This window comes from Lacerta agilis, chromosome 1 (genome assembly GCF_009819535.1).
Source record: "Lacerta agilis isolate rLacAgi1 chromosome 1, rLacAgi1.pri, whole genome shotgun sequence".
NCBI classification, from domain to species: Eukaryota; Metazoa; Chordata; class Lepidosauria; order Squamata; family Lacertidae; genus Lacerta; species Lacerta agilis.
In genome coordinates, this window is record NC_046312.1 from 14,095,481 (window position 1) to 14,221,602 (window position 126,122).

A 126,122-nucleotide genomic window follows, 5' to 3' on the forward strand; every position below is an offset into this window, starting at 1 on the left:
ACTGGGCATTTATTTATTTATTTATTTATTTATTTATTTATTTATTTATTTCCCACCCATCTGGCTGGGTTTCCCCAGCCACCCTGGGTGGCTTCCAACAAAATATTGAAATATAATAATAATAATAATAATAATAATAATAATAATAATAATAATAATTTATTATTTATACCCCGCCCATCTGGCCGGGTCCCCCCAGCCACTCTGGGCGGCCTCCAACAAATACCAAAATACAATACAGAGTCACAAATTAAAAACTTCCCTAAACAGGGCTGCCTTTAGGTATTTTCTGAATGTCAGGTAGTTGTTTATTCCCTTGACTTCTGACGGGAGGGAGTTCCACAGGGCGGGCGCCACTACCGAGAAGGCCCTCTGCCTGGTTCCCTGTAGTTTTGCTTCTCGCAGTGAGGGAACCGCCAGAAGGCCCTCGGCGCTGGATCTCAGTGTCTGGGCTGAATGATGTCCGGGCTGAGTGATACAATAGTCTATTAAACATTAAAAGCTTCCCTAAACAGGGCTGCCTTCAGATGTCTTCTAAAAGTCTGGTAGTTGTTTTTCTCTTTGACATCTGGTGGGAGGGTGTTCCACAGGCCGGGTGGGACATAACTTGCAAGGACCAAAAAACAAACAAACCCCACAACTGGCTCCCTGTCTGTTTCTGGGCCCCATCTCAGGTGCTGGTTTTGACCACGATACTTCAAGGATTGCCTCTGTTCACACAGTTGCCCAGGTATTAAGATTCTTCCAGCAGCTCCTTGCATACCCTCCAACATTTCTGCAGTGAAAATAGGGACGTCCTACGGAACGGTGGGACATTCCAGGATCAAATCAGAAACTGGGATGGCTTCTGTAAATCCAGGACTGTCAATGGAAAATAGGAACACAGGAAGGGTATGTCTTTTGTTTTCTAAGGCAAGGTGTGTGTGTGTGTGTGTGTGTGTGTGTGTGTGTGTGATTTGGCACAATATCTTTTATGTTGTGGCACCCAACAGACGTCTGTGGAATCTGTTGACTTTTATGGGCAAGGGAGATGGTGGATTTTATTTGTACACTGCTCCACCAATCATGGTGACTCTTGGTCTCCTGGGCTGCATGCCACTGCACACATATACAACAAACCAGGGGGAGACAGGACAGCATGTTAGACTTCGAAGTCCTATTTGAGAGACACAGACTCATCTGGTATTACATCTATATGATTTACATGTTACATTTTGAAACAGGTATGAACAAACAATTTCCCTCTTAGTATGAAGCAGGGATGTAGGTGGCACTGTGGTCTAAACCAGAGCCTAGGGCTTGCCGACCAGAAGGTTGCCGGTTCGAATCCCTGCGACAGGGTGAGCTCCTGTTGTTCGGTCCCAGCTTCTGTCCACCTAGCGGTTCAAAAGCACGCCAAAAGTGCAAGTAGATAAATAGGTACCACTCTGGCAGGAAGGTAAACGGCTTTTCCGTGCATTGCTCTGGTTCGCCAGAAGTGGCTTTGTCATGCTGGCCACATGACCCGGAAGCTCTCTGAGGACAAATGCCGGCTCCCTCGGCCTTTAGAGCGAGATGAGCACCGCAACCCCAGAGTCGTCCATGACTGGTCCTAACAGGGTACCTTTACCTTTACCTTTATGAAGCAGTACTTACTTCAGGGCCAAAATGAGGAAGAAATCTATGAGTTGTTCAATCTTATCAACTCACATGCTTCTTAATCAGTATTTTCTGGCTTCGTGCTGTTACGTGGCCTTCTCTTCAGTCTGGCAAATTACTGACACAGGAGTCATTTTTAGATAGGGGTGCTCTCAAACCGTTCATTCATGTAACACCATCAGTGGGCACGACAGTCGACAGAGTAGAAATGTGCAGTCCTCTGCCTCAAAGAGCTTACAATCTAACATTTCACCCAGCAGAAGAACGTTTGATAAGTTAATTTATGCCCACTTAGGTTTCGTTACAGTGCGGCATGAGAACTGGGGTTGCCAAAAGCTTCATTGAGAAGATGGGTTTTGAGGTGGGATTTGAGTGAAATGCACCTCGAAGCAAAACTTGGGATGGTACAGTCTCTCTGTGAGGAACTGACCCCATCTCCTTATTCTGAGCTGTACCCCCATTGTCAGTGAAACTTTGTCACCCCTAAGTTCAAAGCCATTCCATCAGGCTGCTGAGCGGAGGAAGAGAAGGTAAGCTCTGTTGAGAAACTAGCTTCTTTTAGCCCTCTCAGTTGTTCCCTACCTCCTAATGCTGAACTGTTTCCACCCCAACTCAATATTGTCAGAACCCTGTAACTTGGGAAATCTGGGTGCTCGAGCTTCTTTTAGATTGTCAGGCTAAGGGCAGGGACTCTCTTGCCTTTTATTGATCTGTAAGGTGCTCAGGAGAGCTCTTCTCGTCAAAATGCTTTCAATGAATGAATGAATGATTTAAAGCCCTTCACTTAACCTACTGTGTAGAATGAGTAAGTACAAGGGGCTGCATCGACATATTCCAAGGGTTAGGGAGTACAGTAGATCTGTTTGCCTGCTCAGGCTGCTGCCCATTTGCCCGCTGTTGGGGGGGGGGCGCAATTCAAAATCCTTCCTGCTCTCCATGTCATCTCCTTGGAAAGGACAGCTCTCCAAATGGAATACGACTTCAAACAGAGGGCTTTCTTTTGCAGAGTAGGGAGCCACAGCCACACTAAGAATGCCACTTTTAAGGCAATGCCAGTCAACCAGAGTTTTCGAAAGTCTTCTATTGACAGCTTGGGACTAGATTACCTGAAGCATCACTGCCTTCCACATGGACCTACCTGGACCCTGAAATCTTCTTTAGGAGCCCTTCTCTGGGTGTCCCCACTGAGATGCCTTTTGAGCTGGGGCACCTAAGTTATGCAGAGACTCATTTGGCACCTTCCTCATTCTCTTTCTGGCATCAGGCCACACTTCTGATATCTGTGCACTTTTACTCTCCCAGATTTTAGTGATGCTGTACATCTTAATTTGCTACAACTGACCCTTTTATGATTCTTTTCATTGGTTTTTTTTATTCATATCACATATAAAAAGAGCACACACCATGTTTTTTGTATTGTTTTATTGATTTTCAAATAGATTGCTGGTGTTTTAGTGTTCTACTGTTGTAGTCCATTTGGAGAACACTGTTATTGGGGGGTCACAAGTGAATGAATAAATAAACGCAAACATCAATTCTTAAAGAAGTCTGCTGCTGCCTTGAATCACCTTTCTGCTGGCTGAAACGTTTTTAATTGACTCATCAAACCACTTGAAGTGGCCCTGCGTTTCCCACTGGCAGGTCTTATTCAGGAGGAGCTCCAGAGAATGACAAGTTTGGGCATTTGCCAAGCCCCCCTTAATAATGCTCCTGTTCCTATTCTGCACAGAGAACCCACGCTCAGACCTAAGAGAGAATTATTGGTTTGCATGCGCTCTCTCTTTCAGATTAAGAGGGCTCCCTGAGAGTGCCCAACATTATTCCTGAGTTCCAGGAATGATTGTCTTGAATTCACCACAGCCTCTCCACGGCATGAGCTATCCCAACATTTCGAGAACCGGTACTCTTCTATCTCCTTATTGGCTACATTACATTTGTTGGTCCAAAACCCCTGATCACTGGGTGGATTTTCCTGAAGCAGTGACACAGCCATTTCCTGTTGCCATCAAAATCTAACACAGGATATTCCTCTTGTGCTATCTACTCCGTTTTCTTGGAGCGATGCCAAGAAACCTGGGCAAGCATCTTGGCTTAGAGAATATCCGCTCCAGTTTTACTTCACATAAATGTTGCATATTAAGGACCATTTCAGGAAAAACACTGTAGAGTCTCTTCATTTTCACTGGTTCAGCAAAAGCAACAACTGAACATAATTTCATAGGAATGGAGTGAGGAAGAGAGGTCTGTATTTTTCCACCGAGACATCAGGCAGGAAAAAGGAACTGTTAGGGCATGTTTTCTTTCCCTCTAGTCAAGTCAATTTTATTTTTAGCATGTCCCTCAAGACAGACAACACCTACCCCAGGCCAGTACAACTTGTGACCCACCAGGTTGAATCCAGGCTGCCGAGAATCTCTTTATTTTCATCAGTCCCAGGCTAGCTGCAAAAGCAAAATAATATTATTGGGCTGCCCTATATGGTTGGTGACTGTATTTGGCTTGGTGGGTAACACTGTAGAGGCATGCCCTACCTAAAAATCTGGGTATCATTTTAAATTGTGCAGATTGTATGGGATGGAAACCCCAATAAAAAACACTTAAGGGCCAGAATATGTGTCTGTGCTGCACCAGTAATAAACTTGTGGTCCTCCAGATGTGGTCCTGGGAACTTGTGGTCCATGGTCCTCCAGATGTTGGTATACTTCCAACTCTCATCAGCCCTAGTCAGCATATCCAAGGGTCATGATGGGAGTTGATAGTCCACTAACCTCTGCATTACATTTTAGCATGCAGCCTATATGTAGCTCCAAGACAGTGATTTATTGATCTTACAGTAAGTGAAATAAATATTTTATGTGCAACACAGATACTATATTACTTTCAAGTAGCAAAGGACAAATGTGCCATTTACCAGTATTATTTTGTTGGAACCACAGAAGTGGGTTACACTGGTGATGTGCGAAAGAAGAACTGTTGCTCTAGCTTTGCAAATCTAGAGTTGATAGTCACATTTTAAAACTGTATTTAAATATTTATTAGTTGTTATCGCCTTTTGCCTTAATTAAACTGTGTTCACAGCAGCAGCAGAGAAGTTTTGGCTTTCCAGATGTTACTGAACTTCAGCTCTCATCAACCATGACAAGCTTGGCTAATGGCTAGGAATGATGGCAGTTCTGGCAGCATCTGGAGGGCTCAAGGTTCCCCACAGCTGCTCTAGAGCTCAGAGAACCTGCTACAGGGACAATCCGTATTCCACTTTGGCAATTATAGCAACAATAGGGAATGCAGAATATAGATATACTCCTGCTTTTCCTATGTAACCTTAATCTGGGTCCCAGAAAGCACTGGGATCCTGTGGAGAATTCCAGATTACGATAATTCTGGAACCAATCTTTTACCCACACACATCTATTCAAAATCAAACTACAGTGGTACCTTGGAAGTCGAACGGAATCTGTTACGGAAGTCTGTTCAACTTCCAAAACGTTCAGAAACCAAGGCAGGGCTTCCGATTGGCCGCAGGAAGCTCCTGAAGCCAACTGGAAGCTGCGAAAGCCCTGTTGGAGGTTCAGGTTCCAAAGAACGTTCGCAAATCGGAACACTCATTCCGGGTTTGCGGCGTTCGGGAGCCAAAATGTTCAAGTCGCAAGGCATTCGGGATCCAAGGTACGACTGTATACCTTATTCCCTGGGAATTTGGGAGGGGGGGATGCTCAAACAGTTGTACTCTTTTCACTAAGGAAAGTCACACTGAATGATCAATGTAGTGCTTGTGGGCTTCCCACAAGCCACTGTGAGAATAGGACTAGTTGGGCTACTGGCCTGATGCAGAAGAGCTATTATGTCCTTATGGGTGGTATTTCATAAAATCATAGGACTGTAGACTTGGAAGGGACCCTGAGGGTCAACTAGTCTAACCCCCTGCAATGCAGGAATTTCACTCTCAAGACTTTTTAGGACCCCACTCCCCACACAAGAGCTACAAACACCCCCCTCCCCCAGAATCCTTTTTGGGAAACAAAGGATGGTACAGTGTTATTTAAAGGTAAAGATAAAGGGACCCCTGACCATTAGGTCCAGCCGTGTCCGACTCTGGGGTTGCGGTGCTCATCTCGCGTTACTGGCTGAGGGAGCTGGCGTACAGCTTCTGGGTCATGTGGCCAGCATGACAAAGCAGCGCACGGAAACGCCGTTTACCTTCCCACCGGAGTGGTACCTATTTATCTACTTGCACTTTGACGTGCTTTCAAACTGCTAGGTGGGCAGGAGCAGGGACCGAGCAACAGGAGCTCACCCTATCGCGGGGATTCAAACTGCCGACCTTCTGATCAGCAAGCCCTAGGCTCTGTGGTTTAACCCACAGCACCACCTCTAAATGTGCAGTGTGGATATGGATGACTTTTAAACCAGGTAGAAAAATTCTACACATGCTTGCTCTGGTGTTAATGTCACCATGTGGATATGGGTTTGCAGCCTGAGTCTCTGAGCTTACTTGCAAGATCCCATCCTACCCTGCAATGGTAGAGTTCACCCCAAGGTGAGGAAAGGAAACGAAAACAGCTCTCACCTCAGGCAACTGTGTGACAGACAGATATTCAGCAGGGGGAAAGTGATCTGTCTGTGCTGGGGAGGCTGCTGCTCCCACCCCTTCAAAATTTCCACCACTGATGCAGATGTTCCAAGTCACAGGGAATGGAAGAGTTAAAAAACAAACAAACCTTACACCACTGTATTGTTTCCATAAAATAGCAGCCTCCTTCCCGATACAAATCGGCGTAACCCTGCCTATCAATACCAAGCAGGTGCCTTCTCTACACTGTTTTCAAGCGCTTGCTAAAAACTTCCTCGTTCAGACAAGCCAACCTTAGATGCTTAGGAAACCAAGGCGATTTTAATCTGTCTTGGTATTTCTAAGCAGGGCTGTAAACTTCTCTTGATTTTTAATCTTTTATCTTTCCTTAAACTGCTTTGCGATGGTTTTGTGTTTTTTTTTAAAACAAATCAAGCAGCGTATAAATTTCACAAAACAAATAAATAACGCCCTTGAAGCGCTTAAAACCCTTGAAAGCGCCGTACAAATGTTAAGGGTCCTTCAAACTAATTTTCATACTGCATTTTATGTACCAAATGTCAGAGGCGTAGCTGTTTTTAACCTTAATACTGTATTTTTATACGGTTGCAGCCCGCTCTGGGACTTTGCAGTGAAGGGCAGGTAAGAAACCCTAATATTTTTAATAATCAGAGAGATATGACTCGGCGGCTCCCTTCTCTCCGGGAAACGGCTTCCAACAACGGTTGCGCAAGCGGCCAACCTGAGCGAAGCTTCCTCGGGACGACAAGCCCCGCCCCTCGCCCTCCTTTCCCGTTGCCCGGATGGCCACAGCCAACGCATCGCGATCCCGGGCGCGCGTGCGCACGGGCGCTCCAGGGAGGGGTGTGTGTGTGAGAGAGAGAGAGAGAGAGAGACGCTGCCGGCGTTAGTGGCAGCTCCCTCAGACCGTTGGGAAGGGAACACCGGTTCGGCGGCGGCCTCTGTGGCGGCGACCGCAATCCCCCCCCCCCGCCTTCCCGCCCGGCTTCTTCTCCACACATCCACACACACACGTACCTCCTCCTCCTCCTCCTCGGTTGCCAGGCGAAGCGAGAGGGCGGGTCCGAAGGGGGAGGGACCGGCCCATGGACCAGCCGGGCCTGGAGCCGAGCCCGGAGGAGCTGCCGCCGCCGCCGCCGCTGAGGAAGGCCTGTGGAAATGCGGGCGTAGCGCGGAGGGGCAGCGGCCGTCGCCAGCGCCGCAGCCGGGCCCGGGGCGCCGGGTCCCTCGCCGGAGAGCGCTGAGGGAGGAACCAGCCGGATGCTGCCGCCGCCGCCGCCGCTGCCCAGAGCCTGAGGCGGCGCCTCTTTCCTTTCCTCCCTCTTACTCGGTCGCCCTCCTCTCTCTCTCTCGTATTTCCCCCCCTGCCTCGCTTCTCTCTCGCTCCCTCAGCCTCGCGGCCTCTCCCTCCTTCCCGCCTGGTGGGCTCGGCCAGCCGCTCCGCTCAGAAGCAGCAGCAGCAGCGGCCGCCGCCACCGCCACCATGTCGGCCAAGGTGCGGCTGAAGAAGCTGGAGCAGCTGCTGCTGGACGGGCCGCGGCGCAACGAGAGCGTCCTGAGCGTCGAGGCGCTGCTGGACCTCCTGGTCGGCCTCTACACCGAGTGCAGCCGGGACTCGCCGCTGCGCAGGGACAGGCTCGTCTCCGACTTCCTCGAGTGGGGTGAGAGCCGGGGACGCGAGGGGAATCAAGGGGTGGGGGTGGGGATGCTATCTTGGGGAGGGATCGCCAGGGCTTGCTCTCGAGGAGCCACGGGAAGGCACGGGCCCTGAATCTGCTGTTGGGAGCGAAGAAATACGAGCGAGGAAATCTCTGGTGGGGGAGCGCAGGGTTTTTTTAGGGGTGTGGGTGTGGCCCGCCGCACATTTGCTTACGGGAGTTTTCGAGGCAGGGGCAGGTAGCCACAGACCCGAGCAGATGAGTTACAGGTAGGTAGCCGTGTTGGTCTGCCATAGTCAAAACAAAATAAAAAAATAAAAAATTCATTCAAGTAGCACCTTAGAGACCAACTAAGTTTGTTCTTGGTATGAGCTTTCGTGTGCATGCACACTGAGAGCAAACTTTTAAGTAAAGGCGAGTTTTGATAATACCGGGTTGGGAGTTGGAGAATGCTTCCGGGTGCTCTGGGATCGTTTTTTCTTGGGGAGCGGATTGGGAGAGGGATCTGACAGCGATGTGAAGGGAAAATGGGCATGGTGCAACAACAAGGCCTGCATCGTGGTTGCATGGAGGAAGTGTCGGCCGGGATTGAGCAGGGAGAGCTGCTGCTCTTGCAGGGCCTAGCCTAGCCACAGACACAGGTATTGGTGTGGAGGGTGGCATCATAGCCTGTTGATGATTGTTCCATTAGGAGACTCTGGGAGTGATGACAACAATGAGGGAGAGGGAATGAATGTTTAGTGGCACGTGGCAAGCAGAGGACACATCAAGCTACATAAAGCACGACCATAAAGGAAGTGAAAGCTGAGGTGGTATCCAGATTTGGAGTATGTGTGGGGATACTTCCAGATTATTAAGTATAAAATCTTACACATGGAGAAATGGGGCTAGGAGCAGCTAAGGTATAAATGGCACCTCTTGGGCTTGCAGTGGGAAATAGGAGACAATATTATTAAGGAGATGATGAGTAGCACAAACATAGGTTAGAGCGAGCCTTGAAATAAGAGGGATCAGTCAGTGAGCTGTCCGGCAATAGGTTTTGTCAGCCTATGAATTTGCTTGTGATGGGGTGAGGAAGTTGGGTGGGGTAGGAAGAGCATTGACTCATGAATAGAAGTAGCAAGGATATGGAAGAAAGATAATGATGCATATGCAAGTTCAGGAACAGGAACTTTGCTGGGATGTGGAGGGCTGGAATTGTATAGCTGAATTTGTCGAGATATGGAACAATGATGCATGATCCAGGTAGGAGCAAGGACTGGCCAAGATCATGGTCAAGGAGGGTCTTTTGAGGAGAATATGTTAAGTGGTTTGTGAAAATGCTGCATGCTGGTGGCAGTTTGGATAAATATTGTATTGGAAATATTTGATGCCATTACCGGTATATAGCATAGGCAGCTCCCAGCAAGGAAGTACTACTGTAGGAGTACAGAAATACAGGCAGAAATATATATATGGCTGTAAGAAGAAGATTTTCACCTACTGGCCGATAAAGTGGTAAAGTGAGGGAACCTGATTATATCATAGCAGAGTTGGATGGCATATTGGGAGAGTAAATTCAGGATTAGCCTTCATATTGGTAATCTAGACGAATGATCAGCTCCCCTCCCCCAATTTGGGGAGAAAAAGCCCTCGACGTTTGGTTACAGTAAGAGATACTTTTCCAAATCGGGGAGCAGGAGGATAGCATTTGCCAGCATTCTGGATTGGGAGTTAAGCTGTTGTAGCTAATGGACCTCTTGATATACAGCAGTAGTTTTCAACTTTTACAGATGTAGGACCCACCTTTCAGTCAAACTGCATTTTCTTACTATACTTGTCATATTTGCATGGTGGAAGTGCTCCTGTTGCAGTCCACCTTAAATCAGATAACAATCCAGTAGCTGATCCCTACCCATCAGTTGAAGGCAAGTTGAGATCGAACTTTAGGAGCACAACTTGATGGACTGGATTTCATAGTTGTTGCATTACTAAGTAATTGGTTTACTTATAAGTTTTGAAACAACATGGGCCTAACTGTGTGTAGTCTGGTTGTCTGCAGTTTTGGGCTGCAAGTTGATCTGGAGGCTACACATGATAAATTCTCCAAGTAGGAAGAGATTCCATGAATTATGGTGGTCATGTGGCAAGTGACCAAGTGATTTCTTATGTCAGCTGACTTGCCTGGAAGCAATAATGAGCCTGCCTATCCGCAAGGATTAGATGGGGGGGGAGATGAAATTAATAAACCCCCTTCTTGGGAAATTCCAGGATACTGAGGGGGATGCTCAAAAGGGTGGTTGGTGTTAGTTGCAAGCCAGTTCAGAAGTACAGCACCTACAGCTGAGGTGCTGCTGAGAAAACTTGTAGATATTGTGGAGGGGAAAAAAAGCTTTTGTTTATACATGCTTTCAGATGAGCTCTTCTGTGTTTTGACACTGTTGTTGCGATGATACTGTATGTTATTTAACACTGGTTAGAGTGTTTTGCACCAAAGGAATTAAAAAATGAAGATAAATAAAAATGTATGTAGAAAACACAGCAGTGAAATATCCTCGGCTTGGTGCCAGGCTAAGCTTAGCCTGAAATGCCAAGTTAATCCCATGACCTTTCTTAGCCTGTTCTACCTGGAATGGGTGGAGGGAGAGGAAAGGAGAAGCAGGCACTCAAGTTCCACTGTTTCAACAGTATTTTGTATCCTATTCTGTCAGGTTTGTTAGGAGTATGTTTGTGAGTAAATGTTCAATGCACAAATCAGTTTTGCACAATCCTCATGATATTTTTTGCTAACTTTATTTTAATTTTTTTAATTTTATACAAAATACACAATAATTGTGTTTTGTGATTATAGTTTTAAGCATGCTGACAGTGAAAAGTGTACAGCAATTAAACAGCCTGAAGCAGGAAAAAAGGACCAAGAATTTATTTTTTAAAGTTTCTTTGTAATAATAATAATAATAATAATAATAGAAATATAAATCAGCATACTGTTTTTAAATGCTGGACGTTACATTTTCTTGATTCTGAAAGTACTTTGTCTGCTTCTAGATAGGTCCAAAGGAAACTGGAAATGGTTTCAGAATTTGTTTTTGACCAGGATGTATTGCTAAGGACAACTAACTTCCATTCAGCAAAAAGTTGTCAGGTGGGCAACCAACATTTAAAAGTATTAATGCTCCATTTTGCTTCTTTCAAAAACTATTCCTTTTCTCCCAAATGGTTGTTGTTGTTTTGCTTGGTTTTTGTTGGAAGACTTCTTTTAAAAAGTAGCAGAACTTCCCTAGAAACTGCTTCATGTAGTTTTGGAGAAGTATTTCTTGCTCAGACTTAGTGCTTTAAAATGTGAACAGCTGGCTCTCAATTTCTGTAGGGACCATTGCTCTTTGTTATACATTAACCAACTAAGAGGATTCACTTCCTGGAGTCATCTGTATTGGCATCAATAATTGCCAACTGAATAATTAAACACTGTCCAACATCTGCTTTGGAAGCTCACCACATTGATTGCTTGTTTTGTGGCAGAAATATGGTGCACCTCCATCATGAGTTCTCTGTATTTGTGTAAACCAGTTGATGTGGATAAATTGCTGTAATATAGTTTCATGAAGGTAAAAGTGTTCTTGCATGTGCAGGTCATTTTTGTGTACTGGTTGACAGAAGAAATTGGCAGGCATATTTCTGGAAGTGAACACCTTTATATTCCGATACCAGTGCAGTAGCTTCCATGTCGTCATTGTATGACTGATGAATGTTTTAAAAAAGTAGAAAAGATTTACAGCTGCTATTTTAAAAGTAGTTACTATAGTTCAAAACGAAGTAACTTAGTGGAAGAAAAATTAGCTAACTGATTTTATTTTATATGTGACTTACATCCTAAAGGCTCTGGGATAGTGACATTGGTTAATCAAGAAAACGAATTACACTGATTAAACTCCCATCTTGCCCTACACAGATCCTATTCTTGGCCACCATATATACCAAGAGTATATATGAGTGTGAAAATTAATAATACTTGCATTCTGCTGTGTTTAGGTTTGGCACTCCCTTCAGTCAACTGGTGAAATATTGTCAACTGATTACACACTTTACTGAAATCCAGTGCTGTTTTGTAAATAAGCCCACAAAAATTCCTAGCCTGATAAGAGGTCAGCAGCCTTTTCCTGCTGGCTGGAAAGTAGGGGAAACCCTATTTCCATGATCAGCATGGAAATGCAGGATACTGCCCTCTTATCAGACAGCTCTTTTTTAAAGTGTTCTACAAAACAGGTTGGCCAAGGAAGGACTGGGCTCAGGGAAGGGCTTTTCCCACAACTAGCATGGAAACTGAGCCTGACTGGTGGTGGAGAAATGCAAAGAATCTTCTCTCCTTTGCCAGTTCACTCACTTGTCTGTATGGAATTTCTAGTTACCGGTACTTGTGACTACCACACCACTGTTTAAATACAAGGCTGGTTAAATAGCCTATTAAACCAAGAATACTATTCTGTCAGTACATCTTAATTTTTTGTTTGTTTGATCGTGTCAGCAAAGAGAGGAGATTTTTTTTGTCTCCTAACCTGCAGCAGTCTGGGGCAGATCTAGCAACATAACAAAGCTTCTACTTGCCTCCTGCTATTTCTGCAGTAATCTCTGAACAGAAACATAAGGGTTGCCTAGGACCACCCATGACTCCATCTTGCTTGCTGAAGGAACCATGGAGTTCCCTTTTTTATAGACTGGCTATCTGCACTGTAAAGTTCCTTGTGAAGCATTTAGAAAGTCTGTAGTTATTGAAAGAATTGGAGATATTCATTCATTTTATTTGTATGCCGCTTTTCCACAGACAAAAATCATGTCTTAGTGTGTAGTTAATTAACACTGTCCTGAACTCTTGCATTGGTGCAACATCCTGATTCAATTCTGATGTGGGCAGTGACCCTTACGACCCTTGTGACCCTTAGCACCCATTTCTACCCATATTTGCTTTGTTTAGCAGACTATAGCATCAGAGTGAAAGTAGTTTTTTAAAAGTAATTGAAATGCATGTGTGAACCACCATCTGGTGCTATACAGGATAACTGGATGTGTTTAAAGCCCGTTACAAAGAAGTAGATTTCAAACCATTATCCCAATATCTAAACAGATATTTCTATTAAAGGCCCAAGTTATTTCAGTGACTTGCCATCTCCCAGTTACAGGTAGGTAGCCATGTTGGTCTGCCATAGTCAAAACAAAATGAAAAATGAAAAAATTCCTTCCAGTAGCACCTTAGAGACCAACTAAGTTTGTTCTTGGTATGAGCTTTCGTATCTGAAGAAGTGTGCATGCACACAAAAGCTCATGCCAAGAACAAACTTTGTTTGCCATCTCCCATTAGGCTACTAGTGCTTATAAGGAAACAACAAGGAAATTCCTAGTTGTTGAACATCCTGAAATTTGTCAACACTCTGCTATGCAACTAGTGACAGGCCACAAACCCTTAGCAAAGCTCTTCTGTCTTTTTAGAAGAAATACCTTATTGATAACCTATTACTTCACCTATTGAATAGTACATATAGTTTTAGTTTCACTCTGGCAGAGTTAGCAAATACAGTAGTTGAACATTAATTCAGACGGTTGATGCCAATGACCAAGTTACTTCAAATAGTGAAGGGCTATAGCTTAGTGGAAGAGTACATACCGGGTACTTTGCATTTAGAAGATTTCAGGTCCAGTCCTTGGTAGGCTATGCTACAACTGAAGGGTTATCAGGATTGGGAACTATTCCTGCCTCAGACCTTGGAGAGCTGTTGCCAGTCGGACTAGTCAATATTGGACTAAATGAATGGTCTGATTCAATACTGGACAACTTTGTATGTTCAAGTGTATGACTAGCAACAGCTATTTTTATTAGTTCAGAGAAGCAGAATGTAGATATCAATTGTTGCTCTGAATTTGTTAGTTGAGGTTAGAATTGCTTTTGTAAGAGTTACAAGGTTTCAACATGGTAGTAGAATAAACCTGGAGAAAGAAATGTTAGGGTGCTAAGCCACAGAGCTGAGCAAAATGAATCATTAAAGTTCACATTTGATCTTGGCCTTTTCAAGCTATTACTGATAGTCCCAAGTGTGCTCCAGTTATTAAAAACAACAACACGGGCTTGATTGCCACGTTCCAATGAGTGGAACTATTTTGCTAGGTAGAGGATGACTTTTGTGGATTCTCTTTGTAGTTTCATGAAAATCTGCTCTGGGAGATTGGGACAGGGGCCCTCTGGAATAGCATGGGAGGTGGCTGCAAGGGAAGCAAGGAAGCTGGCAAAAAAAATCTTTCCTCCCTTTCCGCCAGCTGGAGCCTTTTCTGTGTTGGAGTCCCTTATGTGAATGGAAGGCACCTTTCCTTTTGCAGAAAGGTAGCTTGGGTTCCAAGCCAGTGCATATTGGAACAGGTGGTAGCATTCAAAAAAAGATGAGCAAACTGATGCTTGGTTTTATAAACTATTACACGATTTGAGTGTTTATTATTTTCATGTTGAAGATTTGAGTAGCCTCTGCATGCACACAGAACTTGGAGCTCTTCTGTGTAGGTTAAAATATGGAGCACGAAGTGCTTTGGGGAAGGACAGTGCCTAAGCACAGTTCGATTCTACGTTGTTCTTACTCTGCAAGGGTTGACTTTGAAGGCATGAAAATGTTTCATTTTCCCATCTGAGTGTATTGGAGCATGGAAGTTGAGGCGGGGTAGAATGGCATACACATGAATGGGGATGGCAGAAGGACAGAAAATAGTTTGATGAGATGGATTATCTGCACTTCCATTATTTGGAGGATACAGCTGAGTGTAGCATCATTATTTAACATCGCAGAACAGAAAGTTCAGCTGCTGTTTAAGCCATTTAAGAGAATTTGGAAATCTGCAGCAACCTATCTGTTTAGTATTTAAAGATTACTTGTTTGAAACTCTGACCCAAAGAAAGCAAGAAAAGACAAAGTATGTTGAAGTTTTATAGGTGTCATATACATTGGCCTGTTTAGATGCTGCATTCTGATTGTCCAAACCATGATTTGGAAGATTGGGAGTACCCCATGTGCCTTCCTGCTCCATCATTTCCCTCCTTCCCTCTCACAATACAGTTAATTTGCACACAATGCTAAACAAGACCATGGCATAGTATGAGGGTTCAGTGTGAGGAGAGCATGGCTGCTGTGCTTCTCTCCCAGTTTTCCTTTTGCTGCAAGCAATGGTTTGTGGCTTAGCATTTTGTCTACTCCTGAGCTTATAGTTGGACTTTCTCTGGACAAACCATGAACTGTAAACCTAAGAACAAAGCTTGGTTGCAGCTGATGGCTTGTCTGGAGTTAGATAGACCATAAGCCTGTGTTTGGATGAACTGCTAAACCAAATCATAGCTGAACACACAGCTGTGCAACAGGAGATAGCAGCAGCAGCAGGACTAGAAGAGGAGCAAAGTGATCATGTTCTCCTTCTTTGAGCTTGCATGTTCACAGTAAGCCATAGTTCCGTTCACTTTTTGTGAGGCTCAGATTTTCCCCCTTCATTTCCTCTAACTGAGGCTTGTTGTGATGTCGAAATGAGATTATGGTTAGTGCTAACCTTCAAACCATAGCTTGCAAGCTCATTTCATGCCATAGTTTCAAATTATGGTCTGGAGGCTTATGTTAATAGTAGTTTTTTTTTAAAGGTAGTAATTTGAGGCCATTTTGGCTTGCTTTCCTACATAAAATGTACTCAGAAATGGCAAACCAAAATAATCTCTATTGTTTCTAGGAATATTATTATAAAACACAACCAATTTAAAAATGGTATGAACAGAAACAAAGCTAACTGTTAAAGCACTTGGAACAGGTAAAAATAGAAAACTTGCACATCAAATGTCTGTCTAAATAAAGAAGCTTTCACAGCCCACCTAAAACTGGGAAGAGAGGAGCCCTATCAGAGTTCTCCAGGAAGAGTTGTGGTGCCATCACTGACAAGTTCCTGTCCTTAGTTTTGTCCAGTTCATGGGCATCTTTAAAATTTAGGTAGGTTGGTTCAGATAGGTGAATGCAGTTATTGGGGGCAAACTTGTTCTGGATCATGAAGGGGGTTAAAAAATGAGTACCACCACTTTTAATTGAGCTCTGAAATGTTTAAGTAACAGTGGACACAGAGTCATCACACTATAATCTGATCGTTGAGCATGACCCAGGATTTTGGCAGGTGTGTTTTATGCAAATTGTTGTTTCTGATCTAGGCAGCCGTAGGTAGAAAACACTGCGGTGGTCCAGTCTGTTTATAATTAAGAGCATGAGTTACAGAGCCCAGGTCCATTTTCTCCAAGTAATTGTCAGTAATTTGCTTAAAACAGAAGGTAAGTACACAGCCATAAAAGATTCAACCATCAACATACAACATAAACATATCAACAAAGCTTACATAATAGTTGGTGTAAAATGAGACTGGGGTGATCGTAATGCAAAGCAATATATGGAAACTTTTATTAATTTTATTAATTAAATATACCACCTTTATCTTCCAAGGATTTCAAGGTGCTGTACATGATTCTCCTCCTCCCTATTGCATCCTCACAACAACCCTGTGTGATAGGTTAGGCTTAGAAATGGTGACTGACCCAAGGTCACCCAGTGAACTTCATGGCTGCAGCACAAGGGGAGGGTGACCTTAGTCCCCAGCCTCTCCACAGCTATTGACAACATAAACAATGGACTGGGAATTGGAGGCACGGTGCTACAGTGGTTCCAGTAGTATCTACATGGCCAAGTTCAGACAGTGCCATTGGGAAAGTGCTTTTGGGCCCTCTCTCAGTTTTGCTATGGGCTACGGAAGAGCACTATTTTATCTCCAGTGCAATGTAATATCTTTTTGAAACTCCTAGAGGCAGTCATTAGGAGATTTGGGCCAAAGTGCCATCAGTATTTCTGAGAAATTACCTTTTTACTTAATATATTGGACGATACTTATTTACATGCATCAATGTAGTTATTATCTTCACAGAATTATTCAAGCTTTATATCATATGTTGCTGAGACAATTATGATGGTGGTGTATAAATGTGAACAAAATGCTAAAACCACCACCATCATTTTATTTTCAAGCTATATTAGAAATGGTTGCTTCCATGTCTTGTGGAAATCTATCATTCTTGTAATAGGAACCAATGAAAGCACATTTAGCTGGTGTTGTCCATAATGAAGGAAAACCCTAGACTAAAGTGGTGAGAATAAGATAGTGTTTGGAGCATCTTAAACTAATGCCTGATAAAGCTCAGAATATCAGTCACATAACTTTGATATCATTATACATTTAATTTCAAAACATATGTTAAAGTTCAAATTAAAAATATTTGTGCTGGATTTTTACGTAAAACATAATCACATTTATTTATTTATTTATTTCCATGCTGCCCTTCATCCAAAGATCACAGGGCAGTTTACAATATAAAATATATATATATATATATACAAACAAAAACTATGCCCACCTGCATTATTATTTATTAAATTTCAATTCTGAAGTTTGCAAAACACTTTTCCAAGGAAATGTTTTATGGTGATTCATATATTGGATCATGCTGGAAGGTTCAGCACAAACAATCGGAAGTCACACAGAGTGTAGTTAAACTATAGAATTTACTACTACAAAATGTAATGATGGTCACCGGCTTGGATGCCTTTAAAAGCCAATTGAAACACGATGCTGCAAAATTCTTTCTTGTGGGAACTTACTGTTCGTCTATATTTCAAATTTATTTTTTATTTTATTGCTCTGCTATTTGCAAAATGGGTGTGTGGGTGATTTCAGATTGGTGAGCTGTTTATAAAGGAACATTTCTCCTCTGATTGCAAGAGACTTTCAACAGTGAAGTGTTAAAATGTATAAACAGTTAAATAAGAAGTAGGTCACACAATGAGAATAAACAGATGATTGAGCACTATTCTTTTTTCTTCTGATACGATTAAATTATCACAAGCAAGAGCACATGATCAAATGTCTTATATCTGATTCATGTCAATTTTTTTTGTACAGTGAGGTTATTCCTATAATGAAGCACTGCTTCAAAATATACTGGAGTATATTAATAAAACTACACATACACACTGGAATGGACAGAATATCCTTTCAGCAAATGAAAATTACTGAGAAGGGTGAAGGGAGTATGCTTGTAAATTTGTTTCTCTTCCCACTCCATCTCCCATATGGTTCTGGTGAGCCCCCTAACTCTCTGGAGCAGCTTTACAGGGGCATGAGGTTGTGGGGAGGAATTGATGGAAATGCTTTCCCTTATGCTTTCAGGAGGATTGTCCCACTCATGGAACTCTGGATCTAACCCACCGTTAACAAAGTAGAACTTAGATTTTTCTCTCTGTATTGGCAAAGGTTGAGTTACATGCTTGTCAAAAGACTAGAAGTGTAAATAAAAGTATTTGCTTTATTTTTCCTTGTATTTTGCTAATTCCTCTTGGAAAATAGCAGTGATTACCTATTCTGTGAAGAAAGCAATGATACAGTTTGATATAATGATCACGTTCAGATAGCTACACCTATTTCTTGCTAGCAAAAGCTATAATTTAAAAAGGCATTTTCATACTGCTTAGTTAGATGTAATTCTTAGTTAGATGTAAAGATCAGGATTACATTTAACTAAGAATTAACTTTGTGGTCGTGTGCCACGTGGCCAGCTTAACATTTAAATTGCACATCCAGTTACTGTATAGTGTGCTACACTGCAAATGCAGGTGAGGCAATCCAGTTTAAATGAGATGATAGGTACGTTGAATGTTGCACAAGTACATTTTTCCTTATGTAATGATTTTCATATATACATATGTGTTTTTTGTGAGCATGCCCTATCATGTTTCCGCAAGGCTTGAAAAACTGTTTCTTGATTCCCCCCCCCCAAGAGTGTAAGGTGGTTATGCTAGAAGAAATAGGTCTTAGATCATTGAAGACTGACTCTTGATGGGTTACAAGAGCTTTTAAAAAAGAGTCTAGTTCAGATAGCAATATCTTGTACTGCAATGCAGAAATAATGGAATAATGTACTCTCCTAGATAACATGTTATAATTTAGAAACTGATCAACTTATTTAAAATACAGACATGTGTTTTAAGTGCCATTGTACTTGTTCTATTTTTACTGTGGAACTGGACATTTTTGAGGCAGCACAATAGTCTTAATGCTATGTTTGCCTTAATAAGTTTATTTATTTATTTTACAGTTCATAGATGAGATGGGTGCAGTGTAACCTGTCATGCTGGAACTTGCAGGAGTGTTTGTTGCTGTGCCCTTCTTGTTCTTACTTCTTTGTGTGCTTGGAGGAAGGGTATAAAACAGCAGCCAGCACCCTTCATTTTCATTCTGCTGTTCAGTTGGATCTGATTATTCAGCTTTATAATATCTTGATGTTGCTAAAAGTGCTTGGCTGCTCCTACTTAAAAGATTCTATCCATTTCGATGCCACTTTCAACATTTTGTATTTTTAAATACAGTAGCTGTAACCCACCCTTGGACCTTATAGTGAAGGGCAGGTGAGAAAATGAATTACAGTGGTACCTCGGTTAAGAACTCCACTTAAGAACAGAAATCGTGCTGTGGTGGTGCAGCGGCAGCAGGAGGTCCCATTAGCTAAAGTGGTGCTTCAGGTTAAGTATGCTTCAGGTTAAGAATGGACCTCCGGAACGAATTAAGTACTTAACCCGAGGTACCACTGTATTATTTTTAATAATAATAACCAATCATTTGGTAGATTGCATACATTAAGTTTTTTTCTGGTTACAGTTATTTTAGGACAGTGAACCTGTTTTTTTAGAATCTCTCCTGCTCCTTACATTCCAAAAAGTCAGTTCCATTTTTTAATACTGCAAATCTCTAAAATTGCATGCACTTTCACTCCACAGGTGCCAGTGTTAAGTGCATAGGTGTGTTTAAGATCTGCAAAACATATGTTAAAATGAAAGCCCTAAGAAGAAATGCATTAGGTGTCTGGGGCTGCTGCAAAAATGCTTATCTGGTGAAGACTGAAGTGGGTGACAGCTGGTAGAAGATAATGGATTATTTCTTGGTTGGGGGAAGAGTGGATGCATCCTCCCTCTCAGCCTCTTGAAAATCCTTGTGGATGGATACTCTTTCTGGTTCTTAAGCAAGAAAGATGAAAAATTGTACAATGTTCACTTTAAAGCTTCTTTGCATATAATATACTGGTAGATCAGGCATGTCCAACTCTATAGAGACTGCGATCTACTCCCAGTATAATAAAACTGGCAGTGATGTACCATAGTTGTTGAGCTTTTTTAGGGGGAGATGCCAGAGTTGTTGAGCTTTTTTATGAAGGATTGGCAAGAGTTGTTGAGCTTTTTGGGGGGAGGGTTGCATAAAATTGCTCACCAAACAGTCCGCAGCACTCCCTCCTTCCCCCACTCAGCAACGCACGCAGGGAATAAAAGCGACGGGATGTCAAGATCACTAACGAGCAACCAGGCAAACACTTTTTTTACTCCCATGATCAACCTGCAGAACCCTATGGATCTACCTTTCAATCACGGTCAACTGGTTGGACATCGCTGCACTAGATATAACAATTTGTAGAATAAATTGAATTAATTCTACTCTAATAATATATACTGTCTAGGAATAGTTTTTTGGTCTACATTGAGCTAGCATTGCTACATTTCAAAAAATGAAAATCCGGACACAAAAGATGTTGAGCAAAATGTGTTTAATGTGTTTTTAAGGAAATTCGGCAAAAAGCAACAAGACTTCCAATATGGGCTGCCATATTCCTCTGGACATTTTAACCGATTTTTGGAAATTTTGCCTGGATGCAATTTTTGCCAGACGAAACCCGTCTTCGTCTGGGGAATTCCAGATGTATGGCAGCCCTACATTGAGCCCTCTATCACATACTATAATGCTGCAGATAGTGTTAATATACTGCGTTTGGAAATTTAGCTTCTTTGTGTCCTCTTATGAAAAGCTGAATCTGGTCAGTTTTTAAATGATAAATGTATAGCCAGCTTCCACTTCCAAGAAAAGCATAATTGAAATAAGATGAGATCATTCATTAATCCAAAGCCCTTAGACTGGAAACTAGACAATATCATTACTGGAACTGAGAGCAGTAAATTTGTTGTGACACCTTTAGAACATGTTTTTCATTGGGGGCAGGAATGAAAATGCATTTTAAGAAGTCATGACAGCAAAGAGCATTTGGTTCTGGAAAGTCCATGTGGACATTCTTTTGAATTGCCACCTGGGAGGCAGAAACTAGGAAAACTCATAATATATAAGTATTGCACAACATGTGTGTTGCCATCAACTTAACACCTGGTTTCCCCCTTCCAAATGCAAAATAATCCTTTTTTTATGTACTTGTGAGTCCCTGCCTACAAAAATGCTAGGAAGAGCTTGGCCAAACTAAAGTACTCTTTGAATGGACAAGGGAGAAGCACTTCGTACATGGACAGGAACATAGGAAGTTGTAAGCTGACTACTGGTCCTTGCCATTATTCTTTATGTTTTAGTCTGGAGTTTTTCCCTAGCCCTACTTGGAAATGCTAATTCTTTCTAGTAGCACCTTAGAGACCAACTGAGTTTGTTCCTGGTATGAGCTTTCGTGTGCATGCACACTTCTTCAGATACACTGAAACAGAAGTCACCAGATCCTTAAATATAGTGGGGGAGTGGGGAGGGGTATTACTCAGAAGGGTGGTGGGAATGGGTGATAGGCTGATAAGTGTGGAAAACCTGTTGACGACTCTAAACGGCTGCAATTAGTCTTGCAGGGAAAGGCAAGGGGTGAGATGGCTAAAGATAGCTTTGTTATGTATAATGAGATAAGAATCCAATGTCTTTGTTCAAACCAGGTTTCTCCATGGTTTTAAGTTTGGTGATTCGTTGCAATTCAGCCACTTCTCTTTCCAGTCTATGGAAAGTGGCTGAATTGCAACTAATCACCAAACTTAAAACCATGGAGAAACCTGGTTTGAACAAAGACATTGGATTCTTATCTCATTATACATAACAAAGCTATCTTTAGCCATCTCACCCCTTGCCTTTCCCTGCAAGACTAATTGCAGCCGTTTAGAGTCGTCAACAGGTTTTCCACACTTATCAGCCTATCACCCATTCCCACCACCCTTCTGAGTAATACCCCTCCCCACTCCCCCACTATATTTAAGGATCTGGTGACTTCTGTTTCAGTGTATCTGAAGAAGTGTGCATGCACACGAAAGCTCATACCAGGAACAAACTCAGTTGGTCTCTAAGGTGCTACTAGAAAGAATTTTCGATTTTGTTTTGACTATGGCAGACCAACACGGCTACCCACCTGTAATTGGAAATGCTAGAGATCGAACCTGGGACCTTCTCCATGCAGAGCAATGATCTGTCACTGAGCTGTGCCCAAATGAGTATCTGTATCGCTGTAGGAAGGCAGGAAAGACTAGTTACTAATCCACACATTTTTAGAGTAACTGAGCAGTAATCTTAAGCATTAGTTTCATGGCTCTTTTGCTGCATTTTCCTAAACCCAATTTAATGTGAAAAGTTTTCTGGAACATACAGCTAGGAACTTAGGAATGGCTCAGCTATATTCAAGTTTTGTAGAGCTTTTCTAGGAATGATGTGTATACTAAGAACAAGTGTTAGGGCAAATCTGTGATGCTCTAGAGAGACTAGTGCACAAACACATGTTGAATCCTACATGCTCTTGCTGCCTTTTGATCATGTGTGGAGAAGGAATTGTGGAAAACAAAAGAGGGCGAGGGGAAATGTTGCTTCTCTCTTTCTCTGTGTATGTAAATTTGAAATAGATTAATCATGTAATTATATCCCATTACGATTCAATTAAAATCAGCTGCATCCAGAACTTGTGAACTCATATAATTTTGCTGCCTTAATCCCAGCTGCTAAAAACCTGCTGAAATAGAGAAGTCTCATAATGCTTCCTGAAAATATTTGAATTTAGGCAGTGTTCCCAAAAGAGGTGTGTTACAGAATAATCCCTGAATCCCCCTTCTCTGTCCATTCGAAGGACTAGCGAAAACAGAATATTCTCCATTTGTTACCCATTGTTAAGAGATCAGGAGTATTCCTTACCTCTTTTGGCTTAACCATGGCTTGTTGCTAACCATGAATTCCCTCTTAACCAAGGTTTGCTACAGTACAGCTTCAAACACTGAACAGTGTTCTTTGTTTTTCTTTTCTTCTGATTGCACAAGCAACAACAACAACAGTATTTCTAAACTGGCTTCATCTCCTGATAATTTAGTAAGTCTTTCAGCTACTTTCTGTGGCTCTTGCACATTGTAGTGAAATGTGTTGGAGTGGCCATCACTTTTTCTTTTTAAACACGGTGTGTGATTATGCCCTCATCAGGAGAAGGGCAACTTGTAGAGTACAGTGGTACCTTAGGTTACAGAGTCCGCTAACCCAGAAATAGTATCTCGGGTTAAGAACTAAAGAGAGCTAAAGTGGTACCTCAGATTAAGAACAGTTTCAGGTTAAGAATGGACCTCCAGAACGAATTAAGTTCTTAACCCGAGGTACCACTGTAAATGCATGCATCACAGGGCCCTGTAAGGAGTTATGCTGAGCTCCGCATTATTACTATTTTTAATTGATTTTTTAAAATTGCATTTTCACAAGAACCAAGACCCCTTAAGCAATTCTGAATAATTTGTTCAGGATACTTTTCTCTTCAAAATGAATGTCATTGTCTTACATTGTGAGTTCCCATTACAGTTCACTTTACAATAGAGAGTCTCTCTAGTTTGTGCCAGTTGTAGTTTTGTTTTCTCATTGTTTCTGCTAGCCAGGAATAAAAACCAAACGTAAAAAGTTGTTTTGTTTAGCTAATCCCCATGTAGATTTACTGCAATGTGTATTATTATTATTTTAAATGGTGGGTGGTCAGTACTTGATATTCTGAAACATCATTTGTATTCCATGAAATCTTTTTATTTCCGGTGCCTGACTCTCTCTGTTAATCCCACTGCTAAAAGGAGTTGCACTAGTCCCTTATGTTATACTTTAGCTGCTGCATCATCAAAGAATGCCAACATTGGAATAGGGAGAATTATTTCCTGAACAATCTCAGACAATCCTGCAAAGACTTGAACCTGAAAAATCAGTACATGTTCACAGATGTAGCAATATTCCCGTAATGTTACATCTCTTCCAGCACATACCGCCTGGAGGACGTAATGTGTTAGCTTCTGCAGGGTACTAATGCAGGTTCAAAAAATTGTAAGGTGATGTATGAATGTCGGACCAGAGTAGAAGCCTTTAACAGTTGTTAAGAATTGGGAAAGGGCGGTAACTCAGTTGTGCAGCATTTGACTTGTATGCAGAGGTTTCCAGGTTGAATATCTTCTGTCTAAAACCCTGGAGAGCCACTGCCAGTCAGTGTCGACAATACTAAGCTAGTTGGGCCAATGGTCCACACTCAGTATAAGGCAGTTTCCTATGTTCCTGATGCTTGAGCCCGGCAGATGGTGGAATGGAAAAGGATGCTCACAAACACAGCTGGTTAATATCAGAAAACTACGGTGATTCCAAAGGATTAAGAGAAGGGTGTGAGATTGATTTGAAGATAGATATTGTCAAATTGAGGTGGGACAAATGAACTATTAAAAGAACATCCCACATGGTTCCAGTTACAGGTAGGTAGCCGTGTTGGTCTGCCATAGTCAAAACAAAATCAAAAAATAAATAAACCTTAGAGACCAACTAAGTTTGTTCTTGGTATGAGCTTTTGTGTGCATGCACACTTCTTCAGATACACTGAAACAGAAGTCACCAGACCCTTATATATAGTGAGAGAGTAGGGAGGGGTATTACTCAGAAGGGTGGTGGGAATGGGTGATTGGCTGATAGGTGTGGAAAACCTGTTGACGACTGTTAACGACTGCAATTGGTCTTACAGGAAAAGCAAGGGGTGAGATGGTTGTACAGTTAGTGATTTCATGATTTCCTGTCCTGCTTTTTCACTCAGTGGAGCACTTAAGAAGGCTAATGTTATCAAAAGAACATAAAATTACAGTAATAAGGTTCAAATGCACAACAAAAGCACCAGCTATCAAACAATAAGCACCAGGGGGAGAAAAGACCACACAGATATGAGCTGAAAGGCATACACACAAAGATTGTACTTCTGAGTGAGGTGAGACACACAGCAGGCCTTCTCTCGTCTGTGGTACAGGATCTGACAGTCCTTTAGGGCAGTGGTTTTCAGGCTCCCTTGACCATCTACATTCTTTGGCACCCTGTGGGGCTCAGGAGCCCACTTATGTCACCCCATGCCTGCAAAGCTGACAGCCTTTCAATCTTTTTCAAACACCCTCCCTTGTGGAGTGTTCCCTCAGAGTCCCCTGGGCCTCCTTCCCAAAGAAAGGTGCCTCCTCACACTGCCCCACAGGGGCCTGGGAGGCACCCCCTGGCCAGCCCCAGAGGGACCATTCGCCTGCGGAGCTTGTAGCCAGGGCTGCTGCAACAAACAGCTGTGTAAGCCTTTGGGAGGCAGAGATACAAGAGGGCATCAGGAGGGAGGGAAGGAAAGAGGGACAGAGGCCATTGTTGCCTGTGACATCCCTGACCATTCAAGGCACCCCAGGGTGCCACGGCACACTGGTTGAAAACTGCTGTTTTAGGTGTTCCCAAGCCCATTTTGTACCTGTTGCTTCTAGCAGAGTCTTTTGTATTTTGGCTCTTGCCTTGTACGGCCGGCCAGCAATTTATACACATTTAACACACGCACATTCAGTTTTATGTGCGTGGCAAAAAATACGTAAAAAAATGGAAAGGGGCCGGGGTTTCAGGAAAAATGACTTTGACAACCCCACTGGAATTGAACTCGATGGTGTTTTGACTATATGCCATTTTGGCTTTAGGCGCAATCCCCAGAATATAACCCCCACATAATTTGTCATCAATTTATTAATTGCCTTTTGCACAATTGTCTTAAGGCAATGTACAATAAAAACAGCAACAAAGCTAACATTTCTTAAGGGTAGGCTGGCATGAAAAGCCAGAGAATGGTGGACAAACAAGCATGCTCAGAAAGGGACACCACCCTTGTCGAACTTGCAGTTTGCTAAACAAACAAAAAGTCTTGTAAAACTTTTTTTTTTTTTGCCAACTTTCGTCACAAATGTAAAAGTCCTCAATTGAAGTCTTTGGATAGCTTTCATCACTGGAAGAATTACAGCTAATAGCAGCAATGAGTGCCTCTCATGTGTCTTCTTGGATTTTTGCCCAAGGCAGAGGTTTAACTTTCACAAACCTTTCAGTTAGAATTCTGTCTCTAAGGAAATGAAACAGGGTGTGAGACAGAATTGAAGATGGCTGGTTGTATACTGTATTGCCATTTATTAAGAGAAAGTACAGTGAACAGAAAGGTGTGCCACGCCTATGTGTTCTCTGATCATTGCTCTTTGGTAGTTATCTTTAGTAGGAAATAAGTTCTATATAAATCTTTAGACTTCTAGTTTCAGATTTATTGTGCTGTGTTACTGAATTGTAAGCATAAAGTACCCACCTGTTCAGAAAGTCAGTTATATTTATAGCACAGGACAGTGGTATTGTAATTCCCAACTATTATAGAAAATCTATTCAGCAATTACTTAGTTCTTTCCCCTCTTTTACAAAAAGCAATCTTAATTTCTTTTCTAATTGAAAGTTATATTTCACAAAAATACAAACATAAGAATTCCTCATCGGTTCTGTCCAGAAGGAATGCCAAATGCATTATTATTATTATTATTATTATTATTATTATTATTATTATTATTTTATTAAAAGACTATCAGTGAAGTGGTTCTCAGATTTCATTAATTAAAGAAAAGAACTGTTCAATATTAGCCAAATGTCAGATGCTAGGCTTATTGTTAAGTCTCTGCCAACACACATGGAGACAAGTCTCCTACCCTGTCTTCCTGGGTTATTCAGGGCACTTGTGGGATGAGTGTCACATCCTGCACTGGGAGCCTGGTCTGGGGAGCTGTCTAAGTGGTGGCTAGAACTAATGCAGCAAGTTTTACTGCATGATGTGACCAAAGGGATGTGAAACTCACCACAAGGATGCCACTCCTCATAGCAAACAGTGACATAGCAAACAGTCGTGACTGGAGACAACTGCGGGTTCATTTTGCTGTTTTCTCTCGTAATGTCAAGTGCAGAAGCAGTATTCCACGTACGTACAGCATACCTTAAGGTGCAAAACCAAAAGCTTTAAAACAGCTGCGTGTTCTATTTATTTAGGAGTATTTATACCCCACCTTTTAACTGAAGTTGTAGCAGCTTACAATATCTCTAAAACACAATAAAATTAACAGTGATACAACAGTCACTACCAGCAGGGCAAAGGTAAGTTCCCCATTCCTTTGTTTCAGCACATGCCATTCTGCAGCTGAATCTTCTGGCTGTTGAAGCAGCTGTAAGTTTGCCCCACATAGGCCATGACTTGCTCACTAGGTGGATGCTCTTTATGTCCCTCACAGCCCCGGGCCTCGTGGAGGTACTATAGGTGTACACTATACAGGAGGTGCTGGGTGGAGCAAAGATGTTACATGCCTTCCTACTGAACCCTAGTGCATAAATCAACATAAGGTTCGGTGCTTGAGCCTCCCTTGGCAGCTGTCTGTGCCTCTGTAGGGAGAGTTGGCTGCCCTACAGCTTTGAAAGCTACTAGTAATGAGTATAGATGTACTGTTTATCAGATAGGTTATTAAACTAAAGCAGGTTATGGCAAGTTACAACGCAGTAGGTATATTGTCAGTGGCACACTATGCCTCTGATACCGACAAAACACAATCAATTTAAGGGTTAGGCAACCTGGATATAAAAATTGAGTACTTTCCTCCTCCTATATGTGAATTTAGAAAAGTCACTCTTTAGAGAGAGTCCAAAGTTCAGTTGTGGAGCTGCTTCTTTGAAACTGGGGCCTTCTGTGTTCATTTGCTGGCACCTCCAGTTAAAAGAATCAGGTAGAGGGTGATAAGAGAAGCAAAAGTTACTGCTGCAGATCTGTATGCATTGTAGTGCTCTAGGGTGGACAGCGAGTTTGATTTGGTATAAGACAAATTTCCTATCAGTAAAAAAAAGAAAAGAACTGAAAATACGGTCCCTCACACACACTCTTGGGACAGCTGTGATAACATTAGTGAGGGTTTCCTTAGTCTTGTTTGCAAATTTCTTTTAGTTCCTTTCGAAACAGTATTTTAAATTTATAAGGACTAGTTAATTCCTTAATTAGCATGAATGTGTTTATAGTTCACTCTGAAGATATTCAGAGGTCATTCAGTACAGTGATGCCTGTAGTTACGATCTTAATTCTTTCCGGAGGTCCGTTCTTAACCTGAAACTGATCTTAACTAGAGGCGTGCTTTTGCTAATAGGGCCTCCCGCTGCCGCTGTGCCACCGGCACATGATTTCCATTCTCATCCTGGGGCAAAGTTCTCAACTTGAGGTAACTCTTCCAGGTTAGCAGAGTTTGTAACCTGAGGTGTTTGTAACTCAAGGTGTCACTGTATTATCTATTATGTCTCATCAACAGCTCACATTGTCCTCTGTTGCTTCTATTTCACTTTATTTTCAAGTACTGTTGCAGTATTTTTTTAAGCATGCAGTTTGTTGAAGGCAGGCATGTTGGTTGTTTGGATGTAAACTCTGATGCAGTGACAGATCCAGGAAATCCTGATTCAGTTTTCAAGTTGGTTACAAAGAGAGAGGTTTTTTCTTCTTGGAAAGGAGACTCAGATTAAAGGTGTATATCTTTTGTTCTGATTTAGTTTCCATGATACTTCCTCATAGCACACATTCTCTAATATGCTCTCATTTCACCCTCTTTGAAACCACAATAAAAGTTAAAAACTCTGCAGAATATCAATGAGCCCTCTATAAATTCTTTTAGGTTACAGCATCAACAGGGACACGGGTGGCGCTGTGGGTTAAACCACAGAACCTAGGGCTTGGCAATCAGAATGTCGGCGGTTTGAATCCCCATGATGGGGTGAGCTCCCGTTGCTCAGTCCCAGCTCCTGCCCACCTAGCAGTTCGAAAGCACGTCAAGTGCAAGTAGATATAGGTACTGCCCTGGCAGGATGGTAGACAGCGTTTCCATGTGCTGCTCTGGTTCGCCAGAATTGGCTTTGTCATGCTAGCCACATGACCCGGAAGCTGTACGCCGGCTCCCTTGGCCAGTAAAGCGAGATGAGCACCGCAACTCCAGAGTTGTCCGTGACTGGACCTAACAGTTAGGGGTCCCTTTACCTTTATAGCATCAACACTCAACTATTAATACCAGCTGAATGGTGAACTTACATAATTTTGAGTACAAATGGTTCAATAAAGCATGGTACATCACCACAATGTCATAGTTTTCTGAGTCATATCATTTCTGTAAACTATGACATTGTGGTGATGTACCATGCTGACAGACAAAGTTGGGAACAATTTGAGAAACTTGGTTCTCCTTTTATTAATTAATTTAAAATTATTTAAAGCCTTTTCTGTGTTGTCAGTACAGATCAGTAACATACACACAGACACCCTACTCACACTGAGTGTGGGTATGGAGAGGGAAAGTTAACATCTCTTCAGTGTGATAGGCTTGATTGAATTTGTACCTTATGCAGCTGTATCCAGGCCACTTAGTAACATTACAAATTTAACTTTCTGTATCACTCTGTGTAAACAGCATGGCATTTCCTAATTAGAATATAGGTGTGCATTTCTGATGGTCTCATTTCATTTGCAGAAATGATCAGAAGGATAGTTTACTTTTCCTTATTAGGAAAGTTTTTTTTTTAAAAAAAAAACTTAGAACAAAATTGAGGGAGAACATAATGGATACTTATAAAATGGTGTGGTGTAGAAAGTAAAGAGGGATAAATCACCCAGTCTTACCATGCAGTAACGTGATAAATTGAACCCAGATTTGAGATTCTAAGGTTCTTAAAATGAGCATACAACTGAACATGCTTTCATTGTAACTTGAGTTGATGATGGTTGTACACACCAAAAGAGAGGGATGATGTACATAATCCCATATCTTAGTCCCTTAAATCCTAATTTAGCTGTACTGTATTGCGAAACAGCCCATGGGTGTCTCCTGCTGAAGCTGACGGGAAAATGTGAAAAAAAATGTCAATATGCCACTGATTAACTACATACAGTTAAGAGCAGGGGTTGGCTATCACTGTTGCATATTAAGTCTAGGAGAAATGCCTTGGAAAATTATTTCTATCCTAAATCATGATTTGCCTATACAGTAGTTTGATCTTACACATGCAGCAGTTTGAAATGGCAGAATCTTCAGGTTGTAGAATGAACTGTGCTACTTAAGGTAACGTTTTAAATTTACTTCTGCATCTCTTCATTTTTCTCTCTCCCTTCCCACCCCCCAGCAACTAAATAAGCTCATGAGGGGAAAATGTTTTAGTTCTGTTTCTGAGGAGTGAACTAGTTTTCTGTTTGCAGGAAGTCTTTCATGCCATGAAGCATTCAAAAATGTCTCCTGCTTGTACTCTGGAGTGGTGAAATTCATACCACCATTTCAAGAGCCCACCGCCTCACTCTTCTAGGCTGAAATAATTAGGATCTAGACTACGTTAATTAGGAGGCAAGTTAGTGTCTGGAAAATACCACATGCGCAAGAAGGTAGGGTTGGACTTTCAGGTTTGTGAGTCTGTGTGCAGATGGGGAAAGTATTAACTGCAATATCATGGAACAGGCTGTTGAAGCATGCCTTGCTGGGGAAGCAGCCAGACCCATTAAGACCTACCCAGCTATCTAATCTTGCATACTGTGGATGCTGCTGTTCCACATTCTTAAAAAAGAAAGCACACTAAAATATGATGTAAACAAGAGGCTTGGCCAGTGATCTGAGGTATTCTGAAGGGGTAACAGTAGAAATCAAAGCATAAAGCAGCATTCTGTTCTTTGATTGTTAAAGCAGAAAATATTTTCCCCTGAAATCTCTTGTTGCTTTAGGTATTATCCCCAGTATTAATTAATTCCACAGCCTCAGAATCTGTTCAGCGTTCTTATCAGCCTCCAGAGTCTTCTCTTACAGCAGTTTTCACAGTAAAAATCTTAATGTGTTCCTGCACTGGTTCCTAAACTCTTGCATATGTAGCTCTGGCTTGACTGCAAAACTCATTTTAAAAGTTATTTGCAAAGACTGCTCTCTGTCTCAAGATAGGTTGCATGTTGCACTAGGTTATGCTATTCCTAGGTACATTTAATTCAATAGGAATGACTGTGCACTGCATATGAACAGCCCCTGAATCTGTGACCAACCTCTGAGGCCCTTCTCTGTGTGCTCCCTCCACAAGAGCTGAGGAGGGTAGCAAGGAGAGAAGAGACATTTTCAATGGTGGCTTCCCGTTTGTGAAATGCTCTCCCCAGGGAGGCTTGCCTGACACCTTCATCACATATATTTAGGTCCAGGAGAAAACATTTCTATTCTCCCAAGCCTTTGACAAATTAAACAACCTATGGCTTTTTCAACTGCATTTGTGGAAGGGGCGGCTGTTTTGTTTGTTGTTATGCATTTTTGTGTTTTTATACTGTAACCCTTCTGTGATCCTCAGATGAAGGGTGGTATGTAAGTTTATATAGTAGTCAACATTATCATCTGTGCAAGTACCCTTCTGGCTCACAAGAGAGCCTGACCTCTTAAAATAGTGGTGCAATAATGTTTGGAGGCTGCACTAAGTTTTACCTCCTTTCTAAAACCTGAAGAACATATTATCATACTTATCATTTTGGGCTCAAAGGGGGGGGGGATGATTTGCCCTATGACCCTAGATGTTTAAAAACCCACTCAAAGTTATGTTACCAGTCATTGTAAGAAGAGTAATATTTTTCTGACTGTGAACCAGACCACAGTGATCTGGTTCAGCTGTACTGCTAAGCCATGGCTTAGCATTAATGAGAATGAGTCACAGCAGCCTTGGGTTCCTGCACTTTCCTCTGCTCTTGTTTGTATGGGTTGCAGCAGCGGAATTGGTCTGTGGGGCCCTTTTTATTCACCTAAATAAATGTGGCTATGTCTCAAAATATGAGGGGAGCTCAGAGTGAGTTAGTTAACGTGTGTTATCTTATCATGAGACTCCAGATCTTCTGGTGGGATGTTTTGTTTTGTTTGCAAAAAGGTGTAATACAAAGCTTTTGTCAATTGGCTTACTGAGAAGGAAAACCTGCACATAATATTCTACCTAGTCAAAGCATTTAATAGAGTCTAATGAGTTTAAATTGAACAGTGAGATAGATAAATTAAAATTGTGAGCCTCGGAAATAAATGGCATGCACAGAGTACATCTGCCTCTCCAATAAGGTATTTGTTTGTATTTAATGAGATGAGTCCACAGCAGTAACTTCATTTTGAAGTAGAAATACATTGGATTTTATCCCTTGCCAGTCCACCTTAGAGGAGACCCATGACTAATTTAGGTTCATCAATTTCAGTGTGTCTGTTCTGAGTTGGACTAGCACTGGCTACAACCACATGATATATGGAATCACTGCTGACATCAGGTGATTGGCAGGTCAGCAACCCCACCCACCTGTCAAATTTGACCTGATGGGTAGGGTGATACCGATCTAGCAAGCTAGAAAAGGTTTGCCACCCCTGCTGTAGGCTATTAGGCCTGGGAGAGAAATATGCTCAGGCGGCAACAGTTGCTGGATCCTAGCACCTTCCTGTAATTTCTTAGTTGTCTGTATTGCAAATTTCTTGCCAAGTGCCATTGTGGTAAAAACAATGGGCTGTATTTAATGCATATGTTCAGTTGTCATAATAGTGGTGCTATTATTGCTTTTGAATTGAGAACTTTGACAGGACACTCAGAATGCTAGACCTGTTGGCTAAGCTGCTGACTTCTGTGCCTTATTTTTGACACTTCCCTTAGCACCTTATTTTTGTGTGTTTGTCTGAGGGAGTGAATGTATGCCTATTGGAACATACACTATCTGTAATAGGGGAAAGGGCATAAACCTATTCCTAAGCACAACTTGAAATGTTCTAAGTATATGCTTCATTCTGTATTTTATGTGACTGATGTAATGCTTTAAGGCAATTTTCTGGACACTGATTTGACTAGTCTTTGTACAACACTGATCTGCAGCTAGTTTTTGTGAGAGATTAAAAGATAGTAGGTCAGGCTTGTTTCCCCCACTCCTCATGAACTCAACAAATTTCATTCCTAGAGCTCTCTGTTAGCAATCACTTCCTTAATACATCCTGCAGACAACTGGGGTGGGGGTGGGGGCAAAGTGTTACTCTTCAGAAGTCTGGATTTGGCCCTGCAGACTCTGTTGCTATTTCTAATGCAAGGTAACATTAGAAACAAAAATGCTGATTGAAAATGGCTAGTGTTAGCTTGTGGCTGTATGGATGCGTGGGAGCCGGTTGAAGTTAAATCCTTCGAAGACAGAGGTCCTCTGGCTGGGTCAAGACAACATGGGGTTGGGGGGCCAACTCCCATCTCTTGCGGGGGTGCAATTAGTGCCAGTGCCTTCTGTCAGGAGTTTGGGTGTAACCTTTGATGCCTCACTTTCCATGGAGGCGCAGGTTACAGCCACAGCAAAGGTGGCATTTTTCCATCTCCGCCATATTAGGCAGTTGGCCCCCCACCTATCTCGCCCTGATCTGGCTACAGTGATCCATGTGATGGTCACCTCCAGACTTGATTATTGTAACTTGCTCTACGCGGGGCTGCCCCTGAAGCTGACCCAGAAACTCCAGCGGGTGCAGAATGCCGCGGCGAGGCTCCTCACGGGGTCTTTGCCGCGGGACCACATTCATCCAGTGCTCTACCAGCTGCACTGGCTCCCGGTGGAGTACAGGGTCAGGTTTAAGGTGCTGGTTTTGACCTTTAAAGCCCTATGCGGCTTAGGACCCTCATACCTAAGGGACCGCCGCTCCTGGTATGTCCCGGGTAGGACCTTAAGGTCCTCAAATAATAACTTTTTGGAGGTCCCAAGCCACCAAGGATGATTCCTGGACCAAGAATGATTCCTGGACCGTCCATGGACTACCTTGGAGGTCCCGAGCCACAAGGATGCTAGGTTGGCTTCAACTAGGGTCAGGGCCTTCTCAGTACTGCCCCCAACTTGGTGGAACGGTCTCACAAGAGACCAGGGGATTTGGCATCTTTCCGCAGGGCCTACAAGACGGAGCTGTTCCACCTAGCCTTTGGGTTGGTTTTAGTTTAACCCTGATGTTTCATTCTTTTGGTGTGATTGGTGGGCTACTTAAAAATGAGGCTGCAGTCTAGATTAAATTTTAAATTGTATTTTAATCTGTATTTTAATGAATTGTTTTATGTTTTTGTTGTGATTTTATTGGTGTTGGCCTCCTTGAGCCCGGTTTGGCAGGGAAGGGTGGGGTATAAATAAGAATTTATTATTATTATTATTATTATTATTATTATTAAGAGCTGCATGACTGGTTACTTGTATCAGGTAAAGAAGATGTTCAGGTGGGGAACTTTTGTAAATTAGTGATAACATGTCATAGGTTGCTAATATAGTGGTACCTCGAATTACAAACACCTCAGGTTACAAATGCCTCAGGTTACAAACTCTGCTAACCTGGAAGAGTTACCTCGAGTTGAGAACTTTGCCCCAGGATGAGAACGGAAATCACGTTCTAGCGGTGCGGCGGCGGCAAGAGGTCCCATTAGGGAAAGCACGCCTCTAGTTAAGAACAGTTTCAGGTTAAGAACGGACCTCTGGAACGAATTAAGTTCATAACTAGAGGTACCACTGTATAGATAAGATGGCATTCCATTAACCTTTGTGGGCTTACTTGCAAGGTTGGGATATTATATAGACTTTAATTTGTGATTTTCTCTTTATTTTCAACAGCAAAGCCATTTACTCAGCTGGTGAAAGAAATGCAGCTTCATCGAGATGACTTTGAAATCATAAAAGTAATTGGGAGAGGTGCATTTGGTGAGGTAAGATGCCATTGGAGCTCAGTTTTAGATACACTGTCTATTGTAAGTTTTTGGTAAATATACGGCATGCTGTATTTTCAAACTGTTTCTCTTTTTTGTATTTTTTATTTATTAAATATTTTCTTGGTTTACAAAGTGTGTGTAATGTCTCTCGTATTTTTCCATAAAACATTTTTACAGATCAATTTTAGTTGTTGAGACATTAGGGAGGGGGGGAGGAAGTGGGTGGGATGTGTGGGAGGGTGGGGGGGGAGATGATGTTTCTATTTTTCCTTAATATATGTAGGATTTGGTATCAGTGTCGCTTGTGTTGGTTCTCTGTTGTTTGCTTGTGTTTCTTTGGCGGTGAGAGGTCGCGATTGGCGTAGGGTTTGATTGTTCATTTGTGGTTGGCTGTGGTGGTCTTTGGTTTCCTGTGTGAGTGGGGTGGGTGGGTGTTTTGGATCAGGTTAGCCATATTGATTTGTATGCTGTCGGTAGATTTTTGTCATTGTCTTGTTGGGCTGTGTGTGCGATGAAGGGGGACCCTACGGGGGTGAAGGTGTCTTCTTTTGTTTGTCCCCGTGCTAGTTTTAGGTTGCTGGTTAATTTTTCTAGTAGGGCTAAACTGTTTCTCTTTTAACTGTTTTTAGTTCATTGGACTAAGTGAACTCCATACCACAAAAGCTTATGGCACAATAAAATAGCTTGGTTTTAAAGGTACTTCAGGAATCTTTATTGTATTTGCTAAATTAAACCAATTCCCCCACCCTTTTAGAATCTTTATAGCTCCCATAGCCTAGGGGCGAACAGTTCATACATACAGGACTGAATCCAGTTGTGTCCTTCATTTTGTGGAAGGGCTTTTGATCCAGTGGAGGCCTCCACTAATGGAAGAGGAGAGAATACAGTTTTCACTGATTCTCCTTGCAACCCTAAAAATCTGCTCCAGAGAGTTGAAAGACAGCATGTGCAAGAAGAAGGAGAAATTGGCAAAAAAATTCCCTCCCCTCCACTTCTAGATCAAAGATGCTTCCATGATTCTATTGGGTACAACCCATAATGTGTAGGAATTCCGGCTAGCCTAGCATGAGGCAAAAAGTTTGTAGTAGCAGGGTGGATTTGATTTACAGTAAATCAAATCGATTTAAATGATTTAAATCACTAGTCAGTAAGGCTTGATTTAAATCATCGTTTTCTACATAAAGAATAATTCTTGCTGGTATAACTGCAAGTAGATGAAGATTTTTAGAATAACAACTTTTCATATTAGTTTTTTTATCCCCAGTTTAATGGGTTAATCATTCATATTTGGACAACTTTTCTGTTGTACTTAGGAAGGAGAAAAATAATCATTACCTTAATAGTAACAATTTAAATAGATTTATTAGATCCATTCCACTCCAAACAATCAGAAAAATATTGTTTCTATTCTATTCACTGAACTTCTTGAAACTTAGCTTCTTGAAACTTCTTGAAACTTATTCATAGGTTTGTAGAACAATAGGATTAAGGTCTTTTTGTCAACTCTGTTCATGTTATAACATTTTTGCTGTGAAGAAGAGGCATGTGATCTCTGCTGAGTCAAATTCAGTTTTGAGAACTGCAAAAGTAAACCAAGCACCTGTGATAATATCTTGTAGGCAGAGAAACTGCCCAAAAATCTTACAAAAACCTCTGGAAGAGCATAAATGACATTGTGAATGGATTAATGGAATTTATTTACCAAAAAAATTAAACATATACAGCCTTATTCTACATAATTAAAAAAACTAATCTTTATTTCATGTTTGAATAACCTTTGGATGGTAATATATTTAACTCAAAAAGCATTTTATTTAAAAAAATCCGATTGAAATAAAAAAAAATCCGATTTTTTTATTTTTATTTTTAAAAATCATTGATTTTTATCCACCCTGTGTAGTAGCTAGTGATCTGAATTGTAAAAGCGCACAGGAAAAAATGCTAGCTTTTATTGATGGGGATATTGTGTGAAAAATGTGGAGAATTATTTGTTAATTATTTTCTATTGAGGCATGATTTTGGAAATCACATCTAAAGATAGTAGCTAAATTAGCAAAGTGATGGTAAAGAGACATAACACATAATGTTTAGTCTTGAAGATAGCGGTCTATTAAATCCAAGGAAATGTATGCTTCCATGATAAATGGGAGTGGAATAAATGTTTTAAGAGCCTTCTCAGTCATATACAATACTGTGAGATTTATTTTGGTAAAAGGTCTATCTTGGTGTCTGGGCAAGTACTTCTGCCTTCTCAGACAGCACTTAACTAATTGTACTGGATCCCAGGAGAATGTTGCATGCTGAAAAGAGTTCAGGGTGTTCTTTGGATTCATCAGCAGAATCTGGCTGTAGCTGCATAATCCCTCTAAGTTCTTCCTAGGCTTGTGTATTGGGAGTTCTCATTTCCTACCCCCTTCCCAATAGCAACTCATTACAATGCACCAGAAGCTGGTTTTGAAGGTTGCTGGAGCTACCACTTGCTTGGGAAGCATGAGGAACTGCTTCTGAACTAACAAGGGCATTGCTGTGCAACTGAATCTCTTGCATTGGTATTATATTTCCATGGGAGATTGGATCATTGATCTGCCTCAGAATCCTTGATTTCTGGAAACACAAGCTGAATGGAAAGAGAATTGAAAATTGTGTATCAGTGATATTTCCAGTCCTATACCCTGAACTGGAAGTCCAGCCTTTGGTTAACAGCCTTTGTTTATTGCATGGTATTGGTTCCCTGACAAATCGGGTCTTTAATTTATAAAGGGACATTTCCAGTCCTCAGGAACACTTAGGAGGCTGCCATATACTGAATCAAACTCACTAGTCCATCCAGCTCAGTCCTGTCTTTACTGATTGGTTCTTCAGGGTTTCAGACAGGGACCCTCTCCTAGCCCAACCTGTAGAGGCTGGGGATTGAACCTGAACTCCCCTGCATGCAAGGCAGATGCTTTATCACTGAGCTACACTTCTACGCATCTAGTGGTATGTAGGAGAGACTGTTAAGACTCTTCAAAGTATAACTCTTCAGAGTGTACTCTGTCAGTAGTCTAGGAAATTTACTTTTATTCCCTCTATAGCATTTTGCAAACTTTTAAAAAAGTATTTTTATTAAAGATTTCTTGATTTATAAAAGTATGTGCAATGTCTCTCTTATTTTGTCCAATTATCATTTTTTACAAATCAATTTCATTTGGGTGACGATGCTTCTATTCTACTTAATATATGTAGAGTTTAATGTCAGCTTGTCTTGTGTAGGTTCTCTTTTGTTCGCTTGTGTTCCTTTGGTGGTGAGAGAGGTTGCCTAGGATGTGGTTGTTCATTTGTGATTGGCTGTGGTGGTCTTTGTTTTCGTGTGTAAGTGGGGTAGGTGGGTGTTTTGGATCAGGTTAGCCATATTGATTTGTATGCTGTTGGTAGATTTTTGTCCTTGTCTTGTTGGGCTGTGTGTGTGATGAAGGGGAGCCATACTGGGGTGAAGGTGTCTTCTGTTTGTCCCCATGTCATTTTCAGCTTATTGGTTAATTTTTCTAGTAAGGCTGTTTCCCATACTGTTTGGTACCATTGGTCCATGCTTACTCCTGACAGGTCTCTCCAGTGTCTGGTGATGATGTTTCTGGTTGCTGAAAGTAGGTGGGTTATGAGCATTTTGCAAACTTAGAACAGATTATCTAACCTGCAGTGGCACTGTTTTAAATAAGCTATTACTATATCTTTTAATTCAGACCATTACATTGTATTTTGTTAGATAAAAAGTTTACATAATCCTCAGAATGGGAAACTCAGCCTTTGGTTAGAAACCATTGATTACAGCACTATTGAATTAATAAAAATGGCATTTTGGGTTGTGGAATGATGTTTCTTAATATGGTGTGGCTAAGCAGCATGCATGTTGTCTCATCCCAGCAGTCATATTTGCTATGATGATGATACTGATGTTGCTTTGGTGTTCTCCACATCAACGTGCAAAGGACAGGTGCATGTCTTGTAAATATGTAGGGCTGTTAAAGGCCCAGGTGCATGCTCATTGCATGTTTAGGAAAAGGTATAGGCAATGATGTGCTGCTTTGACTTTTGATTGGTCAGTAAGGGAATGGTCTCTTTCTGCTATATGGACGAAGAGTGGCTGTGTTTACCTAACTTTGGGTGCTATAGTGTTTTAGAATGGGCCCCACTGGGTCATCTGTAGAAGGTGACGTGTGGTGCTGTGTTTTGGAAAGGAGACTAGATAAAGGAGAAAATACTAAGAAGAGACCACAGTTACCTATACTATCAAGATATTTTATTTCTGCTTACAATTGCATGGTCTATTTTTATAATGCAGTATGTAGAATGTGCCCTGGAAAGAGAGGATTTGCTTCAAATTCATTTAAACAGGAGCCCAGCAATGAAGCAATTGGTCATTTTTTTGCTCCTGATGTTGCTGATTGTTCTAATTTGGTGGAGTTCCTGTATCCCAGGCATAGGCAACCTTTGACCCTCCAGATGTTTTGGACTACAATTCCCATCATCCCTGACCACTGGTCCTGTTAGCTAGGGATCATGGGAGCTGTAGGCCAAAACATCTGGAGGGCCGAATATGATGTATGTGTTTGTCTATCATATAGCATTTGCAACAGAATACTGTATGTTCTTTTTCTCTTGGTGTTTTCACTCAGTGGCTTCCGATTTGGGGAAAGGAACAGAGGAAAACATCCTGTTGTTCTATATTTATGTTGTTTCCATTAATTAATTGAGTGAGTGAATACCTATTTCATTGTTATTGATGATAATATTTTTAAAATAGCAGAACATGTAGTTTTGATTTACCTTCCCTAACCGGGGAGGGGGGGGGTTGCAGTCCTCCAACTGTTCCCTCTCCTTGATTGGAAGAGGTTTTGCATTTTAACTCTGCACTTAAGTTCTGTCCACAAACCCAGGAAGACGGGTTTTCTTGCTGTACTTTAATCTTTAATCTGGAAAGCTGTCTTAACATCTATAATCCATGGAATCTTAAATAGTTTTAGTTTATTAGAAATTTATTCAGCCTGAGAAGTATTTTAAGGATTCATCCAAATATAGTACACACAAGTTGGATATATTCTGAAATGCAGTAGAGCAGTAAAGCATGTTTGTGAAAATGCTTAGAGCAGTTTTAGACCATGCAAGTGCTAGTTTACTTTATATAGCTTTCTTAATTAAATAACCTTGTTGAAAAAGGCTGAAAATTAATATGCATTAATATGATAAGCATTTTATGAAAAGGTTAGTGTACCCATGTTGGCCTTTTCAGTTGCTAATGTCACAAACCCCCAAGAAGTATTTCAAAACAATGTTTTATATAAATAGGCCACTGAGGCTAATTTTAGGTTTATTGGTGTTCATTATTTCATGGTAAATGCAAACAAATCCATTATATTAAAACAAAGAATCATGCAGCAACTTGAATACGTAAGTTGGAATTCAGTGTAACAAAGGTCATTTCATCAGTACAAACATTTCTGCTTGCCTGACAGAACAAATTCCTCCTTCATCTCTTTACACACTATTCTGGGGCAGGGTTTGAAATTAGCAGGGCACCAGGTGCAATTTGCACCTAAAGATTTTCCATTTGTGAGCACCTCAAAAAGTCTGGGTGCCATTTTTTGCGTTTCGCTGACATTCAAGGAATAATGAAATATATGTCCTTTGAAGCCTTGATGTATATGTTAAGAATAGACAATATGTTAAGGAGTTTAACAATAAAGAGTAGAGTGTTTTGTAAACTGAATATTTTGATGTAAACACCAAATTAAACATGTATTAACAATTTAGGCTACAAATATGATATTAACAATGTGTGTGTGATTTTTGTGCATTGTATATTAATCCACGCTTACTAAAATAATAAATAAAAAGTGTGTCTCCCCCCCCCTGCTGGATTGTGAAATGGAGTGTTCCACAATCTATAGCGTATACCAGGGTCCGGCACGCTATCACTGCGTTGCTTTGCTTTTAATGCCTGGCAACCCCTGGCTATTAGCAGAGTTCAAAGCCACAGCGAAAGCTTGTGTGTAACTGCCAAGGCAGCCCAGTAATAACTCACTGAAGCGTTGTCTTCTTAACGAGCTAACTTTATTTACAAAAACAATAAATCTTCTCCCGGAGTGCTCAGTTCCATGACTGCTCCGGTCGGTGAAAACGAAACCAAAAAGTACAGCACACACAGACAAAGACAAAAGCCCGTATGTGAACTGCCCACACAGTGATCAGTGCGTCACAGCAGAGCATTTAACTCTTCAGGCTCTGATACTCTCCACCCCCCCCAGTGGCTACTAGACATTCTGTTTTGGTGCCCACAAACCAGGTCCCAGAAGCCATTTGGCTCCTAGCTTTTCTATTCCAGTTTCCAATACTGTTCTGGGGATTCTCCTGACCCTCCAGAGTAGTTTTTTTTGGGGGGGGGAGTTGTGGGGGAAGCACCATTGCAATAGCAGAATTCCTTGAGCTGGCCTCTACTGATAGTTGAACCATGTCCCTGTTTTATGCCATAAGAAAATGTTAAGTGTTTCAAAGCTCAGAAGTTTGTTGCAGCAAAAACAACATACAGAACTACCCCCTCTTGTCAACTGTGTTAAACAGTACAGTCTGATCTTCACATTAAAGCACAATGTTCAATTTACACCTAGTATTTGGGCTTGCTCCCATAAGTTCTAAACATTATTTTCTGGTATAGAGAGGATTTGGGTTTTTGGTTGTGTGATGCAGCCATGGCTCCACTTCCTTAAAAGCCACAGCTGCTTTGTATTGACAAGTCCATTGTGTCACACAAAATGGACAGGGACATAGAGGAAAAAATGACTTCAAATCTGACCCCCCCCCTAGAATAAAGAGCAGAATGGCTCTTCCCTCCCCAAAAGAAGTCTTAGATATTTTGTGAGCAAATAAGGACACTTAGTAGCTGTTGTTTGCATATTTTAGTCTAGACAGTGAATTTTATTCAAAGTACTGTACAGGCAACAGCTTGGTTGTCAGTTTAAACGATTAATGACACACATATGTGAAAAATAGTATATTTTTCAAAATACTAAGCAGCAGATTGGATTGAACAGGGAATCATATAAAGGGATAGCTGCCTGTATAGGTTATTTATCACTTCTCAAAAATACATTCCACGCCTAATATGAAAAAATCCAAGAGTTCAGTATAGCTAATCATTATTCCATTTTCTCAGTATGAAGACAGATTTAAAAATGTTTTCTGGATTGCTTTTCAGTGGCCAGAAAACTGATAATGAACCATGCAGATCATGTCTTAAGTGCCCAATCACATTGCAAAGGTGTAGTTCTTTCATGAATGAGATACTGATGAAAATTCCTCATGTAATCTAAGCAGTAATGACTGCCTGATCTAGTGCCCAGATTTAGACAGTGGCTATGGAAGATGTACTGCTACATTTGCTGTTGCTGCTGAAACAGGAATAGAGCATCCATCAATTTCTGTTTTGTTTTAACCTCTTGGGTCCTAAAACCTTATTGTGCATAACCGCTTATCCTAACCCCTTACAGTAACTTCTTCTGTTGTCCTCCTATGTTAGAATGTTGTGTGTTCGAGGAGGGATATAATCCTGCGCTCCTCAATTGGTTTATAGGCAATAATCTTAATACAAAGGAGCTACTTCACATTCAGCTAGATTAATGCCACCTAACAAAGTATATGAGCTGTCTGGGGATAACTCTCAAATTTTGGGGTTGGAGTTTGTATAACAGCTAGGCCATAGGACTGAATTAAGAATACACTACTGATCCACTGCATGCACTAGTGCAAGCTAATCAATACAGCACGCTCAGTTACAGGCAGCCCCCTGTTTACACAGGGGTTACCCATGTGTCAGTGAAATCATATATAATGAAACCCTAGATAAAAACCTGCAAGCACCCCATCCCACCCCTTCAGTGATGTTTCATTGACACCTTTATGATGTTTCTGGGTTCAACACGATATATGTATACACGTTCGCACACAAATAAACGTGAGTAAATGGGCTGCCTGTATAACATGACAATATAACAGGAACAAAAGTTTTAAAAATTCATGTCTGGAATCAAGTTTGGAAAAGAGACAGCTTTGATGACCTACAGTACTCCAGGAACCAGACTAGGGAGTGTGCCTTTCTTGGTTTTGTTGGCTGTTAGTGCCTGTTATTGATTATGGAATCCTTCTGCATTGCCTGACTGGGTTGGGACTTAACAACACTGTTTTATGGTGCTTCCATTCTTTTTCCGGAGAGGCTGTTCCAGAAAGTGGTGCTGGCAAACTTCTACTCATTCCCTTGGCCTGAGGGAATCTCTATGGGATTCTGTTATGTCTTCCATGTTGTTTAATATCTATAGTGAACTGCTGGAAGAGTTTGAATGAAGATTTGCAGTTGGGTTCCACCATGCAGGCCAGGTGGAGGTGCTCCTCGGTATTTTGGTGCTCCAGAGGAGTCCATGGGGTCCAACAAGGCAGCCTGGTTGCTTCAGCACCACAGAGAGCTCCGATGGAACAAATAGCTCCAATGAGGACTAGAGGTCATCTATGATTGTTTGGGCCTCTGCCTCCAGTTTTCCTCTCCTGTTTTTTTTTTTTAATCGGGGTACTCAAGGGCACAGTACCGGCTCCTCTCTCCCCCTCTCCTTAAAAAGTGTGACACTTAACTTTTACAACTTCATGGTGAGTAACAGCACCCATTTTTCTAGAACAAAAGCAACTGCACCCCAGTAGTTGAAAAAACTTCAGATGCAAAGGTCCCTGCTCTGGTTCTATGGACTCTGGTGATAAAGAATCCACACCAGCAGCCTTGAACTTACCATCCTCTGGTTCAGAGGGTCTCCGATCACAACTGTTGGTCTCAAAGACAGAGTTGAGTTCCTAAGTCCAGTGATCCTGATTTGGTGTCCTGGACTCTAGAATCATGGCATTCTAGTCAGTAGAGTTACAGTGATATATGGGGCAGAAAGCCAGGGTATAAACATTTGAATGAATAAATTTGCAATGCTAGAGAGGGATAAAGTTGTAAACTGCTAAGTAGCTTTTTAATTATGAATTGTAGTATTTGGATTTTGATGCATTTTGTTGTTTTCTATTGACACACACAGCTTCTGTGTTTTAGAACTTTGCTCTGCAACCATGAAACCTAGATTTTTAAAAAGAAAACAGTTGTATACCAGATAAGCAGTTGGTATTAGAAATTTCATAGAATAAGCAGCCCTGCTTATAATTGTAGGTCAGCACTAGTGGAAAGCTAAACTAATCCTACTTTCTACTGCTCTTTAGAACCTGCTAGTGCTTGCTTCACTGATTTCTAGAAAACGTGCAATTGTCAAGGTGCCAAGACTCATTACAGTGTTGATTCACTCCCACTTAGCTACCCAGATTTTAAGATAGTGTGTGTGTTCTCTCCCAAAATTAACTTCGTTTAGTAGAAGTGATACTAGCCTAGGAAATAACATCATTGGGGGAGGGCTGTAGCTAGTGGCAGAGCTACCCTGAGTAGTAGAACACCTGCCTTGCATTCAGAAGATTCCACATTCAATCCCCAGCATCTCCTGGTAGGCCTGGGAAGAGACTCCCTGTCTGAAATCCCAGAGGGCCACTGCCAGTCAGTGTAGACAGTACTGAGCTAGATGGACCAGTAGGTCTGACTCAGTATAAGGCAACTTCCTATGAATGATACATTAAGCTGTAGTCAAAGGGTTCCGCCCACCCCACCTACCTAAGTGTCTCTAAAATGCATTTCATTGAAGAGCAGTCTCTTCTCTTTTTCTGACAGGACACCCACAGTTGTTTTTATTGAGCTATGGAATATAGGGAACTTCCACATTTCAAGTCAAATTTATTTGGCCTTCTAACCCAACATCGTCTCTTACATCACTTGCTTCCTGGTGCCTTTTTAAGTAAAGCTGTTGGAGATGAGTGAAACATCCTTTAAGTCCTGGGTTAGTAACTAAGTTTTAATTGGCATCATATTTTGAATAAAGCAAGAGATGGAGAGCCAGCAATGCTGACTTTGCTGTGCAATCCAAGACAAAGGCAAAGAATTACTGAATCCTTTATCAGCATTAGCTGTGACCAAAAAGGCAGACCAAAAGGCTGACCATTCCTTCTGAGACAAAGGCAAAGGAATCCTAGAAAGAAACTAAGGTGCTTAACATAAAACATGTTTCCTTGCATCCAAAGTCTATGCTTAGAGCCAGATTTGAATCCGTGGATCACAACTTGCTTTTCTCTTAACCTTTTGTCTGCTTCGCTCATTTTAGATGTGTGTGTGTGTGATCACTTGAATTAATCTAGAATAACTTCTCTGTACTTGTGCTCAAGTCAATAGTGTTAAAGAAAATTCTCAAGTACAATTTGCAAACATGGAGCTGGAGCTGGAAAAATCTTGGGCATTTAAAAATTGTATGCTGCCCTAGGATCTAGAAGCTTCCAGTGCTTTGCCAATCTGACATGTGCTGAGGAATGGGGACAGGTTCATAATCTCTACAGCTCTTTCAGCCACCTAACTGTGTATGATAGAGTGATAAAGGTTGCAGAGCCGTATTAGGAGTGTGCACCCTAAGCTTGGACAGATGTTTTCTATTGGTCTTGTAGTAAAATCATGTTGCTACTAAATACTCACATATAGGTCATTATAGGTCATTATGTGCATATCTTTCAAATACTTGGTTAATTTGGCCCCCTTCAAACTGGTGTCTAATTTGTTTCTTACTAGCTCTTGTTTTATGTGTGGTTACTCTGCATAAAGTTCTTACTGACTAGAGGAGCAGTGTGAGGCTTCCAACTGGTGGACTAATTATGTCCAGCAGGCCTTCCCATTTGGCCCCAAGGGAATTTCAGCTAAGCCATGCCCACCTGCCTTACACCTGAAGTCATATATAACATCTGGAGTGGTGCAGGTGAGCCAGAAGGAGATGTGCAAGCACCTGCAAAACCTTATGCAAGTTGCTGTGTACCAGGCTTCACAAGCTACAATAACCAGGTGGTTTCTTAAGATCTAATGAGCAGCTAATTGTCAGTGCTTCGTGAATTATGCCTTTGCCAGTGTGGTTTGATTTCAAACCATGCATGCAGAAACAGGCCACTTGCCAATATTGTGACATGAGGTCCTTTACAGGTGGTCCACAAAGGGTGGTGGAAATAATTACCTGACCTGCTGGCCAGATCCAGACCCCCCCCCCCCGAGGCATAGGGCTGGATCCAGTTGTGCTTTTCTGTTTGCAGAAGGGCCTTTTATGCAACAGATGCTTCTGTTAATGCAGGGGAAGATGATTTTCATCAATTGCTTCTCACTATAGCAGCCCCCTGTACCCAGAAAATCTATTACATAGGTTGGGAATCCTTCCAGAACCTGCTGGAAGTGGTTCAGGGGACAGCAGGGGGAAGTGGGAATTGACACACACACAAAAACCCCTCCCCCATTTATTTATTTACAAGAATTCTTCACACCCTTCACTATAAGATCCCAGGGTGGGCTTCGCCAATATAATGTTCAGTTATTAAAACAAAGAGAACAATTACAGTTATAAAAAATAAGTAATACCATTCCAACCAGAATTGTGTCTTCTGTTAGGGGACACTTCTACTAAATCAAAGACTTTTTCATGAATGGAAGGACATATTAATATGCATCCCATAGTAAACAAATACTGTTGTTTTTGGTAAATAATGTGTAGACGGCGGCCATTTTGTGCTGGGGTTCTGTTCCTGACCACCACGTTTGTATAAGCATACTCTGCCCTATTAAGCCCCCTTTTGTGTCCAGAAGCACCCACATCGGTGATCACGCCTGAAATGGTTGTCGCCTGTACAGTCCCCCCACATCTTCATATAAAAGGCTTCCCATTTATTTGTTCATAAGTATTTGGTGACACATGACCCACTGTTTACCCATAGGATGTGCAGGCTTGCATGTGTATATTCCTCAGTAGCCCTTATTTAAATATGAAACTGATTATCAGTAGCATATTGATCTCCCCCTAATTTACAGTAGGGTAAGATGACATTCATATTGTGATATTCTTTCTTCATCAGAAAATGTGTTTCGTTTCAGAATTTATCAATCCATTCAAAATTTCTAAAATGTCATTGACTTCAATTTTTTTTTAAATCTAGGTTGCAGTTGTTAAATTGAAGTGCACGGAGCGCATTTATGCAATGAAGATTCTAAATAAATGGGAAATGCTTAAAAGGGCAGAGGTAAGTGCAGTATTTCCAATTCATAGATTTCTTTTAAAAAAAATGGCATTAAAGAAAATCACAGTGAACTTCAGCCAGATTAGAAAGAATTACTGCATGAGCATATAGGAGCTTGATTCCTCCCTGCAATCCCCCCCCCCCCAAAGTGAGCTGCTTTAATGCAATCAAGTCTGACAGTCCCTTCGAGGCATCTGTTGTTCTCAGCAATACTGTGTATTCGTTTACCAGACAGTCTGCCCTAGTTTTTTTTACCATGAATTATATTGGCCAGATTTTTGTTTACTATAAAACCAAGTTAAAGACTACATGGAGGCTTCAGATTTCAGTTGCTATGACATACAGAGCCACATGCTAAATGCATTATTCAAGACAAAGAATGTAAGTTTGTGCAATTTGAAAGTCAAGTCTTCAAGGAGGATAGTTAATTGAGGGAGGATTTTTTTTTAGTTCGTTAAAAAAGATCAGAATGTATTTGTGAAAGGAAAACACTGAAGCAGTGTTGATCCCTTAATAAATGTAATACTTGGTTCAGAAATGTTATAAATGCTTTAATAGACTTTACATACCTTTAAAAAGACTGGGACACAATATGCTGAAGAAAGCATCTTAGCATAGTACGCATCACAGTAGAATCAGTGAAAAATGCATTAGCAAAAAACTAAACAATGATAATTTATAACAAGACATATATGACATTTAGCAAGAACTCTCAGAAGTATAAAGGAAATTTGGTTGCAAAGTTCACATACAAGTCTAGTGCCTAGTTTTCATTGGACAGACGTATATTTGACTGGATACTGCATTGCATTGTAGGGATACCATATCCATTCTCTGGTAAAATACAACCTTTATAAATCTAAGAGTTCCATAGCTCTCCAGTTCTTTAGTTACCACTTTATTTTTCATGTAAGAAGTCCCGGAAAATAGTTTCTTTTCTGCACACATAGATATATTCCTAGCTGCTGCTAGAAACCTGTCATTTCCCTAGTCCATGGCTTGTTCAGATGCTTGAAAGGAAAATGACAATGTTTCCTTCCCTACCTTGAATGCCTTGGTTTTACTATCTGTTGAATGGTGCTATCTTCTTCTTCTTCTTCTTCTTCTTCTTCTTCTTCTTCTTCTTCTTCTTCTTCTTCTTCTATTGTTATATTTATGCCCAGCCACTCTGGGTGGCTTATAAATGGTTTTGCTGTGTTCATGTGCCCTCTGAGAGAAATAAATATAGAAATAAAAATTCTGAACGAGTTAAGAAGCTATATCAGACCCATTGTATAAATTGGTCAGTTGGGAATGGTTAATGGTTTTGTGATCAAAGGAATGTTTGACTTTGTAAAACAAAAATGTAACTTTTACACTGCACTTTTTAAATGATTTGGTGGTTTATAAATATTCATATAATAAGATACTGAGCCTTTTGGACTTGTCTTGAAATGTTAGTTTGATATATTGTTTGTAGTAAATGGTTCCTTGCTATGAATATTGGTGTGTTGCAGAATTGGTGTAAACATGTGTTTGCACCTGTGTTTTCTGCAAAGATGTCAAATATTTAAAAGAACTCCCCTTTCCCTTTTTAGACTGCTTGTTTCCGAGAAGAAAGAGATGTTTTGGTGAATGGAGACTGCCAGTGGATTACTACATTGCACTATGCCTTTCAGGATGAAAACTATTTGGTATGTGAAAGCTGCAATTCTTTAAAGGAATAGGGCATTGACTCCTAGTTTCTCAGTTGGGTACCTTTTTTTAATCTAGAGCATTATCTGCCTGCCTGCTTGTGTCTTTATTGTGGAAGAAAAACAGATTCCCAACATCATTCATATACACTTTATTTTGCTCTTTTGATATGTTGATTTGCCATTAAACGTAATGAGCTAGAGTGAGTTGAATTGGATGGATAATTGTTCATTAAATGCTTTTATTCTCTAGTTACTTACCTTGGCTCAGTTGCATTATGTGTTATTTTATACACAAGATCCCAAGGCTTCTGCTAAAATCCAGGGTGGTATGACTGATTTGAGGGCCAACTGTGGCTTTTAGAATGTTGAGGTACAGCTCTGAAATATTTCTGAGAAAAAACACAGAAAAACTCCAACTTTAGAGTGCAATCCTATGCATGCTTCTCCAGGAGCCAGTCTCACTTACTTAAAAGGGATTTATTCTTAGTAAGTATGCCTAGGTTTGCAGTGCCATTGCATATGTTTGGAGGGCCCTGGAGGGCTTGGGCTCAATAGGAGGCAGCTGTACTGTCCAAGGGCTGTTGCAGAGAAATTGCAGCAAAAAAATACTCCCTTGCTTGTGTCTTTGAAGAGAGTTATCGAGGAACAGACATGCACAGACAAGGGAACTTTACCCATACGAATTGGATGCAATTCTTGGGAACCTTGGTCAAAGTTACTGTACCCAAATGATTGAGTAGCCAAATTTACAGGGTTTTTTACAGTTATGTTTTCCAAACCAAATTAACCCTTCTCACCTTTGGTGCAGTTTCTGCACTTAATTTTATTCTGTGTATCTTTTAATTTGAAGTATTGTTTTTTGAAAATCTTTCTTTGCTGATCATCCTGTGGTTTGGAGACTGGAAAGCACAGAGAAGATAATGCATTAAAAAAAAAGTTTAAATAAAATCATTTAAATTCCACAAAGCATTTTTGTCAGTACTGACCAAGAGACCCAGAATTCTTACATGACAAGCAGTTGGTATCTTTGACTGTTGGCTGACCCATATTCTCAAGCTGTTCTCTCTTGAGTTAACTGCCTGTCAAGAACTGATGATACCAAACTTCTGACTCAACAGATTGTCTTCAAGGCATCATTTTGCAAGTCTAAGGAGAACTCTAGAACCATAGCTCTTGGAATCTATTTTCATAGCAAAATATTGCCACTCAATTTTCTGTGTAAATGCTCTAAAATATTCCTGGAAGCTATTCAGTTATCTACAATGCGTTAATAAATAGAACTTTCACTGGATGCAATTAAGTCAGGCACCTTCATTATAACTCAACTATTTGATCAATTTATTCAGCTACATTTGCATCCCACCTTTCATCTGCCGCACTCAAGGTAGCGCAGGTTTCTAGAACTGACCAGATTTAGACCTGCTTAGCTTAATGTCATCTTCCTTCAGTTCTTGACCCGGGACCATGCCACTCACACACACATTCCCATATTTCACTGAAGCTTGCAGAGGAGAAATGTTTGGTGGCTTGTACCCACTTTAGCAACTGGCTGTATGAAAGCTTGAAATAGCTTAACTTTCCATCTTTCCTGTAACTGCATTACTTAATAATTTAAAAGCACAATTTAAATACATTTTGATATTTCTGTGTTTTATTTCCATGGCTCTGATTTGCTTTAACTTTTAATGCTGAATTTTAAATGGTTGCAACCCAGTAATAAAATGGATGGTAATAATTGAAAGACTCTTTGACTCCTCTTTTTGCAGACAAATCTTTTGTGCTGTGGTTGTGCAGTTGCTGAATGTGATCAGTTGGATCGCGTTCTGCATTGATTCTCACCCATGTTGTTTATTTTGTTTTTGCATTTTTTCAGTACTTAGTAATGGACTACTATGTGGGTGGTGATTTATTGACCTTACTTAGCAAGTTTGAAGACAAGCTTCCTGAAGATATGGCCAGGTTCTACATTGGGGAAATGGTGCTTGCTATACATTCCATTCATCAGCTACATTATGTGCACAGGTAAGGATTCTGTCTTGTTTGGTTGTGAATAAATAAATAACATTGTGTAGGAAACCCTTACAACTTAGGGGTAAGCAATTTTCTTAAAACAGAAAACCTCAAGCCAAACGTTTTATACATCTCCATACATTGTGGCTATACCAAGTCTGCTGATAAAGTTCTTGTATTTTGAGTGGTGCAGTTTTGGCTTCATAAGCATTGCCATGTTCACCTGAAGATTAGAAATAAATGTAAGATTGATGTAAAAACAGGAATAGCTATGATATCCCTCCTGTGGGGTGATCTTTATTTCCTTCCAGTCTTCACAATGATAGACATACTTAGCAACTCTTCCAGACATATGTAGCAATGGTTCCACCACCAGTTCTGTTGTCGGTCATGTCCTTTTTCTCCCATGTTTTCAGCTTTCCAAAACATAGCTTTTATATTTAAACAGTCAAAATGTAATTCACCAAATTACCGGTACTTTAAAAAATACACACCATCAAATTGTAAAATGTTGAAAGCCTTTCTCCAGGGGAGAGGATTTTATGATAGTTATAGATGTTGGCCAATCTGTACTTTGTGCAGCTGCTACGACTCAGCAAAACGGATGATCTGATCCTGAGAATTAGATTAGGTATGCCTGACTAAAAAAGGTAAAGGGACCCCTGACTGTTAGGTCCAGTCGCGGATGACTCTGGGGTTGCGGCGCTCATCTCGCTTTATTGGCTGAGGGAGCCAATATGTGGCCAGCATGACTAAGCCGCTTCTGGCGAACCAGAGCAGCGCACGGAAATGCCATTTACCTTCCCGCTGGAGCGGTACCTATTTATCTTCTTGAACTTTGACGTGCTTTTGAACTCCTAGATTGGCAGGAGCAGGGACTGAGCAACGGGAGCTCACCCCGTTGCAGGGATTCGAACCGCCAACCTTCTGATCGGCAAGCCCTAGGCTCTGTGGTTTAGACCACAGTGCCACCCGCGTCCCTCTATGCCTGTCTAGAACACGTTATATGCACTTCCAGATTGCAACTCTTTATATGCATTTCATGTACTTCTAAATAATATTTCTTTTCCCAATTAATAATAAGCAGAAAAATAAGCATATAACTAAGGCGAGTCTCACACTGAAGGATGACATTATGTGGAAGTGTTTACAGTGTGCGCTTGGCACAAATAATTACAACTGTAAAAATACACATATAAGAAAATGACCCCATTTAGTTAGGGGTGAAAACCCAGAATGTTAAATTGTACGTAATACAAAGGAAGCTTGAATATGTGAAACAGAGGGGGATAGCTAGAGTGCTCTTGAGCTTTGATGGCTTTATTCTTGCAATAGCAAATAATAACATTTGGAACACAATCAATGCAGAAAAAGAAAGAAAGAAAAATTAACAGCATGGCATCAGAAATGTCAAGTTGTCTCATCCAGGAACCTCTTAATGTGTATCAGTACATGATTAGTGAGCAAGGAAGCTCAAACTACAGATCAGCTAATATTTTGTATTAATAGAAACACCCACAGATTCTGAGGCCATGTGGCAATTTAAAAAATAATAATTTGGGGTTACTACAAGATCAACTGAAGAATTGGAAGTTACCAAACTAATTTGGGGCATATATATAAAGAATATGCACTCCCCTGTATTTTGATGTCACAGCTTAAGCCTAACAATATTTATTGATAAGTAAACTCCATTTACTACTCCCATATTTATATACTTAATTACAGTTTAAGAACAACTAATAGTTATTAATTACAGTCTGGGGCAATTACACAATTGTGTATTCTTCTGTCGTACTTGTTGGGCTATGGGATTTCTTTTGGGAAGTGGCTCAATGTACATCGGTATAACACGGCAGCCATCAAAAATCAAGCCTGCCGTTTGGTAGTCATCCCCATTCTGAATTCTTTTATAAGACAGATTTCAACATGGTGGTCTGTTTGACGTGATTGCAAAAACAAAAAAACACAACATAACCACCACCACTGGTGGGGATATGAGAGACATCGGAAGTACAGAACATGGGTCACACAAAAGGCATTAAAGCATCCTGTTTTCCACAGTGGTCATCCAGATGCTTATGAGCATCCTGAATCCCAAGGCTCATGTTGGGGTGATTTAAAACACAGTTTAGTATACCACGAGGGCAACTTCCCACAGCAGGACATGAGGGCAATTATCTCTCTCCCATGGCTGTTTCCCAGCAACTGATACTCAGAGGCATGCTGTCTCTGATCCTGGTAACATAACAGTCATCATGACTGATAGCCATTGATAGACTTATCCTTCATGAATTTGTCTAACCCTTTTTTTAAAGTCAATTCTGGTCGTTGTGTTAGCATCTCTTTGTGATGAGCGTGCCATGATTTTGTCATTAAAGTATTTTTTATCTTGCAAAACATAACATGGCTTTAAATGACCTTTCTAAATTACTGCTACCTCAGGAAATCACTTGAGGACTTTGTCTGGGATTGAGCAAGCTAGAAAATTGGCATTTAAGTCAAGTTTTCTGAGTAAACAAATGTAAAATGCCATGGGGGATGGGAATCTGTAATGCAATGTATAACATAGCTGTCTAAGAATATTTTTACCTGCTTGATTGTATTTAATTTTACTAAGAAGAAACTTGTTTTTGCATGATGGTTGTGAGGAAAGGCGGTGCCTGCATGTTCAAGAAAAGCTTAAAAAAACAGAAGTATTCAATTTTGACACTCTCCAATAGTTAATCACCTTCCTTCCTGTGGGAAGGAAATGGAAGGCAAAGGACACATTGTACATTTTTATTGTTGAACTGCTGTTAGCAATGCATGTTCCAGAAGAATCTTTGGTAAACAGAAGGCGAAACACTTGATCAGTGTTGCCTCAGTAAGATGTGAAAATGGAAAGTGACACTGCCCCCCCCCCAAATTAATTTAATTATCTCTTTAATTTGGAAGAAAAGTAAAGTAGTTTCATATTGGAAACTTATATAGTCATTTCTGCTCTGACCTTCCACCTCAGAAAACTATGAAAAGCAATTATCTTACGCATGGAATTATGAAGTATGGGAAGCATACACCTGGTTTCTTAATCCAAGGACAGAAAAGGCAATTTCTTTAATGTTGAGGATGTCTCAGAAGTAATCAGTAGTCTACATATTTGCATATTTAGTTAAATGTCATTAACATATTTCCATGAAATTGGCAAGTTGGGTATATTTCCAACCAATGTAGGTTGGTGCATACCAATTTTTAAATGCCCAGTACCATCATAAAACTGTAGTGAGGTATATATAATTTTCATTTATAGCCAAGTAAACAGAATGTATTACTGGAGAAAATACATGGTTTATTTCAAAATTAGATTACTAACTGCTCAGTAAAGTTCTTGCTTTGACCTAATGTGCGTACTGTATGAAAATAATAATTTCTTTTCAAATCAGAGATATAAAACCTGACAATGTTTTATTGGATGTGAACGGCCATATACGCCTGGCAGACTTTGGATCGTGTTTGAAGATGAGTGAAGATGGCACTGTACGTATCAATAAAATGTTACCATTACTTATTTCAAATGGAACTTTGTGCATTTTTGTGGCATAATTCTCCATGTTAATCTCTATATTTTGGGGGGAAGATACAGTATATAATAACTGAAAACAAAACTCAAGATTTCAGGGCAAGGACATTTTTTAACATGCCTTCAGGATATTTTTTGTAAGGTGTACACTCAAAATGAAGATTTTAAGAACTTAGCAACATTGGCTTGGATCCTGAAAACTGCAAGCCTCCCTTCTGAAGCCCTCTGCACACTCCCACAAAGTGCCTTTGCCTGAACCCCATCCCACACTGTCTAGGAGAGTTCCTGATCCTCTAGAGAGGCTTCCCAGGGGTACATGGGGCTGCTGGGTGGAGTAGCAGATGGAATGGGAAAACCCCTTACTGTTTATGGTTCTCAGAATCCAATTCATTACGTTTTATTATACGAGGATGCATAACCCTCTCTCATGCTAGGATATAGCTAATGTAGTGTGTGTAGATGAATTAATCTTAATACTTAGGTATTTATTTTACTTTGAAGGTGCAATCTTCAGTTGCAGTGGGCACACCTGATTATATTTCCCCTGAGATACTGCAAGCAATGGAGGATGGCATGGGGAAATACGGGCCTGAGTGCGACTGGTGGTCCTTGGGAGTCTGCATGTACGAAATGTTGTATGGTGAAACACCTTTCTATGCAGAGTCGCTGGTGGAAACCTACGGGAAGATTATGAATCATGAAGTAAGAGCTATTTAACTATGCATTCACTAAAATGCTCATTCCTCTTATGTACTAATTATATCTTGAACATACACTGTATAACATGTTTTTGGAAGCTTTGGAATTTTTGCAGTAGATAGATAGATAGTTCTAGTAAATACACAGGAGTAGATTATGCAAGCATGAATTCTGTCTGCCCCTAATGTATGGAGTACAAGTGGAGTCAGTGTTTAATTTCTGAAGAACTTCTGTTGTCTCTTCTATAAGACCTTGTCCTTAATTCTGTGTGGGTATAGATGGGCAGTTCCTTCCCATGGAAAGGAAACTGTGTTTGCTGAAACACAATTATATTTTGGTGTGTAAATAACCTTACCAAATTTAGGCACTGTTACAGGTAGGTAGCCGTGTTGGTTTGCCATAGTCAAAACAAAATAAAAAATAAAAAATTCCTTCCAGTAGCACCTTAGAGACCAACTAAGTTTGTTCTTGGTATGAGCTTTCGTGTACATGTACACGAAAGCTCATACCAAGAACAAACTTAGTTGGTCTCTAAGGTGCTACGGGAAGGATTTTTTTATTTTGTTTTGAAATTTAGGCACAGTTTGTGAACCCTAATTATTATTATTGTTCAAATTTCCACAACATTTTCGGTTGCATTCTGACTTACCATAAGCCCGTTCAAAAACAGTCCCTTAGCTAGCCTTTTCTCATTGTAGAAGTCTGAAACAATGTCTCCCCTCCCTGTTCTGTTTTCTTTAGGAGAGATTCCAGTTTCCATCCCATGTTAGTGATGTGTCTGAAGAGGCAAAAGACCTAATCCAGAGGCTTATTTGCAGTAGGGAACGTCGTCTGGGGCAGAACGGAATAGAAGACTTCAAGGCACATGCATTTTTTGAAGGGCTAAATTGGGACAATATCCGAAATTTAGAAGCACCTTACATTCCGGAAGTTAGCAGTCCTTCGGACACATCAAACTTTGATGTAGATGACGATGTATTAAGAAACCCTGTGAGTGAATATTTATTTTCTTCCTAAAGGCAATAGTTTTCAAACTTGCTTCTTTGAACCAAACCTTTTCATCACTGACAGGACTCCTGTAGGTCCTAGGGGATTCTGGGGACAGTTCTAATGTGCACACCAGGTTAATGTTAATTCTCTAATCTTTCCTCTGCATGAACTGAATGCAGTTGAGAACATATTCAATGCTCACCTGTGACTGTGTGTTCTCATGTGACTACAGTAGATCATCAGCGAGATTGAAAACTGATAGGCTTTCAGAAAAACTGCTCTGCCATTGTTGAACATTTCACTGATATTTCCATTGTGCATAGTGAAAACACTGACAGATAAAGTCCAGAGTGAAGTATTCCTACTTTAAATGAATAAATCTGAATACTAAATCTTCCTAAATAACATTTATATGATTATGGCTCTTTTTACATGGGATGGACAGTGTACACGTGGATGAAGGAGTGTGGTGGCTGTTCCCTGTCCCTGAGGTGAGGGACAAAAAAGCCAACATGTCCTTCCAGATTCAACTTGGTTTTCATCCTGCATTCCTTTTTGTGCAGGAAATGATACCACCTGGTTCTCACACTGGCTTTTCTGGACTGCATCTACCGTTTGTTGGCTTTACCTACACAACTGAGAGGTAGGTGAAAAAAGTTCATGGATATGGGCATATGGGAAAGCGCCACACTCAGATCTCGTCATTTCCTTTCTCTTAATGTATTCAACTGCAGCTTAAAATGCTTGCCCTGAGTGTCTTGGGCTCCTGTGCTTTTTTGTTGCTTATGATTTATTTATATGAGCACCATCACTGGATATGGTGCTTTAAAGAGTAATCCGAGCAGCAGAAGACAGGTCTTTGCCCCAGGGAGCTTGAAATCTACAATTCAGCAGCTGGGAAAGTGAGGAAGGGGCAAGGTAAGGTAAAAGGGTAAATTAAAGCAAATACACTTCCGCATATTTAAGCACAGTTTAAATTGGGAACGAGGACAAAGGGAGTTGAGCAATAAAATAGAGAGCGAGAGCGCTTTGTCAAGGTAATCACTTAACTGGTGCCCCAACAGGTAGTTCTAAACACAAAGGGAATCCATCATCTGCAGTCTCCAGCCTCAAGGTGAATTGAACATCATCACCATACTTCTTCCCTATAAGTGAGCTTCAAGGCTGATTAGGGAATTAAACTAGGATTTCCCTGTCTGGGTTCTCCCCACTATACTGGCTTTCCATGTGGTTAGAGTTGCAGAATATTTTTTAAAGCCGATTTTTGTAGTGAAAATAATGTTGAGGTGGTACTCTTGTGGATCAAAGGGCATATGGAGTGGTGATATTATAGACGCACACAAACTTATATGAGGTTCAGTCAGATCATCATTCTACCTAGCCCAGGGGTCTGCAACCTTTAAGACAAAAAGAGCCACTTGGACCCGTTTCCGAAGAGAAAAAAAAACTGGGAGCCGCAAAACCATTGCGGCCCACAAAAATATAAACACCCAGAAGCTCATAGCACAATTTAGACAGGTAATGAAGAGCAGGTAATGAAGGCAAAATGGCAAAATATCACGAAACGCTCCCCCCCCCCAGCCAAACAACAAGCACTGTATTAAAGGAACCGTCCGAACGCCTGACGCTGCAGGGGCAAATCTAGAAGGGGAAATCCAACCCCCCAGAATACTTCCGCCCCATGAACAGCACAAATGCAACCCTAAAAGTTTAGCAAACTTATGCAAAAGCACACAGCATGCACACTGCCCCAATCACTATTGGCCAGCAGAGGGGCTGGGCAAGGCAGCTGAGAGGGGCTGAAGCAGGGGGCTGATCACGTCCCCCCTGCAGGCGCGGGAAAACATTCCTTCAGAATGGATAAAACCCTTCTTTCAGTCCATGGGACTCCCGCTTCTAGGGGGGCAGGGGGCTTCTAGGGGGGGCACTGCCCCCCCGTCGGTACGCCCATGCTCGGGCCCCTTTCGCCACGCTGCTTAAGGGAAGTCTCCTGCGCGCCCCCGAAACAGAGCCCGGGACCGGTCGTCCCCTGAGCTTTTTCCTGCGCCCATCTCATCCCCTTGGGCCGCCCTTAGCTGAACAGCCGGGCTTCCTTTTCCTTCCCAGACTGCCACGTGTCCTGGAGCCGGGCCCTTCCACTTTTTTAAAAGAGGGCTTCCCCCTCGCCCGCCGCCCCTGGCCCAGCCCGCAGCTGCCTCCTTACCTCGTCGAGTCGTCGCGCCTCATCGAATCACAGCAGCCAGCAGCTCCACCAGCAGCAGCCAAAAACAAGCGCCGGGACAGGCGCCAAGGAGGGAAGCTGCTGCGATCTGCTGCTGCGCCTGCGCTGGCATGAAACAAGGCATGCATGAGCAGCACAGCCGCCGGCAAGGTAGAGAAGTGGGTGGGCGCAGGCGGGCCAGCAGCGCGGCACAGCGCCCCCTACATTTTGGCGCTAAACGCACCGGCCCTGCCCGGAGCCGCAGCAAAGGTGCAAAAGAGCCGCATGCGGCTCCGGAGCCGCGGGTTGCAGACCCCCGACCTAGCCCATTGCACTTCAATATGACTGCCAGTAGCTCTCCAGGTTTTGGAGCAGAGATCCTTTCAGTTGGAGATTCTAGGAGTTCAGCCTGATACTTTTTATTGAAAAGTGTTTGTTCTGAGCTGTGGTTCCTTCAGCTTTCAAAGGCAATCTACCTGTCCTTCCTGGGAAATGTAGTTTGTCCATACTCTTAAACTTAAGGGAGAATTGTCACAGCAGCAGCTTTGTTCCATTTCCAGTCTCTCCTGAATTAAAAGTTGCTGCTGCTGCTTCCTCCCCGATAAGCTAGCCTGTGCTGGCTGGAGTGAGAGAAAACAGATCACACAGCACATTGCTGCCATTTTATTTGCAGGCTAGCTCAGATAGTACTGAAGCAAGGATCTCTGTTATATAATCTTCACAGTTGTTCCAAGGTTTCTGCTTCTGTTGAGTTTCCAACAGGAAACTGCTACTTAGGGTTGAGCATAAATTGATTAAAACGTGTTCTCCAATGTTTCTGGTTTCCAGTTGTTTTTCTGATAGAGGCTCGCTAAAGAGTGTCATGCAGTCCAGTGGTATAACCAAAGATGAGGATGTGCAGCGTGACTTGGACAACAGCTTGCAAATAGAGGCATACGAAAGGAGAATACGAAGATTGGAACAGGAGAAGCTGGAGCTGAGCAGGAAGTTGCAAGGTACACCCTCTCGCTTTCCTTTTGTGTTGCTTTGTGATGGAGCAACAGAATGTTTTTCAAGTTGGACTAAACAAATTGTTTTGCTTTGTTCTTTCGGTTCAATTTAAAGAATCTACCCAGGCTGTTCAGTCCCTTCATGGTTCTGCTCGCATAACAGCAAACACAAACCGGGATAAAGAAATTAAAAAGCTAAATGAGGAAATCGAGCGCTTGAAAAACAAAATAGCAGGTATGTGTCTGGCATATTTTAATAGGTTTCTCTAGTTCTCAAAAGAAGTACAAAATAAGTCCAGTGGTAAAGCGCTAATTCTCATAGCAGCCTATTAGGCGTGAGCCTCATTCTTTTTTACTTCTGGATCTTTAGCTCAAGTACCAAGATGGCTCAGCGTGTAAATACATGAAATATTACATTATGATACAGCTTTGGAAAGTGTGGCAGGTGCAACCTTAAGCAGCATTTAGATTTTTGAACAAAAGCTTATCTTTCTTCTAAAGCTTCCTTTACTTGATAGCAGATTATTCCCACTGGGGAACCAAGAATAAAAGGCAATTTGTACGGCTTCACTTAGATAATTCTTTTGACTTCTATCCTTTCTATAAAAATCCCAAGATATCCTCTTCTAATATTTTTCCCAGAGAGGGGCAAGCTTTGAACGTTGTACAAGTGCCATTCATATGGAAAATTTTAAGCTGCAGTGCACAATATTTTGCTTATGATGTCTACATCTGCTGTGAGGAAATGTGAGAAACTGGCTGTTTGTGGTCCTGCATCCATTCACCATTCTGAGAACCCTCATATTTTTTCGGTTATGCCTTTGTAACTGGTGACTCTCTTTTTGTTTGTTAATTAGGTATCCACAGTATGCACCTGAAGTTTCTTTTTGTGAGACAGTAGGGTAACTAGAGCGGGGCAGTAGGAGAACCTGCTCCAGGTGCAACCTTAACAGGCACACAAAACAATCAAAGGTTATTGAATATATTCAACACCATAAATTAATCTTAATTTATAAATAAAGTTAAATTAAAATTTACATATCATTTTGCTCAGAGGCTCAAGTCAGATCCACAGGCCAGGCTGATTGGCACCATTGTACAGGCAACTCCCCATTTATGCATGACCTCTTTGCGTGCAACCGTGTACACACTCAGTGTCGGGAACCTGGAAGTGAAAGCTGGAAATGGGGAGCACTTCCTGTCTTGCGAGGAGACCCTCTCCAGAGCCTGTAGAGGACATTTGGGCTCCAGAGAGGGTCTCCTCGCAACCCGCAGGCTTGTTGAGCCAATCAGCTGATGGGCAAGGAAGCAGCTGCTGCTGTGCTGCCCCGCATATCAGCTGTTAGATAGGGAGATTGAGCAGCTCAACAAAGCCCTTCTTGCCCCTCTGGCTCACGAGGAGACACCCCCCAGAGGCGGAAGAAACGGCTGCATACAATACTGAATCTCCTATGAAGTGGCTGCTTTTGAGTGGATAGGCTACATTGCAGTATTAGAAACAAAGGGGTGGCTGTTGCTGACAAGTAAACACTTGTCAGACTTGTAGTCTTGTTTCGCTCTTCCCCCCGTAGAGGCATTTCCTCACCCTGCTCCCACGAGGTACCTCTCAACTCTGGAAAAATAAAACTTTTTTTTTGTTAGTTTATAGTTAGCTGTGTTGAAGTAGCCGTGGTTGTAAATTTGGGTGAAAATCTGATGGATGGAATTTGAGGGATCAACCGTTTTCTGAACTGGGGGCAGGGGGAGGGCTGACATTTTGCCACAGCTACCCACAGACACCAAACCTGCAAGTTTTGTCTGCAGAACCAGCACAGCTGTAATCTTCTATTTTACTTTGAGTATTCAAATTCCAATTTTTCTTTAAAAAAGAAAAGAAAGGACCACAGTAATATCATGTAACCTGCTTATATCTGTTCACAGGCGGCAGCTAAAATCGGGGAAGGAAAGATAACTGTTTCCAAAGGGGCAATTCAGTGGGGCAGAAGCCAAAAACTGTCCAGCCTTTTATACTCGAGAAAATGAATTGTACTTTGAGTTACTGACACATTATTTTATATACCCACTCCTGCTTTTTTCCTTTAAGGTTTCTAGTCCTATTGTGCTAACATGGAAACTTGAAAATATGTCAGCCATGATTGGAGACATTTCTTTGGTGGTAGGGAGGTTAAGGCTAAGTTGGACTAGAGTGGGCAGGGAGCTGTGATTACATTGCCTGAACTAGTTTCTTGTTCCTTTAAGTGACCTGTACTGCTTATCTGACCCTAACCTTAATGTTTGCCCTTCCTCTTCTTTGCCTTTCCTCTTCTCTAGCTCTGCATGCACAAATGGGTTTTGAACGTGTGTGTCTCTTAAAAACTACTTAAAAGTCACGTGACAAGCTGCTTTCAAAAGCGATGGGACTTTTTGAGATATGATGGGGACTGTTGTTCAAGCAAAGCCACAGTGGTCTTATCTAAAATAGCTTTTTGGACCTCATTCCTTGAAAACATGAGTATTGAAAGCAGGTTCAGTATTATTGAAAGAAGCAGATGGCAAAAATGCTTATGTTGCATAATTTATTCTGCCTTCAGAACTTGGAATTCTTTGGTACTGGGACTGAGGTAGAATTTGGATTTTATTTGGATTTATCAACACTGTGTACGTTGAGCTGTGATAATGGGACTTGGGGTTTTGCCAGTGTGTGTTATGTTAGAGAGAATGACTGAGTTCGCTCTGAACTACCCAGTGTAAATTGTTCTTGGCAGAGAAGAATGCAGAACTGCTGCATATGCCAACTGAGCAAAAACGCTATGGAATAATCTTCCCTTTTAAAATTCATAGACTCAAATAGGCTAGAGCGGCAACTGGAAGATGCGGTGACGCTGCGGCAGGAACATGAAGACTCCACCCACAAGTTAAGAGGACTTGAAAAGCAATGCAGGATATTTAGGCAAGAGAAAGAGGATCTCCATAAGGTATGAAGTATAGAAAATTATTCAGTCCCAACGAAGTGGGTGTTGACTAGGGCATGCAAGTATAAAGGTGGTATTGCCAGCAATGTGGAACATTACGTGGAACTCTCACTATAGAGAGTTGTTGTTTGTCATACTTGTATCCCGTCCTTCCTTCATGCAGCTCAGGAGAGCATACATGCAATTATCCCATTTTACCACTACATCAACTTTGTAGTATAAGCAAAGCTCAGTAATAGTGACATGTCCATGCTACCAAGCTTCATGGGAACAACCAGAAGCCAAATCCAGTTCTCCTCATTCATTAGACCACACGTGCTGTAGTAGGAACATAGGGGAAAGCAGCCTTTACACCAAATTTGACCATTGGTCTCTCTAAATCAGACTTGTCTTCAGTGACTGACAGCTCCTCTCCCAGGTGAACCACCAAGCCCTACCTGGAGATGCTGCAGATTGGATCTGGAAACATTTGCCACTGAGCTATAGCCCTCCCCCCAAACTTTTGGGCAGGGACACGTTAAACTTGTTCAGGGGAAAACCAGTTACCAACTGCCACTTGGGAAAGGGGCCCACCATTGCAAATAGGGTACTCGGTGCAGTTGCTGTAGGTGCATAGTTGTAGGGACTGCTGGCTGCACATCAACAATGCAGCGAATGCATGCATCCAGCTTATACCATTGCTTTCTTCCCACGTGAATCTCAGTATTACGTTTGGATTCAGTGAGCATACAGTTGAATGTGTTCCTCACACTAAGACATCACATGATACTTTGTGCTTCCTTACTCTTGGTATCACATCAGCAAAACCTGCATTGGATAATTCACCGTCATGCGAAAAACTGAACCACCTCTGGGTCCTTAAAAGATGGCAAGGATGTGATGTGTCAAAAAAGCACTGGAAGAAAATTAAGAAACAAAAAAGAACTGGGGTTACGGAATTCCTCTCCATCCAGGATTCCTTTTATTGAATTGTGTGGGAAGATTTGGTGGTATGAAAACATAAAGCATTAGTTTCTTAGATGTTAACTGCAGCAAGAATATTGTTTGCTAAATCATGGAGATCAGCTAACACACATCCATTCTTTAATGGATGGAGAAACTTCGGGAATTTGCTGCTGTGTCCAAATTAACCCACCATCTCAGATTTAGGCAACAAAAACAAAGGCATGATAGGTTTCAGATGAGATGGAATACTTTTGCTGAATACAGCAAAAATAAATGGTTGTGGTCAAGTGTAATGCCCAAGTATCCAAATAGTGTTAGATGAAATTAGTTACCTTTTTCTTCGTAATACTAGCGTGATGGTTTTGTTTAGGTTTGAAATACTGTCAACTTGCAGCTTGCACACATTTAACTTGTGTGATTGTAGTGTTATGTGCTTGGCAGCTGTCCAACTACAATCACAGAAATTAAACACACATAAATTGAAGCTCCCCACCTTCCGTGGGGAGGAGGGGGCAAGGCCCATTTGACGCACAAGCTTATGGGAAGGTAGGGATGCTCGCGTGGGGGCTTCTTCCGGGGCTGTTCCGGCTATATGTGATTTGGGCTTTAAGACACACAATCCCCAGAACATAAGCCCTGTGCAGGTTGCAAGTCGACTGTACTATAATGGAATATAAATGTTGATATGTTGTATATGTAAAAGAATAACTTAAAGAAAAGGATTATAGAGGGGAAAAGATGAGAAAAAGGCTTCATAGGGCAGAATTTCTAAGCACTTTCGAGGGATTGACCAGTAGCACCTTTTCCACGGAGAATGTCCCTGAGAACTGTGATATGTTATTGTATCAGTATCAGTCCCATTCTGTCCATATTGACTGTGCCAGACTGTGTATGCACAGTATTTAATAATAATAATAATAATAATAATAATAATAATAATAATAATAATAAGCACAAATGGTGTTTTTTTTAAAAAAAGGCAAAATAAAATAAAATTGAACCCTATAAAAGAGAGCAGCATTCCTCCCACCCCAGACATACACTGCAAAGGCAACACAAGAAAACTAAAGGGCTGGTGGAAGTAGGCTGTGTATGAGGGCTCCCCAAGCTATTCACAGCCCCTTTTCCCTTTGAGGGAGGGTGGAGTTGCTAAAGCGCTGCTCAGGTTTCTGGTGTCCTCTCTAGAGAAAAAGGGTAATCACTAGCAGTAATCAGCTCTTGTTCCCTGTGGTGTTTAACCCTTTTGTGTCCTTTGGCTCATGGGAGTGACCATCCTTCTGCCAGGGATTTCAACAGAAGCTTAAGCATCAGCTTATAACCTCCTTTTGCCCCTGGGACTGGCTCTGATCCCCACCACATGCAAGTGAACACCGCAAAGCAGAAGCACACACAGGGATAAAAGAATTTATCCTGATATTCTTTCTTTCTTTCTTTCTCTCTTTCTTTCTTTTTAGAAGGTTGAGTAAAGGGAGGAGTAGGGAAGAAGGGAGATGGAGAAAAGGTGAACAGAAAGAAGCAGAGATGACAAAAGAGGAAGAGAAGTAATGGGATGATACTGGGAAGAGTGGCTGAAGAGATAGGAGGAGAGACAGAAGAGGAAAGGGGGATGTATGAAAGAAGGGGAGGGAGAATAGAGGAAGGTGGGAGAAGGATGGAAGCATACAATACGTTGGGATATCAAGTTGGTGATATATAAATACTACTGCTTACATACTGCCAAAATGCCTGTCATTATTTTGAGAGCAGGGATGGGGAGAGGTGGAGATGAGGACGTATATTGTCAAAATGTGATTTTGCAATAAGATTTAACTTCATGCTCAAGGAGTGTCTATCTTTAAACACTTGTTTGGACCTTTCTTTTCACCAGCAACTCATTGAAGCGTCTGAAAGATTAAAGGCACAGTCCAAAGAACTAAAGGACGCCCATCAACAAAGAAAGCTAGCAATGCAGGAATTCTCAGAGCTGAACGAGAGGATGGCAGACTTGCGCTCCCACAAGCAGAAACTATCTCGACAGCTCCGTGACAAAGAGGAAGAAGTGGAAGTGATCATGCAGAAAATTGACTCCATGAGACAGGAAATCCGTAAATCTGAGAAAGCGAGAAAAGAGGTAGCTCGGCAGGGTACTTGAGGATAATGGATTTCAGCTGCTATTTTAGCTTGAAATGGTTACTGTGGCTGGGTTCCACACATACAAGCAGCTGGTTTGTTTCTTCATGCAGTCCTTTCACACACCCTCTGCCCTGTAGGGTTGTGTGGAGAAACAAAATGTGTGAGGCAGCTATTCCATGGATTCACTTTGCTAAAACTCCTGCTATATCACAGTAGCACGTTCTGGACCATAATTTGGGCTTCCTGTTTTTCATCTTATTCTCCCTCCTTCCCTTCATCTGTCTGTAAAGGAGAGAAGGGCAAGCAATGAAAGAACCAGAAGTACTAACTTTTTTCTGTCAATTATTATATTTATAGTTAAATGCCACAGTCATTCTTTCCTTATACTGAAGTTTCATAGCTACCCAGATCTGTCCTGTTGATCTTGGATTCCATGTTTCCCTTTTAAAAGTAACTGGCTCCTAGTTGGCTACAAAATATTATAGTGCAGGCCTCCATAAGATGGTTAAGTCGCCATAGGCATGAGGATGGGTCATAAAGTCGTGTGTGTGTGTGTGTGTGTGTGTTCCGTTGAAGTTTCTGAAAGTTGGTAGGATTGGGAATAAAAGGTAATATATCATGTTCCAAAACTGTTTTTATCTTCTACTCCTCTTCTTCTGTGACCCTTGTCATCTAGATTGCAAACCTCAAGCTAGGCATATGTCTCCCTTTCTGTTTTTTGTAGCTGCTCTATTCATAAAAATAATAAGGGTTAAGCTATAGCGGTTTCAATAACCAGGCCTGTTTTCCTTTTTATAGCTAGAAGCCCAACTTGATGACGCAGCAGCAGAGGCATCAAAAGAGCGTAAGCTTCGAGAGCACAGTGAGAGTTTCTCTAAGCAGCTTGAAAATGAACTGGAGACCCTAAAGGTGACATTATTTGAAAAGCATCTAAGCCATATAAGAAGAGCTTCACTTGACAAGGGATAGAAATCCAGATCTCCAGGGTGTCCCATGACAGTTGCAACTTACCCACTTCCGAAAAACAGCTTGCCAGAATGCACAAGGCCCAAGATTTAGTTCTTCAGCGTATATTGGGCATTCCAACAATATATTTTTGGATCTAGGCTGGATAGGTAGTAACCCTCGCTGTCTCACAATTTTAATATGAGAAGCAACCATTGACATCGACACATTTCTCATCCCCACCACAGTTTGAGTGCTTTATTTTGTTCTTTTATTGGTAGACCTTTAGATTGCCATACAGGTTATGGTTTTTTCTTGGAAAGTTTGGAGTAGTGAAGAAAAAAATCTCACATAGCACATGTTAAGCTGCATGGGGACTACCTCTGCAGGTGGTTCTCATGTGTACCAGCTCAGAATTAGCCTCTTACAGAGCCCAGACAAGATTTTATTAGCTGTATCCTCTTACACGGTCGCCCCACCCCCCAAAAAAAACCTAAATCTGTACCACAGTGAATAGATTTGCTTACGTGTTTCAGGGCCTCTGTTGTTTGACTTCTTTAGACTGTACCATTCTTAACAGTTCAGTCCCAGGAGAGCAGGGCAAGAGACAATATGTTAATTAAAATAGTAATTAAAGGGGGGAAACACCATTTGAAAGTTGGCTTTCAGAATATGTTCAGATTGGGACTCCTGCAAATGGCTGGTGCTGGGAAAAATAGTTTCAGTAAATGGGGAACACCTAACAAGAATGATGTCCAAATAGTGGTCTGTACTTCTTCAGGGTGCAAATAATGTGTGTTTGTGTGTGCTCCATGGTTCTAAAGAAAGTGGAATGTCAGCATGATTATGAGACTAGAGTAAAACCTTTCCCCTTTGACATGCTAGTTTTCTACATGAAGGCAAAATGAATGAAGCATGCAGTTCCCTGCCCTGCAGTCTGATGTGGATTGTTTTCTGCATGTTTTAGTCTGCTCTCAGTTCATGGCTTTCAGAGAGATTATGATGAAGCAAATGAGATCTCTAAGCTATGCAGAGACAAATAAATATGCATGTGTTTATACTTCATGGTCAACTCCTCTGGTATTAAGGAGATGAAATGTGTTTTATGTCACTTTGAACAAAACTAAAGTCTCTTAATATTGAGTGTACTGTATTGTGATGCTGTCTGTGTGGCTTTTTTCTGCTGTTGTGCAGATAAAGCAGGGAGGTCGTGCTGCTGGTGTGGCCATGCATGAGCATCAGCAGGAACTGGCCAAAATGAAGTCAGAGCTTGAGAAGAAAATCTTGTTTTATGAAGAGGAGCTGGTCAGGCGAGAAGCATCCCATGTCTTGGAAGTAAAAAATGTGAAAAAGGAAGTGCATGACTTAGAAAGCCATCAGCTAGCACTGCAGAAAGAGATCATGATGTTAAAAGATAAATTGGATAAGGCCAAACGGGAGAAGTAAGTTCTGTGTACAACTGCTTTCTTGGAAACACCCCCCCCCCCAAATGTCACTATACATAATGTGGCATCCAAAAACTAAATAAGATTTATGTACTCAACTCCATAAAAGGCAGCAATAGTTTCTTTGTTCTGTGAAATGGCATTTACATGATATTATTTCGCGCTTGTAGGCACAGCGAGATGGAGGAAACAGTGGGAACTCTGAAAGAGAAATATGAGCGAGAGAGAACCATGCTCTTTGAAGATAACAAGAAAATAACAACTGAAAATGAGAAGGTAAATTGTCATAACCTGTGAAGAAGCACAGTTTTTCATCAGATACAACAGTAATTGCCTACGTGGCTTCCTCCAGATGCTATGGACTTCAGTTCCCATTAGCCCCAGCATGCATGGCAAATGGTAAGGGATGATGGGATTTGTAGTTCAGCAACACCTGGAGGGTACGTTGGCTACCCCAAGAAATCTTATGTTTTATTTCTATAATTCAGATATCATTTTAGAGTTCCATGCCCTGCTCCTAATTCAAGAGAGGCTACAAATGATTAAAAATAAAATAAAATACAGTGGTTTTAATTGTGTGTGAAAGTCTGAGTTATTCCATGTCGAATGTGAAAATCTGGGTATTTAGTCTCTGTTATCAAAACCGAAGAAACCTTCAGTGCTGCTTGTACATGTACTTTGCCACTTAACTGGGCTGCCTTAATTTGATTGTTTGGAAAACAAAATGTTGCAGGAGGTTTTACACATTTGCTGCAGGAGGTTCAAAGTTACATTAAATTACAGTTATGAAAACTTCTAATTTTCTCATTGCAGCTTTGTTCCTTTGTGGATAAACTAACATCACAAAACAGGCAGCTAGAAGATGAGCTTCAGGATTTGGCGGCAAAGAAGGAATCTGTTGCCCATTGGGAAGCTCAGATTGCAGAAATTATTCAGTGGTATGTGCATTTTGAGGATCCTTTGAAAAATAAATTAGTGCTCTATTAGCAGAAGGAAGGCTCCCATAGAATGGAAATGTGTCATCTTGTAGATGATACACTTCAGAAATCACACGCAGCCACAAATATTGATTGATACATACTGGCTCCCTCGTTTTTATTACCATTACAGGAACTTTATTAACCTTCTATGTCAACTGATTTCACCAAAGTGAGAATGTCTAGGTCATACATTAAAAATTAATTCGTATTAAATGAAAAGGTTGCAGCCTGGCTGTTCATCAATTCTTTATTTCAGTTCTTCCTTCCTTCTTTTTTTTAAAAAAGACAACCTAAAGATTCCTGTGCCAGACTTATAAATGAGGCAGTGTAGATCCTTCAAAGTTTTTTTTAAAAAAAATTCACATCATAACACAGACATGCAGGGGAAAGATTGAAACCTTTTCCAAAAGAAGTTTGTAATGCTCCTAACAACCACATATGCACAATCTCAACACACACTGTGAAGGAAAAATTACATTCTCCTTAAGGGTAGGGCAGTCTTAACTGATGGAAAGAGCTCCTTCTGTTGAATCACAAAGAATCACAGAATTGTAGAGTTGGAAGGGACCATGAGGGTCATCTAATCCATCCCCCATTATGCAGTAATCTTTTCCCCAGTGTGGGGCTCGAACCCATGTCCTTGATATTGTCTCATGCTCTACTGAGTCTCATGCTCTACCGGCTGAGCTATCAAGTGGGCTAAGGATATCAAAGAAAACGGTTTCTCCCTTTGCTCCTAGACTAGCACTGCCTGTTAAGTAGCAATATTTCAGTTAGGCTCTTTTGTGGTTTTTGCAAATTGTTATTTTATTATTGCTTTGGGCTGTTTACAAGTTCTTAATACATTCCGTGAACTAAAGGGGAAGCTCATCCCCTTTGCAGTGGTCTTCACATGACCTTGCCTGTCCATCAAGAGTAGCTCTCATCAAACAAGGTTGGCCCACTCTTAGTACCTCAGAGATGGGAAATTCACAGGTCATCACAAACTCCAAATTTTCCCTGGCAATAAACTTTACTGCTTAAGTATTCGCAGAATGCAGTTATCTCCACAGCAGGAGTGTTACAATAGCTCTACCCTAGGATGGTTGTAGGGAAAACTACCCTTGCTGTGTCTGCTGAGTTTAATCCTGAACATTTATGCAAGAAAAACAACATTTTATGGTTTGAACACTGGGGCTGGAGATAACATGCTATTGAATGTGTGTGTGCCTGTGTCCTTTATCGATATAAAAGAGTGACTCTTTATGATTGTGCACTAGGGTGAGTGATGAGAAAGATGCCCGTGGCTATCTTCAAGCTTTAGCTTCTAAGATGACAGAAGAACTTGAATCTTTAAGAAGCTCCAGTCTGGGATCGAGAACATTGGTAAGCATGAATATCTGAATTGGTTAACTGGAAAGCCTTACAATTTGAGGTGCCTCCAATTTTGTGTATCTTCAATGAATCTAGAAGTTCTTTTAAAAATGGCTAAGGGCTTGTGTCCTTGTTCGCTCCAATTCCCAACCCCCTGCACCACACATCAGCCAACAAGAGCGTCCCCTTCCCACCCCAGATGATTACTATGCTCGCTTTTCACCTTCTCAGCCCCATTTCTGAACCTACTTCTATTCTGCAGACCTTCTTTGCATCCATTTTAATTTTCAACGCCTTGTCCACACCTCCTTCCTCTCCTTCTGTGTAATCTCCGCCCTGCACACACCCTACCCCATGGTTACCTCTTACATATTCCTCCTCCCCACACATTGCAACTACTAAGTGGCCTTTTCAGCTTCTACCCAATTATAAAGCCATGCTTTCATCTTCACCCCCATTCACATGTTCCCTATTTCCTCCTTTTTTGCAACTCTCTTTGCACCCCCATTTTCACATCCACTCCCCTCCCCCTTACTTTTCCCAGCTCTCCCTTGTACACAGATCACTTCCATTTCTATGCCTCATCCTCTCTCCTACTCTGCAGCTCCTTTTGTACACATACAACATACGTTACTGTATCTTTGAGATGAATAGAATCTTAAGAGCAAGCCTGTCAGTTAGCTCGTTGAGTTAGAGAAGTTTAAACTAAGTTGGTGGATGTGAGTATTTGTTTGTTAACAAAATATCTGTTCTAAATTAACTACACTGAATCTGGAACTTCATGTTGAAAGCAATGCATGGTAGCACTAGTGAAATGCATTTTGTGAAGGCACTATAGAATATTTGAGGGCTCCTAATCTTTTATCTCTGACACATGAGACAAGAGGAAAATGGTGATTTTAGACAACAGCAGAGGTTGGAGTAAAGCAGAGATGGAGGACACAGAAGGGTTACCTTTTAAAAAAACAAACAGGGCAGTTTTAACAAGAAGAAATAAAAATGATGGATACAACACCAGAAAACTAACACAACAGAGCTATTCCAAATTCCCTTCCTGTTGTACTCAAACTTTGTTTAAACTTCCACTGCCCCCCGCATCACTTCCTGCTTGCTCTACTCAAAACTTCTGCCGTTGTTTAAATTTGCCACTTTTTTCCTCCCAGTGTGCCTTCATCACTGCTTCATTTAAACATCTGTTGTTGCTCAAAACTACTATTTTCCTCTCAGTTCTCTCAATCCCTGCTTTGCTCAAACATTTGCCTTTACTTTAAACCACCACTTTCCCCTTCTCATCGTACCTCCCTTTTTGCTCCCATGTCATGACAAATGTTGTTGTGCAACATGCCTTTGATGTTGCTCCCCTACCCTATCCTGACTTCATGCAAATCCAGAATTGTGATGCTGCACTACAGATCCTCCCATGGGGCTGCATGATGACATTCTTATATTTTTGTTATATATAGAGAAAAGGCAGACCATTCCTCCCCCAAAGCCTCCCTCCCACATTCTCCATAAGAACATAAAAATTGCTTTGCTGGATCAGGCCAGTAGTCCTCAGCAGCCTACTAGCAGCTATAGCCCTTTCCTTTCGATATTCCACCAACAGCTGCTATTCAGTGTCATGTTACGTGGCGCCATCATGACTAGTAGTCATTGACAGACTCGCCTAAAAGTCAGCTGAGCTAGTGGTAGTCACCACATCTTGTGTCTCCAAGTTCCACAAATGACTCCTATACCGTGTGAAGAACTGCTTCCTTTTTTCTGCATGGAATTTCCTGCCAATAAATTTAATTGGCACTGTACTGCTTTTAGGGAGAGCATTTCTCTTACTGATTTCCCAATGCCATATATAATTCTATAAATATCTATAATGTTCTCCTTCCCCAGGTAACTTCTTTTTAAACTAACCTTCCCACAAACGCTATAGCCTTTCTTCATAGCAAAGGTGCCCCAGCCTCCTGATCATTCCAGTTGTTATTTTCTGCACTTTTTCCTGTGCTACAATATTCTTTTTGAGACTGGTGGCCATCTCAAAGAGAATCCATTTTGCGTTTCATAATTCTGATGCATATTATTTGTGAACAAATTCTGGAACCAGTTACCATATATTTGGCTTGTTTCAGTTCTCATTATAATTGAGATTCCGCGCCCCCCCCCTTGGGTATTTTTTGGGGAACTACTGAGCTGTTCTGCTATCTATCTTTCATTGTATTTGCTTATTTAATGCAACCCAATTTGGGCTACCTTTTTGAAGGAAGAGGAGTGTACAAAGTTTGAATCGATGAAAATGAAGAATCACATCATTCAGTGAATTCTAGAAGGCAGGAATGGGATGGTATCTAGCATGGCAGCCCTGCTTAGAAAAGTTCCAAATGAGGATGGAGCGTTGCCCTTGGCAATCAATAGCAGAAGGAAGCAGCCCTTCTCAGGAAATAGATTGGCTTAAACAGCTGGTGCCTTTGCCCATTCCCATCTCCCTTCTCAACATGCTGCTTGTTACCGCTGAATTGGCCCTAGGGAGAGGAATTGTTTCTCCTATTGGAAGCCAAGGGAAGGGTGAGTCCCAGAGCTAGTTTCCTTTCTTACACAGTCTTTGGACAGTGTCATTGTTTACTGCCTCAGTTGCTCTTTAGAGACTCTAGTGTAACAGTCTAATCTGTATAAAAACCTTAGAATTTGAAAAAAAAAGTCAAATGTAAGGCTAGAATGGGAAAATGGTGATTTCATTTGTTTACGAAGGATAGCAGATAGTTCCAAAGTGAAATGGATTTTGGCAAATCATCAATCCAATAATTGCCTCTTTGAACCACCTCTGAAGCAAGTTTTTAAACTTTTCCTTGGCTTTATTTGTTTCTGTATTTACATCCATCCTGCCAGGCCACCAGGGGCCCTCAAGGGCAATATTTTGGTCAATTCATTCTCTGGGGATTTTTTGGTCAGCTTTTGCTCTCAATGTAAAACTGCTTGGTTTGTGTTTCAGCTACATTTTCCAGCTGCATTCCACCCCCACCTCCCCAATTTTCAAGTTGGAATGCATTACAAATGTTGTTCTTCCCTGAATGCCGTCTTCCTTTTAAGATCTCATCTCCCCTCCACCCGTACCTCACTAACAATGATGAATACAACTGAAGCTTTTTAATTGCTTTTAATATTTAAACACATGATAAATTCTTTAGCAGTATTAACCATTGCTTTTTGCAATAGGACCCACTCTGGAAAGTGAGACGTAGTCAGAAGTTGGATATGTCAGCAAGGCTGGAGCTGCAATCTGCTCTTGATGCCGAAATACGTGCCAAACAGCTGGTCCAGGAAGAGTTAAGGAAGGTTAAAGATGCCAACCTGTCCTTTGAAAGGTAATGTTTCAGATCATTCTTTAATTTTGCTTTTCTAATATAAAATATGGCATTCATGTAATTCTTTATGTAATTGGCTTTTTGATGCATATTTCTGAAAGTACGTGTATGTGCCAGGACGTCTAACAGCCTCAAGCCTCTGCCTTGCATTACAGTTTAAGTGTAGCGGTCTAGATTAGCCCTCAACCAGCCTGGTGCCCTCCAGATGTTTTGGACTACCAGCCTCTATCAGCCCCAGCCAGCACAGTTTTGGCTAGGGGTGAGTTGTAGTCCAAAATGTCTAGAAGGCACGAGGTTGGGGAAGGTTGACCTAGATCCAAAGAACAATGCAACTAGTTCCTTCCTGCCCAAGGGGAAAATGAGGAACTCTTTCAAACTGGGGGAAGCATTGAAAAGCAGTTTGGGATTTGCCATTGGGATTGTCGCTCTCAGAAGCAACAGTAAAAAATAATCCCACTGACCGTGCAAAGCCCTTTGGTGAATTTGCGTAACTTTTTAGATCCTGGCTAATGCCCTTAAGTCTGTTTGGAAAGCAAACTGCCAAGTTGTGGGTTCTTCCTCCTTCTCTCCCTACTTTTCTTGCAACACCTTCTTAAGCTTTAACTGTAGGGATGTCAACCATTTTGAAACTGGGGTTGAAATGGGCAAGCATTAGTCATGGTTAACATTTGTATGGTCATAACGCTTAGCCATAGTTTTTGGCTATTAGCATAAGGGCAGGAAGGAAGAATTGCACACAACACAAGCTGGGGGAAAGAAGCATGCAATTCTGTTGCCTGCTTTTCATTTCTCAGTTGTAAGTCATGATGGGTGGATGGAGCACAGAACCCATCCAGTCATATTTTCTACCCCCTCCCCAATACACCTTTCATCTCCCCACGCCTCCACACCATTTCCCATATCACTTCCATCAGCACCTGCACCACAATGGTTGCTTCTCTTTCAAGGGAAGAAGTAGCCCTGTTCCTAATTTCCTGTGTAGTAGGAAGAATCGGGATTGTGAGAGATGAAGGAAAAAGGTGGCCAAGCAAGCAGTCATTTCCTTCCTCATGATACCCTAGGTCAAATTCCAGCCAGGAAGCCAAGGCATTCTAGCCCTGCAGCCTGAGCCTAGAGCTCTTGCATTGGCTTTTGTCATAGTGCAGGGAGGGGCATGGGTTGGCTAGCCTGTCATTGTTTTCAGCAAGCCCTGGGGCATCTCTGTTGCTGTTAGAGACTTGCAGCTGGCTTCCTCCATCCAGCCAGCATGTGCAGGATTATGGGTCATGAAAGTGTGATGTTGTCACGATTTTGGCAACCTTTTTTGAAGTTGGTTTTGTACATCTGACGCGTGGCTTCTCTTTCTGAAACTGGGCAGTGTAGCAACCTAGAGCTTGAGCAAATCCACATCCATTTGAGCCCCCCAAGGACAAAGAAAAGTGTTTTGCTTTATTATGTTCCAAATGTTTCAAGGTTTCCATTTCACCGTTTAGCAAACTAAAAGAATCTGAAACAAAAAATCGGGAACTCTTGGAAGAAGTTGAAGCTTTAAAGAAGAAGCTGGAGGAGAAATACAGGACGGATGCAGGTAATGTAGACACTAAATCCTGTTGAAGCCCTTGTCTCACTGTAGAATAGACGGTAGATACTAGATTCAGGTAGGTAGCCGTGATGGTCTGACACAGTCGAAATAGATAAAAAAATAAAATAAATGCCAGTAGCACCTTAGAGACCAACTAAGTTTGTTCTGGGTATAAGCTTTCGTGTGCATGCACATTTCTTCAGCTACTCTGTCACTGTACAGCTCCCTGGTGCTCTGGGGACTCTGAAGCAATGAAAAAGGCCAGATGACAACTAGAACACAGGTGGCAGAAAAACTTTGAGGTCGACCGAGAACTGTTTATAATCATTCTTACCCAGTGTGCCTGTGAGGACAGCAAACATACCTTGTGCCTCCATGGCATCCTCAAGTAATCTTCCAGTGGAACTGTACAGGGTTGTCGTAACAGTTGTCCATGGAGGGATCACCACTGGATCCCTCAAAGGTCTATTGTGCCATGTTTGCATGACACTTTGAGGACAGAAGTCACTCACCTTGCTGTTATGACTATGACAGTTCCTCGTGAGGCTTCCAATACAACATCTTGCCCTGTTTTGTGTGGTCAGTTTCAGATTATGAGGCCTCAAGGTGCTTGCAGTTATGCGTCCAACTAAGTGCCCTCTCAATCACTGTCCTTCATGACTAATCAAATCAAGACAGCAGGGTATGACTGGTTGGGTCTGGAGGTGATTTACATGACTTTACACAAGGGGGTGTACTCTACTGCCCTTAAAGAGGCTTTGGTATGGCCATTCCTTTAAAAAAAAAAAAGGTCACCCCAATACCAGCAGTTTGTGACAGCTATCCACTAGTTAAAAATGCCCTGTTCGGGGAAAGGCGATGAAGATTCAGACATTCTTGGAAGATATCTAGACCCATTCCAGACAATGTTCAGGCCTAGCTTTGGAATGTTGTTGTTGTTGTTCAGTCGTTCAGTCGTGTCCGACTCTTCGTGACCCCATGGACCAGAGCCTGCCAGGCACGCCTATCCTTCACTGCCTCCCGCAGTTTGGCCAAACTCATGTTAGTAGCTTCGAGAACACTGTCCAACCATCTCATCCTCTGTCGTCCCCTTCTCCTTGTGCCCTCCATCTTTCCCAACATCAGGGTCTTTTCTAGGGAGTCTTCTCTTCTCATGAGGTGGCCAAAGTACTGGAGCCTCAACTTCAGGATCTGTCCTTCTAGTGAGCACTCAGGGCTGATTTCTTTGAGAATGGATAGGTTTGATCTTCTTGCAGTCCATGGGACTCTCAAGAGTCTCCTCCAGCACCATAATTCAAAAGCATCAATTCTTTGGCGATCAGCCTTCTTGATGGTCCAGCTCTCACTTCCGTACATTACTACTGGGAAAACCATAGCTTTAACTATACGGACCTTTGTCGGCAAGGTGATGTCTTTGCTTTTTAAGATGTTGTCTAGGTTTGTCATTGCTTTTCTCCCAAGAAGCAGGCGTCTTCTAATTTCGTGACTGCTGTCACCATCTGCAGTGATCATGGAACCCAAGAAAGTGAAATCTCTCACTGCCTCCATTTCTTCCCCTTCTATTTGCCAGTGAGGTGATGGGACCAGTGGCCATGATCTTAGTTTTTTTGATGTTGAGCTTCAGACCATATTTAGCGCTCTCCTCTTTCACCCTCATTAAAAGGTTCTTTAATTCCTCCTCACTTTCTGCCATCAGGGTAGTATCATCAGCATATCTGAGGTTGTTGATATTTTTTCCGGCAATCTTAATTCCGGTTTGGGATTTATCCAGTCCAGCCTTTCGCATGATGAATTCTGCATATAAGTTAAATAAGCAGGGAGACAATATACAGCCTTGTCGTACTCCTTTCCCAATTTTGAACCAATCAGTTGTTCCATATCCAGTTCTAACTGTAGCTTCTTGTCCCACATAGAGATTTCTCAGGAGACAAATGAGGTGATCCGGCACTCCCATTTCTTTAAGAACTTGCCATAGTTTGCTGTGGTCGACACAGTCAAATGCTTTTGCGTAGTCAATGAAGCAGAAGTAGATGTTTTTCTGGAACTCTCTAGCTTTCTCCATAATCCAGCGCATGTTTGCAATTTGGTCTCTGGTTCCTCTGCCCCTTCGAAATCCAGCTTGCACTTCTGGGAGTTCTCGGTCCACATACTGCTTAAGCCTGCCTTGTAGAATTTTAAGCATAACCTTGCTAGCGTGTGAAATGAGTGCAATTGTGCGGTGGTTGGAGCATTCTTTGGCACTGCCCTTCTTTGGGATTGGGATGTAGACTGATCTTCTCCAATCCTCTGGCTTCTAGCAAATCTCAGACGGGCTTCTAGCAAATCTCAGACGGGCACTTACAGTATTGGCATTAAAGCACCTGCTTAAAACTCAACTTTTCACCCAGGGGTGATCCAGCTATGCCGACGGTTTACTCTGAGCTACTAATTTGTGATGCATTTTGTAGTTGTTTTAGGAATGTAATTTTATTTTATGCTGTTCGCCACAATGATGATTGTTGCAAATTAAAAAAATAATAATAGCAGGATGATGGCTAATTAATTGTGCTTTCTTTTTCCAGGTCTCAAACTTTCAGACTTCCAGGATTCTATTTTTGAATACTTCAATACATCACCTCTTGCTCATGATCTGACTTTCAGAGTGAGTATTAGCACCATTAAACCTTTGCACAGGAAACATAGTGAGTTGGGATGTTACAAAGGAACGTGGAGCAAGAAGGATAGCCAGATCTATACTGATAAATGACATAAAGTTATGAGTGAGAAGTGAGGTAACTCTGTTTTTCTGATGATACCATGAGAACTCCAAAAAGGAATCCAAAGGAGGTCCAGGGAGTAGAATGGCAAATGCAGTTCAACATTAGCAAGTGTAAAGTTAAGCACATTGGGGAGAAAAATCCTAATTTTGCATAGATGCCAATGAGATCTGAGCTAGTGTTTATTGAACTTCAGGTCATAGTGGATAGTTTAGTGAAGATGCCAAGTCACCTGTGTGGCAGTTGTGAAGAAAGTGAATTCCATGTTAGGGATTGTTAGGGAAAGGATTGAAAATACATCTGCCCGTGTCATAATGCCATTTCATCAATCAATGGTGTGACTGCACTTGAAATACTGTGAACAGTTCCGGTTGTCTCACCTTGAAAAGGACATTGCTAGACCTGGAGAAGGTTCAGAAGAGTGCAGCCACAATGACCAAGGGGCTGGTGTAACTCCCCTACAAGGAGTTACATTTGGGCCTTTTTAGTTTAGGGGAAAAGGCAAGTGAGTGGGGATATCATAGCAGTGTATGCAACAAAGTGGATAAATATAATTACATTCAAAAACTGGTTCATCTCTTTCTAACTCAGACTCACTTATTATATGATATTGAAGTAGGTAATAGTTCATAAAGAAAAAGGACCCTGTCCCCCAAGCAACCTGAATTGTAAGCTCCTTGAGACAGGGTTCCTCTCTTTTGCTTTTACTGTAAAATGCCATGTAAATTGGAAGAGTGGCTGGGGAGACCCGGCCAGATGGGTGGGGTATAAATAATAAATTATTATTATTATTATTATAAGTTTACTTTTTGGTAGTTTAATGTTAGAGCCCAGCGTGAAAGAAGAGAAATGAGTGTTTTTTTTCTTCACTAACATAAACTTAAATATCCTATTCTGTGGTCCATATCTGTTTGGCTCCTCTGACAGTATTAATATATACCTGCTTATTTAGCCTCTGTTCCCCTCCCTTGAGCTGTCTATTAAACCCACCTCCCATTAAGGCTAAACAAAGGGAGAGCCCACCTGTGCCCATTTTTCAGACCTCCCATATCTGTATATTCTCTCTCTCTCTCTCTCTCTGTGTGTGTGTGTGTGTGTTTCATCCCATACAGCAGGAGTCGTTAACCTGTGCCCTCTGGGTGTTGTTAAACTACAACTCCCATCAGTCCCAACAACCTTGACAATGGGACAGATATGATGGCAGTTGTATTCTAACAGCATCTGGAGGGCCACATGTTTCTCAACTCCATTCATTTATTTCTCTCTCTGTTGGAAAAGGGATACATGACAGTGTTATTAAAAGACGGATGGGTTATAGAAAAATAAATTCACAAGAACATCCCCAAAGCCATGCTATTCCACTAAATTATCCAGCAGACCAAGCAGACTGCAAAACCTGTCAGTTACAGCTTGCCTGACAGGAAAAATAGGCCCTTCAGCTTTTATGTGATGTGACTGAAGATTAGTAGCTAGACACTGGAAAAAAAAATATTCTTGATAAATTCACCTACTTAAACTAATGAGTTTTGTGTTTGTCAGACACACATATGTGAGCACAGTTTGCATTCAGTGTCCTTATCACTGTACTTAATGGGTTGCATATTTGTTTTATTGTATGGAAATTCATCTGTTGATTGAAATGGGATTGGAAATGACCGTCACAAACAGATAAAAGAATGCTGACAGTTGCCTTGCTTGATCAGACCAAGCGATCATATAATTCATCAGTTGCAAGCCAATTGCTTAGAGAAGGTCACAAGATATAATAGCAATATAATAAATGCAGTGTAGAGTCATATTACAAATTCAGCACAATCATATTCACGATGAAAAATGAAATCTTAATGAAAGTATTTTTAATTCTCTTCCACTCTGCATGTTTTATAGAACAAACTCCCAAGTCAGTAGAAATCAAGAGTGCTTAACCTGACATGACTAATTCTGTATGCCACTTTGCTTTCCTCGGGGGATGTATGACTTACTTGCAAGTGCCTAGTCATCTGCATCTGGAATTTCATAAAGCCCAGAGAGGATATGTGTCACAACCCAGCTCAGATAAAAACCTGTATGGAGTTTGGGTCTACAATTTCACATGCGATCACTGGAACTACAATTATATCTATTCCTGCGACTTCCTGGCTTTCCTTATTTCCTTTTCAAACTGCATGTTGGTTGCCAGGGAAAAGATAAATTGACTGCAAGTCTTTATAGAAAGGCTGCTTGTATCTCACAGAAAGTGGGCGCTGGTTTATTGCTGTTGCAGAAGGATGTGCTATGTGCTGCTCTCCACCCACTCTGCAGCCTCTTTGAAAACAAACTAGAATGCAAACATAAGTTGTGCCAAACCTTAGCTGTTACCGACAACTGGGAAGTAGAAAGATGTTTGCTACGTTAGATCTAAAAGCCCTTTATAGTGAGGCGTTGAATTTTTTATGAAGATCAAATAATCTGCCTTCATTATATACATCTGCAGGAAATGTTTATTATTGTATGTTGCACTTACTCTCGAGTTCCTTACCTCATTTGACCTCGCAATAGCCGCTGAGACAGATCAGTATATTCCAGTATTACAGATGGGAAAAAGGAGGCGGAGTGCTAGGAACTTTCCCAAGGCCACTCACCGAGTCAGAGCTGCTGTTTTCTCTGGCAACATTTTGTTGGTTGTATTCGATAGCAAACACTATTCAGATGTATTATGAGGAATATTTAATATTGGTAATGCACAGTTTGGGAATATCAGGAAAATGTTGCCTTTGCAATCTGCAAACTTTGCCAGTTACTAACTTACCTAGTTAGTTTGCTAATAACCGCTCTGATGGTTTGTTGCTGGGTAAAAAGTGATCAATTTTATCCTCTCATATCTATTACAACAAGGACAATGTTTCTTCCTCGTCTTCATCTTCTCTGCTAGCCTTTTGGGAAGAAGTAAGTTCATGCTGATGGCTTTACCTCCCTAATCTGTAACCTGTATGTGTAAAATTGCCATCCTAAACTAGTGACCTTTTTTTTTTAGTTGCCTTTATACATGCTTATTAAATTATACTGAAGATTAACCGACTAAATAGAAATAGCTTCATTTCCTAAGAGTTCTCTTGTAAACTGCTCATTTGAAGTTGCCGTGGCAATTACAATGCATATTAAAGGTGCTTTATGCCTTTTAAAGCAATTTATATTGTGGACAGCAGAATAGTGACAGGGGCAAAACTTCTCCTGTCTCCATTGAAACTTGCTATAAGATGAACAGCACATGGACTCCACTGTAGCATACCTATTTTCTAAGACCTTTCTTTCTCTAACAGCATCTTATTAAAGACTATTATTATTAAAGACTAGCTCTGTTATGTAAGATTTCAGAGCTCCAAAGTGCGGAATTTCATTTTGGTAACAATATTAGCATTTTTTAAAGGCCCATTACCTAGGATTCAAAAAATGATTCTTCTAAATACACCTTAGCTCTGCACCTACTAACAGCTATATTTTCCCATTTAAAATTTGAATGAGATTTTGTGTGTGTTACATTTTCTAGCTGCTGAACAGTGTTTTGTTTTTGTTTTCATTAAGTGAATTATCTAACCCAGTTCTAAATCTTAAATGAGTAGGCCATATAGTTCAGCAAAATAAGGGCTATTTTTATAACATTTTATTTCCTTTATTTAGATGCAACATAATAGTGAATTTCTGCATTTTCCTCCTAAGTTTTCAGTTTTGTTCTCCCCTCCCCACCAGAAATTTCATCTTTTAACATTTTGTTTTAAAATACAGAAATCATTAGTACTATCTCCATATCTAACGCTCATTAAAGAGCCTTTAACAATAATGAACAAAGTAGATACTGTGTAAGTCTTATTTTATGGTGATTGGGTGGGTGCATACACACACACACACACATACAGAGAGACAAAAACACACAAGCACAGTGTAATCACACACCTGCTGTATGGAGGTAAGTCCTTGCCAGGCAGATCTGATTTTGTCTGTTCCTACAGTGAGTTAGAAGTAACCTTCAAAGGGTCTTTGAAGGCCATGTATAAACACTTTACCTTAATCTCAGAATGAACTGATAACTTCACAATTTTGGGGTTTTCAGCATCAGCCAACTCCACTTATATAATATAGCTGTGGCCTTTTTTGGTGGAGGGTTTCCTTTTAGAGTGTAGGTGTTAAGTAGCTTGACATTACAGAGCTCAGCAGAATGCTCTACACAAAGCATTTTCTGAGCAGACAGGCTCTTGTGCCCCAGGTGAACTTGATTTTGTTCTGCTACTCAGGGATCCGTTGCTGGGAGCTAACTTCCTTTACTGTCTCCTCTCCTCCAACCCACTCTGCAGACAAATTCCGTTAGTGAGCAGGAGGCGCAGGGTTCTAAAGCAGACGTCTCGCCATCAACATCTGTTGTGAGTGCAGAGCAGCAGCAAGAAGTAAGCCGCCGTTGTTTCATTAATCCAGATTAAAGCATTTTGGGGAGCCCTAAATTTATAAATGTATGTTTACAGCCATTAGTCCGCAAGAAAACGTTTTCTTTCCTCGCAGCTTCTTTCTGTGTTGACTTGCGTCACTGTTTAAATGTACATGCTTTGTGAGCTCCTTTTTGTTTTGCTCCCCTTTCCCTGGGTGCCTGTGTATCGCTGAGCTCCATCTTCTTCCTTGTTTACCTTCTGCTGCTTGCTAGAGTGCAGGCTTTCCTATGAGTCTTTCTGATCTGCAAACCTGCTTCTAGTAAATTTGGAACAATGCTGCGTTTTGTGATATCGGCTCTTACTCACCTTCACAAAAGATACCCAAGTTGTTGCCAAACCAAATGCATATTGGATCCTGGAAGTCTTTAATTGCTCAACTGTAGTTTTTTGCAATTCAGGAACCAAATCGGCTTCAGAGGATGCCTGCTGCTCCTTCCCCCACCATTCAGTCCATTTCTCTAGCTGTACCAAAGGTAGGGGGCACTTGTTGACTTGTTTTGCTTAGAATTTTTTTGGCGGGGGGTGCAGATATGAAAAGGATTGTATCCCATACATAAGCCATCTGTATGTTAATTTTGTCTGAGTTCGTCATCTTCATCTGTTAGGATTATTTTAAATTGGTCCTGCATAGCTTGTTACAAAGCCTTATGCAGCCCATTTGCCAGGTGTAGCAGCCCAACAGGTCTGCTGTCTCCTTGGGACTGTAAAAACAATGGCGTTGTTAAGCACGCAGCAAGCCAATATGGTGCAGATCAGCTGTGTATGATTTTGTAGGCTGCAAGTTGTGCAGGCTTGTGCTATTAAACACTCCTGTGTGTGGTGTCCTTACTCATTGCTTTAGTTTTGTTGGGGTGCCAGAGTAGATTTCCTTTAGGTTGCAGTTCTGGTCTGCTTGGTCTACATATAGTTAAAATTTGCCACGATGCAAAACTTTATTCAAAGTTTTATTTTGGTTGGATGCTGTAAGAACAGATGGGTATTTTGCTTGACCTAGCAGTATTCTTACCACATTCTTAACTAAGTCATGGTATGGCATAGAGTTGCATCTGAACATGGGCTTGGGCTTGACAAACCATGAGCAATAAGTCAAAGCACACCTTGGCTGAAATCTAGAACAAGTCAAAGCAACCAGTAGCCTAGGTTCAGATGTAGCTCTAAGCCAAGCCACAAATATAAGGGCAAACTTCTCTGCCCTCATGTAGGTGGTGAGATCATCTCCCGGTGGCAGAGCAAGAGAGTCCCAGTCTCAGAACTGTGTCGTCCACTGCTTCCACCATGCAGCTAAGTGTAGGAATGAAAATAGTGTGATTTGTATAGAGAGCTTATTTTTTTAGCATTACTTCCTACAAGTGTTATGGTTAACAAGGGAGAATTTGAACTGCTAGATCTCTAAATATTTTAAATACAGTGGACGCTCGGGTTGCGAATGTGATCAGTGTGGGAGGCACGTTTGCAACCCACAGTGCTGCGTCTGTGTACGCGTGGGCCGCGTTTCGGCGCTTTTGCGCATGCGCAAAGCACGATTTAGCGCTTCTGTGCATGTGCAAGCGCTGAAACCCAGAAGTAACCCGTTCCGGTACTTCTGGGTTTGGCACGGTGCACAACCCACAAACGCGCAGCCTGAAGCATCTGTTACCCAAGGTATGACTGTATTTTGTAAGTTGCATTGAATATTATTTCAAAAAGATGCCCAATTAATAATAATAATAATAATACACATTTCAGGAGTAATGGTTCCTGTTGAAATTCCATTGCAAGTAAATGAAGGTGTAACCAGGGCCACCTCTTCAAATCAAGGTCCACTGAAGTGGGAACTTCTGCCACTGATACAATTTTACAATTACTTGTCATTTTATTAACCTTTTGAAAATGTTATTTATCCTGAATTTATATTCCAGCCTAAAGCTCATCAACTCAGTATCAAATCCTTTTCAAGCCCCACTCAGTGCAGCCACTGCACCTCCCTCATGGTGGGATTGATTAGACAGGGCTACGCTTGTGATGGTAAGTTGGCTTAAGTCTTCTAAGCACTCAGAGATTTAACAGCATAATTTTTACATCTTTATTGCAGCAAGACAGTTACCTGGGAGGAAATGGCTATATGCCTCATTAAAGCCAAAGGCTGGGTGATCTAAAATAGAAGTTAAAAGCGACTGCAAAGGAGCTGAATATGATTGTCATTTGCGCCATATTTGAAGGGTCAGCTGCAGAAACGGGTTATTTACATTACTAATGTGAGCCCTTGGAATTTTCAGGAAGGGCGAGGCATTAAGAGAGGATTGCAGGGGTTCCAATTCCATTTTGACCCATAGAGTTGAAGCTGTGTTATCAATCAAATGTGTCAACTGTTTTAATCGGAAAGCCTCATGATAGCAATACACTGTACTTGTATGATGCTGTGCTCCTTATTTTTAACTGAACTTTAGGTTTTATTGTATAACAGCAAAGAACTTTGACAAGTTCACCTTTTCTTTCTTAGTGTGTTCATTTGCATGCCATGTTTCCTGCAAGGACAGCGCACCACAAGTCTGCCCTATACCTCCAGAGCAAGCCAAGAGACCCCTTGGGGTAGATGTTCAAAGAGGCATAGGAACAGCCTACAAAGGCTACGTCAAGGTAGGAAAATTATACAGGAGCAGAGGCAGGGAGAGAATTATGATTCTAACAGTAGTGTTAATTGAATCCCACCTATCTTTAAAAACACTACTGTGTTTTTACCCCAAAATCCAGTAGTTTGATTGGCATAGGTTATTGGGTACAAACTCAATTAATTCATTCAGTGCCATATTAAATAACAATCTTCAAGCATGGAAGTGTACAATAGAAAGTACAGTATATTGTGTAATGATTTCTTCACTGCATTTTGCTCAGGTGGGGTATAAAACCTGAAAGGAGGGCTTTGTTTGTTTGACCTGCACTTCAAGTCATAGATATATAATACATTTTATTCTTTACTGCTTTAAAAAGACATCACCGTTCTTTCAGGTTTCATACCCCACTTCAGCAAAATGCAGAGATTAGAAAAAAGGATTTGGTTTAGTTAAACAGGAAGCAAGGGTACCGAAAGAACACTGTGTACCAAATTAATCTGTGTATCTTGGTTCCTGTTGGTTTTGGTATGCTTTTGGTTCCTATTGCATCTCCTAAAATATACTCTAATTGTGATGTGCTCCATGAACTTGTGAGGCCCACCCTGCATCAACGCTAGATGGAAAGTTGCACATGTAAATAGCTTTGTCACTTAACTAAGCAGCAGACTAATGTAAAAAGCAGTCTAGTGTAAAAAAATAACTTGCTTTTCAGAGACGTGCAAGTATATATGAAAAAAGAATCCGTGTGTGTTTTGATATCACATAAGATGGAGCATTAGAATTCCAAGCTGAAAAGTCCAACTGAAAATACAAACTTTATGCAGAAGCTAAAGGGAAGAAAACAAAATGCTTACTTTGTGTCATTTTAGCGTACTGCTTCCTTACAGCAGCAGCAGCTGGAAGGCATTTGATTATCTTAGTATATTACAAAAATATTATTCCTTTGGCTTAGTATCTTCTGCACTAGTATCTGACATGCTAGAAGGGGCAAACTGCATAAGAGGATCTTCCCTAGAATTGTGCCGAAAACCCATTCTCTCTCCATCCATCCATCTTCCCAAATTATGATAAAGCCCCTGAGGCTTTGTTTACAATTCATAGTAATCCCCTTAGTGCTAATCTTTATACTAGTGAGCACAGCAGGTGATTTGATAAAAAGTTCTGGAAACTGGCAGCTGGATTGCCACAGACTGAAAGTTGAGAAAGAATTCTGGGAAAGGTGATAGAGGTTTGTTTCTAGCCAAACTTGAAATGGGAGAGATGAATGTTCTCATCATCTTACGGTCTCTTCGATATTTTCCAGTTGCAAGGCTCAAGTACACACATCCTGAAGTTAATTTTGTAAAAGGGGAATGTTTAAAAAATCTGTCTTCCCTGGAGTTTATCTATCTATATTTCCAGACACACTAGCATTTCCATGCTTGAATTCACATATGACTATGCATGCAGTTTGGTTTCTTATAGCTCCATGATCCACAGCACTCCAGAGTTCATCATGGAAGTCATAGATCATTCAATAAGCGCATCATGTTTATAGCAATACATTTGCACATGCATCTAAGCTCATGGAACTCATATTCTGTACAAGAAATTGTAGCACTATAATGAAAAATTGTAGCACTAAAAATCAGAGTCAAATGTAGCATGGAAATGTGCTCAAGGGTCCTGCTTCTACTTTATCTGCTAAGATGTGAATGATGTTTGTGCACATTTGTTTATTTACAGGTTCCAAAGCCAACAGGAGTTAAGAAAGGATGGCAGCGGGCCTATGCAGTTGTCTGTGACTGTAAACTATTCCTCTATGATGTACCTGAGGGAAAATCCACCCAGCCGGGAGTGGTTGCAAGTCAAGTCCTAGATCTCAGGTTTGTATTGGTCATTTTGGTGATAAACCCCACCCCCACCCCCTTTGCATGGTAAATTTACGCTGGATTTCTCTTGGGTATACAATTAAAGCAATCAGAAATTGGCATATGACTCCTTAATTTTCATCAAAATAGTGTACTGTGCTTTGTTATTTCAGGGAACATTTTGACAAAATGACCATGTTGGTCTGCAAAATGACGTTAGAGTGAGCCTTGCATTTGCACATGTTGTCACTGTGTTCATCTGTTCCCTCTCCTGCTCTCCCTGCTAAAACCCAATGGTTTACCTTGTTGCTATAACTAGCTTATCTGTACCCGGGGTCTGCCTGAGCTGCTCGACCAAGAATTAACACCAAATCATGTGTTAACATCCTAGGGAAAGGAGGCCGACAGCTTTTGCTTTAGCTTTACTTTTAAATAGGTGTAAAGTCCAACACCAGTGACTTGAATTATTTGGTTTCTTACCAGAGATGAAGATTTTTGCGTGAGCTCTGTCCTAGCATCGGATGTTATACATGCAACCCGCAAAGATATTCCTTGCATATTCAGGGTATGACTGTTTGATCTGTTTGTTCAAATACGGTTTTTATTTTACTGTAACTTCTTATTCTCATACCTTGCTTCAGTGAATGACTGATAAATAATTGTATTGTCTGTCTCTAGTATAAATCTCAGTTTTAAAACATCCATTTAACATGTAGGTAGAGGGATACTTCTTGAAGATTAATAAATTTGCTGTAACTGATCTGTGAAGGACAGGCTGTGTGTTTACAATTCAATTTTTATATGAATAATTTGTGCTTTCAGATACTAAAATTAAGTGCTCGTATCTGGCAAAAAAAAATGGGACACTGCTGAAATATATTAAGGTGGTTTATGCTAGAGGTGGGCAACCTGCAGCGCCCTGCCCTAATTTCATATGAGTGAAGGAGCACCAAGGGAGATGAAGAGAGTGGGAGGCGGGAAAAGGGGAGGGGTGGGAATGCTGAAATTAATGAAGCCATGGGAGGAAAGAGAATCCCTTTGAAAACAATCATTTCAGACTTCTAGCAAAAGATACATGTTCCTTCCCTGGCAACCTTCTGGGAGAGGGGAGAGAAAAAGGGTGTCCCTGCCCATATTGGGCTCTGGCCACATCAACACCAGTATGTGGTCCCCAACAGATTACCCCTTAGGGAATGCAGAAAAAGATTTCCCACCCCTGGTTTGCACAACTCTACCATACACGGGCATTAGACCAGGCTGCTGTCTTTGTCTAATAAGTTAGCAGGGTGCATTGCCTAGTAGCAGGTAGGCATCTAAACTAGCTGTCTCTTCCTTGCAATTGTAATTTTTGACAATTGGCATAAATTGCTTTTTAAAGAGCAAATAAACAGAATTTTTAAAAGCATCTGGAGGCCCAACAGTTCCCCATCCCTGCTGTATGGGACTGCATCTCTTTTCATTAATGATTCCTATACATTGATTGAATGGACCTATACCTACATATACAGTACCTCCCTAGCAACAACTAGCAATCTATCATAGGTACTACAGATGTTACTAACTTTTCATTTGTTTGTTTTGGGTCATAACACATTTGGGACTTTCATACCTTTTTATAATAAGCATGTTAGGGGTAATGTAAGTTAAACGATTAATGCAACTGGCCATCGTGTCGCCAGGCCTCATAATACATCCATGAAGAAGGAATTGTGGACATTTCTTGATCAGTATCCATAATCTCCAAGAGGCCCCTTGGAAATGTGCCTGTCTCAATAGCATTTTGTGCATTCTCCAGGCAATATTCATATTCTCCGGTCAGTATGCATAGTGTCAAGAAACATGCCTTGTTTTACTGTTTCTCGTTCAGATGTGTGCAGTCTGTTCCCCCAGCTTCTTTTGGCCCACTGCATAATGTTCTGTGGAGCACAGCATACCAGACAAGCAGTGGAAATAAGGAACGAAACTCTAGACAAAGATTAACATTTTTCTCCCAGCTGTTTCCCCAGTCATATGAGCAAGCTGATGTTATCATGTGACAGCAGTGGGGCTGGCTCAGCCCCACCTCTGAAGTGATTTGCCTGCTCCCGCCACCATCTTTTGAGTAGCAGATGCAACTTTGCCACTGCCTCTCCCCAGCCAGGATTTGGATTGTGTTACCAAGAAATGACACTGGCCCCATTGAATGTAAATTCATGAGAATATTTCTAATGTCCCACAACCTTGCATTTCTATCTAAAATGTGGTGACGATAATGCACATCATCCCCCTAAACGTGCATCATGCAGTGTGGACAAACAACATCCACTTCCCGAAATACCGTAAATGTGAGAATTTAGCTCAGCATTAAAATGGATTCTGCAAAGATTGCCAAATCATTGTACTAAGGGAAATGTTAGGATGACTGAGGGTTTCACGAAGCAGGATTTTACACATAAGACTTTAAGAGGAACTGGAAGGGCTTGTGTATGTTGAAGTTGTCACTTTTACGAAGCCGTTACAAGTGATGTATTTGCCACTTACTTTAGCCAATGTATTTCTCCGGCAATAGAGAGGCAGCAAATTTCACTTGAATATTTTCATCTTGCTTCCTCTTGCTGTCAAGGTGACAGCCTCTCTCTTAGGCTCGCCTTCAAAGACCTGCTCTCTGCTGATCCTAACAGAAAATGAGAACGAGAAGCGAAAGTGGGTTGGAATCCTAGAGGGGCTGCAATCTATTCTGCACAAAAATAAACTCAAAAACCAAGTTGTACATATTCCACAGGAAGCCTATGATAGCACACTTCCTCTCATTAAAGCCAGTTTAGCTGCTACTATTATAGGTATGTTGAATATAATGAGACATTTGAATGTTTGCTGTTACAGCTGCAGATGGAGCTAATGTGTTGCCTGTTCTGCCATCCTCGTGCGTTTTTCCTCATCTGCATATGTGCCCAGAGAAGCTTAGTAGTGTGAAATTTACTAATTGATTTTTAAAAGCTAATTATGATTAACTCTGTTTGCAGTAGGCATCTGCAATGCTTGAATGAATCGTCTTATTCTTATGCCCATTGCTTTTTGGCTTAAGGAAAAACAGCTAGCTCATACACTAATGATGCCTTAAAATGCAATTGTGCTTATTTTCCCTACAGGCCTTCTCATTTGGGGGTATTATTTATTTTCATATTTATAGCCTGCCTCTTGGACAATGAGCCTCAGGGCAGCAACCAAAATTATCACAATGGCACCACATAAAAAACAGTTTTGGAGCAATAAATAAAATGCAATATTAAGAGCAGCTTAAAACCACAGAGCATATAGCTGTAGCAATGTAAATTACCAGGCTGGTTAAAACAATAATCCCCTTCGCCCTCTGAATGCTTGCTGGGATAGAAATTTCTTCCTTGCTTCAGAAAGTGAAGATGAGACCAGCCTGGTAAAGGGGGAGGGCACTGCTGCAGAAAAAAGCCTCCCCCCAGGGGCGTCGCTAGGGGGGGGCGCTGGGGGCGGTACGCCCCCGGGCGACAGGGGCCACAAGCGGCGGGTGGGGGCGACAAGCGGCGCCCCTCCCGCCACTCCCCAGGCAACGCCGGTCACCCCGGGAGCAGCAGCGCTGCACGGATGGGGTGCTCCCTCGGCCGTGCGCTGTTGCTCCTGGGGCGACCGGAGCGAGCGGCGGCGCATGGGGGTGACAAGTGGCAGCCCCTCCCGCCACTCCCCAGGCAACGCCGGTCACCCCGGGAGCAGCAGCGCTGCACGGATGGGGTGCTCCCTCGGCCGTGCGCTGTTGCTCCTGGGGCGACCGGAGCGAGCGGCGGCGCATGGGGGTGACAAGTGGCAGCCCCTCCCGCCATTCCCAAGCGCTGCCGCTCCCTCCGTCACCCCAGGAGCAACAGCGCACGGCCGAGGGAGCACCCCGTCCGTGCAGCGCTGCTGCTCCCGGGGTGACCGGCAGCGTGGGGAGTGGCAGGAGGGGCCGGCGCTTGTCAGCCCCACGCGCTGCCGCTGGCTCCGTCCCCCCCGGGAGCAGCAGCGCACGGTTTGTGCGGTGCTGCTGCTCCTGGGGCAACGGAGCGAACGGCGGCACGTGGGGGGGACAAGAGGCAGCCCCTCCCACCATTCCCACGCGCTGCCGCTCCCTCCGTCACCCTGGGAGCAGCAGCGCACGGCCCGACGACGGAGTGCGCCTGCGCGCGCAGGCGCACTCTGTCATCGGATCGCCGCTTCCACAGCCTCCTTTTGAGCCGGAGAGCTTAAAAGCGAGCTCTTCGGCTTAAAAGAGGGCTGCAGAAGCGGCGCCGGCACCCCCGGAAACGCCCTGGGGGCGGAGCGTCATGACGTCACAATGTGATGTCACGACGCCCCGCCCCCGGGGCGTTTCCTTTGCCGCCCCGGGTACCGCGGAGCCTTACTCCGCCACTGCCTCCCCCCCCCACCAATCTAAATTAGAGAAGGAATTTAGAGTAGAGCATCCTCTAGTGACCTCTGTGTCCATGGAGTCTGAAACAGAAATGTTAGTTCCATTAGATAAACTGGCCACTGGAGATTTTAAAGGTTAGAATAATTTCTTTCCGTTGGTGCCCAGAAATAAATTGGGGAGCTGGTACAGTTGTGAACGCCCTCCAGCTCATGCTCACTGTCAAATGGGTCCCTTCCATTAGAACAGCAGAAGCTCGCAATTTACAAACCTGTTTATACTAATAGTGGTTTCCCTCCCCCTTCTCCCCACTACCATTAGATCGAGATAGAATAGCAATTGGTGCTGAAGAAGGCCTCTATGTTGTAGACGTGACCCGTGATGGTAAGTGAAGTTCTTTCTACAATCGGCACTTTTCTTTTTATTGAGCCCCATCACTTACAAGTTCCATTTTAAAGTTGGTTACACAGCAGTCCATCCTATTCAGAAAACTTGTTTATCTGACAAAAGCTGGCCACTCTCAGTTGCCTTTTTGGCAGAAGAGAATCTCATTGGTCATGTTACCACTGAAGGCAGGTAAGGATTGTTTGCAGTTCCCCATAGACACCTTAGAAGTCCCTTTCAGTGCATTTCCAAAGTCCATAAATGCAAAGGCGCTCCTGCAGTACTAAGCATTCACATGCCCCTGGCAGTTGACACCCTAGAAGAATGATCATCCAAGGATTTCCACATACAGTTTGCACAGATGAGCTTTTGGCTATGAAAGAGGGAGCAGAAAAGGTATTACTATTTTGGCTCTTTCTGCACACTTCCTTGCTCATGCTAGCATTGAAACCAAAATATGCAGGAACGTAATACAGTTGTAAGAATGTAACTGTGATCGACTCTTGTGCTAACTCTGGGCATGTTTGCCATGCAGGGCTTTGTTGCACACAAAGCAAAAGTTTTAAAAGTTTGCTGACCTGCTTTATTGCTACATATTATAGCAAATAGAGCACACACACATATCACCGGTCAAAACAAAATAGAAAATTCTTTCTAGTAGCACCTTAGAGACCAACTGAGTTTGTTCCTGGTATGAGCTTTCGTGTGCATGCACACTTCTTCAGATACACTGAAGTATCTGAAGAAGTGTGTATCTGAAGAAGTGTGCATGCACACGAAAGCTCATACCAGGAACAAACTCAGTTGGTCTCTAAGGTGCTACTAGAAAGAATTTTCGATTTTGTTTTGACTATGGCAGACCAACACGGCTACCCACCTGTAATATCACCGGTGAAAGGGGAATGAAGTGGTGTTGATGACTTTAATGGAGGCCTGCACCATGCCCATCAACACCTACCAGCTGTATATTGTGACCTGCTAGGTATTGCTCTCACACACCATTTTTGTAATCTCAGGCAGCCAGCAAAAGCAGAAGATTTTTTGAGCCCTTTGTGAAACCATAGATGTCAGCCGTATGTTGTTGTTTTTGTGAGTCACAAGTTGTCCAGGCCATCTCTGCTGAGTTCACCCAGCATTGATTGCTAGTGCCATGGAGTAAACATGACTTCTGAAAGCATGTTTGCTCCATATACGCTCTTGATAGACTTGAGTAATTGGAAACAGGTACAATTTTTTCTGGGTTACAGGAATAATGATTCTTTTCTCTCACTTGGCTGTCTGAAGGCAGTGGTGATTTTCAGACAAATATTTCTCCTCTCATGCTCTCATTTATTACAGTAGAAGTGAAAAATCTTTATGGCTTGTCAACGAGCTTTCAGAAAACTGGCTATCTCAAGTGAATAACTAGTCTATAGACATCAGTATCTATTCTTCCCTGGTTAGAGGCTGTTTTATTTTATTTTTATTTTATGGGTACATCTTGTGGCCATATTCTGCATGTCAATAGGACTCTCCATATTCTAACAGTATCATTAAATACTAGAATTAATTAGTGAGAGTGTGTTTATATATGCACCTTGCATGCCCCTAAGGAAAATAATTGCATGATGCACCATGTTTTCTGGCAAACTAATGAATAGCAAAGTATAAACTCTATCACATTTTTCTCTCTACCAAAGAAAAGTAGAAAACTTTCCTGAGCCTCGCTCAAAAGAACCATTCTTGCTTCTCTGCATGTGATTAAACTGAACAATAGCAGTGTCATGCTACTGCTGCAATGGAATTGTATAGGTTTGCTTCTGTTATCAAGGAAATGAGTTGTGCAAAAAACAGAACCAGCAGAATGAAATTTATGGCAGTATTTATAATCCTAGACAGAGAAAGTAAGAAAAACCAGAAAGTTACCGGTACCTTTTAGCTCAATCACTCTGAAGAGGTGGCTATAATTTTGTTAGTTGTTAACAAAGGAAGATTTTATCAGCCCCTCTTGACTGATAAAAACTAACAGGGAGGGGACAGTTGGCTGGGCTGGGGAGGTGATTAATGCCTCCCTGCCAGTGGGTGGTCCTTCCTGCTTAAAGGCAGCAGTGATAAAACCACTCTTCAAGAAACCCCTCATGGATCCGGAAAATTTAAGTACCGGTAACTACTAGCCAGTTGCCAATCTCCCCTTCTTGGGCAGAGATCCTGACCCGACTACACTGACTGCTGATTAGTTTTTGGACCCAATTCAAGTACTGGTTTTGACTTATAAAGCTGTAAATGGCTCAGGACCTCAATACCTCAAGGACCACCTCTCCCCCTATGAACTGACCCAGACTCTGCAATCATAATCTGGGGCCTTTATTTGTGTGCCTCCTCTACAAGGGGTCTGGAGGGGGTCAACACAAGAACAGGCCTTTTCTTCAGTGGCTCCCCATTTGGGGAATGCTCTTCCCAATGTTTGCATTACTAGAATATATGTTCAGAATGGTACAAATAGTTCAGACCTAAATTGCTGCATTTACCGTAGCTTTCATGGGATTCACTGACATTCACATTGCATCTGGCCAGCTTTAGTATTTCATATACAGTGGTGCCTCACAAGACGAAATTAATTCATTCCGCGAGTGCTGTCGTATAGCGGAAATTTCGTCTTGCGAAGCACAGTCGGAGGAAGCGCGGTTTGATGAAAAAGATCGCAAAACGTTTTCGTTTTGCAAGTCACGGCCATAGGGAAATTCGTCTTGCAAGTCACCCTTTCGTTAGCGGATGCCTTTCGTCTAGCGAGGCATTTGTTTTGCGAGGTACCACTGTACTGTAATTGCAGAATGTTCAGTGTAATGTTGAACTCCATCCTATCTTTCAATCTTCACTTTTTCTGCACTCAATGTGTATACCTGCTGTCTGACCACTTCAACTGGGTCAAAGAATTGTTTTTTTCTTTAATGCTGCATCATCCTCACCTGTCTTAGCATTTCCCAATATATTTCTGCCCCGTTCCATTTGTTCATTAATAATGAAAAACCTTTCCTTTACAAAAAAATGAGTTATTAATAGAATAATAACTCTTACGTGTGTTGACCTTTAAAATATAATGTAAAGTGCACTTGACGTTTCCCTGGATATAAGAAAATAGGAAGGTTTTGTCTGTCAGCACTGGGTACCTTAAAAATATGTTGACTCTACAGCAGGGATTGAATGGTGGACAGCATAGTACCATGTTACCTACAACAATACTGGATTGAATGGGTAATCCAGAAAGGGAAATATAGGATCATTTGACACAATTTAGTTATACCTTATTGTTAAAAGATGAGAGTATGTACTCCTGCTTTGTATGCTTAAAACATACCAGTAGTCCATGAAAAATGCATTATTATTTTTAAAGAGAGGCTTCGCAAAGCAGAGCTCAGAATATTCTTTCTCTGTAACAAGTTGTATTGCAATATTGGTGTACAGTTTTCAGGCAAAGCTGAGAGTGAGACTGGGTCAAAACTATGTCTTCCTACCACCAGCCTCCCATAACCCGTGGCCCTCCAAAAGTTGAGGACTAGAACACCCTTCATCACTAACCATTGGCCATGCTACATGGAACTGGTGAGTGTTGTAGGCCACAACATCTAGAGGGCACCAGATTGAGGAAGACTGCTATCACTATGGAAATATGCATATACCCTAAGTAATTACATTGCTAACAGTTAATATGGCTCAGCCTGTCTGCACTCCTATCACTTACTCACACTGACCTGTTGTTTTCACAGTGATCGTCCGAGCTGCTGACTGCAAGAAGGTCTACCAGATAGAGCTGGCTCCCAAAGAGAAAATCATTATCCTTATCTGTGGCCGGAATCATCACGTTCACTTGTATCCCTGGACCTCTCTGGATGGATCTGAAGGCAGTCTTGATGTTAAGCTTCCTGAAACTAAAGGCTGCCAGTTCATTACAACTGGGACACTGAAGAAGAGCTCTTCAACAAGTTTGTTTGTGGCAGTCAAACGGCAGGTTCTGTGCTATGAAATTCATAGGACTAAACCTTTCCATAAAAAGTTCAGTGAAATCCAGGCACCTGGCAGCATACAGTGGATGACAGTGTTCAAAGACAGGCTTTGTGTTGGCTACCCATCTGGTTTCTCTCTGTTGAACATCCAGGGTGATGGACAATCTATAAACCTGGTAAATTCCAATGACCCATCGCTTGCATTCCTCTCACAACAGCCTCTTGACGCCCTTTGTGCTGTGGAGCTCAGCAATGAGGAATACCTGCTTTGCTTCAGCCTTTTGGGAGTGTACGTTGATGCGCAAGGTCGAAGGTCACGCATGCAAGAGCTAATGTGGCCTGCAACTCCTGCTGCCTGTAGTATGTATATGTTTTTTTCTGTTGCTGCTTCACTTGTCTGAAAATAATCGGCAAATAACTGTTTTAACCATCATAGTTTTAAATTGCACTATACCAACATTGTTTTTGATGGAGCTAATATAGACCTATGCATGTTGAATAGGGCTTTCAGTGCCTACTAACTATGACAGCTAAGTGAAGGCTATGGGACACGGGTGGCGCTGTGGGTTAAACCACAGAGCCTAGGGCTTGCCGATCAGAAGGTCGGCAGTTCGAATCCCTGTGACGGGGTGAGCTCCCGTTGCTCAGTCCCAGCTCCTGCCCACCTAGCAGTTCGAAAGCACATCAAAAAGTGCAAGTAGATAAATAGGTACCGCTCCGGCGGGAAGGTAAACGGTGTTTCTGTGCGCTGCTCTGGTTCGCCAGAAGCGGCTTTGTCATGCTGGCCACATGACCCAGAAGCTGTACGCCGGCTCCCTTGGCTAGTAACGTGAGATGAGCGCCGCAACCCCAGAGTCGGACATGACTGGACCTAATGGTCAGGGGTCCCTTTACCTTTACCTTTAAGTGAAGGCTGTACATACCAGCTGCTAGGTGGCTGGGTGAGAAGCAGTGGAGGAAACCTTCATTACTGGCCAGTTGCCAATCAACTCTTCTTGGGCAAGGTTCTTGAGCAGGTGTTCACAGACCAAATCCAGGTGCTCTTGGAGGAAACTGATTTTCTAGATTCATTTCAGTTGGGGTTTAGGCCTGGTTTTGGCACAGGAACTGCTTTGGTTGTCCTGTGTGATGACCGTGTCAGAAGAGAGATGGGACATGTGGCCCTGTTAATTCTCCTCGACCTCTCAGTGGCTTTTGATACCATACCATGCCATCAATCTGGGGCAGCTGTCTGAGTTGGGGGGTGGATGACACTGCTTTGTGGTCCTACTTATATGGTCATTTCCAGAGGGTGATGCTTGGGAAGTGCTCCTCAGCCATGTGAAGCCTTCAATGTGGGGTTCCCTCAGGGTTCAGTTTTATTCCCTTGCTGTTGGGCATCGAAATAAAACTTCTGAGTGGGGTCATCTGGAATTTTGGAGTACATTGTCAGTAATATGTATGTTGTCTGTCTGTTTGTGGGTCATTTTGGGTTGCTCTTGGCAGGATAAAGCAACTAACAAATTTAATTATTAATTCTGTAATAGCAATGTAAATTCCACCACTTTGCTTTACCTCATTTTTGTTAGTTTCGTAATGATAATTCTGCTTGTGAGTTTTTAGAGGTAGGTGAGTACAAAAGATAGGTTATCGTATACAGTGGTACCTCGGGTTACAAACACCTCGGGTTACAGACTCCGCTAACCCAAAAGTAGTACCTCAGGTTAAGAACTTTACCCCAGGATGAGAATAGAAATCATTCAGCAGCGGGAGGCCCCATTAGCTAAAGTGGTACCTCAGTTTAAGAACGGTTTCATGTTAAGAACGGACCTCCAGAACGAATTAAGTTCATAACCCGAGGTACCACTGTATTAACCTTTAAAATACAGGAAGCTTCCATCTACTCAGTGGCGTAGCAAGGGAGGGGTGATAGGGGCGGGGCGCCCTGGTATCAAGGGGAGGGGGGTGACACTTGGCGGCCCCTCCCGCTACTCCCCAAGCTGAGCCCCGCTGCCCAGCCCCCTGTCCGTGCTGCTTTATGGATGGCCGGGGCAGCCCCACGACCCGCCGTTCAGCGGCTCACTCGGTCGCCGCGGGAGCAGCAGTGCCGCCCTGGATGGACTGGGCATGCACGGCATTTTCGCACATGCGCAGTCCGTCCGACATGTGTTGTGACGCCCCCGTCCCCAGGGGGGTGCCTCTGCATGCCGTTTGCCGCCCCCGGGCAGCCAAGAGGCTTCCTTCGTGCCTGCATCTACTTTTCTTCACATCCTCCTTGTAGAACATTTCCTTATATCAGGGTATAGCAATCGGACTTCATGATTTGACGTGTTATAAAACACAAACAACCTTCAATATAAGTTGGTAATAATTGTGTCCAAGCTTCTCCATGGTTTAGCTGCAAAGCCAATGACAATAAAAGGGACAGGGCAAGATTCTGTGCTTCCAATACATGGGCTTTAACAAGCTAGAGCAAAATGCTTTTCTGTGAGATGGGCGGGGGGAATAGGTGGTTGCTCTTAAGTTCTGACAATCAGACATGCTGCCTCTTGCCCTTGTTGCTTAGTCGTGTCCGACTCTTCATGACCCCATGGACCAGAGACACCAGGCACTCTTGCCCTAGTAAAGGCTTAATTGTAAGATATGAGCCGCCCCCTAAAACATGTACTTCTCATGTTGATAACCAATAGTTTAGTTCAGTCAGCTTCAAGCATAGTGTGTAAATGTGTACTCCCTAAAAAATCTGACTGACCTTTTCAAATGTCTTGTTCTAAAAGGCAGATTGTTAACCCATATTCTCCTAATCACTGTACTGTGTGAATGTGTACCCTGTTGTGTTGATAGTGCTAGTGCACAGAGGGGGTGCTCCCTGCCCTCCCACAACTTTTGCAAACCTTTGTTAGCCATGTCCATGGACCTTTTTTATGGCATGCTTAGTCCTGTCTGGGCTTGTTCTCTTGCAATTTGCTTGCCCTCCTAACTGCGATCTGTAGCAACCACTTCCAAAAAGCAGGCTTATATAACATCATGGAAGTTATTCCCCCGGGGGGGGGGGCATTAAACACTTGATACATTGAAACATTTAAGAAATGTGAGTAAGACAGTCAACAAAATTAAAGAGTGGCTTAGACTTGCCGTGTCTTTTTCTTTTTCTCCCTTAAAAAAACACCACCACCTGTTTCTTCTGTGCTTTAAGCAGCTGTATGGCAAACATAGCTGCAGCAGCTATACCTTTTCCAGTAATGGGAAATACTTCAGCTGGTGCACGTCTCATTCATTCAACGATTTAAGGCACAGGAGCTTGTCCTTAACAAAAGTGCCATCCCTGCAGTAGCTGCTAGCTGTGCTGGTTCCAGCTAGAGGCTGGGGGGGGGGGAATAGGAGAGTTGTTGCTATCAGGCGCCCCATTTTTAAAGACCATTGGTAAAGACCATTGCACATTGGAACTATTGGCGGGGGCTCTTTTTCACGAGGGGCCCAACCACACGCTGGGAGAAATGGTCTGCTGTGTTTCCTCTGAATCACTTCTGAAAGGGGTTTTCTTGTACAGGCAACTTCCTATGACCATAGCACACCACACTTCCCTTTGGGAAAACCCCATAGCTTCTGGAGTTCACACCATCCTCATTCAGAGACTGAGTGCAATGACCTTTCTATTTCCCTCACTTCCAGGTGCAGCAGAAGAGATTATGCCACACTCCTCCTCCTCCTCCTCCTCCTCCTCCTCGCTTCTTTTCCCCCTTTTCTTTCTTCCAGAGCAGTTGGAAATTCTGTTTAAACTTTCCAACATACCCAGAATTCTTTCCTCTGAGGAAGGTCCCCCTTGACCCTTCCTCGGAGCAAGGCATGGAAGAGGGGGTGAGGTGGAGAGCCCAGGGGATGCCATTTTGCCTTCCCTTAGCTTGCCTCGTGGAAGTGACGGCCCTGCCCACGTCTTTCCTTCTTCCTCTGTATTTACGCAGATAATCTTGCCAGTGGAATAGGTATTTCTGCCTTGCTACTGTGTAAAAGGACTTGTCAGTCTTGTTCTTCTTTGCAGCTGTCTTTTATACAGCAGAAAGCAAGTCAAAGGCAGCTCCCAAAAAGTGTGTCGTAGCCAGCTGGTGTTTGGAAGCCATAAATCCAAACACCTACTCAGGCAAAGGGCTGTTTTCTCCTAAAAGGCAGAAATGAAGGCGTGTAGCATAGTTTGTTCTGTGTACCTCTAACTGGTTTTTTTGTTTTTTTTTACGTATTTTTCTTGTTCTAGATATGTTGCTAGACATATCTAGCACTGTGCCTTTAAAAGCACCTTCTGAAGCAACATTGGCTTTCCTGTAGCCTTCGAGTCTCTCTTGAAAAATAAGACTCTCCTCCCATCTTCAGAGAATTAACCCTTTGAAGGCATAGTTGGTAGATAGCAGGGTGGATTGTCAGGCTGGACCCAGGAGAAATCTTCCCAGCCTCTGTTTTCTGTCTTTAAATGGGAAGGATGCCCTGCCTTGCAGGCTGGTGGAGAGGGGCTATTGGAAAGGACCCTGCAGATTTAAACTGCTGGTGATCTATAATGAAATACTTGCAACAAAATTGCTTGCTCCAGAGAGGCCTCATCTACAACCTACTTCACGAACTTTTTTCAGGTGCCTTTCTCAGATGTATGTTCTGTGACAACAGAGGAAAGGCCTTTCACAGCACTGGTCCCCCCAACTATGGTATATAGTATAGCCACATTGCTATCTTTTTGGTGCCCCCTTAAATAAAATTGTCCACCTGCTCATTTTTTGTGCATTTTTTTGTTATTGTCATTGATGGTTTTATCTATTTTGTCATTGTATTTGTGTTGCAATATAACTGATGGCACACTGTGTTGAAAATCTATATAGAATGATGGGAGGTATAAAAAGGGTTTCAAATAGACAAATACCTAGATAGGAATCTGTCTGGGCTGTACCAATGCAGGATGGGAGGGGGAGGGTGTTCGCATGATGGAATGCTCCCTTTACAATAAATTTTCCCCACACCAAAAGCTAAATGTCAGGAAGAAGAATTCTTAATATGCTGACTGCCAGAATCAATGCCTTTTCATTTACTTATATCAGCGAGAACTAGACCTGAGAGATGGCTTGAGAAACAGTAACAGTTGAAATAATGATGGTGCTCACCTTTATCTCAGAAGTAGGCAGCCATAACCAGCTTTTGTATTTTCTCTCTAGGCTGCAGTCCATTCTATTTAACGGTCTACAGTGAATACGGTGTTGATGTATTTAATGTCAGCACCATGGAATGGGTTCAGACTATCGGTTTAAGAAAGGTAAGTAGCTTGCCCGTACTGTAAAACACAGTGCCTTATTCGTTTACTGTAAACTTTTTTGCAGTATGTTGAGGATGAATTTTAAGCTTCCCTTACTTTGTCTTCATAACAGATCAGACCCCTAAATGTGATGGGCACACTGAATCTCCTTAACTGTGAACCTCCTCGACTGATCTATTTCAAGAACAAGTTTTCAGGTTAGTGCATTTGGTGGGGGGGGGCATTGCACAAAGGAAAAGGGATAAAGAAGAGTGGTTGTAATGTGTTGGGGATGCAGGGAAGGCAAGTAGAGCCTGTGTAAAATTACAGAGGCAGCCATGGGTGGCTAGCCTCCTTTGCCCCAAGGGCCACATTCAACCTCGGCCTGCCCTCTAGGGCCTGCATGCAGGTAGTGGATGTGGTTAGCCCACACTCCCCACATGTGTGCATGCAGGGCACAACTCTGTAGATCAGATAAGAGAGGGGTGTAACCCTGCCTCACTCAGCAAAGAGTCCACCTGATGCTTTGTAAATTCCTAGGTTCCTCTGCAAAAAGAGCTTAAGGATTCCATGAAGATCTCCTGCATGAGTCTCCTTCATCGCAGCAGGGCTTGTACAGACCTTCTGTGTAACCTGCCTCACGGCTGTTCTGTTGTGAGGATATACTGAAGAGGGGAAGAACCCGTATAAACTGCATTATGTCTTGTTACAGCAGGAGCAGCCCTTAGCGTGCCGGAGACATCCGACAACAGCAAAAAGCAAATGCTTCGCACCAGAAGCAAGAGAAGATTTGTATTTAAAGTCCCCGAAGAAGAAAGAATACAACAAAGAAGGTGTGGCTTTACTATTTCTCTTGTCTGTCTGTATGTCTGTCTGTCTGTCTCATACACACACCCACACACACCGCAATTGGTGTTAAGGAGACTCTATTTATGCAAACCCATCATTTAATGTCTTCTTTGGTTTAGGGAGATGCTCCGAGACCCTGAGCTCCGATCCAAAATGATTTCCAATCCGACCAATTTCAACCACGTGGCTCACATGGGACCAGGAGATGGGATGCAAGTGCTCATGGATCTCCCACTGGTAAAACTTCTTGTTCCTAGGGAAAGCAGATAGGCAGGTCTATGCTCACCCACAAATCTTGGGAACAAGCTGGCAGAAGAACTTTATAGCTTGAACGGAACGGCTGTTCATTTTCTAAGGGGCAGCTGCAATGTTTAATCAAGCCTAATATACCTCTTGGAAGGGATCGGGAGGAGGCCTTGGCCATGCCTGCTCTCTCCCCACTTTTCTTCAGCTCGCTTCACTGTAGGGTGATGCGAATGACAGGATAGTTATTCAGTTGTAGGATGTCTTCTAATCCTGGGAAATCAAACTCCCTTTTAAAAGGGGTTGTATCTCCTAGGGACCCCCCCCCCCAGGTCTTTCAATAGTGAGAAGAGCAAGCATGCAAGCCCAACCCCTGCGACAAATCTTAATCAGGTGGGGAAGGGGAGGGAAGGCAGATGCCTGAGCAGGCTGTGTGAAAACTCTCTTTGAGAATGCCAGCACACACACACGACACTGAAAGTAAGCAGGCATCACTGCCAAGAGTGCAATAGTGTTTTCTAAATAACTATTCTCTCCTCCTTCCTTTTTCTTGTTTGTCTTGTCTAAAATAACAGAACGAATTTCCTTCCCCTTCACTCTCCCGACATTCTGCTCTGATATCACCTCCAACAGGCTTTGAGCACGTCTATCACATGAGCCCTATCTCTGCTGAAATCTTTCTCCAGAGTGACCATTCTTCCTCACTGCTTTCCTCCTCTTCCTGTCCCTCCTCTGCTTCTGTAGCAAGGGTAGGAGCAGCTCTTTAGGAACTGGATGGTGACGGTGGGCATTATGCCTCTCTGCCAACATTAAAGAAAAGTTGGGAGGGGACACTAGCAGTTTGCAGGGAATTACTAACGTGTGTGTGTGTGTGTGTGTGTGTGTGTATACACATACTAGTGCTTGCTGCTCTGAATCCTACACTTGAGTTAGCAGGTTGTCCTGCCAAACCCCTACACAGACTAGATTATGGTCCTTCCAACAGCAGGAGGTAAAGGGAAAGCTCACTGGAGGATGCTTTGAAAGCAGTATTTAATGTTCCGGGTGTCAAATATACCATAGCTCAAAAACAATTTTCATATGTTTGTAATTGGAAAAAACCTTGAGGCATGATCTGCAGTCAAACTCCATTCTTTTCTTTTACACAGTCTGGTTTACTGGTGAGTTCTGTTATCCTGCCTCCAGCACTTGGAAGGAACTTGGGCTGATGACTCAGTTTTGTTTCGCTTGCTTTGGGGGGGGGGGAGAGAAAGGGATAAATTGCCCCCTTGTCGGTTATTTGAATGATGTGCCATTGTGTTAAATGGCCCTCTTTAGCAAGCGTAGCTTAGTTTGGGGGGAAAAAATGCCACCATACAATAGCTGTGAAAGCAGTATTCCTTCGGTGTTTTTAAAAAAACTCTGCTAAATGTTTCACTGAAAAAGAAAATAACGTTGAAAGTGTCTTGTCTAATTGTCTGTGGCTACATTTCTGCTGCAGAGCGTCTTACCTCCTTCACAAGATGAAAAGGCTTGTCCTCCCACGACCAACATTTCACGCCAAGCACCTCAGAGAAACAAAAGCTACATTTCGTGGCCGTCTTCAGGTAACAGTAGAAATGGATCTATTTATAACCTGCAGTTTTGTAAACCTCTCGGAGTAGAGAGTCTCAAACATATTTGCTTTACAGGTGGCAGTGACCTAGGAGCAGCTATGCCCTTGAGGAGTATGTCTGATCCAGACCAGGAGTTTGACAAAGAGGTGAGATCTATCTGGAGACACCCTTTGGTTTCCTCATATTGGTGCATAGCTCTCTATGCAGTCTGGAAAGAGCCTTCTACATACACAGCAGCTGTCTGGTTGTTTGTGTATATCTCAAGTGCCAGATGTCATGTTTCATTGACCTTCAGGAATCTTGATTCTAGAAGACTCCTTCACTGCAAAATACTGGGGAGAAATGTTTTGAAAGCTCTGATTCCCAAGAAACACACACTCAAACACTTTGTGGGTGTTTAGAAGTCTTGGCAACAGTTCATAACGGAGGATCCAAAATAGGTGATAATCTTTAGAACAGTGTTTCCCAAACTTGGGTCTCCAGCTGTTTTTGGACTACAACTCCCATCATCCCTAGCTAGCAAGGGATGGGAACTGTAGTTCAAAACAGCTGGAGACCCAAGTTTTGGAAGCAGTGCTTTAGAAGAACACAGCCTGGATTCCTTATCCCAGCACTCTTGCCAGCAAGTTGGTCTGCCACCTTGCATAAACTTTTAGCAACGTTTCTGGAGTGTTAGAGAGATTATCAAACAGTACCAACTGCATTTTTGAAATTGGTTCCTAATTCATCAAAACCCAGGAGCTGCCACGGCTGATTTTAATGACATGTACAAGGAACATAAGAAGTTGCCTTGTACTGAGTGAGACCTTTGGCTAATCTGCTCTATATTTTCTGCACTCAATGGCAGTAGCTTTCCGGGATTCGGTCAAGTTTTTCCAAGCCCTGCTTGGAGATGCCGGGGATTGAACCTGGGACCTTTTGCATGCAAAGTGTGTGTTCTACCCTTAGCTACAGCCCTTTCTAATCAAAGGAAGACAATTGTCCTAGTGGGTATAGAGCTTTGCCAGGATGGGTTGCCACCAGTCCATCTGAGTCTTAAATAGCTCTGGCGGCATCATATCCTCACCTGGTGCTTTATTTAGTTTTAGACTCTCTGTCAGAGATTTTATCTCTACAGGGGTCACTGCTTGCCACTCAGGAAAACCCGACTGGTTGATGGCCACCTCAGCATCGAGTGAATGCCCTGTCTGTTCTCCATAAAGTTCCACATAGTAATCCACCCAACGTTGTGTCGATATAGTAGCGTCTAGTGTTGATCTTGATTCATTCATGCCCCGAGACACCAGAAGCCAAAACTTGTCCTCTCTTCGCTCAGCCACTGCCAACCCTAGTTCTTGCCACTGGCTTCTCACAAAGCTTGATTGTCCTAGTGGAGGATGTCTCCGAGACTGAAATCAGGAGCGAACATAGCCATGCACTGGTTTCCTAATTTGTGGGTTCACACAAATGCTTTCCTTCTATCTCTTGCAAAATTATTTTTGCAGTTGTATCATAGAATGCTAATACAGCAGTCGCTGGATGGCTGGACCTTTATAAGAAGCCTGCAGCTTTTAAATCTCTTCTTCTTCTTCTTCTTCTTCTTCTTCTTCTTCTTCTTCTTCTTCTTCTTCTCTTCTGGTACCCTCTAGCACTGTTAGCAGTGGCAGTGGCAGTGGCGAGGCTGTTTTATGAATATGTATGTAGTGATTGTAGCCTCTTTGTTAGTGAAGGAGCCATTGGGGACTAAAGTAACTGCCAATAGTAAACAAAATTGAAGGTAGTATACTTATATATCAGTTTTCAACTATAGTCATGAAAGTGGTTTAGTATTTATAAAATGCAGGGTACGCCACAAATGACATGCTCAAAGCAAAACGGACAGGCTGGAGCAGGAGCTGGCTTCTTATGTTCCAGTTTGCCCATGGCGGAGGAGGCAATCCAGTTGCATCAGGCTCTGCGGGTCATGTTTGCCGATTTGCTTCCCTCACCCTCCTATTCCTTCCCACCTGTTCCTTCCTTTAATGGGGTGATTCCAGTTTTGAGAAAGGTGGAATAAAAAATACCTTTAAATAAACAATAGTGCCTGGTGGGTGTTGTGGGGGAAAGAAGCATGTGTCAGGAAGGTGCATATGATAGGGTGAAAGTGAGCTTCAAAGCATCTACTAAAAACTCCCCAAATATCTGTTGACCCTTGCCACTTTCCTACTGAATACTGCACTAGAGTGAGTCGCATTTGTGGAAAAATCCAGCACCCTTTGGGCTGTGGGCTGTCACTGGTGTGTGGTTGTTTTTTTAAAAAATTCTGCCATTTGCACCGTGGGTCAGCAGTCCAACGTATATTGGGCTGTTTCACAAGAACCCATTCTGTTGATTTTGCCCCATGCGAACTGCAGAAACCACACAGCTACAGACTCCATCCATGGTGACCCAAATGAGAGGCAAAGCTTGCAGCTGTAGCCCTGAGAATTGCCCAGTAGGTTGCCATAAGTGTCAGGTTTTTAGGTGGCATCTTCAGTTTATGCTTACAATAGTTAAGATCAGAGCATTTGAGCTATTGCCTGTTCAGTTGATGTTTTGTATTTCTGTTTATATCAACATTGAGCTGTGAAACTTGGGGTCATTCTGCTCGGTGGCTCCTTGCCTTGTCACAGCTCTCCCTCAACAGATCTTGCCTAAATGATTGTCTGAAGTTGCTGTTTACACCCACAGCAAAACCTTGCTGATGGTATCTCTCAGTGATACCGCCTTTTAATCTGTTGGCTAAATATAAATTCTTCTTTCCCCAATTAAATGGGCTGGCGCAGCAACAGTTCTGCTGTACTTTGCAAAGAGCTAACTGCATTCCAAAATGCTGGGAAAATCTCCAAGCAAATGGCTGAAGTGAAAAGGGAAGGGCTACACCACAGAGCCATCAGCAACAAATCTAGAAAATAATGCTGGCTGGATAGGCGCAACTGACTGTCCAGTGAATTCCTCATTTTGGGCTGCCATTTGTGTCTTCCCTGACACCATTTGCAGTCATAAACCTTGAATTTCTTTTTTGCTGTCAAGGACATAACATAAATAACCGGTGGACAAATTCATCAGCGGTTTTACATAACGGTCTTTGCCCCTGCTTTTCCAAGCTACTCACTACTCACAACTGAGTAATCCATTCCCTTATTTGTGGTGGTGGTGTGTTGCTGTCGTTGCTTTTAATGTAAAACAACCATCCAAGGCTGCTGTCAGGAGCAGGAAGAGAGATGGGAGTGTATACACTGCCTTTAATACTGTCCAATCCTGCCCCACTCCTTTCCCATCTGTGGGGGTGAATGTATGCCCATTATGTTTTCTCCCTGTGGATGAAAGAGGTGCTACTATGCCCCCCCCCCCCACACACAGAGAGACTAATCTGAGTTCTATAACAAGCTCAGGCCCATACTACAGGTAAGTTTGCTGCTTATCACATGCTTGGACCCCGAGAGAAGTTCAAACAATGGAAGGAAGGCTTCTCATCCTCTCCTCCCCTCTTCAGCAATCTGTGACCCTTGAGAAACCTCTCCAGAAGCATCACGGCACCATCGTGAGATGGAGTTCTGGGGGAGAAAGAGACTGGAAACTTTCCTTCCATGAGCTTCCTTAATTTAATTAGTCTTAGGATCCAAGCCTGCCTCTTCAAGTGACTTTGGCTCAAACTTTTCTAAAGTGGGAAGGCTGCAGCATAAAGCACAGAAGGATCTATGGAGGATGTTTGTGCTGAACACTCGTCACCCCGCCGTTTCTCTTTCCCTCTACAGCTGCTTCCTAGGACAATTTTTCTCCTGTTCTGGCTTCATGTTTATCAAGACAACAGGCTGGGTGCTCTCTGTGCAAGGACTTGGGAAATGATGAGCTCTGGCTTCTGGCCGAAGACAGTTTAATGCATAGAAACCTACAAGGCAGCTGCTTGAACTAGAGATGGGGTAGTCTTTCAAAACTCTCCTCAGGTTGGCTTGAGGGTCCCCTGCCCCCAAATCCAGAAACTCTGGGAAATTCCCCCTAAGACCATCTTAAATGGCTCAGAAGACTTGCTCTCAGTCAGCCCCTGAGAACACCACACTTCCTTGGCAGGGCCTTCCACAATAGGCTTTCTTTTCATCCTCCCTCCTCCTCCTGTCTCTCCCTTCCCTCTTACCACACTGTCAGCCAGTTGTCCACACTAATAGCGTGATGAGGTGCAATTTGAGTACAGTTCTTTTGGGAGTTCTTTCTGCACTGCCTCTGTCTCCCATCAGATGCATACTAATGGTTTCAGACAATTGACATGCAGTATTTTTCCTTTCTTTTTTCCCCCTTTTTTTTCTTGCAGCCTGACTCAGATTCTACCAAACACTCAACTCCTTCCAACAGCTCGAACCCAAGTGGGCCCCCAAGTCCCAACTCCCCGCATAGGAATCAGCTGACGCTAGATGGATTGGACCAATCAACCTGTGATGCATAACACTACGGCTCCCCGCTCCCTCCCCGAATCCTATTCGGGACCATCGGCATCAGAAGCAGCTACTCCACGGAGTATTCAAGAGCACGATGCCCGTCTCCAACAACTGTGCCAAGACTTGATGCTGAATTTCTAGTGTTGCACAAAAGTAAATTCTATAGTTAGAGGTGTAGATTTGGGGGAATTTAAAAAAAGGAGGAGCGAGTTCTTTATTACTACACGGATCAAGTTGTTACTGTTTTTTATGCAAAACTGTTTGTTCTTAACCCTATGGTGGATCAGTTTCTGCACAGACGTGATATTAATGTGACATACACTACAGGCTTTTGGTAAACGGTCTTCATATTTAAGTTGGAAAGAAAATAGAGAAGAGTCGCTGGTAGTTTTTTTTTTTACTACAGTGCGGTGTCAGGAATATTTTTCTATAGGATGATGTAATGTCTCGTTAACAGGAAATCCTTTTAGGGGGGAAATGGTCCTTTTGAGTGGGAAGTAAAAAGCAGGCTATAAAAGCAGGCTAGTTGCATCCTTGGCTAAATATATTCTAAATATATTCTGGTTGTGTGTTTTTTCAAGTTTTAGGAGAATGATAGGAAGCTGTAGGGCCATTCCCAGCATTAGTAGAAATATGTCAGGAAGCTGAAAACCGAGGTTCTAGTTTGTGGCCTTTTAACTTATTTAGCCATTACATACATTCTCAGCTTTGTAAATGTCCTTCTCCCAACTTTTTAGTCATGTACATAAAACTATTGCCGATAACATTTTATCCTTACCCTGCTTTTTTAGACCTCTTCAGTTCATCATTAGCCGGGGCAGGGCTTTAAAAAAAAGATGAAAAGAAAAAAAGACTGCTGTGAAACAGGTTTTACTCTGCTTTTCCTGCTACCACCTTCGCGAACGTTCTTGTAATTCCTCTTTTTGTTTTGCTTTTGTTCCAGTGTTAAAGATACACTACATTAAGATAAAATAAAATAAAATATGCTAGCGAGCGTTCTCTTGGGATCGTTCCCTTGAAGGCTCCTTATGCGAAGGGATTGTGTAGTAGTACTTAAACCATCGGTCTATCTTGATTGGTAACCAAAGTGGAAACGTTGAAGGATGTGTATATGAGGGTGCCTCATCTTCTCCCCACCACCACCTTCCCCAGTTCATTGTATCCTCGCCTGCATGAAGACCCCATGATTGCTAATCGAAAGTATTGATCATGTAGAGAAAAAAGAAAAAAATGCACAGCACACTCCTGTATATTTTGCTACGGCCCATGTGCAGCGGTGACATATTGCGTGTATATTTAATCTCATGCTTCCATGTATTATACATTTAGTAATTTTCCCTCTTCCCCACTTCCACCTCTCCACACCCCCTTTGGGGGGCGGGGGGCGGGAATTGTGATCATGTTTCATTTTAAAAAGCGTGTGTAATTAATTCTGTGGCTGGCATATCCAGTTTGTCATTGTCACATTAGTGTGCCTTCTGTGCCAATTTGATGACAGTTGGATGTCAATTGTTTAAAAAAAAAATCTGGTTTCTATGGGCTAATGCTATACCAACGGCTAATACTCTTTCCTGAAACACTGTATAGGACATGCACTTATCCCTAGTTTTAAATCAAGTGGCTCTAGTCAACATTTAATCCTGTTACATTAAGTGTTTGACAGTACTTGCTCTTTTCTCAGATTCTTGATCAATGAAGCTCAATTTGAGCTGGACACTACTGCTTTTGGGGTTTTCTGGTTTTTACTCCTTTTTTTTAAATGTAAGTCTGAAGTCTTTGTAATTATTGAATTGTGAGAACATTTTTGAACAATTTACTTGTCAATAAAGCAGAAGAGGAAGGTTTTAAAAAGTACCCGGCGCTCCTGTCTTCCTTCTCTGGACAAGCATGCATTGGCCTCTCAGACCTGCCTGGTTCGTTTGAAAGCCACCAGGACATGGTTTGAAAGGGGAAGAACAACCCTGTGTTCTATGTTTCACCTTCAACCAACCAAATACGCAACCTCAATACAAACAGCAACTCTTAAGTGGTCTTCCGAGGATGAGAAATGTATCAGCACCTGAAGTTGCTTCCTGCAGCTTGCCACAATCTTTCAGTTCCTGACTAGAGATTGCAGAAAGAGTGGTAATTGCTGCTGGTGTTCTGTTGCTCTTTCCTTTGGCCCCAGGGTTATCCAGTGGAGTTGAGGCCAGATCAGTGCAGTAGACAGCAGGCAGCTTGTCTTGGAAATAATAGCTAGATGGGAGTTGTATTAATAGTCTTGATTAACCTTTTTGTTTTCCTCAGTGCAAATGGAAAGCTCTTTTATTTTCTTACTCTTTTTGGACCGGGGGGGGGGGGCATAATGGGGCATTGCCAGTATTACACACAAGCATTTTGATCAGGCCTCAGAAAAACATTCATGTAGGATTTTGTTCCAGAAATGCAGAAGCTTTTAAGGACTGTTGACTCTCTCTCACACACACACCCCGACAATTCTTTTGCAATATACCGTATTTTAAGTGGCGTAGAAAAATTAAGGTGGGAGGGGGTGAGAATAAGGAATTAAATTCTGGCGTTAAATATTCTACATCAGTGAAGTGGATTCCAGTCCACAAAAGCTTGTGCTGCCAATAAACTTTTTGGTCTTTAAAGTGCCACAAGATTCTTCATTGGTTTTGCTGCAACAGAATAATGGCTGCCCCTCTAGAGGATGTAATTTAACAGTGCGGATTTGATCATGCACAACTTGTTCCAGGTTGCACTGCAGACATAACAGCAATCACAGAAGAATCCACACGAATCCACTACTTAGACACAGAGAGTGACAGTGAAGAATATGTGCAAAGGCAGGAAGTTTAAATTAAGCTGCCCTCTTCTATCTAGGGACAGCACTTGGCTGAAAAGCTGTCAATTTATTTGCAGCATTTAGGGAGCAGGTGAGAGCTGGAGACTGGACTTGAACCACAATTTACTAATGCAAAGGCATCACTGAAATGAAGTATCCTAGCAAATACAGTGGTACCTCAGGTTACATACGCTTCAGGTTACATACTCCGCTAACCCAGAAATAACGCTTCAGGTTAAGAACTTTGCTTCAGGATAAGAACAGAAATTGTGCTCTGGCGGCAGCGGGAGGTCCCATTAGCTAAAGTGCTTCAAGTTAAGAACAGTTTCAGGTTAAGAACGGACCTCCGGAACGAATTAAGTACATAAACAGAGGTACCACTGTAAATGCTAGTATACTTTGACCTCTTTTGCTGAATTTTCACTCGGATACAACCAAGGCATAACTTCATAAACAGGCCAGGAGCTTTAACATGGACACCAAGTGCCAGATCAAGCTCGCTGCCACCAAATATTTGCTTCTCCGAATATTTTCACGGCAATGGCAAAGCTGGAGTAATTTGAGACTGATGTGGCTGCACAATTTCGCTTTATTTTAGACCCAGGATCTTCTAAAAGTCATTTAAGCTACATTCCTAAATATATTTTTCCTGGGAGTAAGATTTATTGAACACACTGGAAATAGCTTCTGCGTGAATTTATTTTTATCATTGACAGATGTATACTTCCCATTCAACAAAGTTATCCGGGCAGTAAACAATACATAGGATTGCACTTTACCAGATTATATTCATTCTCAGTAACTTTGCTGTGCTGTAAAATGACTGAATAGCCAGAGCAGAACTTAAAAGTATGCCTTAAACCAAAGAAGTACATATTTACAAGAGCACTTTAGCACAGAGGAATTAAATGATGAAACAAATCTCTTGAAAACTTGCTGCCCTTTTTATCTTAGGCACAGATTGCAAAATTTGCCGCATCCCCAGCATTCCAGACCTACTTCCAGGAATAGTTGTCCCCACAGGGGGAAACCTAAGACTAAGCAGGTAGATTGGGAAATGTGTCTTACAAGAAAACCCAACTGGAAAAATGGAAGGGACGTTACTATTGTCCATGAGGTTTATGGTCTTACGTACAACATCCTAGTGAAGGACCATGTCATAGTTAAAGGCTTTTTCCTGCTTGATAGCATAAATTGAGTTTGCCATGGAGAGTATATAAGCAGACAGTATACAGTTACTCAATTTGAACTGGTCTTCAAGAATTAACATCAAAAGCCAGTATGTTAAAAGCTTGATTGGCTATTACTGTTGAAGTATAAACTAAGATGGTTAATAAACCTCTTATCTAAAAGTCTTTGTAAGAGTCCCAAGAGAGCTGAGAGTTAACTTAGGCCTCAAATTAGGGTTTCCAAGGGGAGAGCCATTCCCAGTGCTCGATGGTGCAATTTGAAAACTAGGGCAAGTTCTGTATATACAGAACACCAAAGGGAATATTTGAATGGGCTGTTGGTTTGCCTTTGGTTAGTCCTTGAATTGAACCTTTGGTTTATGTGGAAAACCTTAGAGGTTGTGTACTCATCAGAGTGGAAGATGGGGGGATCCCCAAGGACATGCTCCACAGGGAGCTTAGCTTCAGTCACCAGGCCCATTGTTCAGACCAAGTCGGCGATACAAAGATTTGTGCAACCTTGACTTGAAGGCTGCCAACATTAACCCTGCCATGTGGGAATCCCTTGATAGCGAATGCAGTGCCTGAAGACAGACAGGTCATGCAACCACAGAAGTGACCAGAGGAGGAATGGCCGCTGGGAGGATCGCAAAGAGAAGAAACGCCATGATGCATCTGCAGCAGCACAACCAGATACCTAAACAATTCAATGCATTAAGTGGCCCCTAGGGCTCTTGTTGTGGGATGCGGGTGGTGCTGTGGTCTAAACCACAGAGCCTAGGGCTTGCCGACCAGAAGGTCGGCGGTTCGAATCCCCGCGACGGGGTGAGCTCCTGGTGCTCGGTCCCAGCTCCTGCCAACCTAACAGTTTGAAAGCATGTCAAAGTGCAAGTAGATAAATAGGTACTGCTCTGGCGGGAAGGTAAAGGGCGTTTCCGTGCGCTGCTCTGGTTCACCAGAAGCGGCTTAGTCATGCTGGCCACATGACCCGGAAGCTGTCTGCGGACAAACACCGGCTTCCTCGGCCTACAGAGCGAGTTGAGTGCCGCAACCCCAGAGTTGTCCGCAACTGGACCTAACGGTCAGGGGTACCTTTACCTTTACCTTTAGGGCTCTTGTTACAAGCTATTGATAAGCTGCAGTTCACAGGGGTGGTATTCAACAAAATTTTGCTCAGAGCAAACCCACTCCAGTTAATGGATCGAACTTCGTCATATTCATTTCAGTGGATCTGCTCTAAGTAAAATCTTTCTGGATGCCAGCCACAGGCTCAACCAGAAGGGGGACCACGGAATAAAATAAACCTCCCCCCAGCCCATCTCATTGCTATCTCCTGGTTCCCTATACATCACCCAGAGGCAAAACAGATTACCAAAGCAATTTTCCTCCTTGTGTCAGCACACTCAGGACAATATCAATCACAGAAGGCTTGTTCCCTACACCGTGCGTACTTGGCGTGGCAGCTGTGTAAACTAGCAAAGAAGCTATTCTGAGGTCAGTTTGGATCCACAGAGCTACAGTATAAAAATGGATGAGATAAGCCATCTGCTGCTCTCCTTACAGTTCCGGCACCTCCGTCCTTTCCAACAATAATAACATGACCAGGCACTGCCTTTTCTGGCTGGGAGAGGGAAGTGATCAGAGGGAGGGAGGGAGGGAGCCTGGTACATAGGTGTGACAAAGGCATCCAAGGTTATCTTTTCCCACTGACAGGCTATGATTAATTTGGAGGTTTTTTGCCCCCCAGAGGCCTGAAAGGGTCAACATCCGTTTGAAACGACATGATCCATATGCTGAAAAATATTGCTCCCCACTGCCCAAAAAAGTGAAACAGAAGGTCAACAGCCACAGTTGCTTCTGAAAATTATGGGCATATTTGCGATACAAATGTAGTGCTGGTTTTATATCCTGTACAAAAGTATATTGACTTTGAAGCACACTGGACATGGGGTAAGTAGAATCGGATAGCTCTTTTACCTGTGCCAGCACCTGTGGCACTTTTAGCAATTTATGAGTATTGGTGCCTCTATTTTATTTTTACTGCCCCTAATACAGAGAGAGAGAGAGAGAGAATATCCAGGGCTACAATGGGTCTCCCAGAGGGCATAAAGCAAGGGTCCTCAATGCTGCACCCTCAGACACCCATGGGTGACTGCCAGTAGCTGCTATGGCACCCACAAAAGTTTTCAGCAAATATCCTCTTTAAAAATCCACGGTGCAGGTGAGACTGTGTACTCTGCCTGCTCGCTTCCTGTTTGCACTGGCTCCACCTCTCCTGCATTGAATACATCGCGGGTGCCGCTATGGTCTAAACCACTGAGCCTCTTGGGCTTGCCGATCAGAAGGTCAGCGGTTCAAATCCCCACGACAGAGTGAGCTCCCGTTGCTCTGTCCCAGCTCCTGCCAACCTAGCAGTTCGAAAGCATGCCGGTGCAAGTAGATAAATAGGTACCGCTGTGGCAGGAAGGTAAATGGTATTTCTGTGCACTCTGGTTTCCGCCATGGTGTCCTGTTGCACCAGAAGTGGTTTAGTCATGCTGGCCACATGACCCGGAAAGCTGTCTGTGGACAAATGCCGGCTCCCTCGGCCTGAAAGTGAGATGAGTGACAGGGTTCTTAAAAGAGAAGAGTCACCAAGAGCCTCTCCCTGTGAGTGAGTGACAGGGATGGTTATCAGTGCTCTTTCCCCACTGATATAAAGCCATTCTGGCACCATTTTGTGGGGCTACCTATTTTTTAGATGCACTGCCTATTTTTTGTGACTGGCACCCATAGCACTTTCTCTGAATCTTAAATGCGCCCGGTGGCCCAAAAGCTTTGGTAACAGAGCACTCAACATCTCCAATGTGATGGCTTGCTCCCCACCCCAACCCCTCCAAGCACATTTCCAATCTTTTCACAGCACGCAGTTCAGGAATCTCTGTGGTCTACTGAAGAATCAAAGGAACCTTTGTGTGTGTGTGTGTGTGTGTGTGTGTGTGTGTGTGTGTGTGAGAGAGAGAGAGAGAGAGAGAGAGAGAGAGAGAGAGAGAGAGAGAGAGAATTGCAGCAAGAGTATTATATGCCTCAAAATGGCGAGACGATGCAATACCTACAAAAGAGGAGTGGCGGATGAAATTGATGGAATATGCTGAATCAGCAACTTTAATTAGTGAAATTAAGAGAACAAGACGAGGCAGCCTTCAAGGAGGACTGGAAACTGTAGATATTTTTATTATTAATAATAATTACTGTAAACATGCTAAAACACTAGCCAGTTTGGAGTATGCTCAGCAGTAAAAGTTATTTTGAGAATAAGGTGGAGGAAAGAAGGAATAGAATAATCATAATATGCATCAGTAACAGATAATTTGAGGAAGCCATGGAAGGGAAGTCGATCACTAGGGGGCACTGGACACTGGAAATGATTGTATTGCATTTCTGTGAAATTTATAAACAAAATTTTAAATGGAAAGGAATCGCAGGGGAGCTTTGCAGCCCAACTCTTTGTTGTTGTTCAGTCGTTCAGTCGTGTCCGACTCTTCGTGACCCCATGGACCAGAGCACACCAGGCACCCCTATCCTCCACTGCCTCCTGCAGTTTGGTCAGACTCATGCTAGTCGCTTCGAGAACACGGTCCAACCATCTCATCCTCTGTCGTCCCCTTCTCCTTGTGCCCTCCATCTTTCCCAACATCAGGGTCTTTTCCAGGGAGTCTTCTCTTCTCATGAGGTGGCCAAAGTACTGGAGCCTCAACTTCAGGATCTGTCCTTCCAGTGAGCACCCAGGGCTGATTTCTTTAAGGATGGATAAGTTTCATCTTTTTGCAGTCCATGGGACTCTCAAGAGTCTCCTCCAGCACCATAATTCAAAAGCATCAATTCTTCAACGATCAGTCTTCTTTATGGCCCAACTCTTACTGCGAGAGAAATCAGTTCTCTGGTGGAGGAAATGCCTCTCGCACCCCTTCCTATCCTTCCCCCCAGCCCTCAGCCCCCTCCAAGGCATGCAGCTTAGACTTAAAGGAGTGGGACCAGGGCATCCCACCATTTCTAGCAAGTTCACAGCAGCCCTGCCTCCCACCTCTTTGAAAATCCCCTGAGTGGGTGATGGGACGTGTCTTCCCTCAGGAAGGGAACAGAATGTGCTTTGTTAGCACACTGACAGAATTGATCACCGCTTTAATTAAAGTCTTTTCAGTAAGTGACCTTAAGCTCTCGCCGCTGATGCTAATGCCTTGCGAAATCATCCTAGCTAGCAGAGGGAATCCTGACTCCTAAATACCAAACGGCTAACCTGCCTTGATAGGAGGCATAAATTTCACGCCAACTGAAGCCCTCCTCCTCCTTGACATACCCTGCATTTTGCCATGCTATCCCTGACACACACTCTCCTTAGATCAAAAACATCCCTCTGCATGACTCACTTGATTTTGCACTGGTGTTTTTTATGACACAACCTTGATGGCAGAAAGTGAGGAGGAATTAAAGAACCTTTTAATGAGTGTGAAAGAGGAGAGCGCAAAATACGGTCTGAAGCTCAACATAAAAAAAAAACTAAGATCATGGCCACTGGTCCCATCACCTCCTGGCAAATAGAAGGGGAAGAAATGGAGGCAGTGAGAGATTTTACTTTCCTGGGCTCCATGATCACTGCAGATGGTGACAGCAGTCACAAAATTAAAAGACGCCTGCTTCTTGGGAGAAAAGCAATGACAAACCTAGACAGGATCTTAAAAAGCAGAGACATCACCTTGCCGACAAAGGTCCGTATAGTTAAAGCTATGGTTTTCCCAGTAGTAATGTATGGAAGTGAGAACTGGACCATAAAGAAGACTAATCGCCGAAGAATTGATGCTTTTGAATTATGGTGCTGGAGGAGACCTTTGAGAGTCCCATGGACTGCAAAAAGATCAAACCTATCCATTCTTGAGGAAATCAGCCCTGAGTGCTCACTGGAAGGACAGATCCTGAAGTTGAGGCTCCAGTACTTTGGCCACCTCATGAGAAGAAAAGACTCCCTAGAAAAGACCCTGATGTTGGGAAAGATGGAGGGCACAAGGAGAAGGGGACGACAGAGGATGAGATGGTTGGACAGTGTTCTCGAAGCGACTGGCATGGGTTTGGCCAAACTGCGGGAGGCAGTGAAAGTTAGGCGTGCCTGGCGTGCTCTGGTCCACGGGGTCACAAAGAGTCGGACACGACTGAACGACTGAACAACAACATTTGTATGAAGGTGTCCTCACCCGCTGCACCCTCTTGGCTGAGAAATTGCCTTTCACTGCTGAGTTGGGCAACGGTCCCTATAATTATTGCTTTTTCTTTTCCTGGCCCCTTAGTCAGGGTTGTGTTCAGCAGACAGCTTTTCTTTCCTTTTCCCTCCCAAGCACTGACACGAGTAGCTGCTAGGATAAAGAAAGCCGAAACAGACTGGAAATGCAGAAAAAAAAGGAATCAGAAGGAAACACTGAAATGTTTCCAGGAGGAAATGTAGACCAGAACTTTAGAGGGAACCTCAGGTTTGGGGAGCAATGTGACCATCATAACCCTCCCCAAGCCACATCCCTCACTGGCCCTGCTTAGCCCCCCACCCCATGTTTTTGCCAGGTGGGAATATGTCCTTCAACTAGGATGCTGCAGCGATGAACCACCCTGCCAACTACCCCTCTGTTACCAAGTGTATTACTTCTGAGGTGTTCAGGGTCACTTTCCCCCCTTTAATCCCCTTTTATTATAACTAGGGATAACTTAGTAACGGGGTTCTCTTGTCCAGCTGTCGTGGCCTGTTTTTTATATACATATATTGCTCTGGGCTCCTGGGTTGAGAATACCTCTCAGCTCTATCAGTTCTGGGGCTCTCTCTCTCATTAGATTCCCCCACTGTGTCAGTTAGCTGAACCCTTTTAGTAACTGTGTAGCCTTACCAAGGTTTCTGCCCTTTTGCCCCTCTTGAGTGAAACTCCAAGGCACAAACTATCACCCTGCAGGTCAGTTTTGTTTTTTCCCAGAGTTCACCACCTCATGAGCATCCATATATCGCTGGACCAAATAAATGCCTCTTTTCTCTTGGCTCAACAGAAAAAAACAAGACTTTATTTATTTCAGAACATCATGCTTCACGTATTTCGATAGTTCATCAGCTTAGTTACATCTAAAATATCAACTCTTTCAGTATAACTGACTTATCTTCATCCTATCCTAGCCTAACCACCACTATCCTTGCCCCACACCCCTCTTCTTCCAGTCACCACTCACACCCTCCCTCTTCTTCCCACTGCCAAAACTGCCGTTCCCTCCTTTTAAACCGGGGATCGCCCCGCCCCCAAAGGATGAACTGTCCGTCAAAAATGAAGGTGGCTTAACTCTTTTGGCGCTGGGCTGTCATACCTCCTCCATCTTAGGGCCAATCCGTCACAGCTGCCTCTTGGCAGGCTGGAAGGAGGATACAGAGGGGTGGGCAAGGGAATGTAGAAACTACAAAAGGGAAATTTGCATGGGTTGCCCCACCCACCTTTACCCCTGGCTCCACCCACCCCTGGCATGTGACCCTCAGTAGGTTGCATGGAAGGGAATACACACACACAAAAATACGTTTTCCCAACTCTGCCATAGGATGTGCAACCTTTTCCTTTTTTTTAGCTTGGCTTACTTCTTCGCCTGTAACATCAGCCACCAGAGAAGCTTTCCCTTGCATGAAAATAAAACAAACCACATCTGACATTTGTAGAGCACTTTCTGAGTGTTCAAAATGTGTCATGTGTACGATTTAGTTACTACAACAACCCTGTAAGTCCAGGATCAGTGACCTCAGGCCTAGGGAGCGAATGTGGCCTTCCAAGTCTTTCTGCCTGGTCCCCAGAACTCTCCCCAGGTTACACCCCTTATTAGCCTAGTTTTGCACTTTCCCATACTCACCAACCATCCCGATTTGACCAGGACACCCCGGAATTACAGATGCCATCCCGGCACGTCCTGTTTTGGGTGCTGTGCTCTTCTCCCTGAGCTGTAACTGCCCCCATCTCCCACCAACCAATCACATGTGGTTTGAAATCAGGAGGGAGCAAGCGACCACAGCATCTTCTGCCCTCCCACTGAAGCATCCTTGACCCAGCACTGCTTCTGATGCTTAGCTTGCATTTCCAAAGCCTTCCCGAAGGTCATTGGAAAGACCTTTCCATCATTTGTGAGCATGCTTTCCTCTTGCTCCCGTTTATGGCAGTAAACCAGTCCGTGCCGAGGTCTGGAAAAAGGAGGTACATCTGATCTGGGCAAGAAACATATTGGAAGACAAATTCAATTTTCATCCGCACATCTCCAGCGAGCCATTATCCTGGAGACAGGTGCGCAATGCTTTTAAATGCTATAGAGTAGCTGTCACATTTTGGCAGTGCTTGTGATATATATCAAAATGAGTTCCAAGGTCTCCTCTCCAAAAGAGAGAGAGAAAGAGAGAGGGAGAGAGAGGGGGGGGGGAGAGGGAGAGGGAGGGAGAGGGAGAGGAAGAGGGAGTCTAGCCACTAAAATAATAACAGTAAAAAAGAATAAGGGTGGGCCGGGGAGAATCAAGTTGCCATAACTTCCAGTGTAGATCATCTGCCGGCAGACTCCCATCAATAAACTGCAGCTGCGTGTGTGTTTTCGTCACTTTCCCATTTGCAGAAGATTCTGTTGTTGGCCTTTAAAAAATGAAGTCTTGTAATGCAATGCCAATATGAGGAAAGAACTGGTTCTCTTTGGTTTGAAACTGGAGGTATTTGCCTGCTGCTGCTCAAAGCCGGCCCTATCAATTGGCAGAGTAAGGCAGTTGCCTCATATGGCAGATCCAGGGTTTGTGTGTATGCTCAGGGAGGGAGGGCATATCTATGAAGTGATGCTTATAACTTGTCCGAGAGGAACCAAGGGGAACCGAGGGGACACTGAGGTCCAGCGCCGAGGGCCTTCTGGCGGTTCCCTCTTTACGAGAAGCCAAGCTACAGGGAACCGGACAGAGGGCCTTCTTGGGAGTGGCACCCGCCCTGTGGAATACCCTCCCACCAGATGTAAAAGAGAACAACTACCAGACTTTTAGAAGAAATCTTAAGGCAACCTTGTTTAGGGAAGCTTTTAATGTCTGATGAATTATTGTATATTAATATTGTGTTGGAAGCCGCCCAGATGGGCGGGGCATTAATAATAATAATAATAATAATAATAATAATAATAATAATAATATATTATTATTATTATTATTATTATTAATCATTTTTAATCTCTCCTTCCTGTTTCCGTGAAGGATCATTACTGAACAATCAATTCCAGGGAATAGGGCAAATACCTTGCACACACTTTTGCTGACTGGATATATGTTCTATTTCTCTCTCCCGCCCAATCCACCACGATGATAAAACACCATAAGATGGGATGATTGTAGGTGTTTCCAGGCCCTGCCCTGCCACAATGATTGGTCACTCAAGCTCAGTCTCAGCTTGCTTGAGAAAAACCCTGGAGAGGAGAGGAGAGGACTTAGGCAGCTAAGGGAAGGTGGGGAGATTCTCAGCAATGGCTTCATGGGGGCAAGACCTGCTGGAGATGAGTTGCTGTGCTCATTAGGCCTGACACTCCTCTGCAGATCCTGTTTTTGCTAATAAAGAATTAGCTTCAACTTGCTCTGTGTCAAGAATTTTGGGTGTCCTTTGCATGACAGGAAAGCAGTGAATTGTGTGAAGGTAAGAATCACATACACTGCTCTGCCCCCGTTTTCCTCTACACCTTCCTGTCACTGACCCACAGCTCTCAAAATGTTCCCCACCATGGAAAGCAAGACATAGGTGGAATCTTCACACATAGAAAAATGCTTTTTTAAAAAACGTGTTTGAAAAATACATTGAATTTGGCATAGCTCACTGTTGCCATCTGGTGTCATATTTGTATATTGCACTTTACAACATGTTTAAAACGTTTTATTTGCAGGTGTATAGCTGAGTCATTGGGCTCAGAAGGCTTCCCCACCCCTGTTTTAAAGGTCTGGATTTGCATGTGCGAATGTGTCTGTGATCTTACCCAGGGTCCTTTGCACCTCACCTCTCTTCACCTTTCTCATTCTGCCAACGTACTTCTCTTCTGGTATCAGAAAACCGTTGGGAGAATCCCAAAGAAGCTATGAGACCAAATGTCAGACTCCGATAAAATGAAATGAGAAAATCTGAGCGTAAGTAAAAGACTGGAGGAAGGGGGCACTTGCTAAGAATTCTGCCGAGAAAATCTCTGGATAATCTCTCTAAGAGCAGCTAGAGGAACAGCAAGTGACATTGAAACTTATCTGTGCCAGTCCTGTTCACACAAATCACTGCCTGATTGCATATGCAGCCCTTACAATGCTGAGCGAAGCACTAGAAGAAGAAAATATGTGAATTCTCATTGAGGATTCATGGGCGGGGGGGGGGGATGCCTGAATTCATCGACTTTCAAGGTGCCTTTCTACAAGGCAGCAATTTGATGGTGAGGATCTTTAAAAGAGAGAGACTGTTTCAAAATTCTGTGAGAATTCTGATGTAGATTCCAACCTATTGAGTTCAGCTAGAAGTTTAGCAACGCAGGAAGCTGCCATATATTGACCCACACTATGGCTCCATCTAGCTCAGTGCTGTGTCTATTCTGAGTGGCAGAGACATGGCACGTTTTCAGCCAGAGAGTCTTCGCCTGCCCTAGCCAGAGTTATTAGGGATTGAACGTGAAGAAGAAGAAGAGTTTGGATTTGATATACCGCTTTATCACTACCCGAAGGAGTCTCAAAGCGGCTAACGTTCTCCTTTCCCTTCCTCCCCCACAACAAACACTCTGTGAGGTGAGTGGGGCTGAGAGACTTCAAAGAAGTGTGACTAGGCCAAGGTCACCCAGCAGCTGCATGTGGAGGAGCGGAGACGCAAACCCGGTTCCCCAGATTACGAGTCTGCCACTCTTAACCACTACACCACACTGGCTCTCACGTGGGACCTTCTGCATGCAAGCAGGGGTGTAGGAAGGGGGAGCATGAAGCGGTTCGCCCCGGGTGCCCTCACTGAGGGGGATGCCATTCAGTGTGCCGCCCGCCTGGGACTCCCAAGCCTACCCTGATCTGTCGAGGTAAGGGGAGGAACTGCACCACTTTGCCAGCAGCATTCCCCCCCTTCCCCCTTCATTTTGACAGCTTGGGGGAGGCGTGGGAGTCACGGCTGGGCAGTGCGTTGAATGTCCGCCATGGGCGGCTTGCTCCGCCCCCGTGAGCGGCTTGCTCTGCCCCCAGCTGCAGGGCTCGCATGCCACTCCAAGCACCCGAGCGGCTATCCCGTGCCTGGGAGGGGACCCTCCGTGCCACACCCCCCTCGGGAGCACACCATGCCCCCCCCTTGGGAGTGTGCCACGCCCCCCTGGGGAGCGTGCCCGCCCTGGGCAGCACGGGCATATGCTCTGCCGCTGCATGCAAGAGAACCCTCTGCCAATGGGAACCCTGGCCTGCAGGCCAAATGCGGCCTTCTATTTGGCCGTTTTATCAGTGCTCATCACCAGCCTTACTCCACACCCTCCTCAAGAATTCTCCCCTGGCTGGAATGTTTCCTTCAGCTGCGATGGTGCTTCTTGCTTAACGGGATTGAGCAATTTGTGGGGGTTGGGATAGAAACCTCTTGCTTTTCCACAGCTGGAACGGAGCCCATTGTACAACGGCAAGAGTCACATTTGTCATTCCTCTCCCCTTTGCCTCTGGCCCTGCCCAGCACTGGCGCATGGCCCCTGGAAGGCTCTTAGAATCATTGAATTGTAGAGTTGGAAGGGACCACCAGGGACATAAAGTCCTGCCTTGTGCAATACAGGAATCTTCTGCCCAACGTGGGGCTCGAACCCTGCGATTAGGAGTCTCATGCTCTGCCAACTGAGCTAGTCCTATGTCTCTGCTAGGGAAAGCAGTCCTGGGCTGCAAAATGTCCCTTACAACAATTTTACGGTGTCGTCCCTCCCACCCCACTTCCCCCTGGTATCAGTACAGATGAAAGGTGGTCAATAATAATTATTTTTAATAGTAAAGAAGCACACAAATGAATTGCTGCCGTGGTGCACCCACAGTTGTGAGGCTGCTGTTAGCACTGGCTACAGACTAACTGTGATGTCACAGGTGATGTCTCACAAAAGCCCATGGCAGCTGAGTGGCTACAGACTAACTGTGATGTCACAGGTGATGTCACAAAAGCCCATGGCAGCTGAGTGGCTACAGACTAACTGTGATGTCTCACAAAAGCCCATGGCAGCTGAGTGGCTACAGACTAACTGTGATGTCACAGGTGATGTCACAAAAGCCCATGGCAGCTGAGTGGCTACAGACTAACTGTGATGTCACAAGTGATGTCACAAAGGCTCATGGCAACTGCGTGGGTATAAAGGAGGCCCCTTTTCTTCTTCCCCAACAGAACACAGCGGGCAACTGGTGTGACATTCAGCATTGCCCAGCCTTTTTCCACCTGCAGGAGAAGAATTGGAAGATGGATGGAGGCGACCAGCCATCTGTGGGATGTCATGGAGCACTAATAAGGCAAGTTCACTTGGTGCGTGGGGTCGTGGCTTTAAGGCAGTTGATATCCATGGTCAGAAGCTGGCTGAGGGGTCTAGTGACGGGTCTGGCAGAAGCTGGCAGATGTTGGTGGGTGGAAGCTGGTCGAGTTCACATTCAGAAACCAGTGGGTGCAGCAAGGCTGCTGTTTGTGGATGTAAGCTGGTTGAAATTCACCTTCAGAAGCTGTTCAGTGGAAGCCAGTGGATATTTGTGGGTTGAAGCCAGGGCACAAATATGAATGAATGAGGGACTGTATTAGAAAGGCCTTGTATCAGGTTTGGATGCGGAACAAAGATTTATTAGAGAAAAAGACCCCTAGATGGATATCCCCAGTAGAGGCCAAGGCTTATAAGAGGCCAAATATGTCTGCAAGGTGGCCAAAATATGCTGATATACTGCAACAAGAAGGTCAGACTTTTAAGCTGAAAAGTTATGAGCAATTGAAGGGGGGGGTTACAGACTGGTTGCAGTATAACCAAATAAATGAAACTTTTAAGTTGGATAGGAAAATTGGCTTTCAATTAGAAAAATCTAAGTTGGAGACAGAATTAATTGAACAGAACTCTAAAAACCTTTCCAGAATGTATAATTTGTTGCTAGAGTGGCATACGAAAGATGAAATGGTTAAGTCAGTAATGATAGACTGGGCGAAAGATGTTGGACACAATATTATGATGGATGACTGGGAGAAGCTTTGGAAGGAAGGTATCAAATTTACTGCATGTAATGTATTAAGAGAGAATATTATGAAAATGATATATAGATGGTATTTAACACCAGTGAAGCTAGCTAAGATCTATCATGGTTCAAGCAATTTATGTTGGAAATGTAAAAAAGTAGAAGGTACCTTCTATCACATGTGGTGGACATGCCCCAAAGTGAAGGCTTTCTGGGAGAAAATCTATAATGAACTTTAAAAAGTAATGAAAGTTACTTTCATTAAGTAACCAGAGGCCTTCCTGCTGGGCATGACCAATCATGAGATACCCAGGCAAGATAAAGTGTTCTTTATGTATGCCACAACAGCTGCTAGAATTTTGATTGCAAAAAACTGGAAAGGGGAAGAGCTCCCGACAGTAGAGGATTGGCAGATGAAGCTAATGGACTTTATGGAACTCGCAGAACTGACCGCGAAACTCCGAGACCAGAGGGAGGAGAAGGTGCAAGAAGATTGGAAGAAATTTAAAGAATATTTAAAACATCGTGAAAAATTAGACCTTTGAAGCAGAATCAGTGAATATAAGTGGCTTTAGTTATATAATGGTAGATTAAAATAGTATAGAAGAAGTACTGTATATGAAATTTTTATATTATTATGGTTAGTAATAAGTTAATCGAGATAAGTTAAGATGTTATTTGATTTGGATTAAGAATAATGGTGAATGAATGATAAAATAGTTACAAAGTTACTAAAGTAAATTAGAACTGAACGCAGATGAGAGAACGGGGGAAGTCCCTAACTAAGATTTGAAATTAGATTTAAATAATGATTGTTGCAGTGTTCCAGTGTTCTTGTGTTAGGTATGTATAAGTTCTTTTTTCTTTTTCTTTTCTTTTTGTTATTGTAAATGTAGTGTTGTTGTATTTGTATTTGTATGGTTTGTTTGTTGTTTAATGTGGAAAACCAATAAATTCTTTTTAAAAAAATGATTGAATGAGGGACTGACCTGCCTCTCCACCTGGCTTGGGGTGGGGCCTGACGGGCTCCATAAAGGACTGATGCTGATGCTGCTCGACAGAGGGGGCCCCTTTTAAAAATTGTTTTTATTTTTTATCTATGTCATTTTAAATTGTGATTGATATTAATGTTGTGTTTTTAGTTTTAGTTTTTATGATTTATGTGGAAATTGTTTTCCATTTGGTTGTGTACCTTTTGATGTGTTTTAATTATTGTTTATGACTTTTGTTATGTTGGTAATTATGTAAATCTTTGTCATGTTGTAAGCCGCCGTGAGCATTGTTTTAACTATGGAAAGGCGGCATACAAATAATAAGAAGAAGAGTTTGGATTTGATATCCCGCTTTATCACTACCCGAAGGAGTCTCAAAGCGGCTAACATTCTCCTTTCCCTTCCTCCCCCACAACAAACACTCTGTGAGGTGAGTGGGGCTGAGAGACTTCAAAGAAGTGTGACTAGCCCAAGGTCACCCAGCAGCTGCATGTGGAGGAGCGGAGACACGAACCCGGTTCCCCAGATTACGAGTCTACCACTCTTAACCACTACACCACACTGGCTCTCATAAAATGATGATGATGATGATGATGATGATGATGATGATGATAATGAATGAAGAATGAATGTGCCTGGTGTATGTCTGAGTGAATGGGGGGTTTCAAATGTGGCTGAGGTGGAAAGGTGTTTGAGTGCCACGTGTGAAAGGAGAAATGGTGGCTATTCATAAATAGATGAAACACATGGAAGCGGGCAGGATGAAGTCACCAGGCAGGTGGAGAGCTTCTGGGGTGATGCCATCCCACTCATTGCTCTCCCTTAAGGATGGGAGGGAATAGCAATGCACAAATGATACTGTGACGGATTGGCCCTAGGGTGGAGGAGTTATTACCTCCCGGCTCAGAAGGAGTTAATCCACCTTCAACTTAACTGACAGCTCATCCTTTGGGAGTGGGAAGGTCCCAGGTTTAAAAGAAGGGAACAGCCGTTTTGACAGTTGAGAAGAGGGAGGGTGTGTGTGGAGACAGGGAAGAAGAAGGGTGTGGGGACAAGATAGTGGTGGTTTAGGTTAGGATTAGTTTTACATAAAACTATAGACCGAAAGGTGTTTCTGTATTACCGCAACTAAGATTGTGAATGCATGAATCTTTAAAAGAACTATGTTCTCAAGAAAATAAAGTTCAGTTCCTTTTGGTGCCAAGGAGGAATTGTCATTATTGGTCCAGCAGGGTATCAAATCTCACAGAGGTGTGGACTCAAGAAAGGGCAAAACTTACCTGAGGAAAGGGAGGTGATAGTTTGTGTCCTAGAATCACACAGAAAAGGGTTAGATGGTGAAAACCTAGAGTGCCACGAAGTTGCCAGAGTG

The 126,122-nt window shown here is 42.5% G+C and overlaps 1 protein-coding gene across 6 annotated transcripts; it reads left to right on the forward strand.

Moving 5' to 3' along the window:
* The first annotated feature begins 7,215 nt into the window (after window positions 1-7,215).
* Window positions 7,216-109,399, forward strand: CDC42BPB (CDC42 binding protein kinase beta). 6 transcript variants are annotated; one of them, XM_033139197.1, is made up of 38 exons: window positions 7,216-7,890; window positions 34,718-34,809; window positions 46,921-47,004; window positions 48,579-48,674; window positions 50,551-50,699; window positions 54,110-54,203; window positions 54,748-54,948; window positions 55,687-55,935; window positions 56,499-56,578; window positions 58,964-59,130; window positions 59,240-59,359; window positions 61,945-62,078; window positions 64,888-65,130; window positions 65,931-66,041; window positions 67,272-67,519; window positions 67,693-67,798; window positions 68,336-68,460; window positions 69,762-69,867; window positions 73,060-73,208; window positions 74,681-74,775; window positions 77,331-77,410; window positions 80,400-80,450; window positions 81,854-81,943; window positions 82,381-82,455; window positions 83,881-83,986; window positions 84,462-84,598; window positions 86,299-86,438; window positions 86,907-86,988; window positions 89,026-89,242; window positions 91,138-91,200; window positions 94,944-95,540; window positions 100,352-100,449; window positions 100,562-100,646; window positions 101,141-101,261; window positions 101,397-101,514; window positions 103,001-103,106; window positions 103,191-103,261; window positions 107,422-109,399. In XM_033139197.1, the coding sequence occupies exons 1-38, from the start codon at window positions 7,713-7,715 to the stop codon at window positions 107,551-107,553; spliced, it is 5,196 nt and encodes a 1,731-aa protein (XP_032995088.1). In that variant the 5' UTR covers window positions 7,216-7,712; the 3' UTR covers window positions 107,554-109,399. The 6 variants fall into 6 exon arrangements, with proteins under 6 accessions (XP_032995088.1, XP_032995099.1, XP_032995125.1 ...); XM_033139208.1 differs by having other exon boundaries at window positions 101,144-101,261; XM_033139234.1 differs by lacking the exon at window positions 82,381-82,455.
* The last annotated feature ends 16,723 nt before the right edge of the window (window positions 109,400-126,122 follow it).

Excerpts from the sequence above, each read along its gene's own strand:
- CDC42BPB (XM_033139197.1), top strand. The coding sequence starts at position 7,713 with ATGTCGGCCAAGGTGCGGCTGAAGAAGCTGGAGCAGCTGCTGCTGGAC. Across the intron at positions 47,005-48,578 it reads AAATGCTTAAAAGGGCAGAG|ACTGCTTGTTTCCGAGAAGA; the intron begins GTAAGTGCAGTA and ends TTCCCTTTTTAG. Across the intron at positions 83,987-84,461 it reads ACAGGGCTACGCTTGTGATG|TGTGTTCATTTGCATGCCAT; the intron begins GTAAGTTGGCTT and ends TTTCTTTCTTAG.